Source organism: Ovis aries, chromosome 23 (genome assembly GCF_016772045.2).
Source record: "Ovis aries strain OAR_USU_Benz2616 breed Rambouillet chromosome 23, ARS-UI_Ramb_v3.0, whole genome shotgun sequence".
In the NCBI taxonomy this organism is placed as follows: Eukaryota; Metazoa; Chordata; class Mammalia; order Artiodactyla; family Bovidae; genus Ovis; species Ovis aries.
Genome location: NC_056076.1, coordinates 61,180,073 through 61,323,292, shown reverse-complemented (window position 1 = coordinate 61,323,292; position 143,220 = coordinate 61,180,073). Strand labels below are relative to the sequence as shown.

At 48.5% G+C, this 143,220-nt stretch overlaps 2 protein-coding genes across 2 annotated transcripts; both read right to left on the bottom strand.

Annotated features, from left to right (window-relative positions):
* Positions 1 to 48,762: 48,762 nt before the first annotated feature.
* On the bottom strand, positions 48,763 to 52,882 carry LOC121817760 (uncharacterized). The gene is made up of 2 exons (XM_042239567.2): positions 50,552 to 52,882; positions 48,763 to 50,464 (listed from the first exon to the last, which is right to left on the bottom strand). The coding sequence occupies exons 1-2, from the start codon at positions 50,775 to 50,777 to the stop codon at positions 49,764 to 49,766; spliced, it is 927 nt and encodes a 308-aa protein (XP_042095501.1). The 5' UTR covers positions 50,778 to 52,882; the 3' UTR covers positions 48,763 to 49,763.
* A 647-nt stretch (positions 52,883 to 53,529) lies between these two features.
* Positions 53,530 to 110,702, bottom strand: ZCCHC2 (zinc finger CCHC-type containing 2). Its single transcript, XM_027960853.2, has 14 exons — positions 109,714 to 110,702; positions 82,481 to 82,592; positions 79,893 to 79,969; positions 77,630 to 77,701; positions 75,954 to 76,066; positions 74,035 to 74,129; positions 71,407 to 71,490; positions 69,845 to 69,902; positions 67,777 to 67,909; positions 66,639 to 66,703; positions 66,162 to 66,256; positions 61,955 to 62,083; positions 56,636 to 57,946; positions 53,530 to 55,597 (listed from the first exon to the last, which is right to left on the bottom strand). The coding sequence occupies exons 1-14, from the start codon at positions 110,674 to 110,676 to the stop codon at positions 55,530 to 55,532; spliced, it is 3,375 nt and encodes a 1,124-aa protein (XP_027816654.2). The 5' UTR covers positions 110,677 to 110,702; the 3' UTR covers positions 53,530 to 55,529.
* Positions 110,703 to 143,220: the final 32,518 nt, after the last annotated feature.

The window sequence follows — 143,220 nt, the reverse complement described above, 5'->3', positions numbered from 1 at the left end:
TCTGAAGCGGCTGCGCCGTCCCATCCCTAGGGACCTGCCAAGGCTGGAGCATGCCCTGAACCCCCTGAAGTCTGGACCTCGCTGGAGCGCCTCCGCCTGCGAGTTCATCTGCATCTCCGTTTGTCAAGTCCTGTCCCAAGTTCAAGATTTAGGTTCCCCCAGTCACCTCCTTTTCCCTCTCCTTTCCGTCTCCTCTGTGGCCCGTCATTGCCCCCTTTAACCTAAAGCGCATCCTAGTTGTTCAGACTGATGTTGCTGTCTCAAGTGTTGGGCCTGTTTCCTGGCTTGCCGTGGTATCTATCATCCCCTAGTTCCCCGAGAAATAGTTCCCCAGGGTTCATTTTTTTAATATATTTATTTGACTGCACCGGGTCTTAGCTGTGGCATGGGGGATCTTTTTTTCTTTTCAGTTGCGGCAAGTGGGACCTAGTTCCCTGACGAGGGATAAAGCCCGGGCCCTCTGCATCAGGAGATGGAGTCTTACCCACTGGACCAGCAGGGAAGTCCCCAGGATTTATTGTCAGTTAGGGGTGGGTGGTGGTGCTCAGCCGTGTCCGACTCTTTGCCACCCCGTGAGCTGCAGCCCACCAGGCTCCGCTGTCCGTGGGATGTTCCCGGCAAGAACGCTGGAGTGGGTTGCCATGCCCTCCCCCAGGGGGTCTCCCCAGCCAGGAGTCGAGCTCAAGGCTTTCACATCTCCCGCACTGCAGGCAGGTTCTCTAACACCGCATCACCTGGCAGCTGCAGGGGAGGCAAATGTTTTCTCTACCCACCTTAGATTTTCTGCTGAAACTCTCAAACACAAATATTAACAACAGGAAAAGGAACAGCTTACTAACACACGCAGCACACATCATAAGGGAGAAACTCAAAGGAAAAATAACTCGAGACGGCAGCAGCGCATTCCGGTTTGTGGAGCATCTTCAACAAAGAACAATCAGTGGCAGGACAGAGTCTTGGGCTGGGGGAGGGACTCGTGGAACTGAAGCTGGGAAGACAAACATTAGTCCAGTGAGGTGTGTTTGCACAGATTCTTAGAACGAGTTCCATGTGTCTGGTGATAAGCACCCTTCCTCCTGGTATAGCTTGCCAGGTGGCACCGTGGTAAAGGATCCGCCTGCAACGCAGGAGATGTAGGAGATGGGAATCTGACCCCTGGGTCGAGAAGATCCCTGGAGGAGGACGTGGCAGCCGACTCCAGGATTTTTGCCAGGAAGCCTCACAGACAAAGGAGAGCCTGGCAGGCTACAGTCCACGGGGCCTCAAAGGGTCAGGCGCAGCTGAGCACGCACCGTGCCTCCTGGCATTAAGAGGGCACCTTTCCTCAGGAGTTTTATCTCTTGCTTTCAGGATGAAAAGAAGGGTCAGAGAGCTCTGCTTTCCACTGCTGCTTCTCAAATGCCTTTAACTCACAGTAATCAGCACGTCAAAAACGATCTATTGGGGAAACGGTCCATCCAGCCAGTGCTCTCTGTTAGGGCTCTCTGAGGGCCCCACCCCACATACAAACTAAGGACACCACGTTCACATCCACCCACGATCTGCCCAAATCAAGGCACAGCTTGTGCAGACCTATGGCATGTGCCCCCGGGTCATACTCCAAAATACCGCGTAGTTATTTTTTCCTTAAAGGTTGACATTTCTGCATCTATACAGGCATATCGCCATTGTAACTGACCCACGTACAAAGCGCTGGCGAGGGATGTTGAGAGTCCCCAGAAACTCAAAGCCACCAGATTTCCAAGACTGGCAAGAGCCCAGAGAGGCTTGGTGTGCGAGCAAGCACTGGTCTGGGTGCCGGAGTGGTTCCATCGCTTAGGTGTTTTCTTTTAAAGTCTCAAAAAACATATGGGTATATAACTGACAAGGAACAATCTAAATTTAAAAGTTGCTCCCGTTGGGAAGGGGGCAGCGGGGCGTCTCTCCCCTCCTCCTCCCTCCTGTCCGTGTCTCACCGCACTCCCCATCTGCCCTCCCGAGGTCTCTTGGAGCAGCTGACATACTCCCCCACCCCGTTGGTGGTGAAGAGCCAGCTCTTCACTCCTCTTGCTGCTCTGCAGACTTTGTATGAAGGTGGGATCAATAATATGCCTGAAGACTTTTAAAAACTAGAAATAAAGCGGGAGGGTTCAGGGTGTAGATAGTGGTTGGGGTTAATTATCATCAATCATTCCAAAACAGCAAGGAAAAGGGAGCTAGCATAGCTAAAAATAAGAACCTGGAAAAGACTGCTGATGTAGAGGCCAATTTAAGGATAAAGTTAAACATGATTTTGGAAGCCTGGTCATAGATAAATCAGGTTGGTATTAAAAGCATTGCATTTTAGGTCAGTCCAAGTAGATAGGCATTTTTTGACTTCCTCAGAAAATACAAAGTTTTAGTAAAAAATAGTGGATATCTTTCCCCCCGAACATTCTTTTCTCCCTTCAGACAAATATGTAAGAAATTTCAGCTGATGAGTGTTAACACATTGTTGAGACAGCCATCAAGGCAGTAGCTGACCGCCCGTTAGTGGGTAATATTCTGATACTCACCCAAGAAACCGCCCTCACATGCTTGCAGTGCTCATGTTGCTGCAGTCAGCACTTTGGAGGATTAAATAAGAATAAAACTATCACTTCCATTTATAAATGCAACTTTCCCTCGTAAGGAAGGACTGATGTGTAGGTGATGCGGTGTCCAAATTGATGGCTGCTACATTGAGGGCTGAGGGAGGCCTTATCACGTCTAGAACCTGAAACTGAGGCAGCCAATGAATCAGTGTTCGTTATCGCTCTAAATCCCCATTTTCCCATTCTGAAATATTAAAATAGGGAAGCAGGGATCATCACAAACAGCAATTTGCTTGTTTGATGTGATTTGGTGCAGCAGGAGAGTGTTTTGGAGCAATAAACCCTCTCGCTCGCTTGCTGTTCCCTAAAACATGCAGGCACAGGGCTCCTTGGCTGACCTCTTTCAAAATGATAGAGGTAGGTGAGAAGGACGGGGCGCCCTGCCCGATGTCATGTGGCAGCCTGGAATAGAGGGAAGTTTGGGGGAGAATGGGCCCATATGTATGTGTGGCTGAGTCCCTTCACTATTCACCTGAGAGTATCACAACACTGTTAACTGGCTGTGTGTATGCACACGCGTGTGTGCATGTGTGTGCGTGTGTGTGTGCACGTGTGCATGTGTGTACGCGTGCGTGTGCCCGCATGTGTGCATGTGTGTGCATGTGTGTGCATGTGCGCACGTGTGTGCGTGTGTGTGTGCACGCGTGCATGCTTGGTCACGTCAGGCTCTTTGCACCCCCATGGATGGTAGCCCGTCAGGCTTCTCTGTCCATGGGATTATCCAGGAAGAATACTGGAGTGGGAACATCCCAATACAAAGTAAAGTTTTTTTTAAACTGGTAGAGGTAGGGACTTCCTTGGTGGCTCAGTGGCTAAGGCTCCCAGGGCAGGGGCCCAGGTTTGGTTCCTGGTCAGGGAGCTGGAGGGGCTTCCCAGCGGCGCAATGCAGGAGATGAAGGAAATGTGGGTTTGATCCCTGGGTTGTGAAGATCCCCTGGAGTAGGGAATGACAACCTACTCCAGGCAAAATGCCATGGACAGAGGAGCCTGGTGGGCTACCGTTCCTGGGGCTGCAAAACGTCGGAGCCCAGAGACACAGCACAATAACAAGGAACTGGATCCCATGAGCGCCGCCGCCAAGAGCTCACCCGGTGCAACGGGAAAAAAAACCCCTGCCACAGTGAAGACCGAAGCCCTGCTTGCTGCAATGAAGACCCAGAGCGGCCGAAGCAATAAGTGGCTCTTGTGAAATAATGATAGAGATAACTCATGGAGCTGCCCTTCACGTTTGGTATGACACAGTTTCAGGATTTGTCTTGAGAGGATTTTGTTTGGTAAAGAGTTTAAGACACAAAATACAGGAGATCGCCTCCGGAGGCTGGGGAGCCGCAGGGAAAACGCGGGCTCCCCTCACCACCTGGTTCAGGGTCCGCCTGCAGAAACCGCCACTGACAGGTCTCAGAAGACAGGTATCCTGCGGCGTGCTCCGACCAGGGGGACAACGTGACCTTCTCTGAGATGACTGTGACGCACGCAGGGAAGGAAGTGAACGAGTCTACGAGGGAAACATCTGGACTCTTCTAGGGAGAGCACCGCACTACGACGAAAATAACCGTCCAGAGCAAGTCTGGCCTGGGGGCTGAGGATGGGCAGCAGAGAAGGGGGCCCTTTGCGGAAGAGCCCAAAGTGCGGGGAGTGCGGGAGAGGACTAGGGGCCAGAGGAGAGGAGGGCAGCCGAGGGCGAGATGGTGAGACAGCATCACCCACCCAACGAACGTGAACTTGAGCAAATTCTGGGAGAGAGTGGAGGACAGGAAGCCTGTGCTGTGGTCCATGGGGCCAAAAAGACAACAACAAACAGACGTGCCAGGCCAGCTGCTGGGATGGTATGAGATGCACGAGACTTTGATGGGAATCCAACACCGTATCCGGGCTTCCACAGTGACTCAGACAGCACAGAGTCCACCTGCAATGCAGGCAACCCGTGTTCGATCCCTGGGTTGGGACGATCCCCTGGAGGAGGGCATGGCACCCCACTCCAGTGTTCTTGCTTGGAGAATTCCATGGACAGAGGAGCCTGGAGGGCCACAGTCCATAGGGTCGCAGAGTCAGACATGACTGAGCGACTAACACAGGTATCTGGGACCAGCATCCTACATTTTCCCATCCTCCTGTCCACAGGGAGTGGCAGGAGCTGTATCACAGGCAGGACTCACAAGCCCCGGGGCTTCCCAGGTGGCGCTGGTGGTAAAGAACCCGCCTGCCAGTGCAGGAGACGTAAGAGACGTGGGTCCAATCCCTGTGTCGGGAAGACCCCCTGGAGGAGGGCATGGCACCCCACTCCAGTGTTCTTGCCTGGAGAATCCCACAGGCAGAGGAGTCTGGCCACAGTCCATGGGGTCGCAAAGAGTCGGACACGACTGGGCAACTAAGCGTGCACGGACACAACTCCGTCATCACGCGAGCGTGCGGGTCTTTTCTCTTTTTAATGCTTATTTATTTGGCTGCACAAGGTGTTAGTTGAGGTACTCAGGATCTTTTCCGGTTTTCCTTTCAGCTGCGGCATGTGGGGTCTAGTCCCCTGACCTGGGGTCAGACCTGGGCCCCCTGCACTGGGGCACAGCGCCTTGGCCACTGGCCCACCCCGGAAGTCCCGAGTGCGTGAGTTTTACCTGAATCTCGCACGTGAGAGGAACAAGACAGTAGAGACTGCCCCGGGATCTTCTTTTTCCAAACTTGCTTTTCTGCAAAACACTCTGGGGCTGAACATGCAGCTTCTTAACCCTCTGTGCCCTCGGAGGGGGTCACTCGGGGGGAGTGTTCCCAGCCAGGGAAGCTGTGGGCCTGCCCACCCGCGGGCAGAAACAGTGCTCAGCTGTCCTCCTGGGGGATCCACCTCCGGATCCTCAACTGCAAAGCCGTCTCTGACTGCAGCCTAAGCAGTCATTCCTAGGACTCGAGTCTTGTAAAGCGGCTCAGACTCCCTTAAATTCTTCCGTGAGGGGGCCCCTATTACGTGCCAACCACACCCTCTGGCCGGCTTCCTGCTTGGCAGTTGAGAAAGAAAGCAGAACACCAGCCTCTCAAGCTGTGCCCTTCAGCTCTGGGGAAGCTGCGCCCTTCAGCTCCCACAGGTAACCCCAGGGACTGCCTTTCCTCCTATTATGCCATTGTTCAGGCTTTTGGAGGCCCGCCCCCAAATACAGATGTTGTCAAAGCAGCCAAGAACGCGATGTAGACAAGGGCTTCCTGATGACCCTGGTTCAGATGATCTTATTCCCATGGCCGGTGCTGCCAGGTTCCTGAAGGTCATGGCAAGGCCTCCATGTGATTTCGCTTAGTTTAACAGCTGAAGGTCTACCAGCTTCTTGCCTTTTACAGCCCAAGTATCTCCTTGTGGTTTTAGTTTGCACATCAGCACTGAGGTTGAACAGCTTTTCATATATTTATTGCTCATTTAGGTATCTTCTCTTGTGAAGTGTGTTTTTTCTTTTGTCTTTTGCCCATTTTTCTTTTGAACTTTTCTTATTGATTTGTAAGAGTTCTTTATATATTATGGATCCGACGTCTTTGTCACTTATATGTGCATTAAATAACTTCTCCCCCTCTGTGGTTTGTCTTTTTCATTCTTTTCATGGTATCTTTTGATTAACAGAAATTCCTGATTTTTAACATAGTCCAATATCTATAACTCAAGAAATAATGTAGTCCAATATCAACACTCAAGAAAACATTTTGAATACTTTAAATGAAAAGAAACACAGCACATCAGACTTGATGGAGCGTGGTTAAGACGGCTCCGGGGGGGAATCTGGGGATTAACTTGGCAGTGCTGACTGCGTTGGTTTTAGGTGTGTTTTTTGTCTTACTAATGTTTGCTTGGCTTCTTTCTTTTTGCTGGTAGACTCGATTTTCCGACCGTTTTCTAAATTCTTTAGATTCTTAAACAACTGTTTTTTGAGTCTTTAAAAATTTCATAGCGTCCGCGTAAATTAAAACATTTAAAGCCATGTTCTTCTTAGCTTGGCTTTAGCTGCATCCCCTAAGTTTTGAAAGGCAGCAATTTAACTGTGGCTTAATGCAAAATATTTTCTCATTTCCAATATCATTTGACATGGATATTATAAATGTATTGTTCAATTTCCAAACATGGGGACTTGTCTCCTAAATTTTGTGATTAATTTTCAGCTTGATTTCACTGCGTCAGAGAAAATGCACTAATATATTGGTACTGCAAACTCTCCATATCTTGGTAGCTTTCCAATGTCTTTTTTAAAAAGTTTTTCTTTTTAGTCCAGCTTTTCAAGATATTCTGAGAACCAAGTATGATCCAAAATAACCTGTTCAGTTATTGCCAGAAGCATGACCAGCACCAGTGATACATAATTGTGACGCCACCACCATCCACGGGTCAGCAAGTAACCCAGGAAAAAACAGTCATCAGAGCCTCCATGATCAGAGCTGAGCAGGTCCACCTCAGAAGTGCATCTTATTTTCTCCGAAGCCCGTGTTCTTGCTATTTCTAACATGCCATTTGCTTCACTTGCCACTGCTTTCAAGGTCCTCCCTGACAAACCCCACATTGTCCATCTAATCTTCTTTCGCCTGTACCTAAAGCTGGGCTTCCCACCACACTTTTCCAGTTCTCTCCCCCTTGTTTGCAAATACCGAAGGCAAGCCCGACTGTGTTCCTTTGCTACGTGTTCTCAGCCTCTCCTCACTTTTCTTTGAAAGGTCCGCCCTCTGATTATTTTGTGTCAATATGTAAGAAAATAGATACACAAGTATTAGAGTGGAAAAGAGGGCCGTCTCAGTGCCACTGAACACCAGCGGTGGGTGGTCACACGCTGGGGACAGAACTGCGCCTCTCCGTCGGGGTCCGAGACTTGCAGTGATAAATCAGGGGTGTCGCCAAAAGGCCTTACGCATCTCAGAGTCGTACACAGCACAGCCCGCACAGACCTTTACATTTCCATTTCAAAACCTCCAAAACAGCACACAACTCTGGAAACGCTCATTTTATCCTGGTATATCTCAAAAATTAAATACACACTCTACAGCCCTCCTCCAAAGCTAGAAATTGCAGGCCTCTCTCAAAGATGGGTAGCATTCTTAATTAGAGACATAAATAACGTGACATTCACATCAACGGGTTCCACAGGATTGCTCATGTTTGAGTGGGATCCTGGGGAGAGGGCAGTCTGCAGTAATTGTTGGATTTTGATTTTCCCAGCTCAAAATGCAAGCAAACACATTAAAAAAAAAAAACTCTCTTTCAGTGAAAATGGAGTTGGTGAAATATTTTTAGTGTGATGGGTTTGTTGTTTCTCTGAGGCTTATTGGAAGAGGAATGCCCACGGTCCCAGGCAGACTACAATCTATGGGAACTGTCAAGCCCATCAGGAGATGACACCTCCACCCAGCCCCTGGGGCACCCATGCCAAGACTCAACCCCTCTGCTGTAGCCTTGGGTTATTTCGTCTCGCTTCCTCGGTGGAGACGGACATCAGTTGGTCCCTAAGTCTTCCCAGGTGGTACTAGTGGTAGAGTATCCGCTTGCCAAGGCAGGAGATGTGGGCTCCATCCCTGGGTCAGGAAGATTCCTCTGGAGAAGGAAATGGCAGCCCCACTCCAGTGTTCTTGCCTGGAAAAATCCCATGGACAGAGGAGCCTGGTGGGCTACAGTCCACGGGGTCACAAGGAGTCAGACACGACTGACCGACTGAACACACACACACACACACACACACACACACACACACACACACACACACGTCTGCAAAATAGCCCCCAAGGCTTCGGAGCCCACGACTACCAACCTGCTCTTCAACCTCTCCCTCCAAAGATCCTTGTCTCTGGAACCTTCCTCAACTGGCGGCTGTTTGTGAAAACAGAACTCTAAGCCAGCCCTCATCTTGGAATCGTCTCTGAGTCTGTCTCACCGTAGAGAGGACAGAAGTGAGATCAGTGCTGACGCAGCAGGGGCACAAAGCCAGGGCCCGTCACAGTCCAGCATCTGCACGCTGGGGAGAAGGGGGCCGCCTGACTGTGTCTTCAGGAGGGTCTCATTACTCCGAAGAGAATTCGGCTCCTGCTGGAGGGGAAGCCTGTCCAGGTGCAGCCAACACAATGCTGTCACACCCGGGGGAGGGACCCAAACATCCCTGCATGAGGCCAGCTTCCCGGGGAGATGAAGCCAGCAGGGCAGGAGGGGCCTTGCCAGCAAAACCAGTTGTAAGCAAATCAAGGTAAATAGGAATGATTCTTTGTGTTCATGGAGCTTCCCAACGCTGCGAAAGCTGGGAAGCTCCACACACGTCTCATACATCACGGAAGGACCAAGCATCAAGACAGACGACAGGCTCCTGCAGTGTGTCTTACTCGTCGCAAGCAGGAAGTAACCACCCCGGTGGGTAAGAAGCAATTCCCTCAGCCCCATTTCCTTATGTCCGTTGGAAGATACTCAGCAGACAGGTGGAGATGATCGCTTTAATTACTTAAAGTTATTTAGCTTTAAAGCAATCACTGTAATTACTCAAGTTCTGCCTCGGTGTTCTCCTCCTAGGCGGGTTTTTGAGGGGGCCCAGGAGAAAACGCTTTCCTCCTTGCCTGCTTCACGGGCCAGTCGAGAAAGAGACGAGGAAAGCCGGCAGGCGGGGCCGCGGCCCCTGAGTAAGCTGGCGCTGAGCCTGTACCACTGAGCACACGGGCCTCCCGGCGCGGAGGCCCCGCCACGCAGCGGGACCGCCGCAGCCTGCCCCCGGCCCGGTGCTCCCGCGCCCGCCACCGGCCCGAGCGCCCTGACGGCAGGGTGGCTCCGAAAGAGGAGAGCGGAGAAGGGCTGTGCCAGTCGCGTGCGTTTGTTCTCTCCGAGTTTCCTCTCGGTCAAACCACTCCGTCCTCCCTGAGCAGAGGGCGCCGCAGCTCAGGGCGTTGCGTGATGACGGACGGACGCTGTGTGTGCAGATGGCGGTGCGCGCCACGCGCGGGCGCCCGTGTGTGCGCGCGGATGCGCCTGTGCACGGGTGTGCCTCGTGAACAAGCGCGCCTTCACTGGGCTCTGGAGCCAGGCGGGCGCTTGAGCAGACTCATTTCAACAAGCATTCCCTGAGCGCCTGCAACGACCGGCGCCTGCGGCAGCTGTGAAGAGGCTGATCACGTTTCCCCGACGCGAAAAGCTTAGACGCTGGTAGGAAAGACAGACGCGTCAGCAGCCACTCGCAGCGCAAGACCAAGGGCGCCAAACGCAGCAACAGCGCGAAACCCAGGAGCGCTCCGCTCCCCTGTGGGATGGCAGGGATATCTGGGGTCAGCTCAGAGCAGATGAGAGGGACGTGGGGGCACCCCAGGCAGAGGCGCGGTGGGAGCTCAGGCCAGAGGCGGCAACGCAGGGCAGGGTTAGGCCGAGTCATTTGCCGTGCCAGGGCAGAAACTCGTATGGGAGTTACTGCGTCGGATCCGGCCAGTGCAGCGGAGAACGTGAGTCCTAGGTGAAAGCGTAAGTTTAGCAGCGCTGTAATCGCTATAAGGGTGGGCAAGATGACTCTGCTGCTTCTGTCATTTCTTGACCAATTATTCATTTTGGTATAAATCCTGAGAGCGGGGGAAGTCCTCCTATTGATAGGAGCACGGTCGTAACAGGTGCTTCATTTCACGTGCGGGGTAGTGGTAGGGCGGTGGTTCTTGCGCTGGCTATAAACTGTGTGAATACGGCAGAGGCTATGATGCTGTGGGGGACTAAGGTTAGCAGTAGTATAGCGGGATTATAGAGCAGGACTGCTGTTATCAGCCTGTATGGGCGATTGATGAGTAATAAGTTTTCGTACCTGGGTTCGATTCAGTCCTCCTCGGCCTCCGATTATAATTGACAGGATGGATAGGGTTAGGATTAGGTTCAGCTTGATGGATGGGGAGAGTTGATAACGTACTGGTATGGGTGCTAGTTTTTGGCATGTGAGTGAGATTAGGCCAGATGACAAGGAGACGCCTTGTGTTACTTCTGGGACTCAGAAGTGGAATGAGGCCCTTCCTCGTTTTATGGTAAGAGCTATAGTTATGAGTATGGATGCTGTTGGGTTAGATAATTTTATTATGGTCCATTGGCCTGAGAATATTGTTAATGATAATGGCTATTATTAGTAATATTGAGGCAGTTGATTGGGTTAGAAAATACTTGGTTGATGCTTCTGTGGCTCATGGATTATATTTTTTTACTATAATGGGGATAATAGCAAGTGTGTTTATTTCAAATCCAATTCAGATGAGTAGTCAATGGGAGCTGATTATGACAATAATAGTTCCTAGTACAATGGTTGATAGAGTAATGATAAAGATGATTGGGTTTATTAGTACGGGAAGGATATAAACCCACATTTTCGGGGCCTGGGCCCGATAGCTTAATTAGCTGGCCTTACTATTAGCATTTGGTGTAATTTGGAACATGAAGAGTTTTGGGCTCTTGGGAGTAGGTTCAATCCCTCTAGTTCTAGAAATAAGATGGCTTAAACCTCTATTATTGACTCTATCAAAGTAACTCTTTTATCAGACATATTTCTTACGTTTGTGGGGGGATGCTTGATAGAATGGGTAGTGATGCGTGCCACATGCATAGGGCTGGCGTTAGGGGTAGAAAGATGTTTCATAGTAGGTGTATTAGTTGATCATAACGGAATCAGGGATAGAATGCTCAAATTCATAGGAAAGAGATTGTGAGTAGCAGTGATTTGATGGTGAAGTTAATTCTGTATAGTTCAGGTATATATGGATTATGAGATGCCCCTAGGGATAGGATTCTTGTAAAAATATCTACTATAATGATGTTTGCATTTTCTGCTATGAAAAATAGGGCAAATGGTCCTGCTGCGTATTCTGTGCTAAAGCCTGAGACTGGTTCTGATTCTCCTTCAGTAGGTCAAATGGACCTCGGCTCGTTTCTGCTGGTGCTGAGATGAGTCATATTATTGCTGGGGTCATGCGGGAGGATTAGTCATACTTGTTCTTGTGTGGCTATTAGGGTGGAGAGGGTAAAGGCCCCACTTGTTAGGAGGACTGGTAATGGAATAATTGCCAGCGTGACTTCATATGAGATTGTTTGTGCAACTCCTCGTAAGGCTCTGATTAGTGCGTATTTTGAATTGGAGGCTCAGCCTGATTAGAGGATAGAATATACAGCTAAGCTTGATATGGCCAGTATAAATAGGACTCCTGGGTTTATGTTGATTAGGGCGTGGGGTATGGGTAAAGGAATTCACATGGTTAGGGCTAGGCTTCGGAGAAGGCAATGACACCCCACTCCAGCACTCTGGCCTGGAAAATCCCATGGATGGAGGAGCCTGGTGGGCCACAGTCCATGGGGTCACTAAGAGTCGGACATGACTGAGTGACTTCACTTTCAGTTTTCACTTTCATGCATTGGAGAAGGAAATGGCAACCCACTCCAGTGTTCTTGCCTGGAGAATCCCAGGGATAGGGGAGCCTGGTGGGCTGCCGTCTATGGGGTCACACAGAGTCGGACACGACTGAAGGGACTTAGCAGCAGCAGGGCTAGGCTTAAGGCCAGGTAAACACTGAGACTGAGGATGTGGCAAGTTGCAGTGTTCTCGATGAAAAGTTCGATTGCATCGGCAACAGGTTAGAGTAGACCATGTGGGCCTACAGCACTCGGGCCTTTTCGGAGCGGCACGGACCCTAGAACTCTTCGCTCCGCTGGCGTAAGAAACGCCACAGCTAGGAGAATGGGGATAATTAGCACCGGAATATTTAATTATAAACATTTTGTTAAGGAGAGAACTTGAATTTCTGATTATAAAGGTTTAAGTTTTACGCAATTACCGGGCTCTACCACCTTAATTGAGCCCTTTTCTAGGGCAGGGTCTGTTTGTGGAATTAATTGAAATGAAATCATTAATTGATTTAAGATGCTTGTTTGAAGTTGGCCTTATTTCTCTCGTCCTTTCATACTGGGAGAAACACATGATAGATAGAAACCGACCTGGATTACTCCTGTCTGAACTCAGATCACGTAGTGATCTGGCCTCTTTTAACATCTGGCTTTTTTTTCCTGGGTACATGGTAATCAGTGATGCACCTGTGGAGAACTCTGGCTCGCTGTACTAAGAAATTCGAGCTCCTTTTTTAAGGCAAAAGGAAACCATTATGTTCAAGTGGAGAAGCAAGGGCGAGAGTGGGGCTGGGAATTCCAGGGTGAAGAGGTGACTGTGTTGACTTTGGGGAGAGAAAACGAGGGCCTGAGCTTGGGGCCAGGAAGGAGGGGTCCCAGAGGGGACCCCTACAGACACGCCCACAGGGTCCTGCTGCGTGAGGGGGGCTCGCAGACCTGGGGGCTGCCCACCTAAGGACGGCACCAGCACCCAGAGGAGGGGCGGATGCGCTGAGGAGGATGAGTTACCGTGTCTGCCCGGATGGTCCGTGCAGCCCAGCTTTGTCGCCCTGAAGCCTCCACAGACGCTGGCTTTGGGGATCGGGTCCTCTTGCTGGTTAGGCAGCAAAGAATGAGAGGCTTCCCTTGTCACTACGCCTCACAGTGAGAAAACTGTTCTCTTCAGGAGGAGGTCAATTCCTCGCTCATTTGGAGCCTTCCATCTCTAATGAATTCGTCTCTCAAGCTCAGCTGAAGCCTCGGTCTGAGCCCTCGGCAGGGGCCCTAACAAAACAGGACCCCTAAGATCAAGGAAGCATCGCTCCTGAGCTGGTCCCCGCTGCTCAGAGTCCAGCGAGTCACATCCGGACGCTGCAGGGGCACGTCCAGGCGTGTATGGCCTGAGACAGTGATAAAGGGGCCTCTGCCCCATCGGCTGTGGATAGGCATGCTTGTGGGTCCAAGGAAAAGTCAGATCCCAGGAACGGACAGGCTGCCTGGGGGCTCTGGACAGCAGATGAGGCTCTGAGGACTTCCCAGGGGTCCAGTGGGGAAGACTCCACACTCCCAATTCAGGGGGCCCAAGTTCAGCCCCTGGTCAGGGGACTGGATCCCACACACCTCTGTGAAAAGACCCCTCGTGCCCCAACTATGGCCCTAGAGCAGCCAGATAAATAAATCAGCACTTAAAACCGATGAGGCCCCGCTGGGACAGCCGGGAGGCAGAAGCGGGAGAACGTGCCGCTTCAGCCCAGAAGGACGGGGAGGAGGCCTCAGCAGCAGCAGTCTGTAGAGCCAGGGGCCAACGCCAGGATGAAGGCGGAAGGGCCGACATGACAGCAGCTGCGGGGGATTCCAAGAATAAAGAACGGTCAGCCAGAAATACGGCAGCTGACTGTCAATAGTCGCTGCCTCCCCAGAGCAGGGACCTGAGAACTGGAAGGGGCTGAAAAGTCAAAGGCCCGACGATGCCAAGGCCAGTGGGCTAGTATGGGCTGCCACTGGTTCTAAGGGGAGTGGTACCATCTGGAAAAGCCTATTAGCAGGCACTGGGTTCACTGGCCTGTGGAAGAGAAAGTGGCTGTGAACTAAGCTATAAGCTCCTAGAAGGCAGAGAGCAGAGGTGAGGTCTTCATCTGCAAGCAAGTGAGGGGTATTGGTTGACCAGTTGGCTACATAAGCCTTGCACGAGGACAGCCTCTTAACTGCTGCTCCATACTTTTGCAAAGGCTTTGATTTTTCTAGTTTCTCTCTTCTTCTCCCCCTGGCAGTGGTGACTGCTTCAGCAGACTGAAGCTGCTGCTGCTTCAGCATCATTGCTGAGAAGGGCATCAGAGCATCTCGATGTCTGGCTGAGTTCACTCAACCAGATTAATTCCTTAGATGTTCAGCAGGATTTCAGGGAAAGTCACCTTTCGGTCAGAACAAAAGGCAGATAACTCACTTTATCCATGAGTCTCTTATCTTGTTGACAAATTCCAACTCGCATCTCTTCCAATTTTCATTGCAATTCAAGAAATTGCTAGAAGGAAAGTGGACTTGGGAAAGACGCAGCTTGCTCTTGTTATCATGTACAGTCCCCACAGTCCTGGCAGTTTCTGAGTCAGTTAGGAGGGGATTATAGAAACAGAGTGATTATTGTTTCCCCTAAGCCTCTCACTGGCTTTAAAGACATAGCTGGTTTCTACTTTATTTATGGAAACTTTAAGAACTATCTCCAAAGGCCAGGAGTCCAAGAAGACACGCAGACTCTTAGAGTTTGACAGGACACCTGGGGGTCACCTAACCCACTCCTGCGTCAGAGGGGTGAGCTGAATGCAGAGAAAGACCCTAAGGTCCAATGAACAGTAATGTCGGCGACTGGACCTGAGCATCCCATGTTCCAAATAACATGACTTCTCATTGACAGAAATACTTGCAGTGGGTCCAGATATTTTAAAAATGAATGCAAAAAAAAAAAGATGAAAAATGTAATAAGAAGTAATCAAAACAAACAAAAAAAAAGTAAGGAGAAAAGTACAAAACAAAGAAAGGCATTTGCTGCCTGGACCAGGTAATCATTCCGCTGAACATTTTCGCATCCATCACAAAGCACTCTCAGATTGTCTATACATGTGGATCTCAAAAGGTACGTCATGTTCTTTATTCTCTGCAAAAGTGACAAAGTTATAATCTTTTTCTGAGCAAGGAAGGACCTTCCCTGGCATCCATCCTTTGAAAACTCAGTATGTAAGCTTCTCCCTTCACCTCTCTCGGGTTTTATCCCAAGAACAAAGGAAACTTATAAAGCGTTGGGCTGACAATGGAAATGGAACCCTGTAAAAACGTCCTGGTTTCTGCTGTTGCTGCTGCTGTTGCTGCTGTTGTTGCTAGGGTAGAAGCCTGCATGTGCCATGAAACTCTCTCCCATCTGGCTGGTTTTTCAAACTTCCCTGGGACTCTGCTTTTACAGTTGAGCAATTAATTCTCTCTAACGGGAGCTGCTGAAATAAAGATTTCAGAGAGAGCAGTTCATGACCTTATGCCTTTGTGAGTTGTACCGAACGCTGAACTTCCTGCATTACTGGGAGAGAAAAATCTATTAAAATCTCTTGGGTGAATACCTCAACAGCCTGGTTTCATTTTGAAACTAATCATTTGTTATAGTTTAGAAGCCATGATGAATGATGTCACTTCAAATATTAATACTGTTATAACCCTGGATGACATGCTTTTTCCTCAGATTCAGAGCTTTTTTTAAACAACATTTCAACAATTCCATAAAGCTCCTCCTGTATCATTAGAAGTCTGGTAAAACACAGGAAAACAAAACAAAAAAACCCATTGTTTTACATCATTGAAAAAATAAAAAACTTAATTATCTATAAACCTAACCCCCCCAAATCACATGAAGTCATGGGAAAAAATTAAAACTCTAACAAAGGTTATAAAAGAGCCCCTAAATAAACTGGCATATGTACCATGTTCATGAGTAGGCCAGCTTGGCACAGAATAGATGGTGATTCCCCTACACTAATCTCTAAATCAGTGCAATTTAAGTCAAAATCTCAAGATGAGTTTTTCCAGTTTTACTGAGATACAGTGGACACACAATGGTATCTTACCTTAAGGTGTGTGGTGCGATGGTTTGACCCTCCTAAGTACACATTATGGAACGATCTGCTCAGTGAGACTGGCTAGCACATTCTCCCGCTGGCACGACCGCTGTCCCGCTGTCGTTTCGGCGAGAGACTAAAGGTCTGTTCTCATAGCAGCTTCGGGGCGTGCAGCACAGTCTCATTGACGCTAGTCACCATCATGTGCCTTAAACCCCTGGAACTTGAGGAATTCAAGATGATTCTTCAACTGAAAAGATTAATTCTAGATTTTATAAAGAAGAGTACAAGTCCACAGATAGCCAAGGGGATTCTGAGAACAAAAGGCAAAGAAGGGCTAGCTCTGTCAGACACTAACCCGGATTGCAAAGCATGAATACAAGGGAGACAGCAGAAACAGAAGGTTCTGAAATGGAACAACATATACCCGAGGAATTGGTATATGATGGAGCTGCCAGTATAGACCAGAGGGAAAACTGAGAGATTATATAATAACTGATCTTGGAAAAATGTGGTTCACTCTATGGAAGAAACTGATTTAAATTAAAACTTTTACATCTAAATTAATTTTAATAATTATACAATATATAATAACAGTTTATTAAGTTTAACAAATATAAATGAAACACTTTATATTCTAAATAATTATTTATTTAAAGATTTTAAAAATCAATATAAAAAAAGAAATTCCAGATAGTTTAAAGACCATAAAACCCCTACTAGGAAACATCGGAGAATCTCTTTATAAGCCTGGAGGACTGAGAAGAGTGGGAAGGACAGCAGGGAGCCGAGAGGACGTTCAGGGCCGTGAAGCCGCTCTCTCTGATGCTATGACGAAGGGTACGTGCCGTTGCACATCAGTCCAAACCCACAGAACAAACACCGCCAGGAATGACACTGCGTGGACTCTGGGTGGTGTGCTCTGTCCACAGACTGCAACACTTCTGAGGGGCTGTGGATGGGGGTCCTGTGCGTGTGAGGGCTGGGCGTGGAGGTGTGAGCATGGAGGTGTGGAAGGGCTGGGTGGAAATCGGCAGCTCTGTGCCCTCTGCTCAATTCTGCTGCGAACCTAAACCTGCTCTAAAAAATGCAGTGCAGTGAAACGGACAGACAGGCCACAGCTCCTCCCAGCAGGACAGAGGTGGGCTCTTCCCCTCACTGCCTGAATCTGGGCTTGGTCAAGGGTCCGGCTTTGGTCCACTGGGTCCTCGAGACCCGAAGAAGCAGAGGCTTGAAAAGCATGTGCACCCAGGGTTTGCCCTCCCCACCGCCGGGACCCACAAGATCCCCGTGTGGAGAGGCGAGCGGCTCGGCCCTCCCAGCCGAGACCCCCGTGACCTGAGACCACCCTCGACCACCCAGTCCCAGGAGGCAGTCCCGGACCAGAGGACCTCCCTGCCAGGCCACCGCAGGGCATCACTGCTGGCTTACGCCGTTATGCTTTACAGTGGTTTGTTACATGTCAAAAGGTGGCTGATTCAAGCACAGACCCCAAAAGTACAAACTTCAAAGGAAAAAAAATTTGATGAATTTAATGACATCAAAAGTAAAACTTTCTCTCCAAAATAAGACACCCTTGACAAGAGTAACAGATAAGAAATGTGCTGGAAGAAGATATTTTTCAAAACTAGGACAAAGGATTAAAATCAGAACATCCCAGGAACTCTCGCAAATTAGCAAGGAAAAAAAAAACAACAGAAAAATTGGCAAAAATATGAAAAAGAATTCACAGAAGAATGCAGAATGGCCGATAAATCAGAGGAGACACTCAAATTAACTACTAATCAGAGGAGTGCAGGCTACATTAAAGATGAGATGCTACATGGAGGTTTCTCAAAAAGCTTAAGATAGAACTACCATATGACCCAACAATTCTACTGGCTATCAACCCAGAAAAAAAACAGAAATACTGATTCAAAAAGATACATGAACCCAGTGTTCACGGCGGCATTATTTACCATAGCCAAGATACGGGAGCAACCTACAGCAACAGAAGAATGGAGAAAGAAGACGGGGTGTGTATCACAATGGAATGCTACTCAGCCATTAAAAAGAGTGAAATTTTGCCTTCTGCAACAACATGGATGGGCTTGGAAGATATTATGCTAAGTGAAGTAAGTCACACAGAGAAAGACAGATACGGCATGATATCGCTTGTAAGTGGAATCTAAAAAATACAACCTACTATAGTTTGTGAATATAACAAAAAAGAAGCAGATCCATGAATACAGAGGACAGTTACCAATGGGGAAAGGGAAGAGGGAGGGGATGTCCCGGGGGAGGGGATCAAGAGGTACGAACTATTAGGTATAAAATAAGCTACGAGAATATATTGTGCAACATAGGGAAAATAGCCAAAAGGTTATAACAACCATAAATAGAGTATAACCTTTACAAGTTGTGACTCATTAGATTGTAAACTTGTGACTTATATAATGCTGTGCAATAACTAAGCTTCAATACGAATGAGATCCTGCCTTATTACAGTTAGACTGGTAAAAAGTAAAAAGGTTTTGTATGACAAGTACGGACAGGAGTGTGGGGAAATGGAAGGCTTTATTGCACTACAGATGGGCCCTTGATGCCATGTTTGGAGGGCAGTTTGGCAGGATTAGTGGAAACATGTATATGTGTATTCTTCGTGTGACTTGGAAATATCATCCCCAGGTGGCAGCTCTGAGGACCCGGCAGGCGCCAGAGAGACAGTGTGTTTGCACTAGTGTGCAAACAGCTGTGAGCAGCCTGTCCTCCAGGGCAAGAGGGAGTATGTCAACTATGGAACATCATAGGTGGAAAAACTGGCCAAGGGTCAGAAGCAGTAAATAAGACTGACTTACAACAACATGGTTACATCTCCAAAACGGTATGACAAGTGAAAAAATAAGTCGGGTAAGATTATGGCATAAAACTGGTTATGTGAATGAAAGCCTGCTTTTCGTATATGAAGGTATGGACGGTGAGTTACAAGAACACATGTTAAAACCCAGACTGGATGTTTTTAAGAGGCGAATACATGAACAATTAAGACACTATAATAAAATGAAATCAGAAACTTAGCTTTATATGGGCACCTACAACTTATGACAACATGAGCTTACCTGACAGAGGTGAGATTTGGAAGACCAAGTCAAGATATATTTCTAGGACTTCCCTGGTTTTCAGCGGCTGAGACTCTGTGCTTCCACTGAAGCGGCCTCGGTTAGATCCCGGCCATGGAACTGGATCCCACCGGCCACAGCTAAGGGTTTGAATGCCTCAACTAAGAGCCAGCAAGCCAAACAAATAACCAAATCTTTTAAAAGAATAAACCAAAAAAGAGCCTCTTTTATAAACAGGGGGAAATGCAGAGTGCTCTTTTGCTGGCAGTACTTGGCTAGTACCACTAGCATCTCTACTAGCCTGTAACTCTGAACAGAGGCCCAGCGGAAGACAAAGCAGGACAGAAGGCATCTTTCCTCTTGTTAAAGGAGGAATTCGTGCAGGGAACCCCCACGCTTGTTGCTGAAATCAGGGGTTAAAAGGCTGGTGGTCCCCTTCCCTCTTACCCACAGACTGGCCTCCACGGGGCATTCTGCTGCGTGGCTGTGCTTTGTAACTGCTGACTCTTAAATATGAATTCAGTACCCATGCAGGGCGTCCTCTCTACAGCTCCCTTGAGCAGAATTTATTTCGCCAAATTTATATCCAAAGGTGAAGCCAAAACTATTTCAAATGCTCATTTGTAAACAGCCACTCATGTAAAAGAATTAAGGTGTTGTCTCTTGAGTTAGAAATTTGCCCTGGCATTGGTCTTACTACCCTGGTTATATCAGGTTGAGATTTTCTTAGCCATTTGAATTTGTGGACCAGACCCGCCTTTGGTTTGTTCCGCAGAGAGAAACCCATGGCAGGATTATAGGGGTGTGTGTGTGCATGGCGGGGCGCGCAGCGTCAGGGTGTGGGCAGACACGATCCAAGGGGATGACACAAAGTCAGCAGTGTGTGTCAACTTGCCTGAGCCACGGGGCCTAGATATTGGTCAAACATTACTCCTGATGCTTGCTCGGTGTTTTTAGAAGTGACCAATATTTAAGCTGGGAGCCTCAAAGTAGAGAAGAGTGCCCTCCAAACGGTGGGTGGGTCTCGTCCAGTCAGGTGAAGGCCAGAATATCATGGAGACAGCTCTCCCTCCAGCCTGACAGCCTTTGGGACAGGAGCCTGGCAGCTCACCCTGTAGATTTTGGACTTGCTAGCCAATCCTTTAATCTCTCTCTCTTTTCATATGTATACATCCTATGGGTTCTGTTTCCCCAGAGAACCCTGACTAATGAACCGCCTGTAAGGAGTGGTTAGGAAGCTAACGGAGAGTATATGCATTCAGCTTCTGAGCTCAGGCCTGGTGGGTTGAGATCAGTGAGAAGGAACAATTTCCAACTAGATTAATGGAAAGATGCTCAGATTTGCTGTTAGTGGGGCTCAATTTCCAACACACAGAACTGTTCACATTAGAGGGACAGACACTCCCAAAGCAAGAAACACCGCCCTGAAAACCCTCTCCGTTTCAGCCGCAGTGCCTCACCAGATGGCTCAGCGCAGTTTTCCAGAATGTGAACAGTGCTATGAAGGAGAATGAGCTGATCCTGAAAATGGGAAATAACGTAAGAATTTTTCATTTGTTGCGCTTTTGACTCTCATCACTCAATAAGGTCCAGTTGCCATCATGCATAAGTCCTCTGTGGGGAAGGTTGGATTCTAGGTTCAACATAAAGACGTTGGAGGGAAATATCAGATGCCAACTCTTCAGGAAAGACCCTGATGCTGGGAAAGATCGAAGGCAAAAGGATAGAGGGCGGCAGAGGATGAGGTGGTATCACCGACTCAAGGGACACGAGTTTCAGCAAACTCCGAGAGAGACTGAAGGACAGGGAAGCCCAGTGTGCTGCAGTCCACGGGGTCACAAAGAGTCAGACACGACTTAGCAATGATTTTTGAACAACAAAAATCAGGCCAGGGAGTGGAAAGAGAAGGCGGGTCACTCAGTCCGTTCGAAAAATAGGATCCCAGGGAATTTTCCCCCACCTAAAATTGCTAACACTGCCCTCGTGAAATCGTTTGACCAATAAATAACCTTGTCTAATTGTGAGCTTTCCTTGGGAAAAAAGAAACAAGCACGCTCATCTTTCCTCCCCACCACGCTCTGGAGAAGCTCGGCTGACTCCTCCATGAGACCCCAGCCGCAGCACTTTTCCTGGTTGTCTTCTGGTTTAACTACAGGCAGCAGAGGACACGAACACTCATCAGCCATCTGAGACGGGTGGACGGAAGCAAAAGCCTAGCGCCGGAAGGAAACCTGAGAACGGGCCTGGTTCATCCCTTGGCTCCCGGACCACACCTAAACCCTTAAAGCCCTTAGGAGTTTACTGGGCTGAAGACCTCCAAAGACAATGCCTAATCTGCTTAGAAACTCAGTGTTTCTAAGAATACCCACTGCCAGGAAGTTCGCCGTTGTGAGTAAGTTTGGGCTCCGCTCACACCCATTTCCTCCAGCTCTGAGCTTGGGTGGAGAGGGACTCTGGGTACATGGTCCAGCCCGGGCACACGGGTCGGCACCAGCCCAGCCCTGCCCACCCCCACCATCAGCCCTCTCTTCTCTGGGTGGGATGACTCCGGCTCCTTTAATATCCTCTCTGTGGCTTCCTTCTCTGGATTTGAAAGGTAAAGTGTTAGTCGCTCAGTCAGGTCTGACTCTTTCCGACCCCATGGTTGGCAGCCCGCCGGGCTCCTCTGTCCATGGGATTCTCCAGGCAGGAATACTGGAGCAGGTGCCATTCCCTTCTCCAGAGGATCTTTCTGACCTGCCTAAGCAGAATCTTGGACAAACAGTCCAGGAGAGCAGCGGTCCCCAACCTCCAGGGTCTAATGCCTGATGCTTTGAGGTGGAGCTGAGGCACTAATAATAGAAATAATAATCACAGTAAATGTAATGCCCTTGAATCATCCCCAAACCATGCTCCCCGCCCCCCGGATCCATGGAAAACGGTCCCCGGTGTCAGAAAGGTTGGCGCCCGCTGCGGTAGAGGGTTTGCCACTGTTGCCTCTCCAGGGACCTACTGCCCAGGTGGCCAGGGCCTTCCCTGAAACCAGGAGAGTCCCAGGCAGACCAGGACGTGCTGGCCGACCTGGCTCTCCGAAGTGGAGAACCGTCTCCACCCCAAATCTCAAGGAAACCGTGAAACCAGCTTCGACCCTGAGCCCTGGCTCCCACCTCCGGAGCCTGCAGAGCCAGACCTCTCGCCCTCAGACTCATCGCCCGAAGGTGCCCCTCGCGCTGGAGGCATCGTGGGTAAACCGCCTTGTGGTGCTGAGACAACGCCTCTCCGAACGGCTCGGCACTCCGAGAGACAGAGAGGTCGGTCCTGAGGTCCTCACTCGCGCTCTGTCCTCGGCACAGCAGACCTCGGTCCAGCGGGGACGGGGAGGCGCCTGTCCCCAGGCAGCGGGGGTGAGCGCACGTGGGGCGGCTCCTGCGGCAGACGAGCCAGGAGCAAACTCAGAAACAGGAAGACGAGGGCGGGGCCGGGGCCGGGACGCAAAGACGGGGGTCAGGGAGGGGTGAGCAAGCGGCCTAAAGAGCGCAGAAGGGGAAAAGTAACTCCCGCTCTTCCCCCCGCCACCTCCTAGGCTGGCTTCCCAGGAGGCGCTGTGGTAAAGAGCCTGCCTAGTGCAGGAGGCGCAGGTGTGATCCCTGGGTCGGAAGATCCCCTGGAGGAGGACATGGCACCCCACTTCGGTGTCCTTGCGTGGAGAATCCCATGGACAGAGGAGCCTTGCGGGCTACAGTCCAGGGGGGTCACAAAGAGTCGGACACGAGTGAGACACACACACACACACACACACACACACACACACACGCTAAGCAGGAAGAGCGTGAGAAGCCTGTTGGTGGGAGACGAGAGAGCCTCCCCACCCCTTCTCTGTCTCCGTTAACTGTTACAGGAATGGTTCCCATTCTTAGTATCTCATAGACCAGAAAAAAAACCAACAAGGTGGCCAAGACCATGAAACTAAAGGTTCCCCTATCCTCGTCATTTCCAAAATCAAGGAGCACTGTGCATTCTCAGAGCAGAGAAGAAACTCTCGGGCAACCGAGGGCCAACACGCACGTGACCGATGTGGTCCTTAATCCTCCCACTCTGCCAAGGGATGCTGAGCACTCTGCCCCAGGCTGGTGCCAGGAGTCAGCCGGCCCTTGGAAGGCATTGCCTTCGTGGATCTAAGGTCAGCCCTGCCCTTGTTTAGAAAGGTGCTGAGCGCTAAGCTTCACGGAGCCCTTGTGTGCCAGGCCCTGCACTCAGGCACTATCTGTGAAACTGCATCAGGGGCCAGTCGTATGTCCTTCCCTCATATTCCAAATAAGGAAATTGCAGCCTGGAAGTGCTGGGAAAGTTGTTCACGGTGAAGCGGTAGAGGAGGGGCTTAACCCAAGTCACCTGACTCCACGGCCAGCATCTTCCAGAGGTCCCCAGTGTCTCTGGCCCCAGGGACCAGATTTGCGGAAGACAATTTTTCCACAGACCGGGGTGGGAGGTGGTTTGGAGATGACTCAGGCACGTTACGTTTATTGTGCTCTTTACTTCTTATTATTACACCAGCTCCTTCTTAGACCATCAGGCTTTAGAATCAGAGGGCAGAGTTGTTGATCAGTCGCTAAGCCATGTCCTGCTCTTTGGACCCCCTGGCCTGCAGCATGCCAGGCGCCCCTGCCCCTCACCATCTCCCGGAGCTGGCTCACACTCCTGTCCGCCGAGGCGGCGACGCCGTGTAATCGCTTTATCCGCTGCTGCCTTCTTGTCTTTTCGCCTTCTCTCTGGAGCTTGGGGACCCGTTTTCAACCACGATGCCACAGTTGGTAAATGTGCTGACGGAGGGAGTCCTCTGAACCTTTTGGATGATAACCTTGGAGAGTTTTCACAAGCTGGACATCAGTGTTGCTTAGGCCTCCAACTGAGAAACCACAAGGGTCTCCCTGCAACTCTCTTTCCTGAAGCAGAAATCCTCAGGAGGCCCGACAGCCGCCAGCGCCCCTGCCTGGCCCGACATCCCGGCCTCTCAGCGGCTCCTTCTCCTTCCAGGGTGGGGCCTGCCCTCCCGGCGGAATAGGAATGGCCCGCGGCTATTCCTGTCTGTATTTGCTCAGGGCCTTCCTTCCTGCCTCCCTTTTCACCTTAAGGTCTTCCCTTTTCAGCAGTGCTGCCCTTGACGTCTCACTCCAGCTGCGCCTTAAAATCGGAGCCACAGACAGAGTGCGTCAGGAGGACGGTTCTCGTTTTCCCACGTTGGAGACTGGTGCCCACAGCCTGAGAGCTCAGATAAAGGCCGCAGGAGCCCGGGGGACGGTGACAGGACAGTGAGAGACCCGCCTGGCCTCCTGCTCAGACTCAGGGTGACGAGGGCAGGAGGGCTTATCTGTCCACCACTCGCTGAGTCCCTTTTATTCAGGTCAGTTCAGTTCAGCCGCTCAGTCGTGTCCGACTCTTTGTGACCCCACGAATCGCAGCACGCCAGGCCTCCCTGTCCATCACCAACTCCCGGAGTTCACTCAGACTCACGTCCATCGAGTCCGTGATGCCATCCAGCCATCTCATCCTCGGTCGTCCCCTTCTCCTCCTGCCCCCAATCCCTCCCAGCATCAGGGTCTTTTCCAATGAGTCAACTCTTCGCATGAGGTGGCCAAAGTACTGGAGTTTCAGCTTTAGCATCATTCCTTCCAAAGAAATCCCAGGGCTGATCTCCTTCAGAATGGACTGATTGGATCTTCTTGCAGTCCAAGGGACTGTCAAGAGTCTTCTCCAACACCACAGTTCAAAAGCATCAATTCTTCGGCACTCAGCCTTCTTCACAGTCCAACTCTCACATCCATACATGACCACAGGAAAAACCATAGCCTTGACTAGACGGACCTTAGTCGGCAAAGTAATGTCTCTTCTTTTGAATATACTATCTAGGTTGGTCATAATTTTTCTTCCAAGAAGTAAGCGTCTTTTAATTTCATGGCTGCAGTCACCATCTGCAGTGATTTTGGAGCCCAAAAAAATAAAGTCTGACACTGTTTCCACTGTTTCTCCATCTATTTCCCATGAACTGATGGGACCGGATGCCAATGATCTTTGTTTTCTGAATGTTGAGCTTTAAGCCAACTTTCCATTCTCCTCTTTCACTTTCATCAAGAGGCTTTTTAGTTTCTCTTCACTTTCTGCCATAAGGGTGGTGTCATCTGCATATCTGAGGTTATTGATATTTCTCCCGGCAAGCTTGATTCCAGCTTGTGCTTCTTCCAGCCCAGCGTTTCTCATGATGGACTCTGCATATAAGTTAAATAAGCAGCGTGACAATATACAGCCTTGACGTACTCCTTTTCCTATTTGGAACCAGTCTGTTGTTCCATGTCCAGTTCTAACTGTTGCTTCCTGACCTGCATATAGGTTTCTCAAGAGGCAGGTCAGGTGGTCTGTATTCCCATCTCTTTCAGAATTTTCCACAGTTTATTATAATCCACAGAGTCAAAGGCTTTGGCATAGTCAATAAAGAAGAAATAGATGTTTTTCTGGAACTTTTCCATGATCCAGTGGATGTTGGCAATTTGATCTCTGGTTCCTCTGCCTTTTCTAAAACCAGCTTGAACATCAGGGAGTTCACGGTTCATGTATTGCTGAAGCCTGGCTTGGAGAATTTTGAGCATTACTTTACTAGCATGTGAGATGAGTGCAATTGTGTGGTAGTTTGAGCATTCTTTGGCGTTGCCTTTCTTTGGGATTGGAATGAAAACTGAGCTTTTCCAGTCCTGTGGCCACTGCTGAGTTTTCCAAATTCGCTGGCATATTGAGTGCAGCACTTTCACAGCATCATCTTTCAGGATTTGAAACAGCTCAACTGGGATTCCATCACCTCCACTAGCTTTGTCGGTAGTGATGATTCCTAAAGCCCACTTGACTTTGCTTTCCAGGATGTCTGGCTCTAGATGAGTGATCACACTATCGTGGTTATCTTTTATTAACAATCTAATAATGAGGGGAGCTTTCATTACGGCTCTTCTAAAAGCTTGAGGGAAACAGTCTGTACTGGTTTACCATCCTGCTGTGCAAATCAGAACATCAGCATCAGGGCTGGAGGGGCGTTTAATCGATCCCACCATTGTTCCAGACGGCAGAGATGTCCTCTGAGCTTTAGAAATCTCCAGAAGAGAATCTTCCACGATCAACTCTTTCAGCCCATCCCAATGTTTAATAATTATCTTTGCTAAGAAATTATTCTTTCTTTAATGCAAATAGTTTCTCCTGTGAACTTGTCTGTTATGGGTGTCCTTAGAGTTAAAAGGGTTTCCCTGGTAGCTCAAAGGGTAAAGAATCTTCCCACAATGCAGGAGGCCCGGGTTTGATCCCTGGGTTGGGAAGACCCCCTGGAGAATGAAGCGGCAATCCACTCCAGTATTCCTGCCTGGAGAATCCTATGGACAGAGGAGACTGGTGGGCTACAGTCCATGGGGTCACAAAGAGTCAGACACGACTGAGTGACCTAACAAGCTTACAGCTAAAAACACCACCATCCTTACTTTGTTTTAACGTACATTTCTTAACCGAAGGAGAGAATTCTTTCATTTTTCCTCATTTTCCAACATTTAGAAGCTAACTTTTCTATCCTCTTTTGTGAAATTGGAAAGGGACAACAAAGGGTTGTATATTTCCAACCCTGGTAATATACAAATCACATTTCCAGGTCAACATTTTTTTTTTTAAAGAATAAACAATTTGTTTTTCCAGTAATTGGTTACATGGACAGGGAAACTACATATCTGATTGTCTAAAAGCCCAGGGTTAGTCATCAGCACAGCAGTGAACAAGGAACTATGGAAAGACCCAGCTCACTGGCTCTGAGGCTTCAGTGTGAATCAGCCGTAAGGGCTTTGGTCGCCAGGCATGGACGTGCGAGTTGGACCATAAAGAAGGCTGAGCGCCGAAGAACTGATGCTTCTCAACTGTGGTGCTGGAGAAGACTGTTGAGAGTCCCTTGGACTGCTAGGAGATCAAACCAGTCCATCCTAAAGGAAATCAACCCTGAATGTTCATCGGAAGGACTGATTCTGAAGCTGAAATTCCAATGCTTTGGCCATCTGATATGAAGAACCGACTCATTGGAAAAGACCCTGATGCTGGGAAAGAGTGAAGGCAGGAGGAGAAGGGGTCAACAGAGGATGAGATGGTTGGATGGCATCACCGACTCAATGGACATGAGTTTGAGCAAGCTCCGGGAGATGGTGAAGGACAGGGAGGCCTGGTGTGATGCAGTCCATGGGGTCGCAGAGTCGCAAACGACTGAGCAACTGAACAACTGGTACCCAGGTGCTGTGACTGCTGATCCAGACCACACTTTGAGAACCCCTGGACTAATATCTGCATCGACTCCCCCATGGGATGAAAGCCTACTGCATCAGAATCAGCTGGGGAAGCTTCAAAACGTACAAATATCTGCAGGGCTCCGGACTCTGGCACTGCACCAAGCATTTCATGGAAATCTTCTTGCTAAAATCTGAGACTCCTTGGTCTGTGGTTTTGATGCTCTAAAGAGCTTTGGGTTTGAGGCCTGTGGTTCAACGAGTGTGGTCCCTGAGCCAGCAATGTCGGCACCACCTGGGAGCTTGTTAAAGATGCAAACCACCATGTGGGCTTTCCTTTTTTCTCCGTAAAGTTTTGTTCTAAGATTGTGGTGGGTTTTGCATACGTTGACATGAATCAGCCACGGGTGCGCACGTGTGCCCATCACACCCCTCCCCCCTCCCTCCCCACCCATCCCGCTAGGTTGTCCCCAGCACCGGCTCTGAGCGCCCTGCTTGCCGCATCGCGCTTGGACTGGCCGTCTGCCTCACATTTGGTAATATACATGTTCCAGTGCTGCTCTCTCAAATCATCCCACCCTCATCATCGCATTTTAACGAGCCCTCCAAGGGACTCTGAGGCAGAAGACGTTTGAGCCACGGGCACAGGCTAAGCTCACAGAAAGGGCCAATCTCTCATTGCTTCCCCTGCTTCTGGCTTTTTCCCAGTTTTGTTCTGTTTCACAAGAGAACATATTAGTTCATTATTTGGCAAGTTCCTAAACTTCAAGGCGTTGACAGGCCAGGCCTGGGAAAGACTTCTGAGCTTGAAGGAAGCTTACGACCCAGGGATCGAACTCAGGTCTCCCATTTCGCAGGCAGATTCTTTACCGTCTGAGCCACCAGGGAAGCCCTTACCTACCATGTTATGGGTTAAATTTTTTTTTTTTTTACTTTAAACATACCTGACATAAAATTTAGCAGTCTGATCATTTCTCAGCGTACAGTCCAGCAGCACTGAGCACACTCACGCCGCTGTGCAGCCTCCACCACCAAACGGAGACTCGGGCTGCCAGGCTGCCCAGCGGGAAAGCATCCGCCGGCCAAGCAGGAGACGCAGGTTCGATCCCTGGGTGGGGAGATCCCCTGGGGGAGGAAACGGCCACCCACTCCAGTATTCTTGCCTGGAGAATCCCCTGGACAGAGGAGCCTGGTGGACAACAGTCCATGGGGTCGCGAAGCGTCAGACGCGACTTAGTCACTAAACAGCAACAAGCTGAAACTCGGTCCCCATCAAGCGCTTCTCTTCCCTTTCCCTTCCCTCCAAGCCCCAGGCAGCCACCATTTCGCTCTCTGTTTCGATGAATCTGACTCTTGCAGGTACGTCATACGAACGGAATCGGGTGGTGCGTGTCCCTTTGTGACTGGCTTATCCCCCAGCTTCGCGTCCTCAGGGCTCACGCGAGCCGCAGCCTGGGTCAGAATTTCCTTCCTCTGTCAGGCTAGTATCCCCCGCTGGGCCCAGTGAGGCTCTCCCGCCCGCAGCCCGTGCCGTCTTGTTCTGGAGCCCAACTCGGCAAAGGCAGGAACTGGCTCCTGACCTGCCTGGTGGAGCAGGAGGTCACGGCCTCGGGTGTGGGCTCCGGGCCCCGTGACAGCCGCTGCATCTCGCGCGGGAGCCCGACTCTTCCTCCGGAAAGCCCTCCCCCGCACCGTGCTGCTTCCACACGGACGGGGGCTGCGTCTCCCTGAGTCGCCACGGTGTCCCCAGCCCCCAGGACGCAGTCCAGCCGCGAACAGGAGCTCAGAGCGGAGGCCGAGGGTGGACCAAACCAGGGCCTGCGGGCCAGGAGCGACTCCCGGGTCACCGGGTCTCTGTCCTGCCCTGGTCGGGACCAGCTCTCACCTCAGCCCTGCGGCCCATGCTGCCGCACACGCGGTCCAGCCTGGACGCCAGTTCTCTCCAGAGGCCAAAGTGTGAAAGTCGCTCCGTCGTGTCCGACTGTGTGACCCGGTGGACTGTAGCCCACCAGGCTCCTCTGTCCATGGGATTCTCCAGGCAAGAATACCGGAGTGGGTTGCCATTCCTTTGTCCAGGGAATCTTCCCCACCCGGGAATCGAACCTGCGTCTCCTACCGGCAGGCAGATCCTCTACCGTCTGAACCAGCAGGGTCTTCCTCCAAAGGCCCAGTCTTTTCTTGTTAATGTTCAGACGTGCCCCCGGTCCCAGTGGCTAGCTGGGGTTCCATGCGGACTGCTGCGCAATGGGCGCTCTTGAGACTTCTGACTCACACCCCTGCCTCTTGCCCCAGCAACGGTGGGGTTCCTGCTTGGCCGTCCCTTTGGCCCCTGGGAGCCGTGACTCAGAGTCCACACAGGCTGAGTCCCCCGCCTGCTCAGTGTCAGGTCTGGAGCTCAGGTCCCGCTGGTTGACCTGAAGCTCTCTGACCTCGGGGCAGGCCGGCCACAGGAGTCCAGGCTGACTTCCGGGGGCAGAGGACAGCTGTGACATACAAAGTCGTCCAGACTGAGAAGCAGCACCTGGGGCAGGTGTGGTAGAATCAGGAGATGGTGGGGGAGGAGGGGTGTTTTGCGGGACTCGTTGGCTGCTAGACTAATGTCCGGGGAGCCTACTAATGTACAGATAGTGTTTACCAAAGGGTGCTTCTTCAGCTACCTTGAATTTGTAGCTCAAGTTCTTTGGTGGGGAATTAAAACTTCTAGAGGATGTGGAAGGATAATTCCTGACAGTTTAAGTCCGTCATTTCATACTCCCATTCACCGTACTCCATCTAGATGCTTCTGTCCAGAACAGAAGTTTGGTTTTTGAGCGATAAGGTGAAGGATGGCCAAGGAATCCTGACATATTGAACTCCGTGCTAATTCAAGACTGCCTCCTGGAGACCTACACTGGAGACAGTACTAGGAGAAGGGGTCTGGAAGAAAATGTTAAGGGCTGGGTCTGTAATAAAGTGTGGAATGCAAAGCGCTTAGAAGCAAAGCATTTGCCGGAATTCTCCTGAGACCCCAGAGGCTGTGCTGTGTGGGTATGACGCATAAATTCTAGGAGTGTGCATCATTTTCATCTTATAATATTTACCGAAAGCTACGAATTCATAGCACTGTATGGAAGTTTCTTTTATGATTGACCTCTCCTAATATGACAGCTACTAATACGAAGCTAATATCTTCTGTTGGCCAGGCCAACTTTAATTTTTATATTAAGCAAAAGCAGAGAAGTTTGTGACTTTCAAGTACCACTTGGTTGCCCACAGCGCAATGAAGTATTCAGAAAAATTAATTTGATAGGCGATGCTCATTGGATACATTGTTGCTTGTAGCTTCTGTGTTGCTGCATATAAAACATTAAGGCAAATTATATTTTCTGAACCCATTTTGACACACACAGTGTTTGGAAGAGAGAAAAGAGATGGGCGCTATTTTGGGATCTGTCCTTTCAAAGAATAGCAGCTAAGTGACGAGAAAGCAAGCAGAACCAGTTTTAGAATGAAAGGATGGGTAGGCAGGAAGGGCAAGATGACACAGGTTTGAAAGGATGAATAAGACGCAGCCTCTGCTCTTAACTGGCTTGCATTCCAGTGGTGGGGGTGGGCCCGATATTCCAAAATAGTAGTGACCATCCTTTCTAAATCCACACTGGGGCACAAGGCCTGAAAAGAAGGGGCCTTTTATGGGGACACCTGGGCCGGACGCTGGAAATGTCAGCGGATTTAGGACACGCGGTTGCCATACTTGGGACAGAGACCGAGGGAGGAAAGCTGTTCAGGAGTCATGGAGCCTACGCAGCTTCGGGGAGAAAAGGCCCAGGAGCCACTCTCTCCTTCACCCCCGGCCTCCTGACTGGCTGCTCTCTGCTGGGAACTGAGTTAAGGGCTGTGGTGGAAGCGCCCCGGGCCCGCCACACCCCCCCTCTGACTGGTCAGGCATCCCCGCGCAGGTCTGGGCGTGGGTCTTGAAGAGACCTCACTCTTTGGGATCAAACACACACGGGCCGTGAGGCTGTTATGGTGCCAAGGTGCCATCAAAAGCCCTGGCTATACCTCCTTTTTTTAACTTCAAGAAACACAAATTTAAAACAATTCTTTAATGCGATATTCTCTATCTATTAAACAAACAGGAGATGAGGCAGAAGAAAGGCAGCAGGGGGCAGGGTCCGCCAGCAACAAGAAGGAAAAAAAAAAGAAGGAAAAACTCCATTAGGCCCAGAGAGAAATGTGTAATTAATAAATTGCTAGTGCTACTAAGGGGGCATCCGGTGGCTCAGCCAAGGCAGGAAACGAGGGTTCGATCCCTGGGTCGGGAAGATCCCCTAGAGAAGGGGATGGCAACCCACTGCAGTATTATTGCCTGGGGAATCCCACGGGCAGAAGAGCCTGGGGGGCTCCAGTCCATGGGTCGCAAAGAGCCAGGCACGACTGAAACGACTCGTAGCACTCATGCACGCACAGGCTTCTTACAAGACGATGTCACCGGGACACCTGTCGCGGGCAATTTGTTATTAATACCAACAGTTACAATAGAGGATTTCCCTGGTGGCTCAGACGGTAAAGCATCTGCCTGCAATGCGGGAGACCCTGGTTCGATCCCTGGGTCGGGAAGATCCCCTGGAGAAGGAAATGGCAACCCACTCCAGTGTTCTTGCCTGGAGAATCCCATGGACAGAGGAGCCTGTGGGGCTACAGTCCAGGGGGTTGCAAAGAGCGGGACAGTCTTTGGTTATTTAGTTAAAGTAACAGTCTTTGGTTTATTACAATATTTCAATAATAATTTTAGAGGTGACTCAAGCCCATTCTGTAAAGTTACTCCCGCATGTGTTTTGAGAGGCCTTCTCTCGCACAGAGGGGCAAGTTCACCTGTCACTCCAAGGCTCAGCGTCGGCTCCTGGACCGGAGCGTGTCACTCGTGAACGTCGTCTGTCTCAGAGGCAGGCGGGAACTGCTGGACGGCTGTGGCGCCTCTGACAGTCCTGTTACCACATACGAGCATCTGGCCCTTCCCGGTGACTGCAGGCTTAAAAAGAGCCACGCTTCCTCTTTCCTCTGCTCAGATGCCTTCACCGGGGTCCCTCCTGTCCCGCCGGCCTACGTCATGCCTTCTCGGCCAAGATGCCCTGAGGAGCTTCGGTCTGCAGTCCCTGTCTCGGGGACTCCCGCTGCGTGGGAAACCTGGGCTTGAAGGGGCAGCCCCGCAGCTGTGGGCAGGGCCCAGCCAGGGGCCTCTTCCCGAGGCTGAGACGTGGCCCACAGGTCTCCTGCACTGCTGGCCCTCCAGGCGTGCAGTAATCCAGACGCCCGTCTCCAGATTGCTGCCACGACCCCTGAACCCTAGGGATGGAGCTGGGCCAGATCTCCCCACGCAGCCCTGGCCGCTGTGTGCCTCCAGCGGAACTGGCTGCCGGTGGCCACGAGGAGACACCCAGCCCGGAGCTGAGCAGTGGGGAGAGGGGCGGCAGCTCCACCTGAGAGCCCCGCAGGGCACAGTGCCACCTTCCTCATAGTTCACTGCTGCCCCGGCCCCCGAGAGAGCCGCAGGGTCACTCCCCATGTCTGGAGGCTCAGGGTGTGGACAGGGGCCCAGGCGGCTCAGGGTGTGGACAGGGGCCCAGGGCGGCTCAGGGTGTGGACAGGGGCCCAGGCGCAGGCTTTCTGCTTCTGCCTTCACTGGCAGGGGCAGCCTGGCCCCTCAGGGCCCCCACCGCAGCCTTAAGGACGGCCTTGGCCCCTAAAGGCCCCCTCTCCCGGTGCCAAGGCTGGGGTTGCCCGTGATGCCGATCAGCTCAAACGGCGGAGAAGTCTCAGATCTCGGGAAAGAGCGGGCTGCTCACGGAAGGTGTGTCCTGAGACTCGCCCACTGAGACCCTAGCCCTCCAGGTGATGCTGGCAGGGCAGGCCTCAGGGAGGCCTGGGTCCCGAGGGCGGCCCCCATGGACGGGAGGCGCTCCCAGATCTGAGTCCTCACGGGGCTCCCGCCTCCCACCCTGAGGACACAGCCGGGGCCTCTGTCCCGGGCTGGGCCTTCACCAGGAGTGGGCCAGCCTCGCAGCCCGACCTTGGACTCCCAGCCTCCAGAATGGGGAGAAAGGGATTTCTGCTGTTCACCAGCCACCCAGTCCCTGGAGGTTTATTATAAATGGACCAAGACAAAGCCCACCCCAGGCAATCAGCCCCTCCCAGCACCAGCAGCCCGCGCCCACCTGCTCGTCTCCCCTTTGTCCTCCAGGACCCCTGAGGTCACCCGGACCCTGCCTGCAGGACTCCCTGCTGCCCTGCTCGCTCCCTGGCACCTGGTGCTGACGAGATGGAGCTGCTGGGGCCCGATGAGTCCGCCCCAGGGAATTTGGCAAAGACACGGAAACACAGACAAAGGCACACCCCCAGGCCCAGCCCAGCCCCAGCCCAGCCCCAGCCCAGCCCCAGGCCCAGCCCCAGCCCAGCCCAGCCCCAGCCCCACCCCCGGCCCACCCCCACCCCCGCCCCAGCCCAGCCCAGCCCCAGCCCAGCCCAGCCCCAGCCCAGCCCCAGCCCCAGCCCAGCCCCACCCTAGCCCAGCCCAGCCCAGCCCAGCCCCAGCCCCGCCCCAGCCCCAGCCCCGCCCCAGCCCCAGCCCCGCCCCAGCCCCAGCCCCAGCCCAGCCCAGCCCCAGCCCAGCCCAGCCCCAGCCCAGCCCCAGCCCCAGCCCAGCCCCACCCTAGCCCAGCCCAGCCCAGCCCAGCCCCAGCCCAGCCCCAGGCCCAGCCCCACCCCCACCCCCACCCCCCACCCCCGGCCCAGCCCAGCCCAGCCCAGCCCAGCCCCAGCCCCGCCCCAGCCCCAGCCCAGCCCCAGCCCCAGCCCCAGCCCAGCCCAGCCCCAGCCCAGCCCCAGCCCCAGCCCCGCCCCAGCCCCAGGCCCAGCCCCAGCCCCAGCCCCAGCCCCAGCCCAGCCCAGCCCCAGCCCCAGCCCAGCCCAGCCCCAGCCCCAGCCCCAGCCCAGCCCCAGCCCAGCCCCAGCCCCAGCCCAGCCCCAGCCCCAGCCCAGCCCCAGCCCAGCCCCAGCCCCAGGCCCAGCCCCACTCCAGCCCCCACGGCGGCGCCCCAGGGAGACCATGGGCGCACCAGTCGCAGCCCATCTGCTCTCATCCCCGCTTTTCCGAATGACGTCTCCCAAGATCAAAGACACCGCCAGCCGTCAAAATAAGGTTTCTGTTTCTACATACAGGACAACGACGGCCGAAAAGAGATGACGCGGGCACGATCAAACGGAGAGGAGGAAGCGGGGAGCCGCGGGGCTGCCTCCCTCCAAACCCATCCTTTCTATGGAAGCTGGGACTGGAATGACCTCTGAGCTGTTAGAACAGTGACTGGCAAGCACAGCCTTGCAGCCATGAAGGCTGGCATCAAAGGGAGCTAGAGAAAGGGATAAAAGACTTTGGTCTCCAGAGAAAGTCGCGGAGGATGAGAAGCGCTGGGGACAGAGGGGGCCAGGCCCGGGGGGGGGGGGGGGGTCGTTTGTTCCTGAGAGAACATGGCAGAGAGCAAAGCGAGCGTCTCCCTGAGATGACGAGGAAGCCAGGGCTGGCCAGCAGACCTGGACAGGCATGGGGTGACCTCTCAGCATCTGCCAGGCGCCCCTCTTCCTGAGAAGCACCCCTCGTGGACGCATCCCCCGCTAACATAGTAAGAACTGCTCCCATCTGACTAAAGGCCCGGAACAGGGCTAAAACCTAGAACGTTAAAGTCCTTCTTCCTGCCCTGCTACTCTGAATGAGTCACTTGAATGGTCTCTGCCTCAGTTTCCCCATTTACAGGGCACAGAATCCTAAGAGCATGGTGTGGAGGTGGCGTGAGGACCGGATGAGATCAGTCGAGGAAGCAGGGTGCAGGCTCCAGGGGCCCTCGGGAGGGAGGGGTGGCACCGCAGATGGAAGTGGCACCCCCTGGCAGCTTACCCGAGGGACTGAGCTATTTCAAATGACGTGGTATCTCCCAGAACGACCTCCCAGAACATGACGACAGTGTGGGCACCACACGTGAAGTGCCAGGCCGGCCCACAGCCTCTGTCCAGCTGGCGGTCTCGCAGCGGGGGCAGAGTCAGAGCCCGGAGGAAGAGCACTTCGACTGCCAGGCTCTATGACGCCCCCCAACCCCGAGCAGGGGAGGGCAGGCCGGCGTCCTGGGGAGCCACGAAGGCCTCGGGACAGTGGTCTCTGGGGCCCGATTGCAGCTATCACAGCGGAGGGCTCCCAAGGGGGTGGTGATCCAAACACCCGGAGAAGCAAAGTCATCCATCTGTAAGCTGAGAGGTGCCAGGGAGGGCACCGAGGGCACCTTGAGAATGCGTGGGTTCTTTCCGAATGTCTGTGGCACTGATTTCCAGCCTAATCGCACAGTGACACACAGAGGGCACGGACGCTGCAGCGTTCCCCAACTTCGCACCATGAAGCGTCTGTGCCTTGTGTTACGGCCCTAGATGTGTTCCAGGGTCTCCTGGTTTACAGCCTATGGGAACTGGGATAGCATGTGTATCCTGCCGTTGTATGAGAATTGTATAAAGCTTGACCATGTTGAACCGGTTCACGGTGCTTTTCAAGGCCTACTATATCTCACTTTTCTGTCTATTCATTCTATTAATGTTTGAGAGTTCGATATTGAGACTTCAGGTAAAAATCTTAATTTATTTACTTAAAATAATCATTGTAACATATCAGTTCAGCCACTCAGTCGTGTCCGACTCTGCGACCCAGTGGACCACAGCACGCCAGGCCTCCCTGTCCATCACCACCTCCCGGAGTCCACCCAAAGCCATGTCCGTTGAGTCGTTGATGCCATCCAACCATCTCATCCTCTGTCATCCCCTTCTCCTCCTGCCCTCCATCTTTCCCAGCATTAGGGTATTTCCAAATGAGTCAGGTCTTTGCATCAGGTGGCCAAAGTACTGGAGTTTCAGCTTCAACATCAGTCCTTCCAGTGAACATCCAGGACTGATCTCCTTTACGATGGACTGGTTGGATCTCCTTGCAGTCCAAGGGACTCTCAAGAGTCTTCTCCCAACATCACAGTTCAAAAGCATCAGCTCTTCGGGGCTCAGCTTTCTTTATAGTCCAACTCTCACATACATACATGACTACTGGAAAAACCATAGCCTTGACTAGATGGACCTTAGTCGGCAAAGTAATGTCTCTGCTTTTGAATATACTATCTAGGTTGGTCATAACTTTGCTTCCAAGGAGTAAGTGTCTTTTAATTTCATGGCTGCAATCACCATCTGAAGTGATTTTGGAGCCCCCAAAAATAAAGTCTGACACTGTTTCCACTGTTTCCCCATCTATTTTCCATGAAGTGATGGGACCGGATGCCATGATCTTCGTTTTCTGAATGTTGAGATTTAAGCCAACTTTTTCACTCTCCTCTTTCATCAAGAGGCTCTTTAGTTCTTCACTTTCTGCCATAAAGGTGGTATCATCTGCATATCTGAGGTTATTGATATTTCTCCCGACAATCTTGATTCCAGCTTGTGCTTCCTCCAGCCCAGCGTTTCTCATGATGTACTCTGCATACAAATTAAATAAGCTGGGTGACAATATACAGCCTAGAACTATATATAACCTTGTTCTGTATTTTTCAAGTCTCCTGTAAACGTGTTATCATACTTTCATAATCTAAAATATAAAAGAGATTAAAAATATCGGCAACCTTCTATTGTGTCCAACCCTTTGTGACCCCATGAACTGCAGCCCTCCAGGCTCCTCTGTGCATTCCAGGAGGATTCTTTACCGTCTGAGTCACCAGGGAAGCCCTTCATAAAAGGGGTGTGCGTGTTAGCTACTCAGTCACATATGAGCTGCTGGACTGCAGCCCGCCAGGCTCCTCCATCCATGGAATCCTCCAGGCAAGCATACTGGAGTGGGTGGCCATTTCCTCCTCCAGGGCATCTTCCCAACCCAGGGATCAAACCCAGGTCTCCCAAATCCACTGTAGGCGGATTCTTTACCATCTGAGTGACCAGGGAAACCCAATAAAATAAAGGGGTACATCTCACTCAAACATCTCGGGAGTCTTGGCCCCTCAGTTAATCCTGAGATCTCCGAGCAGGGCTGGGAAGCCGGGCAGCTCTCCCTGCGATGTGTGAGGTGGCGTGACCCTCTCACAGACGGAAGCCCTGGGGTCGCTCTGAGCACTGTGCAGTCCCGCAGGACAGCGACGCGAGGCTGCACGGGCCCTCCCAGCACCCACAGGAGCCCAGTCTGGCCACGGAGTCCCCAGCACGAGGCTTGGATGGCATCTGCAGGCCCAGGACAGCCTGGGGACGAGTCAGGATGGCAGTGCTAACCCTGCCTCGCTGGTTGCATGGAGGCCAAGGGGAGGAGGGGGCTGCCCTCAGCAATCACCCCATTCCTGCGTCGCCGGCATGCGGAGCTGCAGCGGCTGCTGTCGCATGGACCATTCAGTGGAAAACATCGATCTCGAAGGGATCTCCACACAGGCAGGGCCGAAAGGACTCTGGTGAGCAGGTGGTTTCTGAGATGGCCCTGCCCTCCACGGCAGTGACGAGACGTGGCTTTCGAGGAGGAGTGTTTTGACAGCTGGACCGTGTTACTAAAGGGAAGGGAATCATTGAAACTGCGCGTTGGCAGGCGTGTCGCGGCGCTCCAGAGCCTGCCTTCCTTGGGAGAAGCTGGGCCTCCTTCCCCCGCGTTGTATCACATGAGATGCGCGCCCGCCGCCGGCGAGGACAGAGGCGGCCTGGCCCCCGGGCAGACCCGGCAAACTCACCCAAGCACCGGTCTGCCCGTCTGGCCCTCGGGAGTGCGAGCTGAGAGGCTGTTGGCGCTGGAAGGGGAAGCCAAGCCGTGACTCGGGAGGTCGGTGGGGGCAGCGAGAGGGGCGCCTGAGGAAGCAGACCCACCAACAGTCCAGGCCGCTGGTGGAGGGGAGCGGCCGCCGGCAGGGGAGGCGGGAGAGACCCACGGGGAGCAGGCCCTGCAGCCACCCGGCAGAGCCTCCAGTGGGGCCAGGCCACGGTGCACCTTCATCATGGGCAGCCTTAAAATAAACCCTCTAAAAATCAAATTTAGATACACATTTAATAACTTACGACTCCCGCTATGAAAGAAAGCCTAACGCAAGCGCACAGCATGCGGCCTCCTGGACCAGGAATGCTCTGTCCCTCGTGGGAGCCAGGAACCTGGCGACCCGGCAGCTGCCTGGAAATTAGGCTTTGATCTTATCTTCGGATCACTAGCCCTGGTTTCCCAGCGCCTTCAGCTCAAGGACATTTTAACACCTAATGACTAGGCTACCTGCTTTACTCTACTCACTAGAAAAGACCCTGACGCTGGGCAAGATCGAAGGCAAAAGGAGAAGAGGGTAGCAGAGGATGGGAGGACTAGATGGCATCACTGACTCAATGGACAGGAATCTGAGCAAACTCCGGGAGACGGTGAAGGACAGAGGAGCCTGGCGCGCTGCGGTCCACGGGGTCGCAAAGAGTCGGGCACGACTGGGCAAGAGAACAACAACAACAAGTTCTCGCATCATCGATAAGATGAAGGGCTGCTTGTACTCGCTTAGCGTATGGTCGGCTTTTACATTTCCTCAGGTGAAAACGGGGCGGATAGGCGGAGCGGGGAGAAAGCAAACGGAGCTCCCTTTCCAGAGAGAGAGTCGCGCGTGACACAAGGGCTAGGTCTCTGCAGCATCAAATAAAAGATAGAGAAAGCCAGGGGCTCCCCGAAGACCCTGGAAAGGGTTAGTTGGTTGTGTAACCATGTCCGACTCTGTGACCCCATGGACTGTAGCCTGCCAGGCTCCTCTGTCTCTGGGATTCTCCAGGCAAGAATACTGGGGTGCGTTGCCATGTCCTCCTCCAGGGATGCCATGCCTTCCTGATCCAGGGATGGAACCCGCATCTCTTATATCTCCTGGTCGGCAGGCGGGCTCCAGACCACTCACTGCACCCCTGGGAACCCATCACCTCGACTTCAGCTCTGCATGCTGGGTGTCGCAGTGGAAGGCAGACCTCGGTGGTCACGAGAATGCAAGATGGGAGGCTAGTCCTGAGGGAGGAGAAGACGCTAGCAGAGACCCTGGAGGTGGGCTGTCTCTGGAGAGAAGGGGGTGAGACTGTGCGGAGGGGAGGAAGACTGAGACGGCCAGTTCAGTTCAGTCGCTCAGTCGTGTCCGACTCTTTGTGACCCAATGGACCGCAACACGCCAGGCCTCCCTGTCCATCACCAACTCCCGGAGTCCACCCAAACCCATATCCATCGAGTCAGTGATGCCATCCAACCATCTCATCCTCTGTCGTCCCCTTCTCCTGCCCTCAATCTTTTCCAGCATCAGGGTCTTTTCAAATGAGTCAGCTCTTCGCATCAGGTGGACAAAGTATTGGAGTTTCAACCTCAGTTTGAGTCCTTCCAACGAACACCCAGGACTGATCTCCTTTAGGATGGACTGGGTGGGTCTCCTTGCAGTCCTCTTCTCCAGCCAGAGACCAGGCCACTTCCTGTCCGGGGCATGCAGGAAGGGGGCGTCCCTCAGTGCCCTGTGCATCGGACAAGGCTGTGTCACAGGGTGAGGCTGCCTGGTGGGAGGAAGACCCCCTGGTGTGATTCCCCCTTGATCCTGTCTCTTGGTGACCCCAGAGGCCACAGGTTCAGGAAGTCAGGGCCACAGGACCCATGCAGCCTCGACCCCTGAATGACTGAGACTCAGAGTCCCCAAGAGACATGGGTCCTCCATGACCCCTGCCCTTCCCACATCTGCCTCGGACCACCAGGGACTTGCAGTAAGCGAGCAACTCTTTTTTGAACTAGGTCACTTCAAGGGCTGTGTGTCAGAATATTAGTTTACCCTGACTAGGTGCTCAATAATTACGGTGGCTGAATGTTCTCGATTCCAGAGTCCAAGTTTCTAACTACCACAATCTCTTAAACAGCTTTCTGTATGCATTTCCCTATTTTTTCATAAAATAAAATTCTTTCCTTATTTTAAGACATATGTGCCCAGAACTCAACACCACCAACAAAGAAGCTGATAAGAAAAACGGGCATAGGACTTGACTGGACATTTCTCTAAAGACGATAACACAAATGGTCAGCAAGCACATGAAAAGATGCTCTTGACATCAATTTTTTTTAGGGAAACACAAATAAAGCACAATGAGACCCCATTTCACACCCATCAGGATGGCTATAGTCAAAGAAATCAGCAGACATCAAGTGTTGGCAAGGATGTAGGGGAGCTGGAACGCTTGGGCGCCGCTTCTGGGAACGCAAAATGATGCAGACGCTGTGAAAACGGCAAGGCAGCCCTCGAAAAACGAAACTCGAAATTATCGTATGAGCCAGCAACTCCACCGCTAGTTAAATACCCAAAAGAACTGAAAGAGGATCTCAGAGAGACAGCCAACACACCTGTCCACAGCAACGTTATCCACAGCAGCATGATTTACAATAGCCAAAGGCTGGAAGCAACTCAAGTATCCATGGATGGAGGAATGGGTACAGATACACGAAATGTGGCTTAACATACAATGGAACATTATCAAGCCAGAACAAATCCGGAAAGTCTGACCCGCGCTGTGACGTGAATGAACCTTGAAGACGTTATGCTAAGTGAAATGAACCGGTTGCTAGGACAAATACTGGACTACACAGCTCACTTACACAAGGGCCCCAGAGCAGTCAAATTCATGGAGACATAGAGTAGAATCATGATTGCCAAGGACTGTGGGGAGAGAGGATGGGGATTGTTTAACAGCTGCAGTTTCAGCTTTGCTGAAATGAGTTCTGGAGGCGGCTGCACAACGTGAAGACGCTGGGGTTGAGACGGTAAATTTCCTCTTCGGTGTATTTTATCGTCACTTAATTTTTTTTTAAGTATTATGTGCTCATTTTTAAAACATCACAAAATATGAAGGAAGTTTTAAGAACCTCGTCCTCGACGGCTCCAGTAGAGTTTACCGCTGTAGAGAGAGTCTTTTTATGTTGGCAAAATGGAGCTGTTTTATAAAACGTTGATTCAACACTGCAAAGGGAAAGCCCAGTCTTGGTGAGGAAGCGATCCTCTTACAGGAGGGAGAATTGGCCCAATTTTTGCTTCCAGGCAGGAAGCAGGAACAACTCGTCTTTCTTTCTAAATCTTCACATTTGAATTCGGTGAATATTGTCTTTGTAACCAGAAGTGCAGAGGCCTCAGAAGTGGGGTTTGGACGATTATAATTAGTTCTGGATTCAGGGCCATATAAATTGATACCTGGGGCGTTTCTTCCTTTTTTTCGTATGTAGACAATCAAATATTTATTCAATAATGATTTATTCAATTATTTATTCAATAAATGAATATTTGATTGTCTACATATGCTAGACACCGGGCTAGGGGTTCAGGAGACAGCGGTGAACGGGAGAGGACACCTGCCTTCTAGGTGGGAGCAAACAAGCAAACTGCAAGTCGTGACACTGAAGGCAAGGGAAGGACGATGCTACGGAAAGGCGCAGGCAAGGAAGCAATGCCTGAGCTGACTGCAGGGTGAAGTGAGCTCCCACAGAAAGGGCTGGAGACACCAAGGAACCTCAGGTCATTCACCCCTGTCGCTAAGCCGGGTCCAACTCTGCGCAGCCCCATAGACTGCAGCCCGCCAGGCTCCTCCGTCTATGGGGTTATTCCGCCAAGAATGCTGGAGCGGTTGCCATGCCCTCCTGCAGGGGATCTTCCCGACCCAGGGATGGAACCCACGTCTCCTGCTTGGCAGGTGGACTCTTTGCCACTGAGCCCCCTCCCCCCCCCCGGGAAGCCCTAGGTCATTTACAGGACCCGACAAAAGGAATCTGCGATGAGGCAGGTCAGAACAGCGCTTACCCGGGTTTGGGTGCTGACCTCGGCAGACCCTGGCAGACCCCGGCAGGCTTCCCGGGGTGGAAGCAGCGAGCGTCTTGGCCTGGGTGAGTAAGTATCCAGATGTAAAATTCCCTCAGGGCTCACTTTAAGGTTTGTGCCCTTTACTACGTGAAAGTTATACTAAAAATGGGATTAAATACCCTTCCCCCACGAAGGGAAACGACAGGGGTGGCGTTCTGGGTGCGGGGGGTGGGGGCCCGCGAGCAGGAGGCCTGCAGGGGCGCCCTGGACGAGGACAGTCAGAGCCCGGCCTCCGCCCTCTCCCGGGGCTGAGCCTGCCCGCGAGTCGCGGCACCTGCTCACCGATGCAGAGACTCGGGCCGGGGGCTCGGGGACCAGGGATTTCTAACTGTTCACGCTTTAAAAACATATTGTTTCTGAGCACACTGATGTTTTCCAGGTATCATTTTTAAAAGTAAATGAGGCCATTTGCGTTTCCCTTCCAAGTGTTGCTTCCTGCCTTCCCCACCCGCTCGTTCTGTGGAGGTTAATGGCTTAATGCCCCCTTCTTTGTCTCCGGAGGAACGAGGCACGCGGGTGTAAAGCCCCAGTCTTCCTCTAGGGCCGCGTCCTAGAAGGCCTCTCCGAGTGCACGCACCGGGATCAGGGAGAACAGAGCTCGCCGGCTGCGTGACCGCTCCTCGCTGGGGTCGCTCACGGCGCTCCCCGGGGGTGTTGGGCGCAGACGCTGCTCGGCCTCCGGGTCCTCCCAGGTGCAAGTCTCTGCCTGCTCGATTCAGGACGGAGCCAAACCCTGAGACACTACACTGGAGGCTGCAGGCTCGGGAGTGCGGTCGGTCGCAGCAGAAGCGGACAAGGGGGCCCCAGGGAGGGGGCCCCGGGGAGAGCGCCCTGGCCCTGCGGCCCGCCGGCTCCAGCTGCGGGGCAGGGACCCCGCGTGCACGGGGCACGTTCGGGACCCAGCCTGGGGCCCCTTTCTCACCGCCGTCCAGCGGCGCCCACGGACGCTGCGGCGGGCGGGGGTCTCCGCCTCCTCCGGGGCAGACGGTCCTGGGGGACGGGCCCGTCAGGGCGTGAGCCCCAAGCCTGGCCGGACAGCTCCCCTGGGGGCGGCGCGCCGCGGGCAGACCCTGGGCGGCTCCCTCGGCCCTAACACGGCTTCGGAGAAGCGCAGAGGGGCGTCCACGCGGCCGGGGTGGGGTCGCCGGGAGGGCCCTGGCCTCCTCCCAGCCCTGCGCCCTCTCTGCCCCGGGCCCTCTGTCTAAAATCGGCCTGTGGGGGACGGACTGATGCGACCCCGGTGACCCTCTGGCCGCAGACCGGACGTGGGACTCACGGCGTCCCGAGGATGCCGCGTAGGCTCGTGGGGACTGTCTGTCTTGGAGCCCCAGCCGGGTCACTGGGGCTGTGTGGCGTGAAGAGCTGATGGACCTCGCTGTCTCCTGGTCAGTGGACCTCATGCTCCATCAGTTTACCATCAGGCCCTTACTGGCCGGAGGCCCAGGGAGAAGACAGCGATCCCCGCTCCTCGGTCCCGCGTTCAGGTCCCAGCCTGGCCACTTAGCGGGTGAGTTCCCAAGGCTGTCCTTGCCTCCGATTCTCCGTCTATAAAACAGGTGTCGCAGTTACCCTATATCATGGGATTGGCTTAACAGAACACGGCCGAGCTTAGGACATGTGTGTTGCAGGGTGAGCTCCATAAAAGCTAGCCGTCACTCCCCGCGTGAAACTCGAGGCGTGGGTGCCTCCTCTCTGAGGACCTCGGGCGTCGCAGGGCACGTTCCAAGCGCTTCAGCTTCTAGCAGGTGTGCAGGCAGCGGGTGGTCCGCACGGCCCGTCGTCATTATTCCCACTTTACAGACAAGAGTGAAGGCAAAGTCGCGCGGCTAGCCACTGGGTGGGGGAGTGAAGACCTAAATCCAGCTTTCTAGGCGTCTCAGGCTTCTGCTTTCAACTTGTGTGCGAAGTCCCTTCAGTCGTGCTTGACTTCGTGACCCCATGGACGGTGGCCCCTCAGGCTCCGTTGTCCATGGGATTCTCCGGGCAGGAACCCTGGCGCGGGTGGCAGGCCCTCCTCCAGGACCTTCTGGACCCCTCGATTGAACCCGTGTCTCTTACATGTCCTGCCCTGGCAGGCGGGTTCTTTACCACCAGGGTCTCCCGGGAAGCCCTGCTGTTAGCTTGATGGGGCTTTGCATCGGAAAGCCTGAGGGGCACCTTCTGGGCCTTCTGCCCGGCATTAAGTGCAGGGGTTGGGGGACCTGGACGCTGGAGGCCTCCAGGGGCTTCCCAGGCAGCTCTGCACCGATTTCCCTCCACGTGAAGGGCCTTTGCCAACTGTTTTCGGTCAAGAATGACAACCATCTTTGCCTGAGTAAACACACCTTCACTTTCCATTAAATGGAAAATCTGGCTTAAGAGGAAACTGGGATTCAAGAGGAGCTGGGCACAATGGCTTATCTCTACGGGGATCACGCTCTCTAGGGCAGCTCACTTCCTCCTCCCCAGGCTTTCATTGTAGCCAGAAATATGCCTGTTTTCGTACTCGACTCCAGAGGAGGTCTTCCGCTATTGGGCAGCATTCACTTCGCATCCATTTCTCCCGAGGTGGGTGGGGTGGGAGGGGTGCTCTGACCACCGAAGGCCCAGCCCTCTGAGGAGCTAACTTCCTGTCCCTGTGGTGTGACCGCTTCCCATCCCGGGAAGCACTATTGTCTTTTGCTCCCCCGAGGCCCCATGAGGTCTGTGTGTGTCCTGCAGAACGAGGCCCGCCGGGAGGAGCGCGGGCAGCCTTGCTGGAGGCCCCTGGGGAACGGTCTGCTTCTTCCTCCTCCTGTGTGTCTCTGTAAATACACTGGGGAGGAACACGGTCCTCTGTGCCCCAAGTGAGGTTGAAGAAGTTACGAGGGGATGTCGTTGTAGGCCCACAATTTCTACCCTCTGGGCAAGTGACACAAACACCCAGTGGTGTCCCAGCCGCCCGACTGTGCCTGGTCGTCCCTACAGGGAGAGCCCCTGGAGAAGGCCGTGGCGCCCCAGCCAGTATCCTCACCTGGAGAGCCCCAGGGACGGAGGACTAAGTCCATGGGATCGCACAGGCGGCCCAGCTGAAGCGGCTCAGCCTGCCTGCCTGCCTGTCCCTTCAGAGGAGGGGCTTGGCAGCCTCCTGGCCCCACTCCAGCTTCCACGTGACCCCCCGCCCAGGGTTGAGGGCCTGGCCACCACTGGGGACCCCCTTTCTGACACTGTTGCCGGACACACAGCAGGTGCCACTGGAGATGCCTGGCGTTGCATCTACTGAGGGTGAAGACAGGGGGCCTCTGGCTCCTTTCTGCCCCTGAGTGTCTCCACATCCCCATTTCATCGCAATAAAAAGAATGCAGCATTGAAAGGATGAAAGGACAAGGAGAAAACACCTCAAAACACAAAGAACTGGGATGCAGAATGTACAAAGAACGCTTAGAATTCAACAATAAGAAAACAGACAACCCAACTTAAAAAATCAGCAGATCTGGACACCCTACCAAAACAGATGACAGACACCTGAAAAAAACGCTCCGCAGCACGTGTCGCTGGAGAGCTGGGAACCACGCGATAAGGCACTGCTGTGTGCTTCCTCTAATGGCTCAAACCCAACCCAAGGAGAACAGCAAGCGCTGTGAGGCCCTGGAGCGACAGAAAGCCCCATTCGCTGCTGGCGGGGATGAGGGCGGGACGGGCCCTCTGGAAGACAGTTTGGCAGATTCTTACACAGCTAAACACATCTTACCATATGATCCAGCAATTGCACTCTTTGGTATTTACCCAACTAAGATGAAAACTTATATCCATACAAAAACCCACACGTGGGTGTTTAGAGCAGCTTTATTCATAATAGCCAAAACCTAGAAGCAACCAAGATGTCCTTTGGTAGGTGAGTGAGAAACAACTGGCACATCAGATAGTAGAATATTCGGGGAGGGGGGGGCGGTAAAAAAAAAAGTTGGGCCATGAAAAGACAGGAGGAAACTTACACGCATATTACTGGGTGAGAGAAGCCAATTTGAAAAGGCTCCGTACTGTGTGGTTCCAACTATAGGACAATCTGGAAAAGGCGGAGCTTCAGAGACAGTAGACAGATCTGTGGCTGCCAGGGGCGGGAGGGAGGGGCGAGCACACAGGGCGTGGGGCCTCCAGGGGAGGGAGAGGTGGGCACACGGGGCGTGGGGTCTCCAGGGGAGGGAGGGGCGGGGGCACACGGGGCATGGGGTCTCCAGGGGAGGGAGGGGCAGGGGCACACGGGGCATGGGGTCTCCAGGGGAGGGAGGGGCGGGCGCACAGATCGTGGGGTCTCCAGGGGAGGGGAGCTGCTCTGTGTGAGGCACATCGTCATAAATCAGTCAAAACCCACAGGACACACGAGACCACGAGTAAACCCTGACGCTAACTACAGGGCTTTAGTTGATAGTAAAGGATGGACACTGGCTCGCCAACTATATGAAAAGGGCTGCGCGTGTGGGATGACTGCAGGGCTGTGGGGCAAAAGCAGCAGCTGGCGCAAGCAAAAGGACGCAGTCACAGGCAAAGGGAGGTGTCCCCGGCGGGCCCTGAAAGAGGGGGGCAGGTTCTGATTAAGAAAGTATTTTTAAAGGAAGTAGAACACCATGTTAGTGCTCCCTGTGTGCCTCACCACCCTGGAACGTTTTAACGTGCACGAAAACCCGAAGAGGTGGACACTCTTGTCGACTTTTGTGTGCAGTCAGGGAAGTTGCTCTGGGGCCCCAGTTCAAGTGGGACAGCCTTGGGATTCAAAGTGCTGCATTACACATACTGCCTTTAAAAATAGGTAGCAGTGTTAATAATAGTCTTGAACTATTTTAAAAATATGTTAAAAATCTGAAATATTAAAAATAGCTTTTAAACACTAGTTACATTCATTTAAGCAATACTTTAAAGATAGTCGTAGTGTTAATTGCTCAGTCGAGTCTGACTCTTTGCCACCCCGTGGACTGCAGCCCGCCAGGCTCCTCTGTGGTGGGATTCTCCAGGTGAGAACCCTGCAGTGGGCTCCATGCGCTCCTCCAGGGCATCTTCCCGACCCAGGGGTGGATCCCGGGTCTCCCATCTCCCTCTGGCTCGGCCCGCTGCCCCCGGCCCGCCCCACCATCCCTCTGAAACTGTCATTTAGTCGCCAGGACCTCGTGGCTGGCAAGGTCACAGCTGTGTCTCCTGGTCTCTGGCATGTCGGTGACGACCATCCGAGCCCTGTGTCTCCAGGCTACCTCCTCCCGAACCGCCGCCTCCTCCTCAGCCTTCTCTGGCGGGTTGCTGTGTCTTCCCAGCCCCCACCCAGTGAACCCTGGGGAGCTCCCGTTCTCTGGGGGGTTGTTCCAGGGATGGGGAAGAGTTGAGACGTCTGTGCTTACAGTCGAGCCTTCGGGTGATTCTGCCGCAGGTGGCGCAAGGCCGCACTTTGGGGCCTGGACGACCAGGTGTCACTCAGACTCAGCAAGAGCAGAAGAGTCCGCTTTTCTCCTCCAGGCAGGCGCCCGTCCTGGCTCCTGCGAGGTTCAGGCCGCGTCTGTCTCACTGGAGTCCGTGCCAGCCCCGCGGCCCCCCTGCCCATGTCCCAGGGCGTTCTCTGAAGCCCGTCTTCCATGACACTCTGCCCTGTCTCTGCCTCATCACTAGGGATGTCTCACTTCTTCCCTTCTGCCCCTCCACCCTGGAGATGCTGTGTCCTTTGCAGATCGTTTCCCAGGTCTCAGCAGGCGGAGGTCACCCGTCCACCCCCGGGACCCACGGCTGCGCCCTCCGTGACACTGAGCTCTGAGCTGAGAGATGTCTGCTGCATAGCCCATGGAACCCGCGTGCCAGAGGCTCTCTCGCTGTGCTAAGACGACTCTGCAGCAAAAAGGAGAGCAATTCCAATTCCTTCTCACACAGAGGACCTCAGAGGCGCCAGAGAGCGCGTCTTTACTCAGAGAAGGTGGACAGGCATCTGGGCTCAGCAAGCTTTTCCCATAAAAACACAGAGAGTGCCTTGGGCTCTGATCGTCACGCGGTGCCTCTCATAACTACTCGACTTTCTGGCGAAAGCAGCCTTCACGAGAGGAAGGAGAGCGGCTGGACTCCAAGAAACTTGGTGAACACTGACACACGAATTCTGGATGATTTTTGTGTGTCGTGATAAAAGTATTCTTCTCATCCACTCAGAGATGTAAAAGCATGGCTGGCTGTGGGTCGTGTTGCTGACCACGGCTGACCCTGTGACCTTCAGAACAGGACTTGGGACGTGAGCTCCGCTTCTCTGACTGGAAGGCCCCCCAGGAGAAAACCTTATGAGTACAAGGAGAGAAGAGCCTAGAGCCCTGACGATGGGAGGCACCTCCCGCTCCGGCTGCCCCGGGTGCCCGGCCCGCCCCACACGCGGCCTCCTCTCCTCCCCCGGGTGCCACGTGCCCTCCGCGAGCACACGCGCGCAGCTGGGCTTCGCGCGCCTGGCCACGCCCCCGAAGGACTGCAGGTCAGTTAAATGAAAGAGAACTACAGAAACCTGATAAATCATTTAAAGAGAAAAAGCAAGCTTCCAGTCAGAATTCTGTAGTCATTCAGCTCAGTGTCTACCACCTTCTAAGCAAGCACTCAGCTTTCGGGTGAGAGATGAAGGTCCAGGAGGGCCGGGTGTCCCAGACGGCAGGGCTCACAGCAGAGCTGGCCTGGGCCCCGGGCGGGGCGCCCTGGACGTCCATGCCCCGCCTGCGGTGTCCCGGGACCCCAGCACAGAGAACTGGGGGGGGCTCGGGGCCAGTCCCAGCCTGGCCACTGACCTGCTCTGTGCTCTCAGATGCGTGGGGGGCCTTCGTGCCTCAGTTTCCCCAGCTGTAAGCCGACGCAGCGCGCCTGCCTCCAAGGGCGGTCATGAGGCTGCGACGGGTCCGCCCCGATGGGCACTCAGGTGTTTGCCACCTTCACGAACTTACAGAGCGCCTGCTGTGTGTCTGATATTGAGTCCTTCACGCATTTCACTGGAGTCAAGTCTTGTAACTATTCTAACAAAGTGACTGTTATCCCCACTCTGTAGATGAGCCCGAGAAGGATGGTGTGAATCGGGGGTGGTGCTGGAACAAGGCTTCCTCTCTTGCACAAGCTCGTCTGATGAAGGCGTAGGAGGCACGCGGGATGCCCACGTCCCGAGTCCAGCCCTTGATACCCGAGCACGAATGAGCCCCAGGCCCCTGGTGAGCGGGCGGCCTCCCTGGAGCACCCTGAGGGGCTTCCGCGGTGGACGGCCGCCGCTGTGTCTGCCCGCGGGTGCCTTCGCTGCTGCCGTTTTCCGCCCGGGTGTCTGAGCCGCGCGGGCTGAGGGGGAGTGCTCTCGACAGTCCGCACGCCACTCTCAGAGCTTTTCCAGCGTCAGCAGTCAGGTGTCTTCTGTGCCCTGCCACTGCGTTTCCGAAGTCCCAAAGTCTTAAAATGAAGAGTCACTAAATGCTCGATTTACCGAGACATCTGGGGGATCATGAAAACCTCTCCAGAGCGAGAGTCGGTGTCTCAGCGGAGGACAGTGCGCCTGTTTAAAACCCTGGGTGCAGGCGAGGAATGCCGCGCCTGGAATTCATCGGAGACAGAACAGACGTCCAGAGGTCCTGAGGTGTCCACCTCTGCACGCCTGCCCTCAGCCCGCGTCTTCAAATCCTTCAGCTGAGACGCAGCGAGGAGACAATCGGGCCGCCCAGGGCCGGGCCTCTGCTCCCGCAGGGAGTCCAGAGGCCCCCGGCTCCTGAGACCACGGGTATGGACCGTTTTATGCGGCTTCAAAGGCCGTGGCCTTGGGCTCAGCCGGGGGGCGCTGCGGGCCGTGGACGAGCAGGGGAGCCTCCTCTGAACCGGGGCCCGGGCCTTCACCGCCGGCTGCGGGTCTGCGGCCCTGGAGCCCCCCGAGCAACGGCGGCGGACAGGGAGAAGCGCCCCCTGCGCACGGGAGACGGAAGCACCATCGGTGCGTGTAAGGCGTGTGCCCCACTGAGACTGCGGAGGCTGCAAGGGGAGGCTGCTCACGCTGCTTCCGCGGACAGCCGCCCGCACGCTGGAAGGCCCTGGGCGCGGGTCGCCGCCCCGAACGCCTCGCGCCTCCCGCCCCCGCCTGGCGGGCCGCTCGCCGCGGTGTGCTCTCCCCACCAGGTGGCGCTGCTGCCCAACGAGCAATCTGGGTCGCGAGGCGGCTGAGACCTTTCCAGTGGATGGCGTTGGAGCTGCAGGAGGACAAAGAAGCAAAGTGAAGGAGCCCTCAACACACACGCCTCACCCCTACCCCCAGGTCTCAAGCAGCAAACCAGGACCTCGGGATTGGCAGCTCTGGAGGCTGAGGCCAGCGGTCAGTGCAGCAGAGCCGCGACGGCAGGAAGGCTTTTCCTCGTCTCCGCTGTGATGGGCCCCGTTTTCCAGGGGCAGGAAGGGGGAGCCTAAAGCCACCCTGCTTCCAAGGTGGACAGACAGTTGGATACACAGGTCACGCCACGGGTGCCCATGCTCCAAAGGGGCCAAGTTTCCAAAAGAGGACAGCATTTAACAACTAGGTCAGTTTTTCTGGAGATACGGCACAGTTACTTTTGCACATATGGGCACAACGTGACCCGTAAGTAGCGATAAACTGAAATACTGATGTTAGATGGACCTCAGCTGTTAAAACCATGCACGCTCCGGGAAAGGACAGTGCTGCCCTCTGCAGGAGGGCGCGGGCACTGCAGGGGAAACACCCCCACCTGCGGTGACTCTCAGCCTGGACTCCAGGACCCTTCATTCGCGAAATAGGACCCGCTGCAGACTTTCCTCCAGCTCCAGGGAAACGACCAGAAGTGCAGCAACCATGTTTAAAAGCGCACCCTCTCTTCTTCCATCCCCCAGACCTCAATTCATTTCTCCAGAAATAAGTGCATCCTTTTTGTGGGTGGGTTGGTGGGGTGTGAGTATTTCTCTTCATTCCCTCCAGAGGAGAGATGGAAGTGTTACGGGGTTAACTGCTACCACAGCTTGCCTGCACTCGCTTTCACTGCCTTAACCTTAGAATGCTTTTGTAATCAGTACATAGAATTGAAAAAAGGTGTTTTCCAGGCTCTAATGGGTGGTGCTCCTGAGAGTACTAGATGCTACCTGTTAAAAAAAGAGATTATTTTGCATTGCGCTTTAATCTTTCGGGGACCTTCAGAAAGTTTAGGTATTTAGCACTTAGAAAAAAACTACAATGTGGATTTGCCTTGGAAGACCTTATTCTACTTCGGTTCTGCAAGACTTAGCCCATGGATATTATAGCCCAGCTGCTGCTGCTAAGTCACTTCAGTCGTGTCCAACTCTGTGCGACCCCATAGACGGCGGCCCACCAGGCTCCCCCGTCCCTGGGATTTTCCAGGCAAGAACACTGGAGTGGGTTGCCATTTCCTTCTCCAGTGCATGAAAGTGAAAAGTCAAAGTGAAGTCGCTCAGTCGTGTCCGACCCTCAGTGACCCCACGGACTGCAGCCTTCTAGGCTCCTCCGTCCATGGGATTTTCCAGGCAAGAGTACTGGAGTAGACTGCCACTGCCTTCTCCAATTATAGCCCAGAGTTGCCTCCAAATAATTTTTAATATATACTTCATTTGGTTGCATTGGGTTTTAGTTATAGCATGTGGGATCTGACCAGGGATCGAACCTGGGCCCCCTCCATTGGGAGCACAGAGTCAGCCACTAGACCACCTGGGGAAATCCCAAATAATTTTCGAGGACAAGGAATATTTTATCTTTTATCAATGGAGAGAGCTCAAACAACTAAGCTTAACATAAGGAAGAAATACATTTCCTAAGCTCCTCACCGCTACAACCAACCACTGCCTTCAGGCAGACAATTCTGTTCTTCGAAACAGAATTCTGCTAACATCTGAGTGCCTCCCTGGTGCTATTTCATGATGCTGGACCCTGCCCATTATTATTTAATGCTCGGAGCCATAACTTAAACAAGCTTGTCATCCACGTGGTAAGGCGCAGCTCTGCAGCCCAGGGTTCCTTCCATCCGCCTCTGCCATCCGCCTCTTGTCGTGCCCTCACCCTAACCGGTCTCTCAACTTCCAGGCTTTCTCTCAACCATCTGACAGTTTCAAAAATGATGTCAACAAAATTTTTTCTTTTTGTCTCTATTTAAAATCTGGCAACCTCCAATTTTCCCTTCAACCAACAACTCCCAATTCTGCAGTCTCGCTGTTTTACTACTGAACCACAAATCCCATAACTCTTTCACGACGTTTCCCACGACAGTTGCCCTTGTCACCCCCCTCCCCCACTCCCTAACCACACTGCCTGCCACCCGAAGGTGCCCACAGCACGTCCCCGGCCCTGGCTGGGACCTGCCACCCGAAGGTGCCCACAGCACGTCCCCGGCCCTGGTTGGGACCTGTCACCCGGAGGTGCCCGCAGCGCGTCCCCGGCCCCGGCTGGGCCGTCCGCGCCCGCCCGTGCCCGCCCGTGCCCGCCCGTGCAGTCAGGCACTCCTCCATGAAGCCTCACACGCAGCCACCCCCCGCCCAGGCGCCCGGGGCACTGTCACCAGGCCTCAGGAGCGGCCGGGACACGGACCGAGCGCCAGCCACTTGGAAAACCGCCCGCCAGTCTGGGAGGACGGCCTACGGCCCCGCCCCTGCGTGCCTGGATGTGTCTCCCAAGGGCGCTCCTGCACGTGGGCACCGGGAGGCTGGGGCAAAAACGCTCCCGTTAAGGACGGCAGAGCAGTGAAAACCACCCAGGTGTCTGCTTGACACCGGATGAGAAGAGGCAGTCTCAGGAGGCGAGGTGAAGGGCGCCCTTTCTCTAAAGCTCGAGCCAAGGAAGAATAGACTGCGCGCTGGGGAAGGAGGACGCGAAACGGCGCAGCGAGAGGCCAGTGACACAGAGCGGGGACCTCGCGCCGCGGGAGGGCCTGCCCGCCGGCTAGCGGAGCGGGCGCCTGCGGGCCACCAGGGGGCGCCGCGATCTCTCCAGACCCGTGGCCCGCCCGGCGGGCACGGAGGAAGCCTGCACGAGCGGCTCCAGACCCGCACCCTGAGCGCGGGACCCCCGGAGGGGCCAGGCAAGGCTCTGCTCGCAGTGGGCACGCGGGTGACCTGTACAGTCAGGCAGGCTGCTTGGGGTGGCTGGGATTCCCAGATGGTAAATAACCAGGGGATTCACTGCCCACATTACAGGGAAATAACTGGTTGATTCTTTAAAAAGGAAAAACAACTCCAAACCCACCGGATATGATGTCCCCCTCTCTTCACTGCTACAACATTTGCAATAAAGCACAATTCTGAAGCCATTTTTCATTTTTTTATTGCTGTTAATTCAAGGAAAAAAGGTTGCATAAAATCCAATCTTTTCTAGAAATATAAGTGGCCTTTCCAGTACATAACATTTCAAATATCAAAGTATATGGTAAACATACAAATAAGGAGAAGGTAACATACCTCCTATATACAGTACAGTCTTTTAAATCATAAAATAAGCTCCATAAAGTACAACTGGCAAGTGATTCACAATGCGGTCCATACAGGGCTTATCAAAACTCTCACTTCCACAGCTCGATTGCAGCTTAACAATTAATTTAATAATATGGTCCAAAAATACCCAAATAAAATATATTTAATCAAAATAATTTCCTTTCGTTGAACTTTCTTTTTAAATTAAAGCTTTCGCCTACCCCTTCTCCCACCCCCCCCTTCTTCCCCTTTTACTCCCACCCCTGAAAGAAGGTTTCAAAATGTACATTGGTGCTATAAATATAAACTCTACCTATGAAGCTTTACAGAAAGCTTCTTACTTCAAGTGTTTCCTTCTGTCTGGCAACCTGTTAGGTTTCTGAGCCAAGGCCAGATAGTTTAGTTCCTCTGCTGCCCACCAACGTGACCCCACAGAAACACTCGCCACCTCTGCTCTGCACTGAGGGTGGGGCGAGCACACCCAACCCCCAGCCCTCACCCCCCGAGGCTGCTCCGGGCCACTGATGGCAGCGGTCCAAACCTACACCCAGTCTTCCAGATAACCTCAGTGCACTTTAGGAAATCAAAAATTACCTGGAAGCAATTTAGTACATAGATCAGCTTTAAAAACAAACAAACAGTCGTTTTGAACAGCAGCATTAAACTTAGTGACGGGACACTGCCATGATTACACCATCTCAACACACTCAGAATTCAGTCTTTCACATTCTAACCAAGCACAGCGGTAAACTGTTACCAAAGTGACTTTGCTACGAGAGACAGGATAGGAACAAATACCTGACTTTTGTAGAAACACAGAGCTTCTGTTCAGATCACAATAAAACGTACACGTTTCAAACACAACAGAACACTGTGACAGCTGGTGTAAGGAAAAGAAATCGTAAGTGTCTTTTACATGACACAGTGGTAGACTGCGGTAGACTCCATGTAAAATTGGCTGTTGGCTTTCGTTACAAACACAAACACACAGGAGAACCACACTCACACGAGTTTGTTCACTTTATGTCTCTCTGAAGCAACAGGCTAAAAACGTATGATGGAGTAAAAAAGTTTCTGTTTTTAAAGAAAAAGCTCCTTGCCCACTTCGTGTGCCACGTCTCCTCAGTCTCACCCGGCTTTACCTCTTCCTGTCTTCCACGCCCATCTTCATTTGGACGAGCGCTGCACTGGTGTGTGTACATGGAAGTGTTTATTACATATGCACACACTGCCTGGGGAACTGGATTCTCCCTTACTGTGAAGGTGAAGCATTTTACGGCTGAGTGATACTACGCAGAGCGGTTTAGAGTGTGGACAGTGCAGGGCCAGCCGCTCCGGCAGCCGCTGTCAAGAGTGGAGGTGGGACAAAAACGTGGAGATTAGGGCCAAAGTGAGAAAAGCTGGGGAAGAAGCAAAGTTGTTGTTTTTTTCCCCCCAAACCATATGACTGTCACCAGTGTTATGAAAAAAGGTCAAATACACAGTTTCAAAGATTCAGTAAACATTGCACACAGCAAGTATTCAGTGTTTTTTTTTTTTTTAAAAAAAGCACACATCAAGATTTTCCTTTTGATAGTTTGTTTGAAGGTTTAAATTACACGTATCATACAGATAAGCCTGTTGTTGAACCAGGAGACCAGAGGCTCAAAAGCAATGCATTCTTGTTTTGGACATCCGTACAAGAGAAATGAGAAATCTCAACTGCATAGAAATCTAGGAAATGTATAGACAAAGAAACACAAACGAAAAGAAACGCCTTTCCTTTCCCTCCCCTCCACACCCCCCCCCCACCCCCGACTGCCCGCACTTCAGCGTATGAAGGAGGCAAGCTTTACTTCAGTCTGCAGAATCCAACGTGTCACTAGAAGGGGGGAGGGGAGGCGCGTATCTCAGCCTGTAAGAGCCTAAAACGGGAGAGAGAGCTGCTCAGTCACTGTGCACTCGCCTAAGGCACCACACACGACGCGGCGTCAGACGGCCCGCCCCTCCGTCTAGGCAGCGCCTTCCGCTCTGCCGTGACCCAGAAAGTCCTAGCGACATGAAGTTTGTGCTTTAAGTTCGACCTAAAGCTATCAAACTCAACTTTGCCTCAAAAACTCCAAGCAAACACTCCCCATTCAAGACCCTTTTCCTGTGTCGAGATCTGGCAAAACGGCAAAAGTTTCGTGTGAGCTGAACCCTAACAGTTTGAGGCCTCCATTGAATTTGGCATCCTACTTGTACTTAAGAAAAATTTCTTTCCTGTGGAGTTAACACACCCAAGTGAAAGCGTTAGTCGCTCAGTCATGTCTGACTCTGCCATCCTATGGACTGTACCCCCACAGGCTCCTCCGTCCATGGGATTCTCCAGGCAAGAACACTGGAGTGGGTTGCCATTCCCTTCTCCAGGGGATCCTCCCGACCCAGGGATCGAACCCGGGTCTCTTGCACTGCAGGCAGATTCTTTACCTTCTGAGCCACCAGGAAAGCGCAGTGCTTAACTGCTCTGTGCCTTAAAATGTGACAGCGCTGGAAACTAAGGTCGGCTGGGAAAGAAGGGAGCATGCCTGAGGTCATCTGCCTGTGCACAGACAGACCCAAACAACGAAGGCTCTCCCGAGTCAGGTGACTACCACTTCCTAGTTTTTCAGTATTTAAAACTTCCGCTTACTCTATGAAACGGGATTGTTGCTTTAAAAAAAAAGTGCTGCTAGCAAGGAGACTTTGCAAATCCCACTATATCCCTTAGAAAGCGCCTTTCCGGTTTCCCCCTTCCCTGGCAGCGGGACTCCTCTGAACTGCCCTGAGCTGCGGGGCCCGTGTCTGCGCTGTCTGGCCGCCTGCACCTCTCGGCTGTCGCTGTGCGCGCAGCCTGCGGACACGCCGGCGGCTCCTGCTGCTCCCACGGAGCCGCACGCCTCCGGCCCCTCAGAAACAAGTCCTCCGGGTGCTCTCGTGATTACCTTGTGGGCCGGCCTCCATGGACGACTGCTTGCACTCCTGCGCATGGTGTCCGCTCACGCCACAGTTGTAGCACGAGGCGCTCCCGCTCTTCTTGGGCGCCGTGCTACCCGAGCCGGCCACCACGCTGTGCGGGTACACGGGGTAGAACCGGCCGAAGCCCGCCACCGGCTGCACGCCGTAGCCGGCCTGGCCGCCCAGCACCGGGTCGTGCACCAGCCCGCTGGCGTACGGGGCCTGAGGCAGGAAGAAGGGGAGCTGGCCGCCGCTGCCCTGGGGCGCCTGGCTGAGGTAGCTGCCGTTGCAGAGGGAGGGCAGGCTGAAGAAGGGCGAGACGCGGTACAGCGGCCCGGGCGCCGGCCCCGGGTAGTAGTAGCCGCCGAGCGGCAGCCCGGCGCCGCAGCCGCAGCGCCGGCCGCACGAGCCGCAGGCGCCGGCCGGGGCCAGCAGCGCGCCCGCGCCCAGGAAGGCGGCGCCGTCGCCCTGCGCCGTGCTGGGCGCGGGGCTCGCGCTGGGCGCGGGCGCGGGGCTCGGGGCGCCCGACGGCGCGCTCGTGGCGGCCGGCCCGGGGAAGGCGGCGGGCGCGGCCGCGGGGACCACCACCTTCACGCCGGCGGGCGGGGCCGCGGCCGCCGCGCCGCCCTCCAGCTGAGGCACCATTGGAGAGAGTCCCGCCGCCGGCGAGGCGGCCTTCGGGACGGGGTCCGTGGCAGCGACGGGGGAGCCCGGGAAGGGCCCGGGGCCGGGGCCGTAGGTGGCGCTCGCGGAGCCCGCGCCCAGGCCCGCGGCGGGCGGCGGCGCCAGGTTCAGGGCGCAGCTCTCGGGGGGGCCCGGCGGCAGCTTCAGCCTCTGGATGGTGAGATGCAGCGCGGGGCCGCCGCCGTGCGGGAGGAAGCCGGAGGGCAGCGGCAGCGGGGCCGCCAACAGCTCCAGCGGCTTCTCCGAGTCCCCAGCGGACGCCGCCGGCCGGAGCGCGCCCAGGGCCGCGGGGTCCGTGGGCTCCCGCAGGGCGGAGAGCGCCACAGGGCCGGGGACCAGCATCCCGATCGTCTTGCCATCAGCAGACTTGGGCGGAGGCACCACGACCTCCGACTTCTGGGCACCATTGTGCATGACACAGTGTAGAGTTGGCATGAAAGAAAGATGCTGATACTTGGCTGAGCTTAAGGGATCTTCCAGAAGGTTTGCGCTGTCGTTTCCTAAGGAAGCGATTTGAACAGGTGGCTTGACCGTGACCGTCTGGCCGACAGAACCGTAGCTCGTAAACCTGGTTGTCGAGGGATTTCCAGAGTCCTCGGAATTGCTGTCCGTGTCTGAGGGAAACATGTAAACAGATGTTAACACAAGCATCCTCTCCAGTCCATCCTGCTAGAAATAAAATTTAAGTATACCTAAAAATATACCCTGACTTTTAAAACCAATAAATGTATCCCCCTCAGTTTCCTGACTACTGAGCTAAACTTTTAATTTTTGGCTTTCTATGGACTTTATTTGAAAAATATGGAGATTCTGGAAAAGGCAGGACACTAAGGAGGCAATGAAAAGATTGGTGGTTGCCGGGGGTGGAGGCCCGGGGGAGATGAGGCGGCAGAGCAGAGGACTTTCAGGGCAGTGAGAACACTGTGTGGTGTCGTAACGGTGAAACCTGTGTCCTCACACATTTGCCCAGGGCCACTGAAGGCTCACCACCAGGAGTGCGCCCTTAGACACATCACGTGTCAGAGTCAGTTTTGTGTCAAACTCGGTTCATCCTTGGGAAACAAATGTGCCATTCTAGTCAGTGATGTTGATACCGTGTGAGAAGAGGGACTACACAGGAAATTTCTGTGTCTTTCTCTCAATTTCACTGTAAATCCAAAACCGCTCTAAAAAATATGTATCTTAAAAAACTCTTGGACAGGTAAGAAACAAAAGGTTAATGGAGCCTGGATGAAGCACAGTATAAACACAGACCTTTATTACAAGGGATCAGGTATCTTTTACCTTTAATCAATTTTAGGCAATTCATTTGATTTATATGCTGTACTGCTTGCCAAACGCGAGGTCTTCACGTTTGTCTCTCATAAATTATACAATTTAAAGGAGTTCAATCAAGACCATATTTAATTTAAACATCTAGAGAGAGAGAAGGGAAGACAGTTTTCCTAGAGCAGAATAGTCTTCCTTTTAAATGCTTCAGTGGGAGAACGAAAACGTAAAGCTACCGTTACAGCCATAAAGTAAACGCTAGAACACAAGAAGCCAGGGAAACGCGAGAGCACTGCAGCTTCTCCTAAAACCAAACAGCCACGCGGCAGATGCAAAGCTGCACCACGCCTCCTTTTACCACTGCGTCATTCTTACGTGCTCTTAAGCTTGTGAACAGAAATAGATGCAACATAGACTTCCCCTGGGTTTCTTCATTTTTGGTGTAAAGGGGGCAAAGTACAATATTTAATTCAGTTTAATTGTCAAAGCCTTTGACTGTGTGGATCACAATAAACTGTGGAAAATTCTTTAAGAGATGGGAATACCAGACCACCTGACCTACCTCTTGAGAAACCTATATGCAAGTCAGGAAGCAACAGTTAGAACTGGACACGGAACAACAGACTGGTTCCAAATAGGAAAAGGAGTACGTCAAGGCTGTATATTGTTACCCTGCTTATTTAACTGCTATGCAGAGTACATCATGAGAAACGCTGGGCTGGAAGAAGCACAAGCTGGAATCAAGACTGCTGGGAGAAATATCAATAACCTCAGATATGCAGATGACACCACCCTTATGGCAGAAAGTGAAGAGGAGCTAAAAACCCTCTTGATGAAAGTGAAAGAGGAGAGTGAAAAAGTTGGCTTAAAGCTCAACATTCAGAAAACGAAGATCATGGCATCTGGTCCCATCCCTTCATGGGAAATAGATGGGGAAACAGTGGAAACAGTGTCAGACTTTATTTTGGGGGGGCTCCAAAATCACTGCAGATGGTGACTGCAGCCATGAAATTAAAAGACACTTACTCCTTGGAAGGAAAGTTATGACCAACCTAGATAGCATATTCAAAAGCAGAGACATTACTTTGCCAACAAAGGTCCATCTAGTCAAGGCTATGGTTTTTCCAGTAGTCATGTACAGATGTGAGAGTTGGACTGTGAAGAAGGCTGAGTGCTGAAGAATTGATGCTTTTGAACTGTGGTGTTGGAGAAGACTCTTGAGAGTCCCTTGGACTGCAAGGAGATCCAACCAGTCCATTCTGAAGGAGATCAGCCCTGGGTGTTCTTTGGAAGGAATGATGCTAAAGCTGAAGCTCCAGTACTTTGGCCACCTCATGCGAAGAGCTGACTCATTGGAAAAGACCCTGATGCTGGGAGGGATTGGGGGCAGGAGGAGAAGGGGACGACCGAGGATGAGATGGCTGGATGGCATCACTGACTCGATGGACGTGAGTCTGAGTGAACTCCGGGAGTTGGTGATGGACAGGGAGGCCTGGAGTGCTGCGATTCATGGGGCTGCAGAGTTGGACATGACGGAGTGCCTGAACTATCATAAACCCAGATACTGCAGTATTATGTATGGAGACTATCCAGTTAAATGCAGTACCTCATTTAACATCTTTTTGCTTACAAATACAAGCAGAATTGCATTATGTACTTAAAATGCTTATATTTATTAAGGTAGTAACTAGCTATATTCAGCTAAGAAGCTAAAACTTTTAGAAACAATTCTAAAAACAAATCATACTATACTTCCTGGAGAAAGGTTAAACAGAACCTGTTTTGTGACACAGAATGTAAACAACACTACTACTAACTCAATAATAATTTTTATTAGAGAGAAGAGATTCAACTTATGAATAAATGGTTCTAATATAAACTCCTCTTAATAACTGAGGAGTTCCTTGTTAAATTCTGCAAAACAAAAAGTATTCCATTAGTAACTTACTTAAGGCATTATATCTGTATCTGTACCTTCACACAAGTAGGAGTTAAAAATAATATTTAAGTTCAAAAGAAGCTGTTAACATTTTTCAGATGATCAGTTAAATTTCTAAATGAACTGGGCTTTAAGTCATCTTAAGTCATAGCAAATGGCCCCATGATTTTTACTGATCTCAAATGGTTTTCTGAGCATTCATTAGAAGGACTCATCTAGCAATTTAGAGATAGGTTTTCCTTTTCTGAGATGACTTTGAAAAGTATAACGTCTTATTAACAAAACCCCATTATGACCACCACCGCCAACAAAGCCACTTGCCATGCAGGAGACCCAAGTCCATTCCCTGGGTGGGAAAGATCCCCCGGAGAAGGAAATGGCAACCCACTAAAGCATTCCTGCCTGGGAAATCCCATGGACAGAGAAGCCTGGCGGGCTACGGGACGAGGCAGCAGAGCCAGACGCGCCTGAGTGGCTAGCAGCTTCAGCCACCATGTTCACAGCGGCGTGCCCACGGGCATCTGTCGCCATCTGCGGCAAATGCTTACCAACGTGGCTGACTGAGGTGGCATTGCCAGTTGGGACTAACAAGAGTCTGACCAAAAAACTTAAAGAACTGAAGAATGAGATGTCCACAGGAAGCTCTGGAAACCTTAGCTGTATCCCTGGGAATCTCGAAGGCCACGCTCATATGCAGGGCTGTGGGCCCGTCCAGTAAAGACCTAAGGCGGCTCTCAGTCCTCACTTCTGGCTGACTCTGAGCTTTCATGTAAGGAGGATTTGAAGACACAGTACATACAGAAAACAAAACGGCAGATAGAAATCCTACCTTATCATTAACTACAGTAAACTTAAATACATAAGCAAGCCAGCCAAATGGCAGAGATGGGCAGAATGGCTTAGAAAAATCATAATCCAACTGTAAGATGTCTTTAAGAGACATACTTTAGAATCAAAGACACAAACACATTTAAAGTAAAATGATGGAAAAAGAAGTGTCCTGCAAACACCCAAGAGAGAGCTAAAGTGGCTATAGTATTATCATTGGATAAAACAGACTTTAAGACAAAATCTGCCATTAGAGACAAAGACGGCTATTCATAACGATAAAGATGGTCAATCAGGAAGACACAAAAATTATGCATCCCTCTAACAATATGCAATTTTCAATCTTTCTACACTGACTCTATATTTTGTTACGACTCTGTCTTCTCTTTAATATCATTTCCAGTGAAACAGGTTTAAAAAATCAACATTACTAGAAACTGCTAAGTCAATGGTCTTTAAGACACCTGTTATACCAATTAAATCTAAAGTCAATAATGACATTTTCAGTACCATAGAAATAGTTGTTTGACAGATTTTAGAGCACACATTTCCCTCTGCCTCCCCCACACCCTCCCAAAGAGCAAACCTCTGTCTTTTTCTTCTTCACTTTCAAAACTCTCTCTTCCATCATGTCGGGGGCTAGAAGGAGAGCTGTAACTCTCTGAAGATGTCTCTCCACACGTGTCATGTCCAGATCCAATGTCCAAACTCACATCTGAAAGTTACATGATTTTTTAAAAAGTAGAATTGTTCAGTTAAATAAATTTCTGAGCTGAACCATCAGAAATTATAGTTGTAAATTTTTTTCAGTTTTTCTATAATTATGTAGTAAAAAGTGGCCCTTGACCAAAGTAAAAATCCATTACTAAAACACAATTTTAACTGAAAATAATTGACAAATACATTCGTAAAACAAAGGCAGAGAAAATAGTCAATCTTATTGACTTTAAAAATCAGAATTAATGTTCTTTGTAGGGTCTGCCTATTATTACCACATCGAACCACTTAAGTCAAACATGCCTCAGAGCATACTATAAAACTCTTTCTTAAGAAAAAAACAAAAGAAAACAACTCAAGAATACAACTGACTGCCGAAAATGCCTTTCAGTTAAAATTTCTATGCCTAAAATATCTGAAAAGATTAAATTGCTTCCCATGAAGTAGACTGAATAGCCCCTGAGTTCTAAGCAGAAATAAATGATGGACTGGGACAAAAAACACACCAGCAACAAACCACTTGGGGAGAGTGAGCTCACTGCCACGCAGCGAGGCCTTCACTACTGCACAGGGTAGGCTTCAGAGTGTTTAAAAAAAGGAGGTGAGGCAGCTATTTCTCAGAATGAAGTAATTTATTGCATTATTTTCTTTACATTATATAGCTAGTAAAAATTTTAATCACTCAAGTGTCATAGATTAATTTGCAATTCTCAAAGAAATACATACATAAATCTAAATCTATAGTGAACATAATTTCCTGTTTTTGACAATCCAGGTGCTTTAGAATTGTGTGGAGTCTTTGGAATTTTTATAATAAAAAAGAAATGTGATGCTCTGGACTCAGAAGGTGAGGAAGGTAAGGATCATTAACTATGCCAAAGGCTATTCCACAAACTGCCCTTTTAAACGGAAATATAAAACTCAACATTCAAAAAACTAAGATCATGGCATCCGGTCCATTACTTCATGGCAAATAGATGGGGAAACAATGGAAACTGTGACAGACTATTTTCTTGGGCTCCAAAATCACTGCAGATGGTGACTGCAGCCACGAAATTAAAAGACGCTTTGGTCCTTGGAAGAAAAACTATAACCAAACTACAGAGCATATCAAAAAGCAGACACGTTATTTTGCCAACAGAGGTCCATCTAGCCAAAACTATGGTTTTTCCAGTAGTCATGTATGGATGTGAGAGCTGGACCATAACGAAAGCTGAGCACCGAAGAATTGATGCTTTTGAACTGTGGTGTTGGAGAAGACTCTTGAGAGTCTCTTGGACTGAAAGGAGATCAAACCAGTCAATCCTAAAGGAAATCAGTCCTGAATGTTCTTTGGAAGGACTGATGCTGAAGCTGAAGCTCTGATACTTTGGCCACCTGATGCAAAGGACTGATTCATTGGAAAAGACTCCGATGCTAGGAAATATTGAAGGCAGCAAGAGAAGGGTGGGATGAGATGGCTGGATGGCATCACTGACTTGATGGACATGAGTTTGAGCAAGCTCTGGGAGCTGGTAATAGACAGGGAAGCCTGGCAGGCTGCAGTCCGTGGGGTTGCAAAGAGTCGAACACAACTGAGCAACTGAACTGAACTGATAAACTTTTTACTTATTGTTTTCCCTGATTCCACTTTTCCCCTTCTATTTGCCATGAAGTGATGGGACGGGGTGCCATGTTATTAAGACAACAAAGAGGAAAAAACTTACACTAGCCACTATTCTAATGATAAAAATCTAGTTATTAGTATTTATGGACAAAAAGAAGCTAGACCGACTTAAGAACCATTTAGATGCATCAGACAGAAGACCCACAATGAGTTATTAAAGAAAGATGAAGGTCTTTAAATCATTCTAATCTAAAATAAACTGAGAGGCCAACCCCCCATTTTCGGTGCCGCAATCAGCCAACAGAAAAATGGGGTGGAAGAAACATGGGCAGTGCAATTGGATGAAGGCCCTTCGCACTCTAAGTGAGGTAAGGCATACTTCTCTTTAGTAGAAAGATTAAAGCTTGAGATTTTAAAAGCAAAGACTGTGAAAACACAGATAATGAACAGCACTGTTTCGGGGAGAAGACAACATACGGGGGGCGGGGGGACTTATTTTGTTCCCTTTTGTACCTTCAGAATTTTGAACTACATAAATGTATTTTACCCAAAATAGAAGTTAAATTTTAAGTTACAAACACTTATCTCAAACTATTTAAAAATCTGGATAATCCATGAATCAAAGGACCCAATATTCTCAGCTTCAATATAGCATCTACATTTACTAAATGTGTGTGTGTTCTGTTAAAAAAATCTTAAGGGTAATTCCTCAGCATTTCAAAGGGATCGATAAACAGAGGGGTTTATCTTTAATCTGCGGTCAGCAAACATCTCAGCTATACCTGGCAATAGTTTCACAAAGTATTTTTATTTATAGCTCTACTCTATAAGTAAATACACACACACACACACACACGAAACAGTGGCATATAGAGAGAACCAGACAGAATAAGGGTAATCTTGAATTAAAAATCCTGAGGTTGCACTTTCGTAACATTTGAAAGTAAAGAAAGGGGTTAAGAGTCTGATCGATCATCAGAAGTTCTTAACCCCGACAGCGCATCTTTGCTTCTGACTTATTCCGAGAGGCAAGAGGAAGTACAAGGCTGAACACCTTGGGACTTGATGCAAGCCAAATGCTTTTCATATGTTGTCACATTTAAGCCTTACAATCTGGTGAGGTGGATATTATTCTTCTTTTATAAATTTAAGAAACTTGAGGGGTGGCAAAGACACAAACCTACACCTGTCTGAGATCAAAGTCCACATGTATCTCTGAAAATATGAAGCTAAAGGGGAAGAAACTGTCACCAACTTTTCGGATGTAGCCCCCACATCATGTGAGACCAGAGTGATGTTACGCGGATGGCGTGTGCCTGACGGGAATCTTAACTCAAGATGGTCTGATTTAGCATGTGGTTTAGAAGGCAGTGCAGAGGACGAGCCAGGAGCAAACAGACAGGGAGTCCCGGCAGGAGCTGTTTCTAGTCCTCCACCGAGAACTCCTGTCCCCCTTGTTTCAGCAGCGCCCCCTTCTTTCAGCTGCCATCACCATGGGAATCTCAGACACTGCAGTGTTACAACACAAGAAGTTACTCCAATGAGTTGGCCCCCAGGTTTCTCTGCTCTCCCTGCAGTCCCAGGGCCTCTCAAGAGTCTTCTCTAACACCATGGTGCTCAGCCTTCTCAAGGTCCTTCTTATGGTCCAGCTCTCACACCCATACATGACCCTGGGAAAACCACAGCCTCGACTAGACTGACCTTTGTTGGCAAAGCGATGTCTCTGGTTTTTAATATGCTGTCTAGGCTTATCACAGCTTTTCTTCCAAGGAGCAAGTGTCTTTTAATTTTATGGCTGCAGTCACCATCTGCAGTTGATCTTGGAGCCCAAGAAAAGAAATCCTGTCACTGATTCCACTTTTCCCCCTGCTGTCTGCCGTGATCTCACGTTTCTGAACGCTGAGTCTCAAGCCAGCTTTCTCACTCCCCTGGTTCACTCTCATCTAGCTGCTCTTTAGTTCCTCTTCACTTTCTACCCTAAGAGCGGTGTCATCTGCGTATCTGAGGTTGCTGATATTTCTCCTGCTATCTTGACTTCAGTTTGTGATTCCCAAAAAGCTCCACAAAGGACGGTCATTAAAGCTTGAAAGAGGCAGTGAGATTTTTTGAGATGACTTTAACGCAAGAGTGCAGGCTTCTGTGGGGCTGGGTAGACCCCTCAGGTCTTGCGGCCTCTGCTCTGGAGCAGGGAGTGGCTGAAGAGGAGACCCTTGACGAGACCGCTGCTGCTGGGGGAGGGGAAGGGGCCAGAGTGTCGCTGCGGCAGAGGTCCTTTCACCTCCGAGGCCAGACCAAACTTCCTGCATTAAATACGTCTGAAGTATTCATGGAGTTAATTCAGAAATTACTACTCATATCAATGCAGGGAAAATGTGTGTGAGGCTTTGACCCAACAGTTCAACACCCACTCTAATAGGTACCCTGCTAAATAGATTTAGGTGATGTGTAATTCAAAGAAAAACTCCCTTACCTTTCACAGAACCACCGTGGGTGTGCGGAAGAGCAGAGATGCGAATACCATTTATTCTACTATTCAATCTAGTGTCAGTTTTCTTAATTTTCTCCCTAAGCCAAAAGCATACATGTTACCAACATTTTTTTTAACAGTCCCTAGAGAACACATTAAGTACAATACTAATAAAATTCCCCTGAATTTTTTCAGCAACAACAAAAAAGCTTAGGAAGGGACATGTGGATGCACAGGCCACCCTTCAGTGTGCAGGGCGGGGGGCTGTCCCTCCAAGCTGAGTGCGACACACGACAACAGCCTTGCTTTACTATGCGCAGGTGTTGATTGTCTAGAACTACAAAACAGAAGTCCAGAGTAAAAATAAAAAGAAAACTAACAGAAAAATGCTATTTACACTACATAAACTAAACAGGTCTATTATCAAATGTTGTCTTCTCTGGCCAATTTCTATTACTGGAAACATTGAATTAAACCTACTTTTCTATTTGTGGCTTTCCTTTCTTCTTACTTATTGAAGATAAACTTCGTTTTTCAGTTGAATGCTACGGAAAAGAATAAAAAAGTAACTGGACCAAAGCTCAGCCATACTCAAGGAGGCATCCTCTTATTCTGATACAAGACACTAAAATGGCACAATCCCAACTGTATGTTTTAACACATTTTTATTTTCAGCCTTTTTTGAAGTTACCTACTTGATCCACTAAAATTTGTGTATTTTCTGACAAATGTTTAATCATGAGAAAAACACCTACTCTGTATTTTGCTTGTATTAATAAAATGGGTGTGTTTTCTTTTTGTCACTAAAAAAACACAATCAAGTAGCTGGTGTTTGCTACAGGTTTACCAGTCTTCTCCTCGAGTTCAGGTCGGTAAAACACACGACTGTGCCAACTCTAAGAGAAAAGGTGCAGGCCCTGAAGCGGATGAAGAAGCACGATGATCAGATGGACCTGAAAGTCGGCCGTCAGTAAGCATGACGTTAATAACACAATTTCTCAAAGTATGTTTTAGTGCTTTAGTTCATGAAAACACAGCCCAGTAAAGGCTCACATCTGGACCTGAGTGTTTCCAGTAATACAGGTCCATTTTCCAGAGGTGGCTCCCTCCAGAGTGGCCCCAGTAAGCATCGCCCCTGCATTCGCAGTGCCGTGGCGCCTAGACACACCGGGGAGCACGCGGCTCCCTCACTGCACCAGCACCTGAGAAGCGAGTGCTTCCTCATCACGTTTGGGAGTGCCGGCAAACTGGCCCAACAACTCACGAGGGAAGAGAGTTTTCAAAGTTCACATCTCCACAGCGAGACAGGAACCAAAATGTGAATAATTCTTTCAAAGCAAAAAACGGCATAACGGTGTATCCCTAGTGAATCATTTCCGGCATCATCACAATAAAATGTATTAGCATTTCTGAGTAATAAAACTGATATAAATACACATCTTCAGGTCCCAGGGGAGCTTAGGTCATGTGTTCCAATTAACTTCGAAGTCTTACACTGAAATGTTCCTTCATTTCTTCCTACCAGATACACTAGTGGACCCCACGGTGCTTGAGGACGTGACTCAGGTGCAGCAGCACCGCCTGATCAGCATGGCAGAAGACAGAGCCACCCCCGTACCTGGTCAACTAAGGCCACGCACTGCTCCTGGTGCTGGACGGTGGCACAGGCCGGCTTCCTCCAATCCATGACTCCATTCTGCTCAGCATACTGCGTGGGGAGCCCGTCCACTGGGGCACAGCCTGCACCAACACTGCGAGCAAGAGAGAGTCCGTGCCAGCGTGAGGCCTGTCCTCAGAAACCCCACCCACCCAGCACAGAAGGAGGAAGCGATGGCAACCCTTTCTTCAGTGCGCTAGTCTTTTATAGAATGCCTTGCAATAGCTCTAAGGAAAAAAGTAAACTATGAAAATAAGCCCGTACGTAGCATTCTCACCTATTTATTAATTAATACCTGTCTCTGAGGAGCTTGACAAAGGCACAGTCTATCTCCGGACTCATTCCACATGGCTCACAGCTGGGGTACTAACCCCAATCTTGAGAGAATCGCTACGGACTGTGTGTGTCTAAGGCAAGGGAAGGGACAGCATAATGTGACTGGAAATCAAGAGGAACAGGCCACAGAAACAGACTCAGAGAGAATCCAGAGAATTGCTGGACACGGACTCTAACAGTGCTCAACACTGGTCAAGAGCTACAGGATGACAGAATTTTGGAAGAATACTGGAAAATAGAAAAGGAATCAAATTTAAATTCTAGAACTGTAAAATAAATTAGGAATTCAATGGATGGAAAACAGATGAAAAAACTCAGTGAAGAGGAAATCTGGTCATGAGAAAACAGACTAGGGCGTGGAGAGGGGAAGAATGCGGCAGCAGCAGAAGCTTGAGAGAGCACATGGGATGCAGTGGAAAGCCTGGCCTGCGGGCACCCAGGGCTGCAGAGGAGGGGGTTCACTCAAAGACAGCTGCAAGCTCATCACAGGGAACTGCTGAAAACCAGACAATGGGAAAATTCAAACACACAGTCCGGGTTTGGAGAAGCACCCTAACCTTCAGAGAGTAACAGGGTGGAGACGATGGCTACCTGCAATCTTGAGCTCCCCCTAGAAGCAGAGTCTGGGTGACATGGTTGACACGGCTGGGCATCTGGGAAGCAGGAGCAAGGGAGGAGGGGGCAAGTCAGATGGGAGGAGGGGGAGCCAGCCTGCGGGGCTGCCACTGGGGCTGCCAGGAGCTGCAAAGGCTCAAGCCCCCTGGGGTCCCCACAGCTACCTCCCCAGCGGCAGGAACCGGAGCCTCCCACCAGTGAGGCCAGAGCCCTGGGCGAAGGAACTTCCTGCTCTGAGCCGGCCAGTTCCAGGGCCACGGAGGCCCAGAGCACCCACACAGCCCCTGGGCCAAGAGGTGACAGGCTCGTGGTGGGAGCCTGGAGAGGACCACACGGCTGTGGGACAGGGTCGGAAGTCACACGGACAATTTTAGGTGCTTTGCAGCAGAAATCAAACCGGGCTGAGAGGAGGTGAAGTGAGGGATCAAAGGCCCAGGCATGGAGACAGTGACCCAGGCGCTCGGAGTGCTGACAGGAAATAATTACCCGCCTGCAGTCCTATGTCCTATCTGAGAAATGTCTTTCAAAAGGGAAGGCGAGAGGGACATTTCTTCTTGAGAAAAACAAAGTGAACTCATTACTGGCAGACAATGATAACAGGAAATTCTCAATGCTCTTCAGTTAGAAGGATGCTCAGACCCGGGAAGGAATGAGGAACAACGGAATGGCAGAATCTGAAGACGAATGGAACAAGGCTTCATGAGGTCTGAAAGGGAATCAAGGCGCATGACGGGCACAGTCTGTGAGCGAGGAGGAGGTGAGGGAGGCCACAGTGCTGCTAGGCCCTCAAGGGGCAGCCGTGCAAGCGCAACCGCTGTCAGACCTGCATGAGCTGCCAGCACACAGGAGAACCTCCAGGCGACCGCTGCAAGGACCGAGAAACAGCGTCCGCACAGCTATCGCGGCTAACACAAGAGCAGAGCAGAATAAAAAACACCCAAAAGCAAGGAGAGCGAGCTAAAGCCGATACAAATAAGCAAGCAGTCAAACGGTAGAACGGCAACTGAGTCTCAGGAAGCAAGCGCGGCAGTGACTTACAAACAGGCAGCAGCCTGCACGGTTTAGGAAAGATACCTACTGCACAAGGGGACTTTTGCCGGTATGTTTCTTGTGGATTACGGCGTGCTGTAACACATCTAGAGTGGAGGAAAAAAAACAATTTATTACACCACACCCTTCTGCAACATCCAAACGGAGGCCACAGCTGATTTATGACCGTAACAGTGTTGACAGACCACTTAGAGTGCTTCCAAGCTCACGGAAAATTCCTCAAAGAAACAATTTCCCAAAGACACAGTCAGTGACTGAACTTCCTTAAATATCCTCTCAAACATGTTCCACCTAATAGCAGATCAAATTTGTCCAAAACTACAAAAGCTGACTATGAGCATTAAACTGCAAAACCACAACATTGAATTTCAGGTCTTTTTTTTTTTTTTAATCATGAAAACAAATGACGTGCCTCATATATTAAAAAAACACGTATTAATAAAGCCAACACCCATGCACCCACCTCCTGGATAGCTCTGTATTTTCCTCTTTCTATTAAGAAAGGAAACATCCCAGAACAATTAAATGCCTCCCTCCACTGCATTCCAGTCCCTCCCCCTACAGCGGTTAGCTGAGGTGCGCGTTTTTAACTACCCATCTGTGTATTCAAAAACACAGTGGTGCCACGTTTGGATATACTCTGAATATCCTTTATTTTAACTGCCACCTAGAGGGAACGCGCCTCAGTCCATTCGTGACTTTATCAACACTGGAAACGTTCGGGTCACACTCAGGGCTCTGCTGTTCCCCCACAGGCTGCCGGGATGGCCCGAGTCCTGGCCCCTGAGCCCACGGGCGACAATGTTCACAGAAGCAGAAATGCTGGGAGCAGTAGGAACCGCTCCCAACTGCACGGCAGCGTCGAATTCTGTCCAAAACACTTGCACCCATTTAAACTCCCACTGACAGTGGGTGAGAATTCCCCTTACTTCATATCCTTGACAATTCCCAAACTTGAATTCCCAAACAGTCTGCCAATCTGATGGGTATGAAATCATTTCTCATTGTTTCTCATTTGCATTTTCTCGACTACTCAGGGGGCTGAACCATTCAAAGTTCTTCTGTGAATTGCCTATTTTTATCTTTCCGTATGTTGTTGACCAGACTGATTTTCTCAATGATTTTTTAGAAGACTGTATAGTCTGGTTGTAGTCTTCACCTGTAAATACCCTGCAAATGTCTTCAGTGTGGCTTTCTGTCACATGTTGAGCTTTAACTGAGAACAGAAAGATCTCCCCTATGGCCATGCTGCTCTGTCTTGTCCAGAAAGCCTTCTTGTCCCACAGTACTAACCTTTAAAAACTCAAGTTCTATATTTTTCATTAAGTTTATATATGTTACACATAATGTGCTATTCACTTGAAATGCTCTGTGCACGACAGAAGTAGGGATCTAATTATATAGTTCTTCCTGACTGGAAAGCCAGCCGGTACCACTGATCACACACACTCTGCCCCTGCTCTGAAGTGCCACCTTGCACACACCGAGTCCCCACACTCTGTCCCTCAGTCCCTGGGTCTGCGCTGACGGCCTGTTACCTACCCCTGCAACAACACTGTGCAGGACTCATCCCAGGGAATCAACGTTTACCTTCTTCTTGACTCGATGCTTCCGAGCTGTCTTCTTTCAAGTGCTCTAATATCTTAGAGGTCTTCAGAGAGGACTGTAAGTTATCTGCAGGAAGTATTAAATATCATTAATTTTTAGGGAAATTATCATAGTGAGATGAACCAGTGTAATGATTACTTTTCTCCCACAGAAGCTGAGAGTTGGAGTTACTGGTACAGAGCGCGTCTCCAGTAGTTGGGACCTTGAAGAATTTAAGGGGACCTGGCACAGAGCCTCGGGCTGGGACTGGGGGCCCTGAGCCACGCAGCCCGCTCTCCCCACAGAAGCCGCAGGACTGGAGCCACTGGGTGAGGCTTCCTGCCCGCGAGCCCGGTGCACAGTGAGGAGATGGGCTGGGCCGGCGCTTCTAAGCCTCTGTGCTGTGTACGCCTCGTGCCCCTTTCAGGGATTACAGGACAGTGCGGCGACATCAGGCGGCCGTAGCAGTGCACAGCGCCTCCCGCTCCTGCTCCAGAAGCGTGCTCAGCGCTCGCGGGCCAGCCCGGGCCCTCGGAACACGCTGCAGGAGCCGGATCGCTTCTCCGTTGCAGACAGACCAGAGGGCTTGCAGAGGCCACCACTGTAAGTCATTTGGGTGTCTAACATCTGTTTCCTCGGATGTCAGAATGCGGAATATTGCTATTTCAGGGAGGCAGGAGGAGGATGGAGCTGTCGTTTCTTAGAAGTGTGTGTGTCAGTTACTCAGTTATGTCCGACTCTGTACAACCCCACAGACTGCAGCCCGCCAGGCTCCTCCGTCCATGCAATTCTCCAGACAAGAACCCTAGAGTGGTTGTTGCCACTTCCTTCTCCAGAGGCTCTTCCCAACCCAGGGATCGAACCTAGGTCTCCTGTACTGCAGGCGAATGCTTTACCGTCTGAGCTACTAGAGAAGCCCTTTCTTAAAGGAGTGGCTGCAAAATGAACTTTGCCAACAATATGTTCTTTGGTGAAATAACTTGAGATTTTCCACCATTTCAAAACATGTCCTTTAATACACTATCTTCATTTCACACAATTTGAGATCTTAAAAATCTACCAGCCTCTTTAGCATTGCTCATGTAATTTATAAATTGCCGAACTCTCCAGACTAGTCTTCTCTTATTTATGTGTGTACTACTCACTTGAGCACATTTTCCTAGGCAGCCTTGCTAAAATCTGAATTAAAAGCTTAACTTCCGGCTTCAATGCTTCTTTAGAATTAAACAGATGCTATTTATAGATATTCATTCAAAAAAATCACACTTGGTTCAAGAAGAAAGCACTGACTATTTTGATGTTACTGGCAGAATATTTGTTAGAAAAGGCAGCTGAGATAGATGTGTACAAAACCAAATGCAAAGCAGACTGTGACGAATGCTGAAACATGCGGGCGAAACCAGACCACAGGAACACACAAGGAGGCTGGGAAACACCCTTGTGAGGCGGCTATTTCAGCTGGGTCCCAAAAAACAGGTGTGATCTTAACAGATTGTGACAAAAGGGTGCAAAAGAGCAAGACCCTGGAATAGGAAACGGCAGGTGTACCGAGTGGCTGCCAACCCTTCAAGCTGGGGAGAGGAGGCTCAAGGATGTTCATGACAGGGCCTGAGCCTCACAGTGGGTGTTTAATGTTCTGAACAGAGGGTGGATGGAAGCTCCAACACTTTAGCCACCTGATGCGAAGAGCTGACTCAAGGAAAAGACTCTGATGCTGGGAAAGACTGAAGGCAAAAGGAGAAGGGGGCCACAGAGGATGAGATGGTTAGATAGCACCACTGACTCAATGGACATGAATGTGAGCAAACTCCAGGAGACAGTGAAAGACGGGAGAGCCTAGCGTGCTGCAGTCCACGGTGTCACAGAGTTGGACACAACTTAATGACTGAACACCAACAAGAGGATTAACACGCTGATCCTCAAGATAATCCTGGGGCGGGTTACAATGCAGTGAGAAACTAGAATCGGAGAGAAGTGCGGCTTTGCACAGTCTGTGCGTGAAAAACAGGCCTGGCAGTGGGACTGCTGAGAAGGGTAAGAAGGAAGATGTCCTCTGTCCGGTGCGGCTTGGTCCTTAAATGACTGGACATGAAGGGGAAATGTGGAGAGGGTAAGGCCAGAGCTTCCAGCCTGGGAGGCTGGGGAGGTCCTTATGGGAATAGGGGTAGAGGTCAGAGGTTATCCATCATCCAGGCTGCACTAGGGTGTCTTGGCAACCTGTGAGTCAGGTCTATTAAGGGGCCTGAGGATCCAGAAGGCCCACGAGTTTGAGATACTTGGCCCCTGTTTTGTGATGTTATGCTTTTTTCTTTTAAAATTTTCATTACAGTACCGCTGATTTAGCTGTTAAGTTTTTGCTGTAGAGCAAAGTGAATCAGTTACACATATACATATATCCACTCTTTTATAGACTTTTTCACATACAGGTCATTACTGTTTCGTGACATTAGCTTTTATAAGTTACTTTCTTTAAAACTGCAGTGAAAATTCACTAAAAACTACCAATGTTTCTAATTTGTATGCTACTTGACCTTAACTAAAATGGCAATCCCATATACAGGATGGCATAGTAAAGCAAGAAATCCAGGCCAGAAAAATGTCAGATTTCTGCGGAGGAGCAGAGACACTTACTGAGGCTGTGTAGAGGGTCAGATGATATGGACTGAAAAAAGCTGTGTACTTTCTGACTCTGTAGAAAAGCTTGTGATGAAGTTGAAAACAGCTGCCTGCATGTAAAAAGAAAAGAGATTGGTTAATTTCATGCAATAAACCCACAAGATAGGTGAGACGGTAAACAAACCACCTGGCAGTTTAATTCAGGTACAAAAGACTGTTTCCTAAGGAAGAGAATATTTGTTCACTAATGTATTTCCCACAGGAGGAAATGAATAAAAGACTTATTTACAAGAATCTAATAAAAAGGCTTATTTTCAACTTTATATAATCTAGTGATAAGGTTTCAATTCTGACCCAACACGTATTATTAACAGTCACCTTTCTGCTCAGAAAAACAACTGCAGGTTCTTTACCGTCTTCACGGGTATTACTTTTCACCATTTGGCGGCACCATGAAGGAACCGTCCCACTCCCTGAAAATACAGACACGGGGAAGTCTGGATCGGGAGAGTTCTGGAAGCTACAAGACACCACCAGGTTGGTCACAAGTACTGCTGCTGACTAAGGCACGCATGGCTGGTGGGTCACCTCGGTGTGCACCACACCATGGGTCTAAGCCGCTGTCTTTAAAAACAGCTTTCCTCGTGTTGTATTACTGTCATTAGGGGATTCCAAGTGGAGGTCTTCCCTACAAAAGGGGAAGAGTTACAGCACAGTCTGATGGAAAGTTTACTTGGAATGTGAACACCAGCTCAATCACTTACAAGCTGAGTCGCCCTAAACAAGGCATGTGGCCTTTTGGCTCCAATTTCCTCTTAGGAAATATCAACATTCTTCAAGGTTATGATACTCAAATAGTACACACATATTAAACTGTCCCCCTGCTCAACACACAAATCCCTTTTCACTAAGTGCTCATTCAAAAATATAGTTCTTATTGTCTCCCCAATGTTTCAGACCTACCATTCTGATTAGTTACAAAATCATTAAATACCAAACCAAGAGCTGACCCTTATGGACTGAAGCTTCCTCGTGCATTAGAAAAAAACGCTTCTTGGAACTCAAAATGTGGAGGTAAACACAACAGGAAGACAAAGGGGGAAACGGAGAGAGGGATGAGAAACAGATGCGAAGTATGGAGCTCATCCAAATTTCAGGTATGAACACAGTACCAAAGGCTGGGGACTAAAATCCAAAGGCTTCTATTTATCCAGTTATGTTTACAAACCAGCTAATCGGTCAGAAGTACAGTCATATCGAGTACAAGGCAGGGGCTTTAATCAGCATGCAGGCTCGTCAGATTCACTGCCACAGGGCCACGAGTGAGCAATTACACCCAAACAGGACGCAAAGCGGCCATGACCTGCTCGCGGAATTACGGAAGGAAAACAAGACGGCACTGCGGCGTGACAGACGGCGTCCAGCCCCAAACGCACGCTTCCTACCACGCCTTCGTCCTCCTGACCCGCAGCGCAGGCGGAGGGGAGCGCAGACCCCAGGCCCGGTACTGGCCCCATCGCCGCCTCCCCCACACACTCACTTCCTCCTTCACGCACTTTCCTCCCTCACCTGCACACTCACTTCCTCCTTCACGCACTTTCCTCCTCACTTGCACACTCGCTCCCCCCCTCTTCCATCGTCCTCCTCCTTCACAGCTGCCGCATTTCTTAGCGGCGTGAAGGACAGCGACACTGACCGGCGCCCACCAACTGGGACCCGAGTCCCGAACCCGACTTATGGTGCTGAGGCCACAGCCCAGCCACACAGAACAGTCAAGGGTGTTTCTCAAGGGAAGTATAAGAAAAAATCACTTCTTTAATATAACTTTTGCAGAGATGTCGCCACGAACTCAGCCCCGGCCGGCCACGGGCAGCCTGAGGCTCACTGGGCGCGTGCAGACCTCATCTCAGGAGCGCGCGGCGTGCAGACCTCACCTCAGCATGGGCTCCAGGTCGGGGTGCCGCCGCTCCTCCCTCTTCAGCGAGCCCTGATTCAGGGCTCGGAGGATGGTCTTGTCAAAAGTCTCCGAAGACAACTCCTTGGGAAGCTAGGAAACAAAAACCGGCCAGCGTCACGTCTCTCACTGGCAAATACGTCACAAACCAGGGGCATAAAAGGGAGGTAAGTGCCTCCTGCTCAGACATCACCCCAAAGCCGTTCCTTTTCTAAATCTTCCAGATACAGGGCTGCAGCCTGGAGCAGCGCTGAGCAGGGCGGGGTCCCCAGGGCATCCCCACACGGGGTGGGGGTTCCCGAAGTGCTCACCCCACTTCCCTCCCGCTCCCGGACACCCACAGCGTGGCGCTTCTGTTAAACGGAGCATTTCCCAGAGCTCAAATAGCCTTCTGCAAAGTGCGGCCTGCCTTTGCAGTTACCACCTCTGTGCCTCCTGCTTCACAGGTGATGCTCAGGCCACCACAGACTGCCAACGCTACACTCCCAGTGAAGAGCTACGTGGGAACGACGGGGCAAAACCCCAAGTTTTACACAAACAGTCCCCACCTCTGGAGCCCCAGCTCAGTCCTGGCCGAGCTCAGCATGCTAGAAGCTCTTCTTTAAAAACACTGAGGCCTGATGGATAACCATCTACAAAACCTCACAACGATTTAGTTTTTGTAACTCTTCTCCTGAATTCGTTCATTCGTGCAGTCAACACACAGTGCAAACTCCGACCGTGTCCTAAGGACTGTGTCCGGCGCTGTGGATACAGCGCGGAGGAGGAAACCTGCACCTGGCCTCCATGGAGCTGTCCTTCTGGGGCAGAGGAACAATCCAGGTGCTGGACACAGCTGCCACTGAGCAGCAGGGGAGGCGGCCACCGAACCGGAAAAGGGGCTGGAAGGCCCGGCCTCCTCTTGCACATTTCAGCAAACTCTAAGTGCCGCCCATCAGCCTCGCAAAAGTTAGAGAGTGTTAGGGAGCACTGTGAAGGGGACAGTTTTTACTCTTACATTTTGCAGATGATTTTAAAAGGAAGGTAAACAGGAAAAAAAAAGACATATGGTAAACTTGAAAGGATATTTTATAATAGGAAATTCGTTCCTAGAAGTACACTATGTTGCCACTTATTTCATATAACTTGATAAGGCACTGGTCTTACAGAAAAAACACTATATTCAAATGCTGGCTAAACAGGGGGTCATTAATTACTGTGATTCTGAAGGATAAGTTATCTATTTGGGACTAATAATTATATTTTTATATATATATATATTTTTTAAATCTAAGCTTTCCAGAAGTTGTATGACTAAAAAATGAAATCTGTCAAGAAAAAGAACAGTCAAAGCTCAGGAAACCCAGAGGAGAGACCTTACTGGGTGCTGGGCACATCGCCACCAACAACATACATCTCAGCAAGAAGCTGGGAATAATAAGGTTCCTTTTTTTTTTTTTAATGTGGAAAGCCTTCAATTCCTTATATTAGCAATATAACGTAAGAACATCTATGCTTAGAATAATATGACATTTTCTACAGCTAATGTTCATGAAGAGTTGTAAATCAACCTCTACATATATGTTTTAATATTCCTGGTGTTTACTGTGGTGCTAAAGTTTTTGGATTCTGTGTATGACATCAAAATCATTTTAACAATAAAATCTGTATTTTTACCTTTAGTAGAAATTCCTGTAGTTCTTGGTGGGTTTTTGTTACTGTTGTGACTGAAAGATCAGACCAATTTACCTGATTTAAAAAGAAAAACAAAAACAACAACACATACTATACAGTTATTTCTCAGGCAAGAACTGACTGGAAAAAAGCCATGTGTAAAACAGATGACCTTACTTAAACTTTATCAATATCAACAAATTAGAAATATAAAGTTAATCTGTTATCATAATTTGTTCAAAACTGTTAAAATTAACTGTATATTGACATGTTACTTAAAAATTTCTTTCAAATTGCATGGTTTTCAAAAAAAGCTGTCTTCTATAAATGTGACTACATTTTAGTAATTTTTCAGAAAGGAGAATGTCTTACGTTCCTGTTGGAGAAGTTGTAGGACTCTAAAAGGACACTTGGAGAGTGTAGATATAAGCCCCAAGAAAAAGAAAAGTCTATCTCCTGAAACCTACTAAGTACACATTCTTAAGAGAAGTACCGGGTTCCGTGCCTCTCCTTGGTAGTGTTGTATTGTGCTTTTATGGGAATTTATAGTTTAGGAAAAGATTTCATCATCTTTATCTTAATGCTTTAAAGTCCTATTAAGGTGGATGAGGCAGATATGACTCCTTCCATTTGCAGACGGAGAAACTAAAGCTCAAAAGGCTAACTGATAGATTCAAACTCTAAGCAAGCAGAAGAGCCAGAACTAAGATCGATTACCCACCTACTTCTTGGATACTTTTAACTCAATGGACTCAGTGGTGGCCCACTAATAATTTCTGCTTTACAATTATCTGAGCTGAGTAAATACTTGAACTATGTAACACATAAGCCTTAGCAACTACTCATGCCACAATTAACCAAATACTTAACAATACCTTCAAAATTTTACCCAGCAACCCTCAAACAAATATCCTTATTAACGGGGTATGACTTTTAAATGACTTCTAATTATTCAAATGGTCACTGAGCAGCTCCTGGTGTCAGACACTGTTCTTATGAAAGGACACGGAGAGGACAAGACCGTGAGGTCTCTGTGGACAGAGTCCAGTGCAGGAGTAAGACCAGAGCCCGTGAGCAGAGAGAGCCCGTCAGTGACCAGGGCTCCACAGACAGCGCGCTGGGCACGGAGCAGGGGCTGCGAGCAGCAGGTGAGACAGGCGCCAAGAATGGCCCGGGCGGGAGCTCAACCCGGGGGCAACAGATGGTGCAGAGCCAGAGAATATGAAGGCCTCACGGAAGGGACGCGCCGAGAGCTCCAGCAGCGCGAGGAGAGCTGGGCTAGCTGAGTGAAGAGCGCGGAGCGGCTGGCGGCGAATGTCACGCAATGTACATGAGATGTGGAGATGACTTAAAATTTGAAAACTGAGGACGCTTCTATAGAAGGCAGAAGCTAGTCCCAAAACTTACTCAACGAAACTAGGCAAGTCAGACTCAGTGAGATGCAGAGGATGATGATTCCTGCTCTCTCGGAGATGACAGCCTTCTGGAAAGAAATACCATGTAACCCAAGTACAAGAACCTGGGAAAGGGATGATGGCAGCACACCCGGGATGAAGGGAAAGACCTCCTGCTGAAGGACCAGAAGCGACTTCATGAGGCAGAACCGCAGACGTCCAGGCAGCTCCTCCAGAAGGAAGCGAGGGGCGGGCGCACAGAGACACCTCCGCCCTGCAGCTCCAGCGCGGGCGGCCCGCCTGAAGAGCAGGGCTAGCAGGTGCGGCCCGGCAGGGAGGAGGGAGATGTGGTCGAGGGTCCACAGCACAGGCCACAGGCAGAGAGGAGCCGCGGGGACCCACCGCGCCGGGCTCTGTGCTCAGTCAGACACCGTGTGACGGACAGAAGGGCAGCTAGCAACCAGAGACCAGAGCAGGCAACGAGGGCCAGGAAACAGCAGCCGCAGAGGAAGAGGAGGAGAGGCGCCAGGGAAGACCGCCATGGAGGGTGACGCCTGTCGCTGGGCATTCAAAACACTGCTGAGTGTTCCCTTTCACCTGCTAAAGGTTTGTTTACTTAAATCTAAGGCTCTTATTTCTTTTTAATCAAACTGTCAGAGCAATCTTAACGTGATACATCTTTTAATCTGGGCAAACCATGCAGTATATACCGGAAACAGCACATCCCCTTAATTAAGACAAACACAGATATGTGCACAGCTTTTCTTAAGTTAGCAAACCTGCCATTTAGTTTTTCCAAAGATCAATTTTCATTCCTTCCAAAAGACCATTGAACACAGTGTGAGGCTCTTTCTCGGGTGAGAGGAGCTTACTTTGAAGGTGTACTCCCAATATCTGTCAGCCCTTTTTCTCTGGACTCCTTTCAACATTATCTTCTCAATGTGTACAGCTGAAAGAAAGAAAACATGCTGACTTGTTCTACAGAGACTAGATACACATTTCAGTTATTCAACCTGACACAGCCAAACGGTTAAGCTATTTATCTTCATCTTTACTACTGGCCTTAATCATGGAATAAAACCAAAAAACCCGGAAGCACAGCCATGTGCTGCCCATCAGTCGAGTAGTCTCTTTCTGCATCTATGAGTATGCGCAGTGCCTAGAGTCGCTCCAAGCACTCTGCCAAGCACCAGAGATAAATAATGAGAGGTGCCTGCAGTGAAGACTGCTTATCTAGAGGAATCTTCACACCTGATAACTCACATTACCACGAATACACACTTTAGAGTCTTTCAGTTATTTAGGCAGATTAGGTATAAACTGGAAAAAATTATTAAATGAAGTGGGGAACTCTTCAAAAGTAACAGGAAAGTGATAAAGACTTCTTTCCAATTCAGAATTTAAAAACTGTTTCCCTCAAGTATGACCCTTAATATCATACAGTGGTAACACAAACAACATTATAATGAATTACGATGGTTCACTATAGTAAAACTTCTCACAATTTATTATACAAAGTGGTCATAAATTACACTGGTGGCTTAAGAACAATTACACTGAATTGAACCAGGTAAGATGATCAGCTCACTCATGAAGTCAGTCAAAGTGCAAATCCCCAAAGTCCTCATTTCATGCATCCTTCAATAGAAGTTACCACCTTAGCAAGTAAATCTCTTTACAAAGGGAAAAGAGCCAGTCTACTAAGGATAATATGAGGACTTAAGGAAAAAAAAAATTTGTTGCTCAGGGTATAAGTTGAAGAAATCGTAATGAAGATGATAAAGGTCACAGGGAAGAAGCTAGGAAAGTGACTCAACAGAAGGTCACCGCTCGAGTCACAGGGGACAGGAGATGGAAAAGAAAAGGGAAGGACTCACTTTGCCTTAAAGGAAGAAGTTGAAACAGGTGAAGGAGAATAGACAAAGGAGCAGAAGTGTGCAGGAAGAAGTGAGCCTCTACAGACCACAGGTGAGCACTGAGAAAGCAAGAACCCTGAGATTACAGAAATCTGCTGGCAAACAGACATTAGGAGACACCATTACCAGAATTTTGTGTTAACTTTCCAAATGTCTAGTGTTTGGTGGCCTGCTTCTGGGCCAGTTTCCCTTGGTGGATGAGAACGTTGAGGATGGAGACGAAACAACCGCAGACGCTGGGTGGGGTGAGAAGCCTGCAGTGGCTCAGAACTGCTGCGTATCTCGAAGGCTGGAGGAGGGGAGGGGCCTGCTGTTTCCAAAAGCTGCTCTATTCAATTACATGAAGGATGGTGCTATTAAATAAAAACGATCTGAACTAATCAATGTTCCAAAATATGAAGCAGCTCTACTTCTGAAAGCAAGCTGAGAGAGGGGGCCGCAGGGCAGTGTGGCACAGGAGCCTGGCTGTGGCTTGGGCTCCATTTCACTTCTACCTGCTGTGATCCATCAGAATCGAGGTGAGGGAGACAGAGGGCATGAGGTGAGGGGTGGCTGATAACGGGAGGCCCTGCAGCTCTCAAATTAAAGAACCGCAGGGCAGGGACTACGGACATTTGTTTAAAAGGTAAAGATATAGAAAAACTATCTGCAAGTACCACCTTACAGTTAATTATTGTCATTTTGATGTAGTCTTTTTATTTTTTAACTATCTTAAAGGAAAAAAAAAAGAAAAAGAAAAACACAAGGGACCTTCACTGTAAACCCAAACTCTGCTTCACGGAGCCTGGCTGAAGCAGACCAGGCAGGATTCCAGGTTACTGTTCAAGATTCAGTAATCTTGAACAGAAGCAGTTCATTATGTAAACGTTTTCTAAACCTTAAACATTCCCATCTATTTTTCCTCTGTGAAGAAAAATGTATTACATGAAAAGGATTATTATCGGAACTAAAAGGAGACAGAATGACATCAATTCAAAGCTGTTAGCTGAGTGTTATAACTGTGATGCTCACCGCATATCTTTCACCCTCCCCAAACCTTCCCTCAGCAGGTTAACAGACCCCCAGATGTAAAGGGAAGAGAGCACGTGAACCCGTTCCTCTCCGGTGGGCAACGTCCTTTCACTCCCCCACCCAGACCTCTTGAAACCTGCATCAGTGCAGGAAGCATGTGCTTGCAAGAAATCTCTTCTCTCTTACAGTGCACGTCAGTAAAATTAACTTTTTCAGCAGGCCTTGAGCACATTCTACAGCTGAAGCACTGTGCTAACACTTTGGGGAGAGGTTAAAGCCTTTGCCCTCCAGAAGTATGCGGCCAGGTTTAGGAAAGGCAGAACCGAACAAGCATGGGCTGGGATGGGCCAGGGGCTTGGAGTTGGAGCCCAGACGCAGACTCAAGGAAGCGAGAGGACCAGCATTTGAGCCAAACCCAGGAGCCACAGAGCTCTGTACTCCACAAAGGGGCAAGGGGGCGAGTTAGTCAGTGTCAGCAGCGCCCTGCAGTCTTGGGTACAGACGGTTTAAAGTTTAGGAAAAATACAACATACCTTCTCGCTGGGCTCTGTGAGGTGTCACAGTAAGCCCGTCATGAGGTACTGGGGCTTGTTCTATTAAACTGGCCTCGTTACTTGGCATATAATCACCATGAGAAGAGTCATTCTGGAGGAGAGAGGGGGGCACAAGTTAATCTACATCTGAGACTAAGAAAAACAAATGCCACAAAAATAAGCTAAAGCGATACTTCTAACAGCACGAATTTCAACAGCAATTCCAGAGATAAGATAGGTGATTACACATTAAGAGCAGAAAAGCAAGGCGCCAGAGCAGGAAAGAGATAGCCATATTATTTAACGGCAATATTCTATCAATTATTTAATTGTCCCAGTTTGGGGGTTACACACAGCAGACCGCTATTCAGAATCGCCAACGATGTCAATTTCTTACCCAAGTGAACCATGATCACATATAAAAAGACGGTAGCCTTTATGCTATTCCCCAGATGTAAGGGCATCTGTATTTTTTATGTTTTTATGCAATTTTTTAATTCACTACTTAGTCTTAGTGATAGTCTAACAAGATGCTTTGTTAGGAAAAAAAAATTTAAGGCTATCATCAATACACAAATCTAAGCAAAAACGTGTGTGGACAATGAGTTTACTATTCATGCTAAACCATCTAATATCAACTAGGTGCTCTACCATTAGTGAACTAGAGTAAGTTTTATCCCCAGAAATGCTACCTGGAGTCATGAAGAGCTTGCCAATCTTATACATGGCTCTCAGAATTCAAACACCATCATGGATTGGGTTGGCCAGAAAGTTCAATTTTTCTGTTAAGATGTTATGAAAAAATATGAACAAACCTTTTGATCAACCCAATATGTTATTACTCTAACCCACTGGGTAAGCCAAAAATTAAAATAGCTCTATAATGGATCTATATCAGAATTCATACCTTATCCTCCCCCACTTCATGTTCAGATTCTCAAAACACTATTCAGACCAAAATTATCTCAGTTACAGGAGCTAATTATATACAAACCTGCAATAAATAATACACATTAATTTTTAATAGTATAAAAAAAGGAAGTAAACAGAAGACGTTAAACTCTCCTAGAATTCTAATTTAAAATATTTTGTTCTATAGTCTGACCATGCCTTCTGACCTGTCACTGAGTATGAGCTGTCAGTTGATGACCCTATTCCTAGGAATAAGGCATCATAACAGATACCCTTGGGAGCTAAGCTTCAGCCTCACGGTGTGTCGTCTTCTAGAAACCGAAGGAAATAAAGACTGTATACACAGAAACACTTAAGAAGGAGGAGAGCATCGACCTCTTAAGTCACCATCCAACTTTTGAATGGCACTCACTAACTTTCAATATTATTGAATAAAAAAAGGCAGACATAAGAATTCTTTTAACAATAACACAATCATGTATTTCCCAACCCAAACCATATAAATAATTTCAGTTAGTTCAGTTCAGTCGCTCAGTCATGTCTGACTCTTTGCGACCCCATGAACCGCAGCACGCCAGGCCTCCCTGTCCATCACAAACTCCCGGAGTTCACTCAGACTCACGTCCATCAAGTCAGTGATGCCATCCAGCCATCTAATCCTCTGTCGTCCCCTTCTCCTCCTGCCCCCAATCCCTCCCAGCATCAGAGTCTTTTCCAATGAGTCAACTCTTCGCATAAGGTGGTCAAAGTACTGGAGCTTCAGCTTTAGCATCATTCCTTCCAAAGAACACCCAGGGCTGATCTCCTTCAGAATGGACTGGTTGGATCTCCTTGCAGTCCAAGGGACTCTCAAGAGTCTTCTCCAACACCACAGTTCAAACACATCAATTCTTCGGCGCTCAGCCTTCTTCACAGTCCAACTCTCACATCCATACATGACCACAGGAAAAACCATAGCCTTGACTAGACGGACCTTAGTCGGCAAAGTAATGTCTCTGCTTTTGAATATACTATCTAGGTTGGTCATAACTTTTCTTCCAAGGAGTAAGCAATTTTAATTTCATGGCTGCAGTCACCATCTGTAGTGATTTTGGAGCCCCCCAAAATAAAGTCTGACACTGTTTCCACTGTTTCCCCATCTATTTCCCATGAAGTGATGGGACTGGATGCCATGATCTTCATTTTCTGAATGTTGAGCTTTAAGCCAATGTTTTCACTCTCCACTTTCACTTTCATCAAGAGGCTTTTAGTTTCTCTTCACTTTCTGCCATAAGGGTGGTGTCATCTGCATATCTGACGGTATTGATATTTCTCCCAGCAATCTTGATTCCAGCTTGTGTTTCTTCCAGTCCAGCGTTTCTCATGATGTACTCTGCATAGAAGTTAAATAAGCAGGGTGACAATATACAGCCTTGACGCACTCCTTTTCCGATTTGGAACCAGTCTTTTGTTCCATGTCCAGTTCTAACTGTTGCTTCCTGACCTGCATACAGATTTCTCAAGAGGCAGGTCAGGTGGTCTGTATTCCCATCTCTTTCAGAATTTTGCACAGTTTATTGTGATCCACACAGTCAAAGGCTTTGGCATAGTCAATAAAGCAGAAATAGATGTTTTCTGGAACTCTCTTGCTTTTTCCAGGATCCAGCAGATGTTGGCAATTTGATCTCTGGTTCCTCTGCCTTTTCTAAAACCAGCTTGAACATCAGGAAGTTCACGGTTCACGTATTGCTGAAGTCTGGCTTGGAGTATTTTGAGCATTACTTTACTAGCATGTGAGATGAGTGCAATTGTGCGGTAGTTTGAGCATTCTTTTGCATTGCCTTTCTTTGGGATTGGAATGAAAACTGACCTTTTCCAGTCCTGTGGCCACTGCCGAGTTTTCCAAATTTGCTGGCATATGAATGCAGCACTTTCACAGCATCATCTTTCAGGATTTGAAATAATCATTTACTACAAAGTAATACAACCATACTGGCCTAAAACTGCTATAAATACTTCAAAAATCAACATAAATAATGCACTGTAATCCTCTTAGTACTTCTGTTAATTGCAAGTTTAGCTGAACGGGTCAACCACTTTTTTAATATAAATTTATTTATTTTAATTGGAGGCTACTTACTTTATAATATTGTATTGTTTTTGCCATACATCAACATGAATCCACCATGGGTGTTCACGTGTTCCCCATCCTGAACCTCCCTCCCACCTCACTCCCCATACCATCCCTCTGGGTCATCCCAGTGCACCAGCCCCGAGCATCCTGAATCATGCATCGAACCTGGACTGGCGATTCGTTTCACATATGATGATATACGTTTCAATGCCATTCTCCCAAATCATCCCACCCTCGCCCTTTCCCAGAGTCCAAAAGACTGTTCTATACATCTGTTGCTGTGTCTCTTTTGCTGTCTTGCATACAGGGTTTTCATTACCATCTTTTTAAATTCCACATATATGCATTAGTATACTGTATTGGTGTTTTTCTTTCTGGCTTACTTCACTCTGTATAATAGGCTCCAGGTTCATCCACCTCAGAACTGATACAAATATATTCTTTTTAATGGCTGAGTAATACTCCATTGTGTATATGTACCACAGCTTTCTTACCCATTCGTCTGCTGATGAACATCTAGGTTGCTTCCATGTCCTGGCTATTATAAATAGTGCTGTGATGAACACTGGGGTACATGTGTCACTTTCAATTCTGGTTTCCTCAGTGTGTATACCAACAGTGGGATTGTCGGGTCATATGGCAGTTCTATTTCCAGTTTTTTAAGGAGTCTCCACAATGTTTTCCATCGTGGCTATACTAGTTTGCATTCCCACCAACAGTGTAAGAGGGCTCCCTTTTCTCCACACCCTCTCCAGCATTTATTGCTTGTAGACTTTTGGATTGCAGCCATTCTGACTGGCATGAAATGGTACCTCATTGTGGTTTTGATTTGCATTTCTCTGATAATGAGTGATGCTAAACATCTTTTTATGTGTTTGTTAGCCATCTGTATGTCTTCTTTGGAAAAATGTCTGTTTAGTTCTTTGGCCCATTTTTTGATTGGGTCGTTTATTTTTCTGGAATTGAGCTGCAGGCGTTGCTTGTATGTTTTTGAGATTAATTCTTTGTCAGTTGCTTCATTTGCTATTGTTTTCTCCCATTCTGAAGGCTGTCTTTTCACCTTGCTTACAGTTTCCTTTGTTGTGCAGAAGCTTTTAATTTTAATTAGGTCCCATTTATTTTTGCTTTTATTTCCAATAATCGGGGAGGTGGGTCATAGAGGATCTTGCTTTGATTTATGTCGGAGAGTGTTTTGCCTATGTTCTCCTCTAGGAGTTTTATAGTTTCTGGTCTTACATTTAGATCTTTAATCCATTTTGAGTTTATTTTTATGTATGGTGTTAGAAAGTGTTCTAGTTTCATTCTTTTACAAGTGGTTGACCAGTTTTCCCAGTACCACTTGTTAAAGAGATTGTCTTTTCTCCATTGTATATTCTTGCCTCCTTTGTCAAAAATAAGATGACCACAGGTGCATGGATTTATCTCTGGGCTTTCTATTTTGTTCCATTGGTCTATATTTCTGTCTTTGTGCCAGTACCATACTGTCTTGATGACTGTGGCTTTGTAGTAGAGCCTGAAGTCAGGCAGGTTGATTTCTCCAGTTTCATTCTTCTTTCTCAAGATTGCTTTGGCTATTTGAGGTGTTTTGTATTTCCATACAAATCTTGAAATTATTTGTTCTAGCTCTGTGAAAATACCGTTGGTAGCTTGATGGGGATTGCACTCAATCTGTAGATTGCTTTGGGCAATATACTCATCTTCACTATATTGATTCTTCTGATCCATGAACATGGTATATTTCTCCATCTATAGTGTCCTCTTTGATTTCTTTCACCAGTGTTTTATAGTTTTCTATATATAGGTCTTCAGTTTCTTTAGGTAGATATATTCCTAAGTATCTTATTCTTTTTGTTGCAATGGTGAATGGAATTGTTTCCTCAATTTCTCTATTTTCTCATTATTAGTGTATAGGAATGCAAGGGATTTCTGTGTGTTGATTTTATATCCTGCAACTTTACTATATTCATTGATTTGCTCTAGCAATTTTCCAGTGGAGTCTTTAGGGTTTTCTATGTAGAGGATCGTGCCTTCTGCAAACAGTGAGAGTTTTACTTCTTCTTTTCCAACTTGGATTCCTCTTATTTCTTTTTCTGCTCTGATTGCTGTGGCCAAAACTTCCAAAACTATGTTGAATAGTAGTGGTGAAAGTGGGCACCCTTGTCTTGTTCCTGACTCTAGGGGAAATGCTTTCAATTTTTCACCATTGAGGATAATATTTGCTGTGGGTTTGTCATATATAGCTTTTATTATGTTGAGGTATGTTTAGAATTCCTGCTTTCTGGAGAGTTTTTATCACAAATGGATGTTGAATTTTGTCAAAGGCTTTCTCTGCATCTATTGAGATAATCATATGGCTTTTATTTTTCAATTTGTTAATGTGGTGAATTACACTGATTAATTTGCAGATATTGAAGAATCCTTGCATCCCTGGGATAAAGCCCACTTGGTCATGGTGTATGATCTTTTTAATGTGTTGTTGGATTCTGATTGCTAGAATTTTGTTGAGGATTTTTCCATCTATGTTCATCAGTGATATTGGCCTGTAGTTTTGTTTTTTTGCGGCATCTTTGTCAGGTTTTGGTATTAGGGTCATGGTGGCCTCATAGAATGAGTTTAGAAGTTAACCATCCTCTGAAATTTTCTGGAAGAGTTTGAGTAGGATAGGTGTTAGCTCTTCTCGAAATTTTTGGTAGAATTCAGCTGTGAAGCTGTCTGGACCTGGGCTTTTGTTTGCTGGAAGATTTCTGATTACAGTTTTGATTTCCACACTTGTGATGGGTCTGTTAAGATTTTCTATTTCTTCCTGGTTCAGTTTTGGAAAGTTGTACTTTTCTATGAATTTGTCCATTTCTTCCAAGTTGTCCATTTTATTGGCATATAACTGCTGATAGTAGTCTCTTATGATCCTTTGTATTTCTGTGTTGTCTGTTGTGATCTCTCCATTTTCATTTCTAATTTTATTGATTTTTCTCCCTTTGTTTCTTGATGAGTCTGGCTAACGGTTTGTCAATTTTATTTATCCTCTCAAAGAACCAGCTTTTGGCTTTGTTGATTTTTGCTATGGTCTCTTTTGTTTCTCTTGCATTTATTTCTCCCCTAATTTTTAAGATTTCTTTCCTTCTACTAACCCTGGGGTTCTTCATTTCTTCCTTTTCTAGTTGCTTTAGGTGTAGAGTTAGGTTATTTATTTGACTTTTTTCTTGTTTCTTGAGGTATGCCTGTATTGCTATGAACCTTCCCCTTAGCACTGCTTTTACAGTGTCCCACAGGTTTTGGGTTGTTGTGTTTTCATTTTCATTCGTTTCTATGCAAATTTTTATTTCTTTTTTGATTTCTTCTGTGATTTGTTGGTTATTCAGCAGCGTGTTGTTCAGCCTCCGTATGTTGGAATTTTTAATAGCTTTTCTCCTGTAATTGAGATCAGTCTTACTGAGTTGTGGCCAGAAAAGATGCTTGGAATGATTTCAATTTTTTTGAATTTACTAAGGCTAGATTTATGGCCCAGGATGTGATCTATTCTGGAGAAGTTTCCGTGTGCACTTGAGAAAAAGGTGAAATTCATTGTTTTGGGGTGAGAGGTCCTATAGATATCAATTACGTCTAACTGGTCTATTGTATCATTTAAAGTTTGCGTTTCTTTGTTAATTTTCTGTTTAGTTGATCTGTCCATAGGTGTGAGTGGGGTATTAAAGTCTACCACTATTGTGTTATTGTTAATTTCCCCTTTTCATACTTGTTAGCATTTGTCTTACATATTGCAGTGCTCCTATGTTAGGTGCATATATATTTATAATTGTTATATCTTCTTCTTGGATTGATCCTTTGATCATTATGTAGTATCCTTGTCTCTTTTCACGGCCTTTGTTTTAAAGTCTATTTTATCTGATATGAGTATTGCTACTCCTGCTTTCTTTTGGTCTCTATTTGCATGGAATATCTTTTTCCAGTCCTTCACTTTCTGTCTGTATGTGTCCCTTGTTTTGAGGTGGGTCACTTGTAAACAACATATATAGGGGTCTTGTTTTTGTATCCATTCAGCCAGTCTTTGTCTTTTGGTTGGGGTATTCAACCCATTTATGTTTAAGGTGATTATTGATAAGTATGATCCCATTGCCATTTACTTTATTGTTTTTGGTTCGAGTTTATACATGCTTTTTGTGTTTCCTGTCTAGAGAAGATCCTTTAGCATTTGCTGGAGAGCTGGTTTGGTGGTGCTGAATTCTCTCAGCTTTTGCTTGTCTGTAAAGCTTTTGATTTCTCGTGCATATCTGAATGAGATCCTTGCTGGGTACAGTAATCTGGGCTGTAAGTTATTTTCTTTCATCACTTTAAGTATGTCCTTCCATTCCCTCCTGGCCTGAAGAGTTTCTACTGAAAGATCAGCTGTTATCCTTGTGGGAATCCCCTTGTGTGTTATTTGTTGTTTTTCCCTTGCTGCTTTTAATATTTGTTCTTTGTGTTTGATCTTTGTTAATTTGATTAATATGTGTCTTGGGGTGTTTCACCTTGGTTTTATCCTGTTTGGGACTCTCTGGGTTTCTTGGACTTGGGTGAGTATTTCCTTCCCCATTTTAGGGAATTTTTCAACTATCATCTCCTCCAACATTCTCTCATGGTCTTTCTTTTTGTCTTCTTCTTCTGGGACGCCTATGATTCGAATGTTGGGGCATGTAACATTGTCCCAGAGGTCTCTGAGATTGTCCTCATTTAATTCGTTTTTCTTTTCTCCTCTCTGATTCATTTATTTCTACCATTCTATCTTCTACCTCACTAATCCTATCTTCTGCCCCCGTTATTCTACTATTTGTTCCCTCCAGAGTGTTTCTGCTCTCATTTATTGCATTATTCAGTATATATTGACTCTTTTTTATTTCTTCTAGGTCCTTGTTAAACCTTTCTTGCATCTTCTCAATCCTTGTCTCCAGGCTATTTATCTGTGATTCCATTTTGATTTCAAGATTTTGGATCATTTTTACTACCATTATTCGGAATTCAGGTAGATTCCCTATCTCTTCCTTTTTTGTTTGGTTTGGTGGGCATTTATCTTGTTCTTTTACCTGCTGGGTATTCCTCTATCTCTTCATCTTGTTTATATTGCTGCATTTGGGGTGGGCTTTCTGCATTATGGCAGTTTGTGGAGTTCTCTTTATTGTGGAGTTTCCTCGCTGTGAGTCGGGTTGTACAGGTGGCTTGTCAAGGTTTCCTGGTTAGGGAAAACCTGTTTTCTGTGTCGGTGTTCTGATGGGTGGAGCTGGATTTCTTCTCTCTGGAGTGCAATGAAGTGTCCAGTAATGAGTTATGAGACATCAATGGGCTTGGAGTGACTTTGGGCAGCCTGTATATTGAAGCTCAGGGCTGTGTTCCTGTGTTGCTGGAGATTTGCATGGTACGTCTTGCTCTGGAACTTGTTGGCCCTTGGGTGGTGCTTGGTTTCAGTGTAGGTATGGAAGCATTTGATGAGCTCTTGTTGATTAATGTTCCCTGAAGTCAGGAGTTCTCTGATGTTCTCAGGATTTGAACTTAAGCCTCCTGCTTCTGGTTTTCAGTTTTATTTTTACAGTAGCCTCAAGACTTCTCCATCTATACAGCACCATTGATAAAACATCTAGGGTAAATATGAAAAGTTTCTCCACAGTGAGGGACACCCAGAGAGGTTCCCAGAGTTATATGGAGAAGAGAAGAGGGAGGAGGGAGATAGAGGTGACCAGGATGAAAAGAGGGGGAATCAAAAAAGGAGAGAGCAAGCTAGCCAGTAATCACTTCCTTATGTGTGCTCCACAGTCTGGACCGCTCAGAGATGTTCTCGGAGTTATACAGAGAAGAGAAGAGGGAGGAAGGAGACAGAGGTGGCCAGGAGGATAAAGGGAGGGAATCAAAAGGAGAGAGACACATCCAGCCGGTAATCAGTTCCCTAAGTGTTCTCCACCGTCTGGAACACACAAAGAGATTCACAGAGCTGGGTAGAGAAGAGAAGGGGGAAGGAGGAGATAGAGGTGACCTGGTGGAGAAAAAGGAGAGTCCAAAGGGGGAGAGAGCAGTCAAGCCAGTAATCTCGCTCCCAAGTAAAAATGGGTACTGAAGATTGGGTTCTTAAAGGTACAAAATTGGTAACAAATACCAAAAAGTGAAGATTAAAAATCTAGAGTAGAGGTTGGATTCTCAAAAGTACAATATTAAAGAAAAAAAATCACAAAATTATAATATATATATATATATATATATAAAGCTTGCTTCAAAAAATAGGGTCTCTCTTTTTTTTCACAAAGTAATAGGTTATAAAAATGAAAGTTAAAGGAGTAATAGAGGACTTAAAATTTTTTTAATTAAAAAAATGTAAAGAATAATAGTAAAAATAGTAAAAATATATCTAGGACTTTCTCTGGTGTTGTGGGCAGTGTGGGGTCAGTTCATTTTCGGATAGCTCCTTGGTCCGGCTTATACTTCTCAAGATCTACAGGCCCCTTCCTGTGTAGTCGGTCTAACGACAGGGTTTTATCTATTGCACCTGCCACTTCCAAGGCGGTTCCCTGTTTTAACTTCTTCTGTTTGCTGGTCTCTTCAGTGTCTAATTTCCACCCTGACACAAGGGGGTGGTGGTGGACACTTTTTCAGACTCACTTGTTCAGTCGTGCTGTGGGGAGGGAGGGACGCTGCAAACAAATAACACTGGTGTGTGCTCGCAGTGTCTCAGCCACACTGGGCCTGCCTTCGCTCACGGCGCGTGTGCCCTCCGTGCCCACACTCTCAGGCTCTAGGTTGCTCTGCTGGGAACCGCCCGTGGGCGGCCCTGGGCTGCATGCACCTCCCAGGTCTAAGCCGCTCAGGTTCAGGCACTCGGGTAGTCCTCAGAGGCGCAGACTCGGTTGGGCCTGTGTTTTGTGCCCTTCCCAGGTCCAAGCAGCTCAGGTGATCAGGTGTTTGGTGAGTGCAGTTGCTGCGACTCATCACCTCCCCCATCCCTGCCGCTCAGTTTACTGGGTGTCCACTCGGCACACCTTCTCAGGCGGATGTTGACCATCCAGAACCCCAAGAAGTCTTGGTTAGCAACGAAGCCTGCTTGCAGTTTGGTAGATAATGCCTCTCTGGGGCCGCGATTGCCCTCTTCTGGCTCTGGCTGCCTGTCTCTGGAGGGAGATGGGCCGGCCGGCAGCTGGCTAGCTCTGCTCAGTCCTTTGTTCTGTGAGTGGGCTTGATGGTGCCTTAGGTTAGGGCTTTTCGCGTAGCTCTAGTCAGTCCGTTGTTCTGTGAGCGGGCTTGGCGGTGTCTTAGGTTAGGGCTTTTCCCGTGGTAGCTTTCCCACAGTCTGGTTTGCTAGCCCAAGTTAGTTCCCTCAGATTGCCCTCGGGGCATTCAGGCCCGGTCCTTACTCTAAGCAATGCAGCCTGTGCCTCCCTGCCCAGCCCCCGCTTGCTAGTGGCAAATGCAGGCGTCTGCACTGCTTCTCCACTGTGGGAGTCAATGTTGGGCACATAATCTGTGGGTTTTCATTATTTATTTTTCCTCCCAGTTACGTTGCCCTCTGTGGTTCCAAGGCTCGCCACAGACTCGGCAGTGACAGTGTTTCCTGGTGTTTGGAAACTTCTCTCTTTTTTAAGACTTCCTTTCCAGGGAAGGAGCTCCGTCCCTACCTCTTTTGTCTTTTTGTCTTTTATATTTTTCCACCTCCTTTTTAAGACAACGGGCTGCTTTTCTGAGTGCCTGATGTCCTCCACCGGCATTCAGAAGTTGTTTTGTGGAATTTACTCAGTGTTCAAATGTTCTTTTGATGAATTTGTGGGGGAGAAAGTGGTCTCCCATCCTATTCCTCCACCATCTTAGGACCGCCCCCCCGCCAACCATTTCTTAAGGGCATATTCCATATTGTTCATATGTGGTTCATAAATTAAAAATAACACTCACCATTGAAAATAAATGAATGCTAAACTATACAAGAAAGAACAGTTTCCGTCAGGGAAGTGCAAAGCACAACTACAATGAGATACCACTTCATACCCATCAGAAAGGCGACTATCCAAAACCAGACAACAAGTATTGGTGAATATGGGGAGAAATTGGAGCCCTTGTGCCTTGCTGGTAGGAGTGTATACAGTGCAGCCACAGTAAAATTTACTAAATAAATAAATAAAATTATCGTATGATTCAGCAATTCCACTCCTAGCCATATACCCAGAAGAGCTGAAGAAGACACCCAAGCAGGTAGTTAGTACTCCAGTGTTCACTACAGCCGAAAGGTGGACTATTCAGAAGTCCATGGATGAACCGATAAACAAAATGAGGTATACGTACAACTGAGTATTACTCAGCCTTAAGAAGGCATAAAATTGACACATGGGTGAAATCTTTAGGGCATTATGCTAAGTGAAATAAGCCAGGCACAAAACGGCAGATTCTGTATGATTCCGCTTATATGAGGCACTCTAGAGCAGTCACATTCGCGGACAGTATGGTGGTTCTAACCAGGGGCTTCAGAGAATTGGGGATGGGAGTAGTGGCTTAATGGACACAGTCTCAGTTTGGGATAAAAGAAACGTTCCACAGACAGATGGTGCCGGTGGTTGCACAGCAATGTGAACGCCACTGAAGTGCATACTCAAAACCATGAAAACAGCACTCGGAGTTGTATACAGTGGTAAAGAGCCTGCCTACTGACGCAGGAGACTGGGGTCTGAACCCTGGGTGGGGAAGATCCCCTGGGGAAAACATGGCAACCACTCCAGTATCCTTGCCTAGAGAATCCTTGGACAGAGAAGCCTGGCGGACTACAGTCCAAAGGGTTGCAGAGACCTGGACACGACTGAAGCGACTTAGGACGCATATATATTTCACCACAATAAAAAAAATTAAGAATAGTTCTATCACATTGCCTCCATAAATTCTGTAATGAAACAGCTGTATGGAATCACTTTTAAAGTCTGAAGTTACTTTGAAGAACACAATTTAACAACCAACTCAAAAACCTCCTAGTTTAATAACGCAGGCAGAAAAATGGAATTTGAATTTCTATCCAAGGACCAAAGTTCATTGACCCATGAAATGTCTATTAATTAAGCTTTCTGCCCCTCCTCCCAACACCGAATCCCAGCATGTATCACTGCTATATAGTCATTTAGACTATGTTTTAGAAACTAAAAAATTTTGATTTTATTAATTTAACCAAAACTGAATCTAACATCTCAGGAGCTACAGAGATCAGAATCACGGGGCTTCCTGGCCTCAGCAGGAACAGCTGTTGGTTCCGCTGTCTCCTCTCCCCTGGCACGTGTGCTTTTACCGTGTGCAGGGAAAAGCACCATAAAACCTGAGAACCACTGGTTTAATGGGACCCTGCAGGAAGGAATAGCGCCCATGTTCTCTATTAAGTTCAGATTCCTATGCAAATGCAACACAGATGACACGCCAGAATCAGCGTTTTAGAAAAAGGATCAGGACCAAGTGGGAAATGGGAGAATTTTTCTCTTCTGGAAGAAGATGACAAATTTAAAAAACCCTAAGCTGGCAAAAATATGTGCAGGAGCAAAGAGAGCCCCGCATGTGTGTGCCCTTCTCCTTCCTGCTGAGGCAGCTCATCTGAGCTCAGAAAGCTTCTTCTGACCTGTGGCGTGCTCCTGGTCAACTCAAACCCACGTGTCATGGAACATATCTCGGTTATTCTAAAAGACTGCTCAGACTTCACTTTTACACATGCAGATCCATCACAATTACTGGAGATCTCTTAAATGTGAAGAAAGTCTGTGAAACAGTCAAATTGACTACGCAGTTCCAAGAAGACCCTTCTCTGAGAACACATCATTAGAGCAAAGATCATGCAGGTCTCAGGTTACTCTAACAAAGGTCTAACCGGATAGACTTTATCCCAGCACATCTACCAATGTTCGATATGTTTTCTGCCGTCCTTTGATGCAGACGGTACATCTTAAAATACCAAAACATTCTAAGAAAAAAAGGAAAAAAAAAAAAAAAAAGCACAGAAATTGTTTTTATACTAAACTTGCTGCTGCTGCTGCCGCTAAGTCGCTTCAGTCGTGTCCGATTCTGTGCGACTCCATAGATGGCAGCCCACCAGGCTCCCCCATCCCTGGGATTCTCCAAGCAAGAAACTGGAGTGGGCTGCCATTTCCTTCTCCAATGCATGAAAGTGAAAAGTGAAAGTGAAGTTGCTCAGTCGTGTCTGATTCTGTGCGACCCCATGGACTGCAGCCTACCAGGCTCCTCCGTCCATGGGATTTTCCAGGCAAGAGTACTGGAGTGGGGTGTCATTGCCTTCTCCATACTAAACTTACTAATGTCAAATTTTTACACTCATCAAATCAGACTGAGAATTTAACATTAGTATATGACAACACCCTATGAAGTTTCTGGGGTAAAGACAGCCCAAAATACTGTGCCTACTCCTCCTGCTGAAATGTGGGTATAATTCTCCAGCAGGTGGATCTGGACCGACTTCAGAGACAGGCCTAACCAGGAGGATGGGATCAAGAGCCGTTCTGGAATGGCCGAGATAGGTCATAGAAGCCTTGCCGCTGGGCCTCTGGGAACACTTGCTCTGGGACCCCAGGCCTGTAGGAACAGTGGTTCCCCAGAGACGCCGCGCCATAGACACACAGAGAGAGGCAAGGCGAGAGAGGCCTGCAGCCGCCAGCTGCGTGTCCAGACATTCTGCAGCAGACACAAGTCGCTCTTGCTGTTAGCTCCCTGTCTGAATTCCCGGCCCACAGAATTATGAGACATAACACTAAGGGAAAAACGGTTGTTGCTTTAAGTCAGTAAGTTTGGAAGTAATCTGTTACAGTACTACATGGTAAATTCTCTTTAAATAACCAGGGTTGTACCTCAAGTATATGCTATTATCTAAGCAAGATTCATAGAAAGTCTTTCTTTGAATGTCAGAAAAATGATTCACTATTAGAAACACTACTGAGATGTCAAATTTCATCTATTTTGATAGAAGAGGGAAGAAGCTCAGGCGAAGTTAAGAATTATTTACTGTCTGTCTCTTCAATTGAGAGGATGTGGGGGAAAGGCAGACATCTGTCTCATCTTTCCTCAGTGAAAACAGTGTAACCCAACCCAAAGGAAAGTCCTGAATCAACTTGCTGCTGCTGCTGCTAAGTCACTTCAGTCGTGTCTGACTCTGTGTGACCCCACAGACGGCAGCCCACCAGGCTCCCCCGTCTCTGAGATTCTCCAGGCAAGAACACTGGAGTGGGTTGCCATTTCCTCCTCCAATGCATGAAAGAGAAAAGTGAAAGGGAAGTCGCTCAGTCCTGTCCGACCCTCAGCGACCCCATGGACTGCAGCCCACCAGGCTCCTCCATCCATGGGATGCTCCAGGCAAGAGTACTCGAGTGGGTGCCATCGCCTTCTCCAGAATCAACCTAGCGCATCTGATGAGGGGTGAGTTGTGGTGGGAGAGAGATGCGGATGCCGCCTGCATTCAAGTTTTGCCGCGAAGAACAAGATCGACCCAACAGGGCAGAAAGGAGGAGACTGGAGAGTCAGCAGCTTAGAAACAGTCTGCCATGACTTCTGCTATGGCCGTGAACTCACTCCCTATGTAACTTACTGTTTGACTAGAAATGTGTGGAAAAGATGATTCAGCCAGACAAGTGTGGCAGAGTCCCTACGTTAAAAGTGTGGGTAAACGTGCTCTAGTCACTGACAGCGGGGGAAGGGCTAGCTATGCACTGACCGCGTGTCCACACTCGGCCACCGCAGCCCACAGCCCAGACCCGACTCTCAGTTCTTCCCACGACCACCCGGGTGAGCTGAGGGCCGGCACCTCTGTGACCACAGCAGGCATGGCTGGAGCTGGGTGGTTGAATAGGATGGAATGGGGAAACTTGACTCACTGCAACTTTATGTGTGTTTGGGGGAATTCTGAATTTATCACAAAAAACCAAAAACCAAACATTAATATTGTCGATGACACTGTCTCTTCTAGAAAACTGAACTTGCAGGATGCACACCCGGGGGAGAACCAGCAGAAAGGATGCTGATGCAGAAGCTGACCAGGGAGACGGGGAGTAGAGCAGGGAAGAGGAGAGGCAGCAGTTCCACCCAGAAACAGCCTGGCGTTTCCCTCATGAAGCGCCCTGTGTGTTTCTGGACACAGTGGTAAAGAATCCGCCTGCCAAGATAGGAGACGCAAGAGACACAAGTTCAACCCCTGGGTGGGCAAGACCCCCTGGAGGAGGAAATGGCAACCCACTCCTGTGTTCTTTCCTGGGAAATCCCATGGACGGAGGAGACTGGTGGGCTACAGTCTGTGGGGTCGCAGAGTCTGAACAACAACAAGGAGGTTGAATCAGGATTTGCTGCATCCCTGGGCTGGCGGCGCCCAGACCTTCAGATCCCCACTTTGCAAGAAGGCTTCTGGGTGAGCTGAGAAGCACACACCCCTGACCCCTGAGCATGAGACCCAAAGGACCTTGTGAGGCTGTGTCTCGCCTCCCCAGCCTGCGCACAAGTGAGCTGCCGTCTCCTTCACAACCCCCACCCCCACCCCCACAACAGGAGACACGAGCGGGCCTTGCTGGGAGGTGAGCCTGGGCTCAGGACCCCAACAGCCAACGGCACTGCAGGGACTCCTAACTGAACTTCATCCCCAGAGGAGAAGGGTTCTTCACCGAAATGCTCACAAAGCCTATGAAGGATCTTTGACAGAAAGGTCAGTGATGATTTGTGTCAGGAAACACTTCATCAGGCCTCGTGTTTAACCCCACCAAGTACAAATGACACCTTCCCCAAACCACCACCCCCACTCCCACCCTACCCCCACCCCTCCGTCAGCAGATGGCCTCTTCCCCGAGGACGTCTTCTCCAAACACTTTGGCTCACACACCATCACACTGTACCTCCCAGGACCACTAGACAACTTAACATCGTTTGATACCCAAAACAAAAATCAATCATACCAAGAAAACATTATGTTTCTTAACTATCCTAATTTAAACATTCCTAACAAGAAACATTCTTGGCAATGCCAAAGAATGCTCAAACTACTGCACAATTGTACTCATCTCACATGCTAGTAAAGTAATGCTCAAAATTCTCCAAGCCAGACTTCAGCAATATGTGAAGCATGAACTTCCTGATGTTCCAGCTGGTTTTAGAAAAGGCAGAGGAACCAGAGATCAAATTGCCAACATCCGCTGGATCATCGAAAAAGCGAGAGAGCTCCAGAAAAACATCTATTTCTGCTTTATTGACTATGCCAAAGCCTTTGACTGTGTGGATCACAATAAACTGTGCAAAATTCTGAAAGAGATGGGAATACCAGACCACCTGACCTGCCTCTTGAGAAATCTGTATGCAGGTCAGGAAGCAACAGTTAGAACTGGACATGGAACAAAAGACTGGTTCCAAATCGGAAAAGGAGTGCGTCAAGGCTGTATATTGTCACCCTGCTTATTTAACTTCTATGCAGAGTACATCATGAGAAACGCTGGGCTGGAAGAAACACAAGCTGGAATCAAGACTGGCGGGAGAAATATCAATACCGTCAGATATGCAGATGACACCACCCTTATGACAGAAAGTGAAAAGGAACTAAAAAGCCTCTTGATGAAAGTGAAAGAGGAGAGTGAAAACGTTGGGTTAAAGCTCAACATTCAGAAAATGAAGATCATGGCATCTGGTCCCATCACTCCACGGGAAATAGATGGGGAAACAATGGAAACAGTGTCAGACTTTATTTTGGGGGGCTCCAAAATCACTGCAGATGGTGATTGCAGCCATGAAATTAAAAGTCGCTTACTCCTTGGAAGGAAAGTTATGACCAACCTAGAAAAGCAGAGACATTACTTTGCCAACAAAAGTCCGTCTAGTCAAGGCTATGGTTTTTCCTGTGGTCACATATGGATGTGATAGTTGGACTGTGAAGAAAGCTGAGTGCCAAAGAATTGATACTTTTGAACTGTGGTGTTGGACAAGACTCTTGAGAGTCCCTTGGACTGCAAGGAGATCCAACCAGTCCATTCTGAAGGAGATCAGCCCTGGGATTTCTTTGGAAGGAATGATGCTAAAGCTGAAACTCCAGTACTTTGGCCACCTCATGTGAAGAGATGACTCACTGGAAAAGACTCTGATGCTGGGAAGGATTGGGGGCAGGAGGAGAAGGGGATGACAGAGGATGAGACGGCTGGATGGCATCACAGACTCGATGGACGTGAGTCTGAGTGAACTCCGGGAGTTTGTGATGGACAGGGAGGCCTGGTGTGCTGTGATTCACGGGGTCGCAAAGAGTCAGACACAACTGAGCGACTGAACTGAACTGAACAAGAAACATAAAAACTCCATACTTCTTAGGTTATAAAGTTGTTCACTTGAGTGACCAAAAAGTTTTTAACTTTCAGATCATAAGCAAGATCACATGTGTGCTCTGTCATGTCTGACTCTGTGACTCTTAGACTGTAGCCTGCCAGGCTCCTCTGTCCATGGGATTTTCCAGGTAAGAACACTGGAGTGGGTTGCCATTCCCTTCTGGGGATCTTCCTGACCCAGGGATCGAACCTGCGTCTCCTATGTCTCCTCACTGACAGGCGGATTCTTGGCCACTGTGCCACCTGGGAAGCCCCATTAGCAAGGTGCTGCACTCCAACTCCCTATCAGGCTCCCAGCATCCCCCAAGCGAACCACAAGGCTGGGGAGCAGCACTAGACAGCAATAACCACAACCACCCAAATAAGGAGAAGACAGCCTGTGACTTGTGACTCTTCATCCTATCAAAACATCACCCATAGGTTTGCAAAATGTGCACCCCCCCCCACACACACACACAAAAGCTTAGTTAACTTAAGGAGCAGAGTAAGCATGACCTGATTGTGAAAGAATAATTAATAAGTACAACTATTCAGCATTCACTCATTGAAGCTTCGGTTCAAATCTATACTGGTCCATGCTTTCTATCTAAACAAACAATTCCTTGTATTATTTCCAAAACAACTGTGCCTATCTATATTGTGCACATTTACTGCATGGCTGCAAATAACAAAGTAGCTGATAATTCATCAAGACCAAGAAAAAAAAAATCACTGCCTGATGCACTCTGTCTTACAGTAATTAATCATAATGGTATTTTTCAGAGTACTATTTGAAATATTCTAAGGATAGGAAATTTTGACTGAGCACTTATGATATATGCAACGCTGACAAAAAAAAAAAATGAAATGTGATACGTTAAGTTTTTGTGGAACCTATAAGATTGACCTTCCCTCCTGGATTTTAAGTTAAAAATAATTCAAAGTAAATTTAAAAAAAGGAAAAAGAAATCACAGGATAAGTACCAAAACTGTAACAGAGAATATACAGGCTATTGGAAGGCAGAGGCAGCAAAGACTTCCAAGATTACCACAAGGACAACTCTAAACACCACCACACAAGAGGTGACGGCATGAGTCAGCCTCGAATAAAACCACAGACCGTGAGCAGGAGGGAGGAGCGGGAGACGGCCTGTGAGTCCTGAGACCTACAGGCTCCACCCGTCACTGCGAGCACACGTGGTATGAGGAAGCACTGCTTTAGGAAGGTGGGCCTGGCAGTGGTATCAGCAGGTAAGAGGCGGGGAGGCTGAAAGGGAATCAGAGACCAAGTCCTCAAAGAGAACGGTGTCAGCGAGGATGGGAAAAGGGTCAATTCATCTTATGAAGGAGAGAGGATTAAGGTTACCAAGCAAATCAGAGTGACCAGAAATGTAATGGAACCATTGAGAAAACTGGATGAGTTTGGAAGATGTCTTTTTTTCTTTTTAATAACAAATCAGTGATGCATTCTTTTCACACATATGAATGTAAAGGGATAGTCAACGTTTCAGGAAGACATACAAATTCTCACCTGCTCTCACTGCAAACCAGTTTCTTTCATCTGACCTTCAAGCTCCTATGCAGCCCAACCCGTTTTCATCCACTACAGTCAAACTGCGCTGCCCACCCTTGGACCCACCCACGGGTGAGCCGGCCTGTCTCCGGCTTGCTGACCAAGTGTCTCATGTACACTGTTGTGCTCATCTTCACAGCCGTTCTTTGCAATAAATGGTGAGGGGACCCTATTCTATTCAGAGCAGTCTGAAACTTGGAAAGACCAAACAACTCGCCAAAGTCATCTCAGATCATTTCCTGAGTGAGCACTGAACATGCCTAATGGACTGAGGCGTTTCAAAGGGCACTAAACCAAGTGCTCTCTGGAGCGCAGGAGGAAGACAAGAAGGACGAGTGCGCGCCCAGCAACTGCCGCACCTGAAACACACACGCCGGCCCAGGCACGGCCCCTCTGGAGTGACTGTTCACACAGCCCGGATGAAGCGACCTGCGGGACAAAGCACTCTCTGCGAAGAACAGGAGCCCTGTGACGACACGGTCCTCCAGGATGGAAGAGAGAGTTGATAGAAGTGAAGCCCAGTCTGCTTTGAGAGTAGTGCAGGCTGTATTTGCTTTTCTTAAAAAAAAAAAAAAAAAATTAAGCTACTATTACTAAGGAAGATCAAAAACATTAAATAGGTTTAAAAACCAGCCAACGTATAGCTCTTTAAAAAAGTATTAAAAAGTTAAATTATTTATAGATTCCAGTTTGTACTCTGAAATAAATTTTAAAAATATATAACTTAACAGAACTGCAAAATATCTTTGAAGAGTTAATCGCTCAGTCCTGTCAGACTCTTCACAACCCTATGGGCTGTAGCCCACCAGGCTCCTCTGTCCACAGAATTCGCCAGGAAAGAATACTGGAGTGGGTAGCCATTCCCTTCTCCAGGGCATCTTCCTAACCCACGGATGGAACCCAAATCTCGCATAGCAGGAGGATTCTTTACCGTCTGAGCCCTTTATATTACCCTAACTAAATGTGAAAAAATTTAAGTAGATTACATTTGCAAGGGAGTTCATGATAACCCAAATTCAAACTATGTGTTTTCTCCATTCCCACCCCCAAATCCAATATGGGGAAAATACATATTTTAATGATCTGTGACCCAGAGAAATGCTTCCTTTGGGCCTGTCTGTAGCTTATCAGATCTTAACAACATAAGAACTAACAAAGCTGTCTGAAATATGTCTCACATACCAGCTTAATTAATTACCTTCTTGGAACACCAATCAATTTAGAGATACGGTAACAGAGAATATTTTCTATATTACTATAGTCTATAGTATTTTCTATACTATACCATATAGACTTTTTATTAAGAAAAAAAAAAGAAAACCTATTCCTGAAAACAATTTATGTAGCAATCTGAATGGCTGCATCTTAGTGGAAAAGAAAAGGCACTGAATATCATTCTCAATGAATTTGTGCTCAAGACAATTTGAATCATTTTGTCTCCCTAATGCAAACACCATAACTTAAAGAGATGTTGTTGTTCCAACTTCACAGATAAGACTGAGGCTCAGCCATGAAATTAAAAGATGCTTGCTCCTTAGAAGAAAAGCTATGACCAACCCAGACAGCATATTAAATACAGCAGAGACATTACTTTGCCAACAAAGTCTAGTCAAAGTGATGGTTTTTCCAGTAGTTATGTATGGATGTGAGAGCTGGACCATAAAGAAAACTGAGCGCCAAAGGATTGATGTTTTTGAACTGTGTGGTCCTGGAAAAGACTCTTGAGAGTCCCTTGCACAGCAACAAGATCAAACCAGTCCATCCCAAAGGAAATCAGTCCTGAATATTCACTGGAAGGACTGATGCTAAATCTCTAATACTTTGGCCACCTGATGTGAAGAACTGACTCATTGGAAAAGACCCTGATGCTGGGGAAGATTGAAGGGAGAAGAAGGGGATGACAGAGGATAAGATGGTTGGACTGCATCACCAAATTGATGGATGTGAGTTTGAGCAAACTTTGGAAGTTGGTGATGGACAGGGAAGGCTGGCGTGCTGCAGTCCATGGGGTCACAAAGAGTTGGGACACGACTGAGCGACTGAAGTGAACAACACAATTCCTGCCCCATCCCAAACACATACACACAAAACAAACCCACAAAAGGTAAATTGTATATATATATATATATATATATATATATCAGCTATAACATTAGCTGATTTGCAGAGAAGTTCTTATGGCAGAAAGTGAAGAGGAACTAAAGAGCCTCTTCATGAAAGTGAAAGAGGAGAGTGAAAAAGTTGGCTTAAAGCTCAACATTCAGAAAACAAAGATCACGGCATCTGGTCCCACCACTTCATGGGAAATATATAGGGAAACAGTGGAAACAGTGTCAGACTTTATTTTTGGTGGCTCGAAAATCACTGCAGATGGTGACTGCAGCCATGAAATTAAAAGACGCTTACTCCTTGGATGGAAAGTTATGACCAACCTACATAGTATATTGAAAAGCAGAAATATTACTTTGCCAACAAAGGTCCATCTAGTCAAGGCTATGGTTTTTCCAGTAGTCATGTATGGATGCGAGAGTTGGGCTATAAAGAAAGCTGAGCACCGAAGAATTGATGCTTTTGAACTGTGGTGTTGGAGAAGACTCTTGAGAGTCCCTTGGACTGCAAGGAGATCCAACCAGTCCATCCTAAAGGAAATCAGTCCTGGGTGTTCACTGGAAGGAGTGATGTTGAAGCTGAAACTCCAATACTTTGGCCACCTCATGCGAAGAGTTGACTCATTGGAAAAGACCCTGATGCTGGGAGGGACTGGGGGCAGGAGGAGAAGGGGATGACAGAGGATGAGATGGCTGGATGGCATCACCGACTCGATGGACATGAGTTTGAGTGAACTCTGGGAGTTGGTGATGGACAGGGGCATGCTGCGGTTCATGGAGTCGAAAAGAGTTGGCCACAACTGAGTGACTGAACTGAACTAATGGTATACTAACCTACAGTGTGAGTGAGATTTTCCTGAATTAGTCTTGCCTCAGAAAACCACCGCTGAGAAAAATTAAGTAACTGGGGAGGATACCCAATAGCTGCCATTTGCTATGAAAGTAATTACTGCTTAACTATGATATTCTAAAAGCCTCTCCCAGGAGGCATTTATTAGCTGAACTGCTTTTATTCCTCAATGCAGCCAAAACAACCTAAAGTTTCCTGTAAAAGTCATGACTCGCTCTACTCCCTACTCTCAGTTTCTAGATGCTACACTCACTTCTCTTCAGCACCGTCCAAAGAAAGTTTTACTTCCATTAATAACTGCTAACACTTATTAAAAATCATGTACTAGACATCATTCCACAAGTACTCATTCATTTAATCCTTGCAAAATAACATAAGTACCATTATTATCCCTCCGATAGGAGCCTTCTCAGACAGTGCCCACTGCTCCAGGGACCCAAGTCACTGTAAAAGCTCCCAGCAGTGGACAACAAATTAAATAAAGGTTTTATTACTGTGAACAGTGTTGTTGTTCTTTTCAAATGTCATTTTTGGAAAGCATCTTTTTAGGGCCTAATCCACCAACAGCTGACATCTGGACACGAACCTCCCTGGTCTCACTTCAGTTCAGGGCTCTCACTAGGATTCTGACTGCCACAGACACATCCTCATCATCCAGGACAGGAGCACTTATTTCCAAAAGAGCACTCTTTCCAAAAGAGTTTTCTTTTTTAGGTCCTAACACCACCAGTATGTTATCTGTATTATTAAAACTAGTTGAGGTACTTGTTTTGTCAAGTACAATATATCTAATTAACCTATGCTATGAAAAAGTAACAATTTTGCCAAGTTTTCCTTTTAAGTATCTTCACTGATCTTTTTTTAAAGGACACAGTCACTTATTTTTGTGTGTGAGTTCAAATAACACTAAATGCTATCTGCTATAACATATAACATAAATGTTCAGTTTCTATCTTTAATTCAAACATTAACACTATTTGCCAAATAATTAACTTTTGAAGATACTAAAAACAATCTCCAGAGAAACAAGGCCATACCAACAACGTTAACCACTAACGACTATTCAGTTCAGTCGCTCAGTCGTGTCCGACTCTTTGCAACTCCATGAATCACAGCACGCCAGGCCTCCCTGTCCATCACCAACTCCCGGAGTTCACTCAAACTCATGTCCATCGAGTCAGTGATGCCATCCAGCCATCTCATCCTCTGTCGTCCCCTTCTCCTCCTGCCCCCAATCCCTCCTAGCATCAGCGTCTTTTCCAATGAGTCAATTCTTCACATGAGGTGGCCAAAATATTGGAGTTTCCGCTTCAGCATCAGTCCTTCCAATGAACACTCAGGACTGATCTCCTTTAGAATGGACTGGTTGGATCTCCTTGCAGTCCAAGGGACTCTCAAGAGTCTTCTCCAATACCACAGTTCAAAAGCATCAATTCTTCGGTAGTCAGGTTTCTTCACAGTCCAACTCTCACAGCCATACGTGACCACTAGAAAAATCATAGCCTTGACTAGACAGACCTTTGTTGGCAAAGTAATGTCTCTGCTTTTGAATATGCTATCTAGGTTGGTCATAACTTTCCATCCAAGGAGTAAGTGTCTTTTAATTTCATGGCTGCAATCACCACCTGCAGCCCCAAAAATAAAGTCTGACACTGTTTCCCCATATATTTCCCATGAAGTGGTGGGACCAGATGCCATGATCTTCATTTTCTGAATGCTGAGCTTTAAACCAACTTTTTCACTTTCCTCTTTCATGGTAATTTTAGCTCTTTTCATCTTTGTGTCACTAACTGGGGGCTAAGCCTCCAGAACTAGAGGATCCATTTTCATAAACAGAGGGTCTTTAGTAAGTATGCAAAGATAGGAAACAAAGATAGGGGCTGTCTTTCATCCTTTCAATGAAACAGCAACAAGACTAGTATCTTTTTAAAATACTTGATCATGGACTTCCCTGGTAGTATCTGACTGCCAACTCACGGGACATGGGTTCCATCCGTGATCCAGGAAGATCCCACATGCAGTGGAGCAACTAAGCCTGTGTGCCACAACTACTGAGCCCTCGAGCCCAGAGCGTGTGCTCCGCCACAGGAGAGCTGCCACAGTGAGAAGGCCACGCACCACAACTAGAGCAGGCCCTGCTCACTGCTACTACAGAAAGCCTGCACCTCAATGAAAACCCAGCACAGCCAGAAAACAAAAACTTAATCATTAAGTATGTAATTTAAAAACACATTCATTTTTTGCTGCTATTGCTAACACCATTTATACCCTGTGTTCCTAATAGTAAAGGGCCCATTTTAACACCAGTTTTTTTCAGCTATGCTATACATGCAGTACTTCATTTCATTAACACCGACATGCATCAATCACACAAATTTCCCAGGACATTGTTAGTAATTTTCACTGCTGCCAACTGGGCTAGTTGCTTAATTTTATGCCAGTGATTGGCAATTCACTGCAGCTGTGACGAACATGAGCTTCACCCACAAGTCTCCTAAAAGCAAGGCCAACATTTAAGTTGTAATCCTGTGTAACATTTACTCTGAAAACATCCAAATCCTGTAGGAAAACTCTAGAAATGCCTCTTTTAAAAGTAAAAATATATTTGTTAAATCTCCATTATTCTAAAATGACCTACTTAGTAGTAAGCTCTAGTAGTGTTTGTGGACTTGTCACTTTTATTGACATCGTGACCACCTTATGCCACTAAACCAACAGTTGCTGAGACTGGGTCAGCTTGAAAGCATACGACCAGAATTAAAATTCGCACTGAAATACAAGTTCTACCGACAAATGTCTTTAGTTTTTAAAATTTTAACGAGAAACTGCAGCATATTATGAATTGGATACAAACCCTAAAAGAGCCAGGAACACTATTCTGGGCTAGCATGCTCTAAGAGAAAATTAAAAGAAAATTAGTTCTACTTCATCCATTTATTGATAGTATGTATGACATTTAAGAAAGCAGAGAAATAGAATTATTCCTGGACAATTAAAAAGTTACAAGGATCGGCCTAAAAGGTTACTTCCGGGCAAAAGAAGGCTGCCACGATACCCGCCTCTGCCAGTCCCAGAGCAAACCCTCCCCACGGCTCTCGGGCGACCCCGGTCCCCGCCTCGCCCAGCGGACCCCAAAGGGAACCCCCCCGCGCCCCCGCACGGCGGCGCAGCGCACCTCCGGGGGCGGGGCCAGCGCCCGTCACGTGGGCGGCGCGCGGCCGCCATCTTGCAGGGCGGGGGAGGGCGGGGCCCCGCGGACGCCCCCCGCCCGCCCCCCCGCCGCCGGCCCTCGGCGGCGCGTGCCCGCGCGGCCCTCAGGCGCGAGCCCCGGCGCCTCCCTGCGGACTGCGGGGTGGGCCCTCCCTCCTCAGGCCAGGGCGGCCAAGACCGCGAGCGGCGGGGCTGAAGTGTGGAGACCCCCGCGAGCCGCCTCTCGGGGCAGCCTGGCAGCAGGAAGACCCGCGGGCACGTCCTCGGGGCCAGAAGCGGCCACGCCTGAGGGGCTCGGAGTCCCGCTGACGAGCCGAGTGCGGGGCAGCAACAGCTGAGTAAGACGGGGTGATCCGTCACGGCAGCCCCCAACCACGGGGGAGGAAACAGGCCGCCGACGTCCACAAACGGCGTTCAGTGTCGCCTGCAGGCGTGCGCCCCGTCATCCACCCCCGCTCCCGCGGACGGCCACGACCCCGGCACCGTCCGAGAAGGGACGATGCGCTCACACTCGCGGCAGCGTGCCCAGCCTCACTGTCCACTCTTCCCGGCACTCACTGGTGGCCAGGAAGGCCACGCGCCGCGGTCAACAGAAAGATTGCACTGCTGTGCTCTGAACGCATCTCTCCCCTTACCACACTCGCAGTATAAGCAAAATTTGAAAGAGGAGAAAAACAACACTGCAGGTAAAACCAGAAGTCGGCTACCCTTGTTGGAATGATAAGAATGGAATAATATAAACTGCTCCACTATGAGACATTTTCATATCTACACGCTAAGTTATCTTTACAATATATACAGGGATTTTGGGGGGGTAAGATATGTAAGCACTTACTGCTTTGGAGTTCAGGCTTGCTTCTCTAAACTTGATGGGCACAAAGGATTTTTTTGGAAGTATTAAGCAGGCTGAAGAGTGCAGTATACACAGCTGCATGCTATGTAAATAGACACTGTAATATTTCATGCTCGCCAAAATTCTGGATACTAGCATTACTACGTCCCAGTTTGATGAAGTATGTCCTAAAGTGGGTTAGTCACTTCACTGAAGCCTCCTTTTTAAAAGGAGGGGCTCAGCCTAGATTATCACTAAATCCTTTCCAGCTCCCAGGTTCCTTTGAGTCTATGTCTATTGAGTCCACACAGCCATTGCAGAGATATAATGCCCAGTTTTAGTCTGAATGACAGCAGATATATAAGCTGAAAACTTTCAAGCAAGGAGTGAAAAAAATCTCGCTTTCCAATATATCATCCTGGAGATCTCCTAAACTGAAAAACATGGCATCCAAATAAATGCTTTTTAAATAATCGTGAACCACGAAAATAAACTTACTGTACAGTCTTTAAATGAAAGCTATTTGCTCCATTAAATGGTCACACTCAAGGGCTTTATATTGGGCCTAGGTTATTAAATTGCTTTCGTGGCCTTATAAAATTTTATCTCATGTTTGCGACAAGGGACTTACTTTTAATCTTATCTACTACATTTTGGCTTTCAGTAACTTTTTAGAAACCATTTATGCTTCCAGTAAAGGCCCCACAAACATCCCCGGACCCAAACGTGTAGACACGACTCAAACCCGTTAGAAGCCGGACTAGCCGGGGGTGAAGGGCACCAGAACCGCCCGCGGGGACGTTTCCCTACCCAGACAACCTGCCCGACGACCTAACTGATTTGAGTCGCTTCGCACCTCTGACTTTTCCTGAGAGCATCAAGCTCAGGGCAGGAGTCTAAGAGCCCGCGACGCGCTGTACCTCAGGCCACCGCGGAGCGCGCCGGGAGCGCGCCTGGGGCCGCCGCCCCCGGGGGGCGAGCGGGGCCTCGGGACGCGCGGGCGGAGCGCCAGGCGGCGGGGCGGCGGCCGGCCCGGGCTCCGCAGCCCCGACCAAGTGTCGGGGCCGAAAGGTCCCGAGAGCCCGCGTCCGAGGGCCGGGCTGAGCGCCGGGCTTCCGGGGCAACCCCGGCGGGACGAGACTTCCAGAGCATTCTGTTATGGCGGGCGCTCGTGTGTGTGTATGTGTGTGAGGGGAGCGGGGCTGAGCGGCCCGGCCGGACGCACATCAGTCCCGGCGCCGGGGTCAGGGTCGGCCGGGCCGGGGGACGTCCGGGAGCCGGGCGCGGAGGCCGCGGGGACCGCCGCGCGGGCGCGGGGAGGCCGGCGCGCCTTACCTGGGCCCGGGCGCCGGCCAAGTGGCCCGGCGCCGCCTCTACGTCCTCGGCGCCCCCGCGGAGCGCGGCGCGGAGCCTCTCCAGGTGCTCCCTCAGGGTGACGCGCTGGTGGAAGGAGAAGGCCGGGTGCAGCGAGGCCATGGTGAAGAGCAGCAGCAGTTCCTCCTGGGCCCTGAGCCCGAGCCCGCCGCCCGGCCGGGGCGCGGCGCCACCGCCTTCCGGGCCGGAGCCGTCCTTCTCGGCGTCCTCCTCCTCGCCGCCGCCGTCCTCCTCGCCGCGCTCGTTCTCCGCGCCGCCCCGCGAGCCCTCGCCCCGGGCCGCGCGCAGGCTCCGGAGCACCGCGTCCACCTGGGGCAGGAGGCGGTGCAGGCGGCCGGCGGCCTCGCGGTTCTCCGAGCCCAGCAGCGCCAGGTAGACGATGAGGCGCGAGCGCACGGCGGGCTCTCGGAAATCGGCCAGCGGGCCCGGGTCCGAGAGACCGTTGGCCTTGGCCTCCGAGTCCCGCAGGTAGTGGTAGTCCTTGCGCGCCAGGTCCTCCAGGCACGAGCCGAGGAAGCGCAGCTCCAGCGGGTTGCACAGGTCCAGCAGCCCGCACATGAACTCCAGACGCTGCGCCGAGCCCAGCACCATCCCGAACCACTCGTATACCCGCTCCTGCTCGCGCAGCGCCGCCGCCGCGGGCCCCGCGCCACCGCCCGGCATGCCCACCCCCGCCGCCGCCCCGCCAGCAACAGGCGGCCCGAGCCCCCGAGACGGCGGCGGCGGCGGCGGCGGCGGCGGCAGCGGGGGGCCCCGCGGCGCGCCTGAAGGCGGCGGCGGCGGCGGCGGCGGCGGGGGGCGGCAGTCGCGGCGGCGGCGCGGAGGCGCCTTCGCGCCCGGCCGCGCGTCTGCCTCTGGCTCCTCAGCCTCGGGCGGCGGCTCCGCGGGGTGCGTCGGCTTCAGCGGCAGCTTCATCCTCAGCATCCTCGGCTACGGCGGCGCGGACATGCGAGCGGGGGCAGGAGGGCGGGGCCGGGGGCGGGGCGGGGGCCGCGGCAGCGGCGGCGGGCGGCCGTCAGGAGCAGGGCCCCTCCATGCCGCCGGGGCCGGGCCGGGCCGGGCCGGGCCGGGGGCGGGTCTCGGCCGGCGCGGGCGGCCGCGGGCGGTGTCTTCCCCGGCCGGGGGGCGGGGCGTGCCCGCAGCGGCTCCTCCCTCCCGGGCTCCGCGCCGCCTCTGGGAGCCCGGGCGAGGTCGGGAGCGAGCTAGCGAGCGTGTCCTCCGTCCGTCCGCCTCCCGCTCTCTGGTCTTCCGCGCAGGGCCGGGCCGGCGGCGCCTGAGCGGTCCCCTCGCAAGCCGGTGGGGACGGGGCGGTGGCGACAAGAGGAGGAGCGGCCGGGCGGGCGGAGACGCTTGCGGGCTCCGCGCAGGCACCTCAGCCAATCAGCAGCCGGAACGGCTGGTTGCGCGAGTCTCCCCGCCCCCGGGGCACGCCCCCTCCGGGAGGCCACGCCCAACCGCCCTGCGGCCGCCTTCCCTGCCGGCGGCTCCCGCGCGGTCCCGGCGTCTGGCGGTGAGCCGGGCTCCGGGCCGGGCGAGGAGCTACCGCGCGGGGCTGCCCGCGTGCGAGAGGCGCTCTCGGCCCACGGCGCGGGGGCCGTCAGGGAGCCGCACCTTCTCCGGGCTCCGGCGCGGTTTCTGACTCCCGACGCCGTGCCGCCGCCCCGGTCAGGCCGCCGCCCCTGGCGCCGCCCGGCTCCCGTCGCGGCCGCGCGGGACGCGTCCTGGAGCCGGGCTCCCTCCGGAGGGGGCGCGCCGGCCCGACCTCCGCGGGTGTCAGGAGGTCGGCTCGCGGGCCCTGCCGCCGCGGCTCCGCCGCCCCGTGTCCGGTCTGCGCAGCGGGCGGGCGCCCACGAGGAGGGCGGCCCCGGGCGCAGGGCCCTCCCGACGCGGGCAGCCCCGCGGCCCCGGGGCCAACGGTCTGTAACGGTCTTCGGGAATTATTGCCGCGACAGTTACCAAAGCCCCGCGGAGCCACCATCTTCGGGGGCCTGTCCTATTAGCTACATGACGTTTCTGTGCCTTTACGCTAGAATTTTGAATTCCTGTGCCCCTGTGAATTCTCTGTGATTTGAGGAACTGACTTTTTTTTTAAAGTTTTTGTTACGTTTTTAACGTTGGAAGACCTTTGTCCTTCTCACTGTTGCTTTAAAAAAAAAATTTAAGTCTATAATTTAACACCCAGCTGGATCTTTTGAAGGTTAATTTTTAAAAGGTGGGACTAAAAAAAAACAAACCTTCAGGTTTTAAATTAGAAAGTCCTACTACAGCTGTGTAGTGGCAGGATGTTAAAAAAAAGAATCACTTTTTCCGAAACTCTTCCTGAAAATATTTGAACATCTGTTGGTAGAGCATATGCTGAGCCCTCTTTACAATTTTATGCCCTAAGAAGCTAATTTATATTTCAATAAAAGGTTGAACTGAAGCCTGAATCTGCTTCAGCGATAAAATGGGGAAACAGTTGTTTTCAACACACTTGCTGCTACTGCTGCTAAGTCGCTTCAGTCGTGTCCGACTCTGTGCGACCCCATAGACGGCAGCCCACCAGGCTCCCCCGTCCCTGGGATTGTCCAGGCAAGAACACTGGAGTAGGTTGCCATTTCCTTCTCCAATGCATGAAAGTAAAAAATGAAAGTGAAGTCGCTCAGTCGTCAACACACTTGAGATATGTCAAATATATAAAAGCCATTCTTCCTGTACTTTGCTATTTCCTTGTGTTCTTTAGGTGTCATCTAAAATGATCAGGAGAAAACTTTGCAGGAACATTTATTATTACAATCCTTGCCCCTTTGCTGTCAACTTCAAGTGTCTTGGAATTTTCTGTCTTATCATTTGTGAAGCTTATGGTGACATACTTTAGGCAACCAATAGTAACCTTGCTAGATATTCACAGGTCCATAGTGAGTCACCTGTCTAGATCCTTGGAGATGATTTTTACATGTGATCCAGGCATATGGTCTTTACATTTTCCTTGGCAACAAGAAGCCATTTGGTATGAACTCTCCGTAATACTTGATCCATAAATTTGGGTCTGAGTTCAGATTTACAATCAGTAATGATTACTTTTGTTCTTCCGTCTTTGGCCCATGTTAGAAAATGCAGCGACACGCACTGTGCTTTAATGATTCTGGTTATCATCCATTGGCTGGGCAGTTGGCTGCTTACGCCCCAGTACATTGTTTCGGAGCTCGCTCTCTCCATACAGCCGCTCATTAGACCGGGCCGCAGTGGTTTTTTTTTTTCCACCCTATAGTGAGAATACATGTTCAGTGAAGAGTGATGTCCTAGGGACTCCCCTGGGGGTCCAGTGGTTAAGAATCCACCTGTCAATGCAGGGGACACAGATTCAACCCCTGGTCTGGGAAGACCCCACATAGGGGGCGCAGCAACTAAGCCGTCCAGTCGAAACTACTGAGCCCATGCACTTAGCCCGTGCTCTGTAGCAAGCGAAGCACCCCTCCCCCGCAATGAGAAGCGCAGGTATCTCAACTACAGAGTAACCCCTGCTGGTGCAACTAGAGCGGGCTCAGGCACAGCAACGAAGACCCAGCACAGCCAAACATAAAGTTTTAAAAAATAATGAAGTCGCTTATTTAAAAAAAATAGAGTGATGTATTACAACAGGGAGGAGCCCCGATGGAAATCCCAGGATGAGGTGTAGGTGTATTTATTGGAAAAACAAACTATCCAGATAATTCTAATATGACATCCTGGGAAGGTATTCCTCCCACCAGGGCCTACCTACTGGGAACACTTGCTCTAGATTCTCTAGCGTTTTATATTTAATTATATATACATATATATATATTCCCTATATAATCATTTAGATGGGTCAAATAATATTACTGTGGTAATAGTGGTTATGTGTTTGTATCCAGATCTTTCAGAGGAATATATCCTGTAAAAGACATCTTTAAGGACATAAAGTGCTATTTTGTCTTGTCCCTAGATGATATTTAATGAATATTCAATATACTTTGTTTTGGGACTTCTGTGGTGGTCCAGTGTTTAAGACACTGAGCTTCTACTGCATCAGGCATGGGTCCAGTCCCTGTTTGGGGAACTAAGATCCCACATGCCACTACTCAGCCAAAAGAAAAAAAAAAAACTCTGATTTATTTGCCTCATTAATAATGAAAGATGGTGTTACTGACATTGTTGTCCAAATATTTATATGTACCCAGAAAACTGGTTTCTAGTTAAGGTTATACTTTGGATTAAGACACCAGCCAGTGGTTGAAGATTGAGGAAACTTTGCAATGCTTTTGCAATTGGCTTACTGCAAGAAATTTCACTAAAACCACAGTTAACTGGATGGTTCAAGGCAGGCTGATAAGATATCAACCCCACATAAAGAATGCCTAGATACAGCCACTTCTACCTCAGATGGTATCTTGCAACAGCTAACTTGATCCATGCCAAGAATCTGTGTGCTCTCTCTCAGTTGCTGTGAATTCTAGCTGCTTTGCCGCCCGCTTTTTGTACCTTCCTGTTTCCTCCCTTACAGTGTAAGTACCTTAACGTCAGTGACTGTATTGTATCCAGTTTTCTATAGGGGTACTAAATGTTTGTTGAGTAAACAATGAATGGATAATGCCCCAGGAACCAGAAGTAACCGCTCACAGCTCCTGTGGTCACCTGAACCCCTTTCATCTCTAGCAGGAAAGAGAAAATATTGGCATCCCAACATTGCCAGGCTCGTTCTGAGAGTTCTTCTAACTGAACTGGCTTAGGTTACATGTCTGTTCCTGATCAGTCCTGGAACCAGAGAAGTGGATGCAGCTTCTTCAGAACCCAAAAGAACCCTAGGGCTGTTGGAAAGAAGGGAAACATCATGCATTTATTTTAAGAGATGAAATATTAAATTGTCTTTAGAGATGACAGTTTGGAGAAGGCAATGGCACCCCACTCCAGTACTCTTGCCTGGAAAATCCCATGGACAGAGGAGCCTGGTAGGCTGCAGTCCATGGGGTTGCGGAGAGTCAGACACGACTGGGCAACTTCACTTTCACTTTTCACTTTCATGCATTGGAGAAGGAAATGGCAACCCACTCCAGTGTTCTTGCCTGGAGAATCCCAGGGACGGGGGAGCCTGGTGGGCTGCCGTCTATGGGGTCGCACAGAGTTGGACGCGACTGAAGCAACTTAGCAGCAGCAGCAGCAGAGATAACAGTTAAGCTGGTCTATAGGTCTTGCAAGCAACATGGGTAAATCATTGACATTTGACTTAAGGGAAAAAAATGAGTGCATATTTAAAAGGATAAGTTTTTGATGAGGTTTATTAAAAATACCCAATATGACAGATTTGAGATAAAAAGAAATCCTCATTGTTGATGCTGTGACAGCTGGAAGTCCATGCCCAACACAGGGTGTATGATACCTTTTCTGGAAGACCAGCATTGGGTAGAATTCGGACTCTCCCTGGAGTTACAGTTCCACTTGTCAGCTTCTTAGGACCTTAGATTGACCAGGTGGCCTAAGTTTTCCCACTTGTACATGAAGAAACCCTGAAATCCAACCATCTTTGGGGCCTGTCCAGACATAAATTTGGTTCTAAAGTGGCTTGGTTTGGAAAATCCTCAGGCTGCTGATTTGTGTTAGAAATTAAGGAACTGGACCACCTGAGGCACTCGTGTGGTTCTTTGGTAACCTGGCAAATAGACCCTTTGCCCAATCGCTCAAAAAGGCAAGGGCTGTCCCTCCCCCAGTGAAGTCAAGTGAGAGTCACTCAGTTGTGTCCACCTCTTTCTGATCAGGACTGTAGTCCATGGGATTCTCCAGGCCAGAATACTGGAGTGGGTAGCTTTTCCCTTCTCCAGGGGATCTTCCCAACCCAGGGATCAATCCCAGGTCTCTCACATTACAGATGTATTCTTCACCAGCTGAGCCACAAGGGAAGCCTAAGCGTACTGGAGTAGGTAGCCTATCCCTTCTCCAGTGGGTCTTCACGGCCCAGGAATCGAACCGGGGTCTCCTGCATTGCAGGCGGACTCTTTACCAACTGAGCTATGAGGGAAGTCCCTCTCCCAACCCCACCAAAAAAGAAAAAACAAAACATTGCCTTCTAGGGATCTGTGGAAAGGTAGAACTGAATTCCTGGAAGGCTGACTTGCTAGGGAGAAAAATAACCTCTGTTCCAGCAGATTTCTCTAGAATAGAATTTGCTGAATTTATGACTTTTTATAGGGTGACATCGTATTATTGGTGAGCCCACAAAGCTCCTCTGTCCATGGGATTTCCCAGGCAAGAATACTGGAGTGGGTTGCCGTTTCATTCTCCAGGGAATCCTCCTGATCCAGGGATTGAATTCATGTCTCCTGCATTGGCAGATGGGTTCTTTACTATTGAGCCACCAGGAAGCCCTAGATGGACAGTGTTGTTTTGCAACCACCAAAAGCAATAATTGAGCCAGGCATTTGTACCACTAGGTGCAAAATTGTTAGGAAGCAAAACAGTCACAGTTCCTCAAAATAACACTTAATTAAAAGGGAGGAATGGTGCTTTTCCACTGACAAATCTGATGGATGCCACCTTAACCTTGAGGTCACAATTAGCATCGCCAATAATGAGACGCTCTAACATTGCTCCCCATGTCATGGGTGTCATTGAAAGTACACACTATTTGCAGTATTCTTCCCAAAATGTCTACACTGAATCTAATCACGGGGAAATGAGACAAAATCTGGACTGGGGGACATTATAGACACCACCGGGCTTCCCTGGTGACTCAGATGGCAAAGAATCTGCCTGCAATGCAGAAAACTGGGGTTCGACCTGGGTTCAATCCCTAGGTCAGGAAGACCCCCTGGAGAAGGGAATGGCTACTCACTGCAGTATTCTTGGCTGGAGAATTCCGGACAGAGGAGCCTAGTGGGCTTCAGTCTAGAGGGTTGCAGAGTCTGACTTGACTGAATGACTAACACTCACTGTTCATAGAAGACACGGGCCTGAATCACCCAAAATATCAACGTCATGGAAGCAAACACAGGCAGGGCACTGCTGTGTCCTAAAGAAAACTAGACAGACTTAACAACCAAATGCAATTCATGATCTATGATTGGATCATGATTTAAAAAAATAAAAAACTCTAAAAGACATTCTGGGAATAATTAGATACATTTGAATATGGACTTCTGATTAGATATGGTTACTGTATTAATGCTAACTTTCTGGGATGAGATAATGACATTTTAATTGTATAGAAAACTGTTTTCAGTTGGTTCATGCAAAGTACTGAAGGTGGAAATGCCATCATATCTACAACCTAATTTTTTAAATTGTAAATAGAAAAATGAAGCGAAAGTGACAAAATACCAACAACAGACAAACCTGGGTGGCGGGTATATAGGCGAACATTGTAAAATTTCACCCACTTTATTAGGAAAAAAAGACAGCAGTTGCAGGTATACATCCATAGGATGAGTAAACAAAACAGTTCGCTTAGCTTATGGATGGAGTTCAGCACACTTAAAGCTGCCTAATTAACTGGTTTTGTCAATGGGACAAAACATTAAAGTCCCTTTAAAACTATATCTAAAATAGAATAATAAGATTTGTAAAAGGAACAGAAACTCAACAGAGAATGGTTTTTCTGAACTTGTTACCTCAGTAGGTTGATCTTTCAAAAAATTGGAGAGTGAAACTGGTTAGAATCAACTCAAAATGGCTTGCAGAGTCGTGAGGTGTCCTCAGAGTCAGCCTATCAGTGTGTTCTGAAGGAAACCTGGGGCACAGCCAAAGACAAGCAAGGTCGTCCTCAGACAAATATTCCTGAAGAAGAGTGCAAAGCAATCACACTGGAACTTAACTACATGGGGTCAGGAGGAAGCACGAGGAGGACGGCTTTTGGTGTGGAGTGTATTATGATTAATCTTAAATATTATTAAGTTAATTATGTTGTATTATCTGCCTTTCGAACGTGATTTAAGAGGACTGCTCGTAATCTCAAAACGGGGAATGGGCTTCCCAGGTGGCGGCAGTGGTGAAGAATCTGCCTGCCAGTGCAGGAGACAGAAGAGGCCAGGGTTCGATCCTTGGATTGGGAAGATCCCCTAGAGAAGGAAATGGCAATCCACTCCAGTGTTCTTGCCTAGAAAATCCCATGGCCAGAAGAGCCTGGCGGGCTGCAGTCCATAGGGTCTCAAAGAGTCAGACACAACTGAAGTGACTTAGTACTTAGCACATGTATTTGTTAAAGCTGGTGCAAAACTTTCAATATCAGTAGCCATCGTATCCAGTAGAGATGACTTTTCCATCAATAGAAAGAGACTCTGTCCTGGAGAAGACCTGGTTCTTTGGGCTTTTCCCCCATCCTCACAAAAAGTCTCTGAGACCAAGCGGTTCTCTCACTGCAATTCTGATAATCGACTTTCGCAAGCTGATTTTGATTAACAATTTGGTCTCCCGTCGATTCAGTGCTGGGAACAAGATACCCTGGAGAATGGAGATACAGAACTCGATGCCAAGAAAGGAGTACCCCGCATTAACTCTGTGAACAGAGCGACAATCTGGTTTACCAGCGCCTTGTAAGCCTGGTTAAAGTGGGCACTCCCCTGAATCTTATCAATGGTAAGCAAACAAATACAATTGATTTCTTGGATCCTGGCCTAGATATGGTGACTTGAACACCCTGGCATTCTTACCCTTTTATATAACATTAAAAAATTTACTTTAGAAACAAAAATTAAGTTTAAATGTTGTTAAATGATACATTTCTTTAGCTCATTTTGTGTTGTTATTGTTCAGCTGCTGAGTCGCGTCTGACTGACCCCTGGACTGCAGCACATCAGGCCCACCTGTCCTTCCCTGTCTCTCAGAGCTTGCTCCAATCCATCCATTGAATCAGTGATGCTATCTAACCATCTGGTCCCCTGTCATCCTCTTCTCCTCCTACCTTCAATCTTTCCTGCATCACGATCCTTTCCAAGGGGTCGGCTCTTCTCTTCACATGTTCAAAGTATTGGAGCTTCAGCTTCAGCATCAGTCCTTCCAACAGATATTCAGGGTTCATTTCCTGTTGGACTGACTGGTTTGATCTTGCAGTCCAAGGGACTCTCAAGAGTTCATTTCAATACTACTCAGTTAAAAACCAACCATTTTGTTTACAATGTAGAAGACTATTTGTTTTATTTTGCAATTTTCCAACTGATTATGATGAAACTATGTGGATACTAATTAAGCAAATATAACCTAAATTAAACAGTATCCTTGCCATATTTACCTCAGAGCATATCTGTACATCAGAACACTGGTTTTATAGTCTTACTTGAAATATTCCAAAATATTTATTTTGCACTTAAACCTCAAGTCTAAAAAATTTTTTGAATGCAATTTGTATTTTAAATGTTCCATCAACATTTCCAACTTTAAAGGTTTTTTTCCATCATAAGTCTCATATCTCACTATTTAAAAAGGCATAAGAACAGTTTTATTTTATACAAACGTAAGCTTTTTCTGTAAAATATTCATGATCACTTTCTCAGATCTAACCGTGCTTTTGTAAGATTAGCAAGCTTATGATGTATGCTATCATAGCTACTGAAATGTGGATAGCCTACAGAACCATTTCAGTTTTATCCACTTTGGGTGATAATAATAGAAGGATTAGAAATGATAGAAATATTTGACTATATTCCTGTTCCCTGACTTCTAACCTCTGAAGAGCCTTGGGCTGCAACTGGTGGCTCAGGCAGTCAGCCATATTGGAGGAAGTGACTACAGGGAGCTCCGTTAAGATTCAGAGACACACCATCAAGCTCTCAACATCCCTGCCCGGCACCCTTTCTGCTGCACGACTAGCCCTCTGGCTGCAAGTCCTCACCAGCTGTAACAGGCCAGTGGCAAGAAAGGAGACCCCACTACGGGTCCACCCTAGCTCTGATCCCTCCCTGGGACGCTCTGGCAGCATTTGCATCAGAGCTCACTTCTAGCACATCCTCCTGTGAGCCTGAGCAGTGACTTTAAGGCTGGAATGAGTCAAACACAGAGCTGCTGCAGTAATGTGAAGCTTACCACGGTTATCTCCAACTGCACCTAATTCTATTAGCCAGTATGTTCCCTATCATATTAATAATTACTTGAAAAAATCAGGCAGAGCAAAGAAATAATAGCCAGGAGAAAAAGACCATGTCCCGACAGCAAAGTGTAGCAAGTCTGTCTAAGCAGAGCTACAGCAACAGTGATGAAGACCATTTATTAAATTGAACATATTGAATCATGTGCTGTTCTGCTGGGGGCTTCTTCCCTGCTGGATCAGTGGTAAAGATTCCGCCTTCTGAGGCAAGGGACACAGGAGTGATTCTTTGTTTGGGAAGATCCCCAGGAGAAGGAAATGGCAATTCACTCCAGTATTCTTGCCTGGAAAATCCCTGTGGATGGAGGAGCCTGGCGGGCTACAGTTCATAGGGTGGCAAAGAGTCAGACACGACTTAGTGACTGGACACACACCGTACTTCTCTATTAACCACTTTATACGAAGTTTCTATTAATCTCCATAACATGCTTCAGATATATGCCATTTCATAGATGAGGAAGTCGAGACTAGAAGGTTAAGCTGTTTTCTCAAGGTCTCGTGTTAGAAGGCAACTGAGACAGGATTCAAACCCTGATTGGCCACTCAGCAGCGTCTCAACCATTGTAAGAGAAGAGGAACTGAAGAGCCTCTTGATGAGGGTGGAGAAGGAGAACGAAAAGGCCAGTTTAAGACTGAATATTAAGGAAAACTGGGATCATGGCATCCGTCTCCACTACTGCATGGCAAATAGAAGGGGGAAAGTTGCAAGCAGTGACAGCTTTCCTCTTCTTGGTTTCCAAATCCACTGCGGACGGTGACCACAGCCATGAAATCAGCAGACGATTGCTCCTTGGCAGGAAAGCGATGGCAAACCTAGACAGCGTGCTGAGAAGCAGAGACGTGACTCTGCTGACAAAGGTCCGTATAGTCGAGGCTATGGTCTTCCCAGTGGTCACATTTGGTTGTGAGAGCTGGACCGTAGAGAAGGCAGAACGCCAAAGAATTGATGCCTTTGAACTGTGGTGCTGGAGAAGACTCCTGAAAGTCCCTTGGATAGCAAGGAGAACAAACCAGTCAATCTTAAGGGAGATCAACCCTGAATATTCACTGGAAGGACTGATGCTAAAGCTGAGGCTCCAGTATTTTGGTCATCTAATATGAACAGACGACTCACTGGTAAAGTCCCTGATGCTGGGAAAGATTGAGGGCAGAAGAAGAGGGCACCAGAGGATAAGACGGCTGGATGGCATCACCGACGCAATGGACACGAGCTTAGGCAAATGCCGGGAGACAGTGAGGGATAGGGAAGCCCGGCGTGCTGCAGTCCATGGGGTCGCAAAGTCAGACACTCCTGGGTGACCGAACAACACCGTTTAAACAGTGAATAATTTACCATGTGTTCCCTGACTATAACAGCCACACATGTTCACTGTTCAATTTTTGATTAATAAAATAAATTGGACTAAAATTAAAACACTAAATTAATAAACACTAAATAGTATTATTAAACACTAAATAAGCTTATAGGTGACTATTATACAATATATTTCCAACATTTTCCCATGACTGTATGGATTTGAGTATGCACAAATACATGCGTGCATATTTGTTCGGGGTTTATATATCACACACTGTGGTTCTGGGGTGCATTTTTCACTTAAGACTATGCTGATTTCCTAATTTTGTTTTTGAATTGTTCATTGCTGATATATGGAAATGAGATTGATTTTTGTGTGTTGGTCTTGTATCTGCACCTTCCGGACTCGTTCATTCTAGCACTTGTGTGCGCGTGCATTTTTAGAAGCAGAATACATCACAATCACGAACCTAAATAAAGACAAGTTCTATATTTCCTTTCTGATCCATATGCCTTTTTTTCCTCCCTGTTTGCGCTGGCTAGAATTTCTAGTACCGTGTTGAATAGAAGTGGTGAGGTAGACATCCTTACCTTATTCCCACTTAAGTGGGGAAAAAATTCAGACTTTCATCACTGAGTATGAAGTTAGCTGCGCACTTTTCACAGAGGCCCCTAATAGATTGCAGAAGTTCCTTTCTAGCCCTTGTTTGCTGAGAGTTGGCTTTTTGTTTGTTTGTTTCTTTGTTTTATCATGAATAGGTATTGGAGTTTGTCCTGTGCTTTTTCTGGGTCTGTTGAGGTGGTTGTGTGTTTTATGTACTTGATTCTATTGTCTGGGGCATTATATTAAATGACATTGAGATCTTGAACCAGTCTAGTGTTCTCTGGATAAGCCCCGCTTGGCCCTACTGTATCATCATTTCTCTGCGTTGCTGGATACTGCCCTGTGCGGGCAGCTGCCTCTCGTCCCATCCTCGGCCTGAGTAGAACTGAGTAGGACTGTAGCCGAGGACAGGGGTGGTCGGGGAGCCCCCACTACACCGCCACAGGCCTCACTGATCTTACTGAAATTCAGTACTTGTCTCAGATAAACCTGTCTCAGCTTTTTGTATTTAGAGAGTACTGAGATGGTTGTTCTTTGACAGTTTTGTCCAATTTCAATATTGACTTTTGGGAAAAAGATTAGCAGCGCGTCTCCCTGAGTCACCCTGGCAATCGAGCCCCCCGTCTCACCACCGCACCCCTCCCCCGCCCCTGGTTCTTCTATAGGGGTGCAATCTACACCCTTAACTTGCCAATGTACTTTAGTTAATGTTTCCCCATTGTGCCGAATGTAGAAACCTTGTTACATATATGTTGACTTACCACTGCTCAGGTTCACATGAAGTTTCATTCATCTTGTAACATGCAGATCCATTTACCATTTAGAGACGGGAAACACTTCCCACCTCCTTTACGCTGTGTTACCATGTATCTACATACATGTAGAAACCACTTTCAGGATTTAGACTAAATAACTATTAACCCCCTTTCACTCAAAATAGCCTAAACGCTTTCAGTGGAGAAAAAAATGTTATAACAAAAACTCTACCTGTGTCCTGGATCTATAAACAGTACATGTCTTTTCTTAGAGTTTAAAATTCTTCAAAGAGGAAAGAAACGCATTATACTTTGGGAACTAGGGCCTAGAAGAATACCTCTAATTCTTTCCCTGGGTAAAAGGCGCAAAGAGTTATTTGGAGCACAGGTAGCGTGCGCAGTGAGCGATCTGATCTGTGCATATTTGTGACACGTTTGCCCGGTGCAGTCACACAGAACTGAACCGACGTGGCTTTTATGCTGAGAGAGTCAGCGTTCCAGTATTTTGCGACTATGTGATCACTGACCATTACCATCCCGTAGACTGTGCAGGAAATGGTATATTTTCCATTACAGACTGTTCTAGTTCATAGCAATTTAATCGAGGAAAAGTTTTAAGGTGTGTTTTCGTTTCTTTTCTGTTTTTTTGAGGACAGTGCTTTATTTTAAAATACATCATTTTCCTGAGCCCAAAGCTTACCTCTTGGTGAGGTATACTGTTGATTTCACACTATTTGTCTGTTCACATGCCTGGTTATATCACATTGATCTACTTTGGAATGTGAGTTTTTAGTGTTCAGGAAGCACGCTCATCTAAAAAGCTGCCGAGAACAGGCGCACTTCCTGTCTGTGGAGCGTCTTATCTCCTAATTCTTCTCAATCTTAAACACTCTCAAGGACCAAGCGCAAACCTGCACTCTTTCAAGGACTTGCCCATGGCCATCTCACCTGGAAATGGTCTTTTCTCTTTCCTTATTTATTTGTTCAGCAAATATTTATGGAGTACCCACTCTCTCTAAGACACTGATTAGGTAATAGAAGATAAGTAAAAGTTATCTACATCAAATAGTTTTGCGCGCTTGTAGATATATACCTCTAAATCTTATTTTCTCAGTTAAATTGTGAGTTACTTGGGGCTACACCCTCAATCTTATTACTTACTCCATTCCTCATAAAATTTAGAAAGTAACTTCTATTGAGACTTCAAGGAAGGGAATTCCCTGGTGGCCCAGTGGTTAGGACTCCAGGCTTCCCCTTCAGGGGGTACGGGTTCAGTCCCTGATTGGGGAACGAAGATCGCAGAAGCTGGGCAGCGTGGCCCAAAAGAGTTAAAGGGAAAGTTTAATTTGTGTGGTGAATATATTTTTAGATTTTCTTTAAAGATACTTAAGTATGTAAGACATCAATAGTTCCAATAGTTAGTTATACCATTTAATCATTCCACGCAAAATATTCTAATACAGGTAGGAAACTAAACTTAAAAGTTTTTCAAAACAGACTCCGCTTCACATCTATATAATCACTCCTACTTGGGACCCTTCCCCCCAGTTATTTTCCCAGGCTCTGTAAGAATGCCGTGTGTATATGTGTGTTTAAACATGTGAACATAAGGCAATAAATAAACCTGGTCTCTGTCAGATTTTCATCTGGTATGTATGCCTGAGTGTAGGGCCCCGTAGAAAGAGCACTGTCCTAGGAATTAGGACATAAACCTTCCAATCCTTCACTCTTTTCCACTTCCTCCTTTGAAAATGATAGAATAGGGAAGACACTGGGCAGAGCTAAGGTCTCTCCTAGCTTTAAAATCAGGTGTGCCTCCGTGGACTGACTTCTTTGAATACAAGTCAAGGGATGGAACGTCAGGATTTAGTGTACAAATATGGCTTAAATCACTTGGTAATTATAGCCAACTGTCTCCTCATTTCCTGTATGACAAACCTTCTTTGCAAATCCTGTTTCCCCAGTCTAGAAGGCCCTCCTCAAGGTTGCTTGAGAGTATAAACTACTACAATCATTTTGTAAAGCAATTTCACAATACTTCTCTAGGCCTCACCATCCTTCGGTATAAGATTACACCAGCTCCAGAGGGAAATGACTCACCGCGTCTTCCTGCTGAGTCTCATTTCCATCCTGGACCAGGGATTGGCCCCAGGCCCCCTGCACTGGGAACTCCAAGTCTTAGCTGCTGGACCACGAGGGAAGTCCCTCCCCCCGTTATATCTGTATGTAATTCTTGTCTATCCTATGGGATATGGACCAAATTTATTTGCCACTTTATGTCTCTCTGTAACATAAACAAATTGATTAAATCTTGATTTTTAAATTCAAATACGGACACATTCAGTTCAGTTCGGTCCCTCAGTTGTGTCTGACTCTTTGCAAGCCCATGAACTGCAGCACACCAGGCCTCCCTGCCCATCACCAACTCCCGAAGTTCACCCAAACTCATGTCCATCGAGTCGGTGATGCCATCCAACCATCTCATCCTCTGTCATCCCCTTCTCCTCCTGCCATCAATCTTTCCCAGAATCAGGGTCTTTTCCAATGATTCAGCTCTTCGCATCAGGTGGCCAAAGTATTGGAGTCTCAGCTTCAACATTAGTCCTTCCAATGAATATTCAGAATTGGTCTCCTTTAGGATGGACTGGTTGGATCTCCTTGCAGTCCAAGGGACTCTCAAGAGTCTTCTTCAACACCACAGTTCAAAAACATAAATTCTTTGGCACTCAGCTTTCTTTATAGTCCAACTCTCACATCCATACATGACTACTGGAAAAACCATAGCCTTGACTAGACGGATCTTTGCTGGCAAAGTAATGTCTCTGCTTTTTAATATGCTATCTAGGTTGGTCATAACTTTCCTTCCAAGGAGCAAGTGTCTTTTAATTTCATGGCTGCAATCACCATCTGCAGTGATTTTGGAGCCCCCAAAAATAAAGTCAGCCACTGTTTCCACTGTTTCCCCATCTATTTGCCATGGAATGATGCGACCAGATGCCACAATCTTCGTTTTCTGAATGTTGAGCTTTAAGCCAACTTTTTCACTCTCCTCTTTCACTTTCATCAAGGTGCTCTTTAGTTCCTCTTCACTTTCTGCCATAAGGGTGGTGTCATCTGCATATCTGAGGTTATTGATATTTCTTCTGGCACTCTTGATTCCAGCTTGTGCTTCTTCACATCAGTGAACGGCTAAAACCTTCCAAAGGCATAGGTGAAATAAAGGGCATTTCTGTAGACATTAGATGTGTGGCAAGCTTCTTTTAAGGGATTATTTGCCTGTAACGATTTTAAGCACTTATGTTGCCAGGAATATTGGCATCAAATGGGGTGCTTGAGAGTGTAAACTACTGCAATCATTTTGTAAAGCAACTTGACGATATGTGTTGAGAATCTTAATATTTTTTGTCCCGTTTAGGACAGGTTCCAGAATGCTCTCGGATACTAAAAATCTCAGAATGCCCAATTCCCTTATATAAAATGGCACACCATTTGCCTATAACCTATGTATATCCTCTCGTATACCTTAAATCACCTCTGAAAAGAAAGTGAAAGTGTTAGTTGCTCAGTCATGTCTGACTCTTTGTGACCCCCTGGACTGTAGCCCACCAGGCTCCTCTGTCCATGGGATTTCCCAGGCAAGAATACAGGGATTGGGTTGCCATTCTTTTCTCCAGGGGATCGTCCCGACCTAGGGATCAAACCCAGGTTTCCTGCATTGCAGGCAGAGTCTTTACCATTTGTGCCAGCTGGAAATTGCTTGCAATACCTAACGCGATGTTGCGTGCTATGACGCTTAGTCGCTCGGTTGTGTCTGACTCTTTGTGACCCCCTGGACTGTAGCCCACCAGGCTCCTCTGTCCATGGGATTCTCAGGCAAGAACACTGGAGTGGGTTGCCATTTCCTTCCCTAGAGGATCTTCCTAACCCAGGAATCAAACCCGGGTCTCCTGCACTAATTTTACCAGCTGAGCTGAGGGAAGCCTCAGTGCAACATTAATTCTATGTAAACGGTTGCCTATGGCACATTCAAGTTTTGCTTTGTTGGAACTTTCTGGAATTTATTTTTTCTGAATGTTTTTGATTGAGGGGGTTGGTTGAATTGTGTAGGCAGAACCTGCAGATAGGGAGTGCCTTCTTATACCTGTTGCTGGGAACAATTCCTAAGGAAATAATTTCTTAAAAAACAAACAAACAACCTTTATAAGTGTGGTGGTTTAGTCACTAAGTCGTGTCCGACTCTTGTGACCCGTGGACTGTAGCCCACCAGGCTGCTCGGTCCCTGGGATTCTCTAGGCAAGAATACTGGAGTGGGTTGCCATTTACTTCTCCAGAGGATCTTCCCAACCCAGGGAGGGAACCTGAGTCTCCAGCATTGCAGGCAGGCTCTTTGCCAACTGAGCTAGAAGGGAAGTTGGTGGGCCACAGTCCGTGGGGTCACAGAAGAGTTGGACACTACTGGGCACGCAGGCACAGGTATGCAGTTTATATGTAAACATGTTCATAGTAGAGTAACTTGTAATATTAATGCACAAAAATAAGTAAGTGGATAAGTGCATCATATACAAATGAGAGGATATTGTGGTTGCTGTTGTTCAGTTGCTCAGTCATGTCTGACTCTTTGCAACCCCTTAGACTGCAGCATGCCAGGCTGCCCTGTCCTGTACTAGCTCCTGGAGTTTGCTCAGGTTCATGTCCATTGAGCCAGTGAGAATATTATGTAATCAACTAAAAATGCGGTTGGTAACATTTGCACCAACACAGACAAATGCTATAATATAACGTTAAGTGAAAAAAATAGCAGTATCCATATATAAATATATATATGGATAATATACGTATATACATATATATGTATACATATTACACATAAAATTTTATATGCAGCATAGTCAATAAGACACCAAAAAATACGAGTCAAAAAAAAAAATAGAGAACACCCCAAAATATTGAGGAGTCATCTTTCAAAGGTGAAATTGAAATCTGAATTTTCTTTCTCCTCCCATTTTTTCCTGTTCCAAGTTCTCAAAATGGAGCGTGCACTAATTTTCAAGAGGAAAACAATGCAATTCCAAATACAGGACCATCCAGGGTTTAAGTTGAAAGCAGAAACTTATAAAGTTTAAATGCCTTAGTGCTTCGGTGTCTGGAGTGTGTGTGGTGGTCTCAGTAGAAGTCCAGGCTTTGTTCTCCTTAAGTGCTGTCAAGTCTGAAGAACTTTCTAACCACGTGGTCACTGCCTTGAGTCGTTTCCTCATACTCTGTCCGGCGGAGCCCCTTGGCTGTTTGGCTTGGACAGATTTGAGGATAAGTTGTGAACAAGGAAGAGCTGAAGCGCGTTCCTCCACTTTGTGGCCAGAATACCAGCGAGTTCAGGAAGTTCTCCTTAAGTTCTTTTTCTGGCAAAGGCAGAAACCCTGGCTATGGTTCACTCACCATAGGCTGATAAGGGCGGCAGGGGTTCTGGGTGGCCTTTCCACATCGAGGAATGTGCCGATGGGACAACGTAAGCCATGAATGTACAGACACCAAGGCAGCTATTGGGTCAATGTATGGTGTTAATAAAGCAGATGCATTCTTCTCAGGGTTAGAATAAGTGTGCCTGGTACTAAGCTTTAAATCTGTTGCAACTCTTTGTTTAGGAATATCTGCCATAGAATAACTTTTGTGTCTTAATTAAGTTCAAGGGCACAAAAGTACAATTATAATAAACAGGATCAGATGATACCACTACAAAGGAAAAGAGAATATTCTGAGAACAGAACTGAAACCTAAACAATAGAAAGAGAAATGAAACTGAAACTTAGCCAGCAAAGCTATTAAAACAAAAGAAGAAGTCTGATCTTACCAGAGTTCTAGCAGGTAACTATACATGAGCCAGTATTACCAAGAGTAAAGAAATGAATGTCTTAAGTTTTCCTAAGTTACATTTAAACTAAAAATGAAACTTGTCACCAGCTTCTGACCTTGCTGAAGTCACTTAACCTCTCTGAGTCTCATGTACTCATCTGTGAAAATAGGGATACCAATTCATGCCAGCCTAGATTCAATATACACTCTCAGGACTCTCAGACATCTCAGGATGCAGTCTCAAAAACAACAGAATGATCTCTGTTCGTCTCCAAGGCAAACCATTCAATATCACAGTTATCCAAGTCTATGCCCCAACCAGTAATGCTGAAGAAGCTGAAGTTGAATGGTTCTATGAAGACCTACAAGACCTTTTGGAACTAACACCTAAAAAAGATGTCCTTTTCATTATAGGGGACTGGAATGCAAATGTAGGAAGTCAAGAAATAACTGGAGTAACAGGCAAATTTGGCCTTGGAATGCGGAATGAAGCAGGGGAAAGGGTAACAGAGTTTTGCCAAGAGAACACACTGGTCATAGCAAACACCCTCTTCCAACAACACAAGAGAAGACTCTGCACATGGACATCACCAGATGGTCAACACCGAAATCAGATTGATTATATTCTTTGCAGCCAAAGATGGAGAAGCTCTATACAGTCAGCAAAAACAAGACTGGGAGCTGACTGTGGCTCAGATCATGAACTCCTTATTGCCAAATTCAGACTTAAATTGAAGAAAGTAGGGGAAAGCACTAGACCATTCAGGTATGACCTATGAAATCCCTTATGATTATACAGTGGAAGTGAGAAATAGATTCAAGGGATTCGATCTGATAGACAGAGTGCCTGAGAACTATGGACACAGGTTCATGACATTGTACAGGAAACAGGGATCAAGACCATCCCCAAGAAAAAGAAATGCAAAAAAGCAAAATGGTTGTGTGAGGAGGCCTTACAAATAGCTGTGAAAAGAAGAGAAGTGAAAGACAAAGGATAAGATATATAAAAGACAAAGGATAAGAAAAGAAAAGATATATCCACTTGAATGCAGAGTTCCAAAGAATAGCATGGAGAGATAAGAAAGCCTTCCTCAGTGATCAATGCAAAGAAATAGAGAAAAACAATAGAATGGAAAAGACTAGCGATTTCTTCAAGAAAATTAGAGATACCAAGGGAACATTTCATGCAAAGATGGGCTCGATAAAGGACAGAAATGGTATGGACCTAACAGAAGCAGAAGATATTAAGAAGAGGTGGCAAGAATACACAGAACTATACAAAAAAGATCTTCATGACCCAGATAATCACAATGGTGTGATCACTCACCTACAGCCAGACATCCTGGAATGTGAAGTCAAGTGGGCCTTAGGAAGCATCACAACAAACAAAGCTAGTGGAGGTGATGGAATTCCAGTGGAGCTATTTCAAATCTTAAAAGATGATGCTATGAAAGTGCTGCACTCAATATGCCAGCAAATTTGGAACACTCAGCAGTGGCCATAGGACTGGAAAGGTCAGTTTTCATTCCAATCCCAAAGAAAGGCAGTGCCAAAGAATGCTCAAAAGTGAAGTGAGGTGAAGTCGCTCAGTTGTGTCTAACTCTGCGACCCCACGGACTGTAGCCTACCAGGCTTCTCAGTCCATGGGATTTTCCAGGCAAGAGCACCGGAGTGGGTTGCCATTTCTTTCTTCAGGGGATCTTCCCAACCCAGGGATCGAACCCAGGTCTCCCGCATTGGAGGCAGACGCTTTGCCCACTGAGCCACCAGGGAAACTCAAACTACTGCACAATTGCACTCATCTCACAGGCTAGCAAAGTAAAGCTCAATATTCTCCAAGCCAGGTTTCAACAGTACATGAACCGAGAACTTCCAGATGTTCAAGCTGGATTTAGAAAAGGCAGAGGAACCAGAGATCAAATTGCCAACATCTGTTGGATCATCACGGAGAAGGCAATGGCACCCCATTCCAGTACTCTTGCCTGGAAAATCCCATGGACAGATGAGCCTGGTAGGCTGCAGTCCGTGGGGTCGCTAAAAGTCGGACAAGACTGAGTGACTTCACTTTGAATTTTCACTTTCATGCATTGGAGAAGGAAATGGCAACCCACTCCAGTGTTCTTGCCTGGAGAATCCCAAGGATGGGGGAGCCTGGTGGGCTGCCGTCTATGGGGTCACATAGAGTCGGACACGACTGAAGCGACTTAGCAGCAGCAGCAGCAGCAGTTGGATCATCGAAAAAGCAAGAGAGTTCCAGAAAAACATCTACTCTGCTTTATTGACTATGTCAAAGCCTTTGACTGTGTGGATCACAATAAACTGTGGAAAATTCTTTAAGAGATGGGAATACCAGACCACCTGACTGGCCTCTTGAGAAATCTGTCTGTATGTAGGTCCAGTTAGAACTGGAAATGGAACAACAGACTGGTTCCAAATTGAGAAACAAGTATGTCAAGGCTGTATATTGTCACCCTGCTTATTTAACTTATATGCAAAGTACATCATGAGAAACACTGGGCTGGAAGAAGCACAAGCTGGAATCAAGATTGCTGGGAGAAATATCAATAACCTCAGATATGCAGATGACACAACCCTTATGGCAGAAAGTGAAGAGGAATTAAAAAGCCTCTTGATGAAAATGAAAGAGGAGAGTGAAAAGTTTGGCTTAAAACTCAACATTCAGAAAATGAAGATCATGGCATCTGGTCCCATCACTTCATGGGAAATAGATGGAGAAACAGTGTCAGGCTTTATTTTGGGGGGCTCCAAAATCACTGCAGATGGTGACTGCAGCCATGAAATTAAAAGATGCTTACTCCTTGGAGGAAAAGCTCTGAACAACCTAGATAGCATATTGAAAAGCAGAGACATTACATTGCCAACAAAGGCCCGTCTAGTCAAGGCTATGGTTTTCCAGTGGTCATGTATGGATGTGAGAGTTGGACTATAAAGAAAGCTGAGTGCCGAAGAATTGTGGTGCTGGAGAAGACTCTTGAGAGTCCCTTGGACTGCAAGGAGATCCAACCAGTCCATCCTAAAGGAAATCAGTCCTGAATATTCATTGGAAGGACTGATGCTGAAGCTGAAACCCCAATACTTTGTCCACCTGATGCGAAGAACTGACTCACTGGAAAAGACCCTTATGCTGGGAAAGATCGAATGTGGGAGAAGAAGGGGATGACAGAGGATAAGATGATTGGATGGCATCACCAACTCAATGGATGTGAGTTTGAGTAAACTTCGGGAGTTGGCTATGGACAGGGAGGCCTGGTGTGCTGCACTCCATGGGGTCGCAGAGTCAGACACGGCTGAGTGACTGAACTGACTGAGATTCAACATAGACTCTCAGGACTTGAAGAGGACTGGAGACCACCAAGCGCACCCCCTGCACTGGTGCAGGGCCGCGGTCTTGTCTTGCCGTGCATCCCCCAGGCCCCTCACATTCAGGCCCATCTCTCCTGTCCCAATAGTGAGTACTGGAGACAAGTGAGCTTTCTGCTGGGCTCACTGAAGGCTCAGGCAAAGTGGGTGCCCAGCAACGTGCGGGAAAGGGTGGCAGGAAAAAGCCCGGGCGGACGTTACACTGACGTGGCTTCGGAAGCCGGCTGAGTGGTCCCAGGCCGCTGGGACAGGGTACAGCAGTCATCATCGTCAGAGAGGGACTGTGTTATGGTGCTTATAGGGCAACGACGGAGCCAGAAACAGGAGCCGTGATGGGGCCTGGGCAGACAGAACACCCTGCTCAGGAATGAAGAGCCCTTAGCTTGTCTGGACACTCTGTGTCCCCATCTTGAAATTCTTCATCTTTTCACAGCAATTTCCCTTTGCCCTGGGCTCCCCAAACAATGTAGCAAGATCTTAGATGGCTTCCAAGATCTGCTCAGCAGAGAGCTGCGGGAGACCAAGACAGGGACGCAGGGAGACGGGGCACTGCCCGGCAGGGGGTGACTTTTCCCTGAGCACCAGGAAACATCGGGGCAGGGCCGCCCTGTGCTGCCCGCGCCCGAAGACGGCTCAGCACCGGGAGGGTGAGCGGAGAGTCTGTGGGGCCGGGGGCTCGTTCCCACGGAGGCAGCTCCACAGAGGGGTCTGGGAGAGGGATGAGGAAGGGCCCGGGTGTTGTCACCTTTTCCCTTTGTTTTATTGAAGTAAAATTCACATAACATAAAAGTAACCATGTAAAAACATAGAGTTCAGGGACCTCCCTGGCGGTCTCACGGTTAGGACTGTTTTCTTTGCTGGGGGCCCAGGTTCCATCTCTGGTTGGGGAACCAAGATCCAGCAAGCCGTGTAGCATGATCAATAAATAAATAAAGCGAAAGTGTGGGGTTCGGTACCTTCAGAACTCGTCCCCACCGTCTAGTCCCATCACCTCACCCTGGACCCGTTAAGCAGTCACTCAATATCCCCACCCCATGGCGCTTCCTGTCTCTATGGATTTGCCTCTTCTGGACACATGGTATAAATGGAAGCATGAACTGTGCGACCTTTTGTGTCTGGCTTCTTTCACTTAGCATAGTGTTTTAGGGACTCATCCACATTGCAAAACTCGCTCAGTCATGTCCCGCTGTTTGCAACCCCATGGCCAATACAGTCCATGGAACTCTCTAGGCCAGAATACTGGAGTGGGTTGCCATGCCCTCGTGCAGGGGATCTTCCCAACCCAGGGATCGAACACAGGTCTCCCGCATTGCAGGCGGATCTCTACCAGCTGAGCCATAAGGGAAGCCCAAGAATACTGGAGTGGGTAGCCTATCCCTTCTGCAGCGGAGATTCCCGACCCAGGAATTGAACCAGGGTCTCCTGCGTTACAGGCAGATTCTTTACCAACTGAGCTATGCAGCAGATGGCACTGTGGCATTTGGTGAGTTATATACCCTGCATGGATATACCACATTTGTTTATCCGTCCGTAGTCTGAGGGACACGGCGGTCTCCATCATCTGGCTCTTGTGGACAGTGTGGCCGTGAACGTTCATGTATATTTGCTGGAGCACCTATTACCAGCTCCAGGGGCCTGGAGGCTACGATAATTCTATGCTTAACTTTCTGGGGAACTGCCGAACTGTTTCCAACAGTGGCTGCACCATTTCACGTTCTAACCAGCAGGGAACAAGCTTCCAGTTTCTCCACATCTTTGCCAACACTTGTTGTTGTTGGGTTTTTTGGTTTTGTTTTGTTTTGTTTTTTCTAATGATAGCCATCTTTCTGGGGGTGAAATACATCTCATTGTGGTTTTGAATTACATTTCCTTAATGACTAATGATGAGCATCTTTCCATGTGTTTGTTGGTTGTTTATATATCTTTGGAGAAATGTCTATTCAAAGTTTTTGCCCATTTTAAAATTTAGTTGTTTGTATCTCTATTGTTGAGTTCTAAGAGTTCTTTATCCATTCTGGATGCAAGCATCTTATCTGATACATGTTTCTGAATATTTTCTTCTATTGTGTACAGTCTTTTAACTTTCTTGATTGCCCTTTGATACACAAATATTTCTTAATTTTTATGAGTTCAATTCATTTTGTTACTTGTACTTTTCTATGTAATTTCTAAGAATCCATTGCCAAATCTGAGGTCAGGAAGTGAAAGAAAATGAAAGTGTTAGTTGCTCAGTCGTGTCTGACTCTTTGCAACCCCACGGACTATAGCCTGCCATGCTCCCCAGTCCATGAGATTCTCCAGGCAAGAATACTGGAGCAGGTTGCCATTCCCTTCTCCGGGGGATCTTCCCGACTCAGGGATTGAACCCTGGTCTTCTGCTTCCAGGCAGATTACCATCTGAGCCACCAGGGAAGTCAGGAAGATCTACCCCTATATTTCCTTGTAAGAATTGTATAGTTTTAGCTTCTAAGTTTAGGTCTTTGGTCCATTTTAGTTAATTTTTGTATATGCTGTAAAATAGAAGTCCAACTCAGTCTTTTGCTTGCAGATATCCAGTTGTCCCAATATCATATGTTGAAAGCTTACTCTTTCCAATTTTTTGTCCTGACAACCTTGTCAATTAGCCCTAGATATATGGGTTTAATTCTGGACTCTCACTTCTACTCCTTTGATCTAAATGTCTCACCATCTTTAACTGCTATGGATGAGTATGCATATGTGTGTGTGGCACTAAGTCATGGTCACACACCAATGAATTCCAGCCAAATAGCAGGGGCGCGTCCAGTGCAGTGCAGGCCAGTCCAGTCCAGTGCAGGCCAGTCCAGTGCAGTCCAGTCCAGTCCAGTCCAGTGCAGTCCAGTGCAGTCCAGTCCAGTCCAGTCCAGTGCAGTGCAGGCCAGTCCAGTCCAGTCCAGTGCAGGCCAGTGGAGTCCAGTCCAGTCCAGTGCAGTCCAGTGCAGTCCAGTGCAGTGCAGGCCAGTCCAGTCCAGTCCAGTCCAGTGCAGTCCAGTGCAGTGCAGTGCAGTCCAGTCCAGTCCAGTGCAGTCGCTCAGGCATGTCCAACTCTGTGCGACCCCATGAACCGCAGCACGCCAGGCCTCCCTGTCCATCACAAACTCCTGGAGTTCACTCAGACTCACGTCCATCGAGTCGGTGATGCCATCCAGCCATCTCATCCTCGGTCGTCCTCTTCTCCTGCCCCCAATCCCTCCCAGCATCAGAGTCTTTTCCAATGAGTCAACTCTTCGCATGAGGTGGCCAAAGTACTGGAGTTTCAGCTTCAGCATCATTCCTTCCAAAGAACACCCAGGGCTGATCTCCTTCAGAATGGACTGGTTGGATCTCCTTGCAGTCCAAGGGACTCTCAAGAGTCTTCTCCAACACCACAGTTCAAAAGCATCAATTCTTCGGTGCTCAGCTTTCTTCACATTCCAACTCACATCCATACACGACCACAGGAAAAACCATAGCCTTGACTAGACGGACCTTAGTCGGCAAAGTAATGTCTCTGCTTTTGAATATGCTATCTAGGTTGGTCATAACTTTTCTTCCAAGGAGTAAGCGTCTTTTAATTTCATGGCTGCAGTCACCATCTGCAGTGATTCTGGAGCTCAAAAAAATAAAGTCTGACACTGTTTTCACTGTTTCCCCATCTATTTCCCATGAAGTACCAGATGCCATGATCTTCGTTTTCTGAATGTTGAGCTTTAAGCCAACTTTTTCACTCTCCTCTTTCACTTTCATCAAGAGGCGTTTAGTTCCTCTTCACTTTCTGCCATAAGGGTGGTGTCATCTGCATATCTGAGGTTATTGATATTTCTCCCAGCAATCTTGATTCCAGCTGTGCTTCTTCCAGTCCAGCGTTTCTCATGATGTACTCTGCATAGAAGTTAAATAAGCACGGTGACAGTATACAGCCTTGACGTACTCCTTTTCCTATTCGGAACCAGTCTGTTGTTCCATGTCCAGTTCTAACTGTTGCTTCCTGACCTGCATATAGGTTTCTCAAGAGGCAGGTCAGGTGGTCTGTATTCCCATCTCTTAAAGAATTTTCCACAGTTTATTGTGATTCACATAGTCAAAGGGTTTGGCATAGTCAATAAAGCAGAAATAGATGTTTTTCTGGAACTCTCTTGCTTTTTCCATGATCCAGCGGATGTTGGCAATTTGATCTCTGGTTCCTCTGCCTTTTCTAAAACCAGCTTGAACATCAGGAAATTCAGATGTATGTAGCACTTGGTAAATCTGTTAAAAGAGTAGGGCTGTTAACTTTAAGATATTGCAAACACAAGCGCTGAGACAGCAATTTAGAAACCTTTGCAAGAGCTTGATATAAATATATGAAGAGACAACCTGAGCAGCCTTACTTGGAAGGCCTGACCTAGAAGCAAGGGTGCTTATCTCGGTGGTTGAACTCATCCTACAAATATTTACATGTAAACATCTTACGGAAGGTCACACTCATCAAGGACACTGCAAACAATTCGGAACCTGGTGCTCCATATACTAAAACCAGGAAGAAATAATGATGAGTTTGCTTGCAGCTATTTTTAAATCTCCCCCTATTTTCAGTTTAGTAACATCACAATTAGCTTTTCTCTGTCTTTAGACAAAGTGGTGAAACTTTCTGGTTGTAAATTTAGTTCCAATAAATTCAGTGAAATGGTCTAAATAGTTTATTGTTTCCTAGTTAGGTGTTAACAAAATTAACAATAATTATTAATTCTATTTTATTACTATGGGTGCATATTATTTATATGATTATAATACACTATGTATATAGGTAATTTATTTATATTTATTGTTAATCATAATTATTAGTAATATTTAATTGGAAGGACTGATGCTGAACTTGAAGCTCCAATACTTTGGCCACCTGATGCAAAGAACCGGCTCATTGGAAAAGACCCTGATGCTGGGAAAGATTAAAGGCAGGAGAAGGGGATGACAGAGAACGAGAGGGTTGGATGGCATCACTGACTCAATTGACATGAGTTTGAGTGAACTCTGGGAGATGGTGAGGGACAGGGCGGCCTGGCGTGCTGCAGTCCATGTGGTTGCAGAGAGTTGGACATGGCTGAGCAACTGAACAACAATACTTACTTAAGAAAAATTCTTTGAGTTAACAATTCATTGATTGTTTACTTGGAGTAGCATGTGAGATGAGGATATTTGTTCATCCATTTAACAAACAATGTCTGAGCATACACGCCCTGGGCACCGGGGTGGGACAGGACCAGACCCTGAGTGCCTGAAGCTGCCATAAAGGGCAAGGTAGCAGAGGCCGAAAAGTGCTTCCAGGCTCCCCCAGCCCAGTCTCATCGCGGGCTCTGGCCTGGCCATCTACCCAAGCCCACAGGTACACCTTCCCCTGAGCCTCTCAACTTAGCCAAGACATACAGGTGGTTTTCCTGTGAAATCTTACTGGGATGCTAAGGAAAATCCCCAAAGCAAGAGAACCAAAGAGACGAAGAAACAACCAAAGCAGAGAAGTAGATATGGATCGTTTATCTGGAGGGAACAAGAGTTCAGTCTTACCTGCCAGGCCCTCCTCCAGGGGATCTTCCCCACCCTGGGATCAACTCCCGTCTCCTGCATTGGCAGGCAGGTTCTTTACCACTAGTGCCACCTGGGAAGCCCCCTTCCAAGAGAACCTTCCCCAAACCCTGCTTTCCACACAACGGCCCCAGTATTCCTAGCCAACCTCTCCCTTTGGTTGCCAAGACTCTTAAGAAGCTTCTCCAGGGGAGACGTAGGGCTTCCCTGGTGACTAAGACGGTAAAGAATCTGCCTGTGATGTGGGAGACCCGGGCTCCCTGGGTCCTGAAATTCTCCTGGAGGAGAGCGTGGCAACCCACTCCAGTATTCTTTCCTGGAGAATCCCATGGACAAGGGAGCCTGGTGGGTTACAGTCCACGGGGCTGCAAAAAGTCAGAGGCGACTGAAGCAACTTAACACACACACACAAGAGACACAGGAGGCTTTCTGGGCCTCAGCAGACTATTGGAGGTAGGAGTCAGAACCTTCATCTCTAGGGCTCATTAACTTGGGAATAAACTGCCCTCCAGCCCTCCGTTCATCCCTAACCTTTGCAGGGCAACAGTATGAAGAGAGGCCCGCAGCCATGTCTACAAATCCAGATGTAAGTCAAGCTAACATACTGTCAAATGGCATTCATATCCTCCTTCCTTGATAAATGTAACTTCACAATGACACGGAAAACAAGGTTCCAGTTTAGAATCTCTCTGCCTCTGTCCAGAGGCCCGCCCTGTCACTCCAGGAAGGAGCTTTCATGTATGTGGGTGGACACTTCAGCCAACATGTCCAAGCTCTGTATTAATTTCTTAAACCTGCATTTACATCTACAATTATCAGTAAAAAAAATTTAAAGATATTTACTTATTTATTTGGCTGCCTTATATATAAAGGTTGGGAAAGGAGTACGTCAAGGCTGTATATTGTCATCCTGCTCATTTAACTTATGTGCAGAGTACATCATGCGAAATCCTGGGCTAGATGAAGCACAAGCTGGAATCAAGATTGCTGGGAGGAATATCAATAACCTTAGACATGCAGATGATACCGCCCTTATGGCAGAAAGTGAAGAGGAACTAAAAGCCTCTTGATGAAACTGAAAGAGGAGAGTAAAAAAGTGGGCTTAAAGCTCAATATTCAGAAAACTAAGATCATGGCATCCAGTCCCATCACTTCATGGCAAATAGATGGGGAAACAGTGGAAACAGTGTCAGACTTTATTTTTTGGGGCTCCAAAATCACTTCAGATGGTGATTGCAGCCATGAAATTAAAAGATGCTTATTCCTTGGAAGAAAATCTATGACCAACCTAGACAGCATATTCAAAAGCAGAGACATTGCCAACAAAGGTCCATCTAGTCAAGGCTATGGTTTTTCTAGTAGTCATGTATGGATGGGAGAGTTGGACTGTAAAGAAAGCTGAGTGCCAAAGAATTGATGCTTTTGAACTGTGGTGTTGGAGAAGACTCTTGAGAGTCCCTTGGACTGCAAGGAGACCCAACCAGTCCATCCTAAAGGAGATCAGTCCTGGGTGTTCATTGGAAGGACTGATGCTGAAGCTGAAACTCCAATACTTTGGGTACCTAATGCAAAGAACTGACTCATTTGAAAAGACGCTGATGCTGGGAAAGATTGAAGGCAGGAGGAGAAGGGGATGACAGAGGATGAGATGGCTGGATGGCATCACTGACTCAATGCACATGAGTTTGAGTAAACTCCGGGAGTTGGTGACGGACAGGGAGGGCTGGCGTGCTGCAGTCCATGGGGTTGCAGAGAGTTGGACATGACTGAGCGACTGAACTGGAACTGAAACTGAATCATCGCTGCCTTGGATCTTAGTTTCGTCAGGTGGATCCTCCGCTGTGGTCCACAGACTCTAGCTGGGGCACGAGGGCTTAACTGCACTGTCTTTCTTACACTGGACGGTGAGCACACCTACACTTTGCTTTGGACAGAGACAGTGTCTCTACCTTTTAAAGGTGTTCTCCTCACAAACATCCTAGAAATGACAGTCCAGGCAAACGGCTGCCAGAGCCTCTGCTCCCGAGATGTGCGGAAACACAACAGAGCATGGATGATGGGCCCCCAGCAATGACAACTCAGGACATCATTCGCTCGGGCCCCAGACTGAAAGAGAAAGCAGCTCTCCAAGGTTGCTGGGGTCCACGGCAGGTGGGATGTCAGTCTCCTGCATTGCAAGGCAGGTTCTTAGCCACTGGACCACCAGGAAAGTCCCTTATAAAACGTTTAATTAAAAAGCAAAAAGAGTGTGTGCGCGTGTGTGTGTGTGTGTGCCTGCGTGCTGTATGACCTGTACACTCAAACGAGTGGGGCCCCTGTGCTGGGCTGTCTGCTCTCAGGGGCCCCCTCTGGTCACCTTCAGCCTGGCCCCTCCTCACAGCACAAGGAGCCCCCAGGTCTCGCCTTGGCCTGCCCTGTGCTTCCCCTTCCAAACCAGGCCTCAAACCGCCTCCAGTCCATTCCGAGGACGCCACAGCCTTGCCCTTCTTCCATCCTCCCAAGTAAAGTGTTCTGCTCCGAATGCGTGGGCGCACAGGTAGCCCAGGGGAGCTGTTTGTGGGGAATATGAGCAGAGTTTGGTTTGGAGAAGGAAGGGCTAGCGTGTTGGGAAGCACTCACTGGTGGAACCAGTGTGGGGAAGGGAAGGTGGACACACAGTGGTCTTCCCGTTTTCGCCATAAGATTCTGGAAACGAAATCGAGAAGAAGGCTGAGCCGGCCTTCCACTCCCTCTCTGACCTCTAGGGACTGGGGCACGGTTCATAAAACCCAGAGAAAAGATCAACTCTCCTGCTGCAATCAACCGCAAGCAACGGTGACGCCCAACAGCATGGCAGGCACCAGTGCAGAGAGTGAAGCTCGGGGACCTGAGCTAGGCCAAGGGACCCCGCCCTTCAACTCACAGGCTGATCGTGCTCCTCCGGAAAGAAGGGCCGTTGATTTCGGCATCTGATGCCCAGCTGTTCAAAGTATAGGCGCCTTTTCTAGGTCCTTCTGGCCCCACCAGGACATGACCAGGAGGCCCCCAGCAGACAGCTATTTCTTGTGTTGAGTCCTGTCAGACATGAGGGTTTCTTGGTTCCTACAATAATCCCACTTTCTGAGGATAAAGCAAATCTGCGACCTGACGGTCATGGCCCAGAGGTAAACAGAACCGAGAGGAGAGCTGAACGCGGGGCACTGCTGAGAAGCTTCTGGAGGTTTAATATTTAGTAACAGCATCGTGTGTCAGTCACCAAGTGATGACTGCTTTAGAGTCTGGAGCATTTCTTTTTCTATCCCAGAGCGACTTTTGCTTCACAGTAGAGCTGCGGATTTCCATCTTAGGCATTTCTGCACGGCCTCGTTCCCTCCCAGAAGGATTTGAAACGGCTTGTCTCCCTTTAAGGTTAGTGTGTCTGGGTCCTAGCGCTCTGCAAAGTGCATTTGGTTTTATATGAGTCAGCCAAAATTTCTCTTGGGAAATTGTCAGAGAAAACAACTAACTGAGTGGGGAAAGGCAGAGTCACAGTGGAGGACACTTGGGTTCCAGGGTGCTGCAAAGAAGTCTGCTGAGGCTGCTCCGGGGGAAATGGCATCACAAGATGGTTTCCAGGGGACTGTTCCGCAGAACAGGGCCTGGCAGGCAGACTGCGCTCAGCAAATGTTTGTTGAGTGGGGCAGCATCTCTCAGCCAGCGTGCTGCTGCCTATGGAAGGGAAGGGCAGCTGGTGCCCTTGGCCACAAATGTTACCATTTCCTACATGAGCTGTGCAGAAGGCCCCAGAGCCAGCCCTGGCACTCTGAAGGCACCATGAACTCCTCCAGGGCAAGGAAGAGAGCTCGTCTGTATTTACATCCTAAGCACGAGACATCATGCCTGGCGTCTATGTAAGAAAGTGAAAGTGTTAGCTGCTCGGTAGTGTCCAGCTCTGCAACTCCAAGGGCTGTAGCTGCCCAGGCTCCTCCGTCCACGGAATTCTCCAGGCAGGAACACTGGAGTGGGCAGCCATTCCCTTCTCCTGGGGATCTTTCAGACCCAGGGATTGAACCTAGGTCTCCCGCATTGCAGGCAGATTCTTTATCCTCTGAGCCACCAGGGAAATCCTGGCATCTGGTAGGCGCTAAATAAACGTTGAGTAGAATTTGCAAGCATGCTTTTTATAACTTCCTCCAAGTTATCTATCAGGATGTTGAGCAGTAAAAAGATCAAGTACAGAACGATTGACCCTCCAGTGCCAGGCTGACAATCATGTATTAATCCACACTGGAGGGAGGTGAGGTCTAAGAAGGAGACTTTTTGTTGAGACATGATGGTTTTAGTTCAAACAGCAGAATGGGTGTCCCAGGGGCAAACTGGACACTAATGAGTGAAAAAGAGAGAAAAGGTCAAGATCTCCCAAGAAGAGGATGCTGGGTAAGTCTTGGGGAAAGGGGCGTTCTTCTAACTGCTGGAACAGGGATAGATGGTTTTTCTGGGACAAAGTTGGGTGACTTTTAGGAGAAGTCATAAATATGGGCCAAACCTCTGACCCAAGAATTTCACTTGTAAATTTCAATTGCTAAAATTTAATCAGGTTCACAAAGATATTAGTATATGAACAAGACTGTATGCCACAGTATTGGTTATAATGGTGAAACATTTACAATAATGTTACCTTTCAACAAGCGCTTAAATAAATCATTGAATATAGCCACTGAATGTAATGTTACATAGCTGTTAAAATGGTGATGGAGAGTTAGACTTATTTGAATGAAATTTATTTGTACTATATGATTAAGTAAAAAGAGTGAGATACCAATGGCACCATTTTGGTTTGCTAGAAACATTTATATATGGAGGGAGAGAGAGAAAACAATTCTTAAAGACTACATATCAGAATGCTAATGGTGAGGACTTCCCCAGTGGATAGGAACCTGCCTGTCAGAGCAGGGGCCACTGGTGCCACGCCTGGTCGAGGAAGATCCCACACGCTGCGGAGCAACGAGGCCTGTGCACCACAACTGCTGAGTCCGTGCTCTGAGCCCCAAAGCCAGGCCTCCCGAAATCCAGGTGCCTGGGAGCCGCGGCTCCGCAACCCGAGATGCCACCGCGACAAGGCCGCGCAGCGCAGCGGGAGAGCAGCCGCACACGCCACAAGACCCAGCACAGCAAAAACAATTTAGAAAAACAAATAAATACAGCAATGTGTACATGTAAAAAAAAATTTTTTTTAATGCTAATGGTGATTATCTTCTGGGTACTAGGAATACAACTAATTTAACATTTTTACTCTTATCTGTTATTTCTAAACTTCTAACTGTGGATATGTGATATTGTAAACATAGTAATCATAACACATTATAATAAAAGTTATTATACACATACTAATAAAAGTTAGGACGGGCGAAGTTGTGTCTCTGCTGTTGACTAAACTGGCGAGCCTTCTGCTACCCGCAGTGCCCAGCGGGGGCTGCAGTGGTTACCCAGCTGGATATTGTGGGAAGAAAGCTGGAACTGAAGAGACTGCAGCCGCTTCCAGCAGCTGATACTCTAAGGAAGACAGTGACATGGGGAAACGCGCATCAGCTCCTTACACACTCTGTCAGGCAAAAGCGGTTTTTCAGAACCAATATTTTAAATTTATTGCGAGGCTTTTTTGGTTTTCATGATGAGAATGTCTTTGCAAATCAGAAATTACATTCTTAGCATTTCCCTCTTTCTGTGATTTCTTCATGAGCAACAGTGTAAGAACTGGAATCTCATCTCATTTTATCCCCTGCTTTGGCACAAAATACTGCATGCAGATATTTGTATCTGAACCTGGAAACAGAAATAACATTTGCCTCTCATCCCACAGGGTACACTGGAAGCTCCATGAGGCCAGGGCTTTTATTTGTTTTGTTCCAGAGCCCAGAAGAATACCTGGCATACAGAAGGCACTTAGTAAATATCTTTCAAATGAATAAGAGAATGTTGGCGGAGTAAAACAAGCAACTTG

Coding starts and splice junctions, on each gene's coding strand:
- ZCCHC2 (XM_027960853.2), bottom strand. CDS start 110,676: ATGCTGAGGATGAAGCTGCCGCTGAAGCCGACGCACCCCGCGGAGCCG. Junction 74,130..75,953: donor GACCTGGAGCCCATGCTGAG/GTGAGGTCTGCA, acceptor TTTTACATGCAG/GCAGCTGTTTTCAACTTCAT. Junction 69,903..71,406: donor AGCATCGAGTCAAGAAGAAG/GTAAACGTTGAT, acceptor CCTCCACTCTAG/ATGTGTTACAGCACGCCGTA.
- LOC121817760 (XM_042239567.2), bottom strand. CDS start 50,777: ATGCTGTCCTCTTTTGGAAACTTGGCCCCTTTGGAGCATGGGCACCCG. Junction 50,465..50,551: donor CCAGAGCTGCCAATCCCGAG/GTCCTGGTTTGC, acceptor GTCCTCCTGCAG/CTCCAACGCCATCCACTGGA.